Source organism: Pholis gunnellus, assembly GCF_910591455.1.
Source record: "Pholis gunnellus genome assembly, chromosome: 3".
Lineage (NCBI taxonomy): Eukaryota > Metazoa > Chordata > Actinopteri > Perciformes > Pholidae > Pholis > Pholis gunnellus.
Genome location: NC_136529.1, coordinates 9,852,332 through 9,980,430, shown reverse-complemented (window position 1 = coordinate 9,980,430; position 128,099 = coordinate 9,852,332). Strand labels below are relative to the sequence as shown.

Here is a 128,099-nt window from a genome sequence, read left to right as displayed (position 1 = left end):
AATGACTTTGCTGATCCCCTGACTCTTCCACTAGCGCCACCCTGAGATTGAAGGTTTACACAAAACCTTGCCAAAAACCTTGTCAGCTGTATGGGAGCCACAGCACTGATGTGAAAGAAAAAGACATCTAGTGTTCATTGGGTCATTGCTACTTCACCAAGAACGGTTTTGAAAATCCTGTCACTGTGGCAGAGTGTTGGATCCCTTCTACAGCGACAGAAATGCCAAACGCCTGGATCCAAGTCGAGGGATTCACCCATCTGGGGACCACCGCATGCATTCCAGCTGTGGTGACACAGAAAAGGAAGCTGTGACACAGAAAAAAAAAGCCAGCAGAGATTGTAGCCTAATGGGTTAGTGTTCCAGTAGTGTGCACCAGGAGATGATGTGATGTAAGGCTACACAACAGCGGCTTTCAGCCAGCAGTGTAGCCGTGCCCTAGTCTGCTTTCATATCTCTCAAGCATTGACAGAGTCTCCTTACATATTCATGTGCCGAGGGAAAAGTATTTTGTTGCTCTGAGAAAATAGTAAAAGTCAGCCGATAAATGTTTGATAGCCGCTGCTGTGCTGAACTTTGGGGGTAAAGGGATGGACAAAGAGCAGAATAGAGGAAGCTGAAGAAAAGACATGGTGGACATTAACGTGACATGAATGGTCTCTGCATACATACATACACAATAGAGAAAATAAGACTGCACATATGACTAAAATCTGCATTTTGATGCTGCAATATGGAAGTTGATCAATAACAAACTCGCCCACTTGTCTGCCGTGAGACTTAGCGTGGTGCGTGGTTATAAAGTTGTCAGCATTGAATCTTCTTGAAGCAATGTGTTGAAGCTAAGTAGCGTAATATTTTCGCTGCAAGTATTGCCTGAAGGACTGTGCTCTTTACTGATGCCATGCTACATGATTTCTGGGTAATTAAGGCCATCAAACATTCAACGCTTCATAGTTACATGCTGCTGCAACTTGGGGCTGCAAAAGTGCAAAGTTTCCTTGTGCTTTTAAGGGTCTGAGTACTGCGTGTTTCATAGACTGCAAAGTCCACTGAGACAGAATTTGGAATTTTAGTCCATATAAATAAACTTGATTTGATTCAAACAACTAACAATATGGGAAACAATTCAGTTACTTGTATTTAAGTGCTGAAATCTGGTGATATGAGGGTGTTTGTGGGTTATTCAGAAACTAGATGCTGTTGGATGATATATCATATCTAACCATGCACACAAATGAAAAATACGTAAGATACATGAATACTTTAAGCATTTAGATGAAGCTTTTCACATCCTCCATTGAGCTGCATGGCTATTTACTTTGACAGGACATATTACTCTGAGTGAACACACACGAGCCTCAAATTGCAGGTTGGTCTGAAGCCAATTACCATATACAATCACCAGAGCTGCAGCTTTTGTAACAGTTTATGTGTTCAATTAATTGTTAACTGAGATTGACTATCTCACAGAGTAGTTCATAAATAGCCGACAGTTAGCTTTACCAGCCAACTTGTTTATGCCCAGCAAAACCCCAAATCCAGATACTATAAGTCAGAGTTGTTTTGGATTTACAACACTAGTGTGACTTTATAGTGCTTATCTCAGGCAGAGCCGTTTATATTAAGTCCAGTATTTCACTCCAGAAAAAAAGGATTTTGACAGTGGACGTCTGCAGTTAATAAACCGCAGTTCTGCACTAAACAGCATGCCCTGGAATCTCCTGTAACGATGCAGCTCCTCTGGGCAGTTTGACAAAATACAGTTGCTACTGAGGTCCCAGAAGGCATTATTACAGCGCAAACCTCCACAAACACTGAGCAACTTTTCAACTTGCAAAGCTGCAGATTATCATTTGTTATGCGGGTTTGACTTTGACTCAGAATGACACAGAAATGCATGACCAGCCAACTTCTATCTAAAAATATTAGACTTTACCATAAGGACATGAATGCAGAATGATAGTTATGCCACTAAACTCCTGAACTTATCAAATGGCATGAATCACATGTCCGAAACAAAACCTAAAGAAGTCACCATAGATTCATCCAAATGATATCCTTTTGTACGTTTTGCAAACAAAGGAACAAACAATCAGGGAAAACAAAACCTCATTTCAATTGTATGAAGTTGAAGATATTAGTTGCTGTAACTAACAGGTTCTTAATTATATGACAAGTTTTTGCATCCACGCATATGTATTCAAATGTTGAACAGTGTGTTACAGTTGCAGGAGTACAGTTTTATGACTGAACATGGGCCTTTTGGGGGTCTTCACCAGCTGTATCCTGCTTTTACTTTACTCTCAGTATCACCACACGATGTTTGTTTCGGACCAAATCAAAGTGCCCTCTAATTGCCAGGCCGCAACAGCTGCACCCGCTCTGTGCTGTGCAGTGCGTGCCGAGCTTCTCCATGGAGGGTTAAAGTGGAAACCCACATCTTTAATTTGGGATATATCTGGGGTTAATCACAGAGCTGAGAGAAGTTGAGGTAAACTGAGGGTCATTCATTACCCTACACTCTAAACAGATGTCCTACATTTTGCACACATGCATAAGTGTATGTAAACATGAATGTGTGCACTCAAATGTTAAAAGCTTGATTTAGTCTCATTAATTGAATTAGTGTGCATGTAATTTACAGCAGAGTGAGGTTTTATACAGTGACACTCACACACACCCACACACTCACTCACACACACACACACACACACACTCTGCCCTCCACTTCTCATCAGGCTTCCCCAGTGCTGCTGTTCCTCCTCAGGGGTTGTGCTGGATGTCTCATCTCATCCCATCACTCTCCTCTTCCACCTCCTCTCCCTCCTCATAGTAAGACCAAAATAAATCGCATCCTTTCCCTCCCACTCCCCTTTCACCTTACACTGCTCGCTAAAAGCTGCAGCAGGCTGTAGTAAAAAAAGTGTAATTTTGAGAAAGACAGAGTCTAAAGTTCATTATTGCAAACTATTTCTCACTTTCTGACCTGATGCAACACAAGGGTTGTGTCAGCAATACGTGTTTCAAACCCAGGCCACCTGCACACAGTTAGAGTGCCTGTTTCCTCTGAGTGCGATGAGGATGTACAGTGCAATGAAGCCATTCTTTAACAATCACACACTCACGCTGAGTTAGAGTGCTATGGGTGCACGATTCTAAGACTCAATACATTTCCATGTGATTAAGTTTGTTAACTCTCTGTCTTTTCCCTCCCCTGAGACTTCTCCACATTTATTTATTTATGTTTTATTTTTGTGTGGTTGTCCAGCCTCAGCTTCACTTGTAGCTATTTCGAAAAGTTCTCTATTTAAGTTGTGAAAGCTCAAGCAAATATTTAACACGTTTGAAATAAGATTTGTGTGTTTTTCACTGATTGCACACATAACTCTAGCTACAAGCTCTTCAGCTAAACCTCAGTGTTACGGTTTGATGCTGGAACAGACACATAAACAAATAAACACAGACGTCATAGGTGTCAGGTTATACTTTCTGAATTTACAGAGGCCATAGGATACCAAAAACATGTTTAAACGTATTTCTAAAATCCTTGTACTGTCCCTGGTATTGACTGTTTTCTATTGTATCATCATGAAATGCATTTTCTTTCACTGTAAAATCAACATTACTCTGTGTTCTCCCTTGTTCTCCATCGTTTTTAAAGATGGTGTTGAAGGCTTTGTGGGAAACATCAAGATGGAGATCGACATCAAACACAGGTTTTAGTTGGATTCAAACCTGTGACCTGGTGTAACGGCCACATACAAAGCCTCCAAGCCGAAAATGTTCATCCAACTGGTGAGTGAAATACAAACTTTTACAAAAATGTTTTCCATTATCAGCATATTCATGAACTTATGGCTTACTTACAGCAGCTCCCCTGACAGACAACATGAAGAACTTTCTATTTTTATTGCAGTAATGTCTATTCATCACCATTTGCAGACAAAGATGTCTGCTTCAGCATTAAGCGAAGACATTTTTTATCAAACTTTGCAGCTTCCACTGAGAGGTTCTAATTTGGTACATCGCCATTTGCATGAAAATACTCGGATGTAATAGACCCAGAACTTGACACGGCAATGCTCACTCGTCGATGTGGAGGAATAGATGTGCAGAGAGTCAGCAGCAGACTCTACCCGTGACATTTCAGCTGCGACTGTCAGGGTTCATCAGACTGCAGCCGAGACATTTTGTGTGTGTTGTTTTGACTCGAGGCGGCTGTGTTTCCAAGCACAAAGGTCTGTCACCGAGATGAAGAACAGAGGAGATAGTGAGGGAGAAACAGAAAGGAGGACTTCAGGAGGACATTGAAGGGGGTGGAGATAAAGAAACAGAGGATGAATTGGAAGAGTAGGGGAGGAGAAAGTAAAAGATGGATGATTCATGAAATGGAGTGGGGGGTGTGTATATTGTAGGTGGGTCAGCTGAAGGGCTTAAGAGCAAGGAGAGGTGAATAATAAAAAAAAGAACCCAAAAAAGAGTATATTTTGTCTGAGGGGCCTTTATACAATTGAGCCACCCATTTATTATTTAGCCAGGTAAGAGTTTGAACTTTAAAACTTCGCCTTTATGAATAATTAACCCCACATTTGGCCCTGGACTAGACTTCTAGTCTGTTGAGTCACAATGAAGGTGAGTTTTATAGTGAACAAATATCTAACCGTCTCTGTCCTAGAACCTACAAGGTTAATTTTGCTTTAACAGGGTGTCGTGGCTTCTGTCCTCTGTAGTTGTATTTGTATATAATAAGCGCTGCGTTGACACAGACACCTTTGGATCTCCAAGGAGTCCAGCCATCCGTCCTCTTGCATGATGAGAAAGACTTTGGATTTTGTGGGCCACACAGTCCTGGGTAACAGGACGCGGTTGTGATACCAGACAGAATTGGGGCCGTGATTAGTTGATTAGTGAATCCTTCCCCTTGAGGCCACATGAAGGGTGAGAGAGGAGAGGATGGGAGGAAAAAGCAAAGCAGCATGCAGAATGACGTTTTCCTAGTTCAACACTCTCTCTGTTGGATATAAATTATGTTCAAATGCAACTAATCTGCATTAGAAATGTTCTACATTGTATGCTACTTTATACTTATATTATATAAACATTGTACTTTTCACTACATTTATTTAAGAGTTATAGTTACCTGCTGCTTTCAAATAAAGTGTGGACAAACATAATATATGATCAGTTAATAACATGTTTCAAATTTAACTTCCAATACTAAATGAACTAGTAAAAAACAGCTCCATCGTGAATAACAATAATACAAATATTATTATGGCTGCTCATACGTTAATACATTAAAAATAATAATCCAAAAATATAACCTTTTGTACTTTCGATACTATATAATATATAGTATCGAAAATGTATATTATACATTTTGTTGCTGATACCTTTACTTAACTGTACTTGCGTCCTACTTTTTCTTAATTCATTTTAATACTTCCATCTCTCTTCCACCTCTACTGCAGACAACTTGACCTCTCGCGCATGACACACTCTTCTTGCTACTTAATCAAATGCACCCTCTGCTCTCAAAGCAGCAGTGCCTCGCCCCTTTGTTTTGCGCTGCTACCCTTGCTGCAACACACCTGAAACACCTGCTGCTGATGGAGCTAACGTTAACGTTTTGATAATGTGGCTTCAGGATAACGTTGTGCAAGAATAACTTTGTTTTTCAGCTGACATTCAGCTGCTTGTTTGTGCACCAACTGTTGCCATTTCAATCCAGAAGTAAAGTTTTCCTGTCCTGCCACCTGTGAGCACTACTTCACATCTCAAAGGTAAAAACCAGCTGCTTGTGCTAACGTGCATGACGTGAGTTGTTGATGTTATCTCAGCTGATGTATGAGGCTGAATTGGTTGGTTTTGTTTGGCTGCTAATTGCTGCTCTTCTGTTGCTTGTTTAACAGCATGTGCAGTTTGCTTCAGTATTTTCTGTTTATTTAAAGGGACAGTATAAGCTATGATGCGTCCATGCTGTTGATTTTCCATTGGGTGAAATATGAATAGTCATGTTTGAGTATTATGTGCTGGACAGCTGTTGACTTGTCTTGGGAGGTTTTTCTATACTGGCACATGGTAAACCTGGTGTGCAGTAGAAGGTGATATTGTTTATCGGTCTTAGGGAAGTAAACTATCACTACAGTCTTGCACATTGTTTATTTGCATTCTTATTTTTCTGCAATACTTGCCACATGAGACATTCATGGTCTTGTCACACACAATACTAAGAGTCACCACCGCTTTAAATTCTTATGAGAAATAAGATCCTACAAAATGAAAGACTCTAAGAAGAAGAAGAAAACGCACAGGGCTGATGTACATCTCCACCGTGCCTGTAAAACTGTTAGTGCCCTCATTGAATTATGCTGAAAAAGTGCTGACCCTTGGAGTACTGTGTAAGGACAATAAATCCCACCATGACCTTTTAAAGTTCATAATTGTCTGCTGCACCCTGCTGCTGTATATCGCGTAGAGATCTGGGTATAGATTTATCCATAGATAGTATATTTCTTGCAATTATGTGACTGAACAGTTTTGTTGGGCCACACACGGTCATGAGGCCTATCGGTCTGTTCATCTATCTGTCCGTTATCACATGACTAAGTTTCCTGTGAAAAGTCAACTCCAAGAGACCTTGCAGCGCTCTGCTTCAGCCTGGAAATACATTAAGTTTAGCAGTCAACTACAGCCATCCCTCCCACAGTATACATTTCTCATTTAAAAAAAAAAAGAAAGTCTCTTGGCATTGAGCCATGCGTGGAGGAAAATGTGGGGAGACGGCAGGGACAGACTGGTTAGCTGGGTTTGGTCAAAAGTCAGATGGATCAGTTTTTCGATTGGTGTTTTTACAAGTCTGCTTTTTAGTAAGTGTAACGTTTTGATTCAACCTGTCTTTAATCTCTGTAACCTGCGCAGCACTTTTGACCTCTGCCCAGGGCCTTCAGATGTAAATTACCTTTTTGGTACGATATATGTATTGTGTATTGTCCTCTGCTACATAAACAATAAGTAAATACGTTTATGAAAAAATGGTTGAAAAGAACAAATTCTGAAAACCTTCAAACCTTCATATTTAAAAAAAAATGTCCCAATATCGGATATACAAAATGTCAGTTAATGATGACTTATGTTGAGTAACATATGTAGCATTAAATCACTATGTGAGTGTGTGTGAGTCAGAACTGGAGATTAGTGTTTAATCTGGATTAATGATGACGAAGGGCCCCCATTGGCCCGCAGTTTATGATTTAATGAAAGTGGGGAAGAGGCAGGCCCCCTGTGACGTGTGTGTGTGTGTGTGTGTGTGCAGGAATGAAGGAAGAGGAAGAAATTAATAGAGCAAGGGGTGGAGGATGGTGGGTGTGTGTGTGTGTGTAGTCTGTCCATTGGTTTTTAAGACAGTGTGAGTGCAAACAGCCACTTCATGAGAGCAACACCCCGCAGAGATAAGACCGGCTGAGTACAAGGCTCAATTATTTACCGTTTGAAAGGTTTAAGAGAATTGGAGGGGATTAGTGGGGCTTCATGAAAATTGATGCTTTTCTTGTTGAGAGGGTGGCAAAGTTTAAACGGCGGTTGCTGAGCCATTATCAGGGGTCACCTCTAATTGGAGTGTTGGTCATGTCGGTGGTGGCAGCGTCTTCCCCTCTGACTGGGGCGGCAGGAAACCAGCTCCTGGTTAATGATGATGAACGATCTGATGCTGATGGAGAGGGGAAACAAAGGCCCATGCTGCGGGCCTGCGGCTCTGCAGGCACTCTGATCTGAAGCTGCTGCGATGAGATGATCTCCTAAATGATCGCAGAGAAGCAGACAGCGAATGGAACCGTCACTTAACGATGTGTTGTGATGTTATCGGTGTGGGAGGCAGCAGGCGTCATGCTGCTTGTGCTGACAGAAATGGAATGAACAGAAACAAATTAGTCGCCGTCTTTTCCTGCGTTGTCACTGCAGCTAATATGAATTTTAGATGGTAGCTGTGTTTTTGTCTTACAAGCATAATAAATTAGTCGTTTAGTCCAGTCAACAGACAAAGACCTAAATATATTCAATTTACAAATCAAATCCTTACATTTGAGAAGTTATAGTTAATCTATTAATCATTTTAGCTCTAGAAATGTATCTCTGAAAAGACGTTTATAATTATTGGTTAGATTTTTTTTTACTGGCCCAAGATCCATCATTGATCATGATGAAGTTCTGACTCCTAAATAGGTTTTGATTGTATGTTTAAAAGATGGAACAGGAAAAATACCAACATGCAAATTTAATATTTGCTTGAGAATTATTATTATTCTTTCAACCGCACTAATCTACATAGTTTAAAATGTAGGAACAACAACTATACCATTGCTGTAAATGATTGCAACAGTCGATAGCACTGTTGCCTCACAGCAAGATGGTTCTCTGTGGAGTTTGCACGTTCTCCTCGTGTCGCCGTTGGTTCCTCCATCAATCCAAAGACATGCAGATTAGGTTGACCGTCGACTCTGAATTGCCCGTAGGTGTGAATGTGAATGATTGTCTCTGTGTGGCAGCCCTGTGACTGTCCAGGGTGTACCTGTCGCCGCTGTCAGCTGGGAGCATGACCCTCTAAGGACAGGCGGTTACGGATAATGGATGGATGGACGGATGAATGATTGTAACAGTTTAGCCTGGCAGAGTGATAGTTCAAAAAAGGGTCTCTGAATGCTCAGATTGTTTGTATTTAAACCAATCCCAATCGTCTTGGACGGCGCTAAGCACAGGATGCAGCGATTGTGCCATTGCAAAATAGATAGTGGGAGAGGAGGAGAATGGCGGCTGAAATGGGCGACCAATGGCCTGCTTCTACCTACAGTCTACATCTGGAAAGTCAGACTAGATGTACTGTAATTGGGACTGTCCTTGGCCAAAGAAATCCTTAGTCGACCTACACTATATGTTTTCGTAAACTAATTAATTAGTTGATTAAATTGACAGATCAGACTGCAAAAAATCCCAGAGGTGGGCTCATACATTTCTTGGAAATAAGTCATTCAGCATGAAAAAAGCATAAAAAACGACAAAGACATCGTAGTCCACTCAGGAAAAAAATGACAGACTAGTCGACTAAGAGGGGGCAGCCCGGGCTGTGATATATAACAGCTCATGTCGAAGTTGTCCAGGTCTTTCTGGTGATTATTAAAGTGGAACAAATTAGACTGTAGAAGCTGACTCTGTATTTTTTACTATTAACCTATCACCTGCAATTAGCTTTAATGGGGACACTACTTCACCTTTATCCAGCATTACATTACGGTTGAAACTGATTCTTTTAATTTGTATTATTATGTCAGTTTTTTTTATTAATAAAATGTAGTAGTAGTTCAAAATAGAAAATGTGAAAAGTGCATGTCAAAATGTCTCTTATATAGTGATGTCTTTGGATTGCCTGTTTTGTCTGACCAACAGACAATGAAAAAAGAGAAAAGCAAGAAATCCTCACATTTGACAAGCTGTAATCAGTGGTTGTCATTATGATTAGTAGATCAACAACATTTTACCAATTATTTTACTGTTTATCCACTAAACAATTCATTTTGCAACTGTTCCAGCTCTAGAATGAACCCCGACTGCAAACCATCAACGTTTCTGACTTCACCCCCCAAGAAGATGACATGATCAGGACACAGCAGGAGTCAGACAGCCGACAGCCCTGAAACAACAGCACTTCTGCCAGTCTGTGGTAGAGTTAGAGCAACGTCAGACTGTATTTGAACAAATACACGTTGAATTCCTCAGATTCACAGAAGACTGGCAGACAGGAAGGAGATCAAAGCGTGGAAACATTCCTGTGTATTAGGTTCACCTGTCGGAGCACCTAAATACATCAGTCATAGCTTCAGAGGAGGGTGGTCTGCAGGGAGCTTCACGTTGCAGTCTGACCAAAAAAACAATTGGCGCTGTTTTCTGTCAGGTTGAAACATTCAGCTCGGCTGGGATCCATCTTGAAACATAAATTAAATGTTCAGATACTTAATAGTCTAGCTGCATTTCATTATCGTATTTATTGAGGGTCAATGGGTGCATTTTTACCACAAACGGCAGTCCAGCAAGACAAACCGTAGAAGACGTACCGCAGAAGACGTACCGCAGAAGACGAACCGTAGAAGACGAACCGCAGAAGACCTACCACAGAAGACGAACCGTAGAAGAAAACATAGTGTAGAAGACATACCGTAAAACACGTACCATAGAACACGTACCGTAGAAGACATAGTTTAGAAGACTTAGTGTAGAAGACAAACTGTAGATTATTATATTATTATATCAATTAAGGCTGCACTGTGATTCAATATTGTCGTATTATATTGTCTTTCAACGAACACTTATTTTAGTCTTTTCACTATGGACTCATGGATTGAGGATTTTATCAAAAAAATTCAGTAAATAGTGTAAAAAAAATGCAGCCAGGGGTGATGTGTGTATATTGCTTATTTTCTCACATTTGAGAAGCTGGAAGCAGTAAATGTTTGATATTTTCAGTTGAGAAATGACTAAAACAATAAATCGATTATTAAAAGACTAGCAGGACGTAATGCATAATGATGTTCAATGCAACATGGTTTCATGTCTGTGAAGTTCCACTTTGCATGCATTAGTCGAACAAGAGAGTGTGAGACTTATCTTGTACGATACGCATTTTGGCGCAAAGAGGCCAGATGTTAAATCCCAAATAATTCGCCCTGGATTTAACTCTTGCATTTATCTCTCTGCCAAATCTGTCTCTGCTTTGTGGCTTTAAAACGTAGTCTCTCATTTCCAAAAGTGAGGGTGTTTACGTGCCACTACAAATGACCGATGGTTTTGCTGGCTTTAGCATGTGTGAGTGTGAATGTGTGTGTGTGAAGAGGTCTCATGTTTCCTGTGGGAACTCCTTGCAGAAAGCCGCGCTGGGGGACGATTCTGGACTTTTAGTTGCTGACGATTATAAAAAGTGAAACATGAGCGCATTCCTGAGGGCCAAGCTATAGAACTGTGTGGCTACACAGCTGAGGGCTTATTGAAAGATGAGCGCTTATCAGGAAATTAGCCTACTGTGGGATCCAAAGGGGTCACAAAAGCATACATGCACCGACATAAATGCATGCACTGCATTCCGTATTCACCGCCCCCAACTAAAGATGATCCCTTTTTTATATGATCATCACACGTCCCATTCATTTGTTCAGGCAATAAGTCACAGTTGAATCGTTAACATGACCAGGTCTTTGTGTTCAGTCCTCGTTTGAATCTGAGCTCTGCACAGTGACTTGTAACTGTGCTGCACTCAGGCATTGCGTGCCCCAGATTTGGGGTGGGAGTGTTGTGAGGCTGTGAGAGAGCGACAGCTGACTAGCTGGGACCAGAGAGGAGGAGGAGGATGAGGAGGAGGGGGAGGAGGTGGTGGTGGTCAGACAGCAGTCAGCGTCCACTGCTGGGATCCCGGGGGAAACTGAAGAGAAGGGACTACATGTTGCAGCTGTTATAACCCAGCCCCCCCCCCCCCCCCCCCCCCCAACACACACACACACACACACACACACACACACACACACACACACACACACACACACACACACACACACACACACACACACACACACACACACAAACAGATTATTCTTAGCTCTCTTTTTAATCTTGAATGCTCACTGACCTGTTCGTGGAGTGTTATGTAAAGTTATAAAGTGTTCCTGTGAGATGGTGTTAAGCTGAGAGAATATTGATCTCAACACATTTGGCAGCAGATGAACAGCATTTTACTGAGGGGAAAATGTTACACTTATACTTAATAGGTTTCCTAATATGACGTTATAGATATGGCTTTTCACTCTTGCATTTGGGCTGCTATTACTTCCACTATAAATCAACATGGTTATTGTTGTTTTGAGTAATTGATGAATTATACAGTCTGTAATGAAAATATCCTCTAATTGGTTGTTTAGTTAGAACTAGTCAATTGACGAATTGATTAATTTATTCATGAGTCTCAGTTAAAAAGAGTGATGTTACAGTAACACCAGCTTCTACAAACCCTGCAAAGTGCAACAGGGAATGCATTGTCTTTGTTTTTTAGCCAGAAAGAAAAGCCTGTTCTGTCCAATTAACAACCGTAGAATAAAATGAAGTAATGTAGTATGCAAACTAGTCATGAGTCAAGAGAGATATTTCGTTTACAATTAAATAAAGCAGATTAGCAGAATATAGAAAAATACTTAAAACGATTAAGTTATTATAAAAATAGTTGTTGAGTTTTCTATTCATTGAATTAATGGATTAATTGCTTCAGCTCTAAAAGAGCCACAGAATATCCTGCTATGGAGTTAATTCTACATGGTAGAGCAGATATGTTTTAAAACAGCCCAGGAACTCTGCAGTAGGTTTAGCTTGCTTTTCTTGGACGAAGTGCTCGGGGACAGAAAGATGAACTGATTGATGTGGTTTGATGTGTATTTCATGAAAAAAAACATCCGAGGGATTGAGTGTCACGAAGAGCCGGTGATAAACTGCAAGGCTGCAGAGTTCATGTTGCTGTTGTTTATTTATTGAAGACCTTGATGGAGTTGTTGTACAGATTTAGAATCAATTTAGAGCACCGTCGAGGCACAGGCAGTGAGTGACTTGCTGGCTTTGGCCTCAGTGAACCTGTTAGTCATGCAGCCGCACTTTACTGTAGAAAAAAATCAAGACTGAGAGCTACAGCTGAAAGCAAGAGCTGGTGGCTGGAGTCTGATATTTTTACTTACTTATTTATTTATCTTTTCTTTTTCAAATCAATTTGACTGTTTTGGATGCTATTTTAGATGATAAATAAGAGTACATGTGGTGCTGTTTTAGATGTGGTGACAATTTGCAAAAGTTATCTACTGAAGAAGTTGCTTGATACAGTCAAAATATGTGATTATGTGAGTTTTCGATTTCACGATATGTCTAGAAATCCCCCCTAAAAAATTCAACCTTGCTGTTTGTCTAATGCTTTGCTGGAAAGTATCAGCTCTGCACCAACACAACTAACAGCAATAACAGACCCACCATTTGATACACAAATCACAAGTCAAGACACAGAGTAACGTTTCTTTCTGAAAACAGATTTAATTTACAAAGAGTCACTGACGTTTTTACAGTGCATATGACACAGAATCACTACTGAAGGTTCGCAGAACCCTGATGAAAAACATCAACAACAGTGCTGAAAATTACACGTAGACAACTGTAAATAGGAAGAAATAAATGTAACATTTACATACACATACTGTATGATATGACATCTCAGACTGTGCCTCATCTTAGCACAACTTTCTCAGCAGAAACGTCTTTGTGTGTGTGTTGGACCATCTGAATGTACAGTATTGACCTGAATACTGAGACAACACCATATGGATCGACTCGCCAAGACACTCAAAAGACCTAAGGCCTAATCCCTGCTGGCTAAATTGATTGGTCTGGGATCCCATTTAAGAGTGAAATTAACAGTTTTTTTTTACAATAGTAAGAAGTTAGAGTATCAGATTGTCCTTGCATAACAGTGGTCCTCTATAGAAACAATGGATTTTGAGTTGGAGCGGGCAGTGTCATCGATTATCCTGAGGGAATCCTGATATTTATGTCAATTTGTGAAGGAAGCTGTAGTTTGTTTTTCCTTGTTATGATGCTGGTTGAAGTAAAAAGAAACAAAACACTGAAACCGTTTATGATACAAGAGAATAAATATTGTAAGATTAACTCATCAGTTTGCTGTTTAAATACATGCGTGGTGTTGTTTGTTGTGATGTTTGTGTGACTGATTCATTTGTGCAGAGTTATGAAAACCATGCGATTTGATTTTACAGTAAATGTTCGTTATTGCTGATGTTTGGATGATGATAAATATGTACAATGTTCTGTACATTGATCCTGTCTGATAGAGATTACGGGTCTTTACCTCCACTTTCAACTGTCTCATTACTGTTACAGCTCTGTGATGTATTCATATACATCTATATATATATATATCTATATATATAGATATATATGGTATGTAACATCATCGTAATAATTCAGTTCATGCTCAAAGCTTTGGGATTAAACAAGCCAGTTTTGGATCTTCTTCGAGGCTGTGGCGACCAAGCTTTACATAACGACCGGTACCAGATGGCAGTCAGTCAGCCAGTACTCTGCCATCTTTACCCCCTTGTCTCTCTGCGGACTGACAGTTGACCCGACATGTGCCATGTCTGCATGGCAGAGAAGAAAAACAAGCATTTCTAACATAACTACAAGCCAAACAGTGCTGATCACTACTATGTGCAATCTTTGAACTAGACATGCACTGTGATGCTGTTACGTCTTTCCAGGCAAGAAGAGATGAGGCAAGACTTCTCTAAACTGTGTTTGAAGCCCATTTGAATACGGAGTTGTCTCATAGTTAACTCTTGTGTAACATTCATTCCCTGAGCAAGGTGAATGAGACGGGTTTCCAAGGCGCCAAGGCCTGTTGGAAACAAAAGTGAGCTTATGACTGTGTTTAGTGGCAGTGCGTTCAGTAACAGCTGTTTGAGGCATCGCTTATAAAAACGGTAACCATGCAATCCACCAGTTGGTGTTTCTATTCATAGATGCAAAGAAGTGAGATATAGAGTCCTGCAGCATAGCAGTGAAAAAGTCAGTGGATCATTTTATAAAGACCTGTAATGATGGAGACATTCTGAGAAGGATGTCCGTTTTAAAGTACCGTCTTGTAGGACATCCAGAGAACCCAGTCATACATGCACACACACACACACAAGATGAAAGTTGAATAATACAAAACTTGCAGCATAAGTCTTGAAACTCTGTTTCAGACACTCCAGCACACACTCACCCAGACGCACACAACAAACAAGGTTTAGGTTTTTAGGATTGTCAGACAAAATGTTGCCCTGATAATCCCGTTGTGGGTGTGAAGTTCATTGGTTCATTTTTGGAAGATAACTGGATCCAAGCCTCTCTTTCATTCATCCATTCAATCCCCCTCCAGCAAAGCCCAAATCCCACCAGCACCTGTCACTCGCTCAGTTTGGCATCACTGGCAGTCTGTTGGCCCGAGACTCACTGTCAGACCCACACAGCTGTGTTGTAGTCAAACAAGGGCTGCATTTTCTCCAGACCAGTCTCTGGCTGTCTCCTGTCTAAATACATCCCAGCAAATGGCTGCTGGTGGACCCGGGGGAAGTGGTGTTGGTGGTTCCTCTCTGCTTCAGCTAGATGAGAACACGGCCTGCCTTTGCCCTGCTGTCCGTTTGCCCAGAAGGGCAGGTAGAAGCTGCCTTTTGAACTTTTGGGCGCCACTTTCTTTGGCCTTTTGAAGAGGTCTCCCTCTGGCAGCTCCGGAGCCATCCAGCCGGGCCTCTCCTTGAGCAGCTTGTCCCTGTCGGGTCGGACGCTGCGCAGGAACTTCTTGAAGATGTTTGTGGTTAATGAGAACTTCCTGCAGATTTCCTGCGAGCGGCTGAGGCGGAGAGGGTGAGCTGGGGTGTCCGGTCTGTCCGCCCCTCCGTCCGCTATCCTCTCCTCTCTTCTTTTCCTCATCTCCTCTTCTTCCCCCTCATCCCTCTCCACCTCGGGCAGATCCAGCCAGTTGCCCACGAGGTCGGCGAAGACGTTGTCGCCCAGCACTAAAGGCTGACGGTTGCGGCTGCGACTCATGAGCGACGAAGTCCAGTCGCTGGCGTCATCTGTGCTGTCCTGGGAGTAGTCACTGTCCAATGAAGGGCCTTCTCTGGAGAGGCTGTACAGGATCCCAGGCAGGTCCACTGCCTGAGCACGACGGGGAGCCTGTGGCTGAGCGTAGGTTTCCGGTGGAAGGTTTCCCACCATTGGTCCGTAGAAATCCACCTGCGGAGCGGAGTATCCTGACCACCTCTTGGGTATAGACTCAAGGTCATTCTCGCTTCTCATGCTTCTTTCACTACCCTCGCTCTCACTCTCAAGGCTGGATGCTGAGGAAGACGAGGTTCCCAAGCTGCTTCTGTTTCGAGACAGGGTCCTGTCATCTCGGCTGAAGGTGTTCCTGCTCTCCAGAGACGGCCTTGGACTCGGCGTTGGGCTCGGGCTGGGCTCATTGGGCATGGTCTGGCTAAAGCAGGACCCGTGATCCTTGAACGAGGTGGAAGCCACTGTAGCTGATGCTTCAGGAGGAGCTGGATGTGGGAGTCCTCGGTTAATGGGCCGACCTGAAATGTCGAGGTTTTCTAGCGCTGTCTGAACCTGAAGGAGCTTGAGTTCCTGGAGGGCTCCCATCATTGAATTCATCTGAGCATGGAGGCCATCTCCGGCTTCTTTCATACACAGCTGCAGGGAGACAAAGATATATAGAGATGATGAGAGACAAAAAAATTTAAAATGTCAACTTCGGTTTAACAGCTAAAGACCTTGTAGAGGTCGTCTATTCATTCCTTTGACTCCTCAGCCTGCTTCAGGACAAATATCATCCATCAAAGTCCGATTTCTTCACTGTCCCCCCTCTTGTTCGTCATTTATCTCAGCAGCTACATACATCTAAATTACATACCATCAACTGGCAGTATGAAAAGCATTAAATTCATGTCTTCATGAATACAAATCACAATTACAGCCCTGCTATTTGTCTCTGTGTCAGTTAGACTCTTCTCTTGTGTGTTTAAGGCTGTGCACCTTGTTTAATTATGGGTCATGTGACCTAGTTTTGGACGACAGGCCAGGGTCCCATATGGCGAGACAGGATCCAACCCATGACAGCTGTAAAACAGACTAGCTTTTCCATTTTTCCCCTCAATCGTCTACTCTTTTCTATCTCCATTTCCCATCCACTTACTTTAATCCATATTTGCTCTTTGCTCTAGGCTCTTTGTCTTCACTCTTACTTCCTTCTGTGCAGCAGTAATACACTCTGCTTTTATCCTCCTCCTCTCTCTTTCTGCTCTCATCTGTTTAAGAGCTTGTGTCATGTGATCCTGGACTAACCGTCTTCTCCTGAAGGCAGACAGAATGCCCAGAGGCAGCATCCTGACCTGTGTCTTTATTTGTAGTCTTGAATCATTTGACCCAGACCTTTGAATCGTTCTCTTGATCTAACAACAGGTTTATCTTCTTCTAAGAACATGCTCACATTGGCAAACGAAGCAAGTGATTGAAGAGTAAATCTGCCGGGAGGCCTCCTTTCTTTAAATAAATAAAACGTCTGTGGGAAGATGAGAGGAAGCATGCAAGGAATTTAGAAAAACGTGCCAGAGTCTGTGGGAAAAGGTTGGTTCGAAACACCTACTGTAGACACCCGTGATCAACACTTCTTTTCCCTATAAACCAACTCGTTTGTCAGGATCTGTCGGTTAAACCGCAACAACATAGATAACCGTCAACTAAACATAAATGCAGATTATTACACATAAAACAGTCCTATATCATAAGAACGAAAAGCCATTTTATATTACTCCTTAAAAATAAAAAAAGAAGAAAAAATATAATAAATCTATAGAATTGAAACCCACACCTTACCTTCTATAAACTGTCACAAAGCAGGAGGCATAGATATCCCTGTCTGTCTCTCTGTTGTTAGTCTGCACCTCTACCAGCCTGTCACTGTCTCTCACCTTTCAAACTGATCTGTCTGACGGCCCCTATATGTATCTCTCTCCAATCGGGGGACACCGCTGGGGGTGACAGCCAATCAGCGTTACCCGTCTAGACTGTAATCCCCAAACGGTGGGGGGGGGGGTCACTCAGGCGGAAACAGACCGACTGTGAGGAACGGTGAGAGTCAGCCGGATGGGAGGGGGTAGGGGGAGAAGGAGGGTTGTGTGTGTGATGGGGAGGGATCCTTCGCCATATGTTTAGATGTCGAAGAGAAAGCTGTTGATGGATTTAATTATGAATGACACCATAAGAATACATGGGGGGGGTGTAACATCACCAGGCTGTGATACTTAATCTTGAGGGAGCCCCAGGGTGGGAAAAGTTGCTGCGTAGGACAACTGGCAGTACGGCATCATAAACAAAGCAGCTCATAATCACTGTGTTTTTGGTGAAAGAACATTTGTTCCCTTGATAATGAATGATTTAGTAATCAAGCGCAACATTCAGGTTGAAAGTTTATTTTGTTCAACAATGTTGGTTTGTGAACAAACCTGCAAAACTAATGACATGCACATCAGCTTTACTTGTGTGAAGTACTAATTAGCAAATGTTAGCATGCTTACACGCTAAACTAAGATAGACGTACACTGAGTTCCAAATCGCATATTTAAAAAAAAACCTTTTAGTACATACTGCCGCTGCCCTTACAAAGTACGGACTGTTGCATGCAGTATGCATTCAATTGGTAGATGCTGCTTCATCATAACATTGCAACTTGAACTTTGACCCATGCTGGCCTGCATACTACAAAATCCGACATGAAATCCTGGTATTTGACATCCTATGTATTGGGACATACTAAATATTTTTCTGGCACAGTAAATAGTATGGCTGTATTGGTATTGGAACACAAAGAGTTGGAGATAGTTAATATTATGCCAGAATGTAAACATTGTCATTGTGAGTATTCTACCATGCTGATGTTAGCATTTAGCTCAAAGTACTGCTGTGCCAAAGTATAACCTCACAGAGCAGCTAGCATGGCTGTTGACTCTTAGCCCTCTAAAATTGATTTAAAATGATATTTGACTTCGCAAAACGTTTTAGAACAGTGACGCTTATATGTATTATATTAATACTATAAGTATTAATTATATGATTATTTTATAAACCATTAGATTATTATGTTGAGTATTTCATTGATTATTATCATTTAATTTATGAAAGATGGTCTAAAACCAAAAGAATTATACAACACAGAGACAAGCTCATACTAAAGAATGTTTGGCATTTGTCCCTGATAAATTACTTCATTGCTCATCGGAATTGGTGTCAATTAATGTTCTGTTAATCGATACTCACATGGTCTGTACGTTGACACTTATCCAATACCCTGCACCATTAACATCAAACCTCTGGGTTAAAACGCTCTGCTCATCACTAACATATGGCTGAGTAGGTACACGGGGGCGTTAACAGCCTCTGAGATCAGATAATAAGCCTATCAATGCACATGCTGGGAACAAAAGCCTCTGAGCTTCCCGTTGCATCGCTAAATTAGGCAGCGAAGGTACATGTAATTAGTACAATCGGGTTGTCTCTTGTCTTCGTGCCTTCCACATATGGCTGACTTCAGTAGCTGTAATTGGCGGTGTCCTGGGAGAGGCTGGTAGAAAGCACATAATTACGGTTTACTTTCCTCCACATCAAAGGTCAACAAGTCTGAAGACAAGATGACGTGAGGAATTATGTATTGTCGTTACATCTTCAGAGGCAGAGATGGGTCTTCAGTGAAGTTTATACAGGGATCAGATGAGGGATTACCACACTCTGAGCTGCTGGTGAAATCTGGACCACTTAAATGCATTAAATCTGTTTTTGAAATATTATCTGCAGTCTAAAAGGGCCTCACCTGTTTGCACACGCTAACCAAAAACACCTTAATTTTACACTCACATGCAACGTTCCCATTATCCTCCAAAACGCAGGCGTATCCCCTTGGTTATTTAAAACACACTGAGTTGTTTTCTGGCATTTCTATTTTAAGGCTACATTAATAATTCATATTGTGCCCTGCGGAACCAACAGAAGAACAGTAGTAGACTAAACCTTATTATTCCACCTTTACCGTACCAACTAACTCTAGGCACTCCACCGCTGCCATTTCAAACTGAACTTTGTGGCCCAAATATGTCAGCCTTTTCAACCTTCATTCTGCCGTTTGCTCGGGAAATGCGAAAAGTGACCTGAAAATAGGGTCCCGCAGCGGTTTCTAGTCTAAACACGGATGTTGAATTCTTGAGATGTGTCACTTTTACAATGTGTGAATGAGCTCAGGACCTCATTAGGACAAAGACACAGAGGATGCAGACCTGACAGGACCTACAGGAGCACCTTCAGGTCTTTCCCAGAATAAAAAGGAGATGAGAAAAAACGTCCGTCTAATCTAATTAAATAAGAGAACTGGGGTGAAATTGGGGCTGCAGGACATTTCTGTACTGCCCAGAAACACTGGCATCAATTACCCAGTCTGGTTAAGTTAAGTTAAATCTTCTTTTTGAACATTAAGCCTCCAAACTACTTCAGCCATTTAATCTATCAAGCGTGTGTTTCTAAAGATCATTTTTTTTAAAGCAAACCGAGTGAAAGCCTGCTGAATGAATGAAAGAAAGACGGACTGCATGTCCAGATTCTCCCCCTACGTCCCCCACTACGTCTTCTTTGGCTGCAGCGATGCCAGCCAACCAGACATAATTGGCAATTAAAGGCTGAATGCTTCAAAGTGTAAAAACAATGGCTGGCAGTCTTGAATCAATGTTGAATGGAGGCTTATTAAGAAGTTCTGGCCATTTTAATCTAAAAAAGGAAATTGATTCTTTATTTTATATTCTCACATCAAGGGTCCATGCATCAAGGGAGATGCTTTCGTAAACCATTCAATATGCATGCAAGTGAATTAAATACCACAAAGTATAAATAAGTTAATGCTCCTCCTGTGCTGTCTGCTGAGATCGAGCTCTCTGCCTTCATTGCATAAAATAAATTTGCTGCGCAAACACACTGAGCTCCCACATCCGAACATGTCCAAACATGCCTCGCTTGAATGAAGTGAGTGTCTTTTATAAGGCATGCATGTGTGTGCTTGTATGTTGTGTTCACTGGTATACATTAACTGTATTGTTTAATGAGAAATAAACACGCAAACCAGAACTCAAAAATAAATCGGCCCTCTATTCTGGCTGTGAAATACGGGCTATTCACTGTTGTTGTTTATCTGTTATTGGCTGTTGGGGGAGGAAATAGTGAGGCCAAGGTTATCAGACCCAAAAGGTCTTCCTGTTTAGGAGGAGCTGGCCAGCAGCTAGTGTACTCCACCCTCCCTCCACCTCCACCCCTAATTAAAAATGAATGGTGGGCTGTGTGGGTCAAGGACAGGAATGGGGTCTCTGTCCAGGGGACACAGAGAGGGTCTCTGTGACTGAGCTGCTGGACACGCTACGGGCCGCTGTGGACAGCCCCGAGGTTATGATCAAGAGGGCAATAAAGCTGCGGAGCAGTCACTGAATATATTACTGTGCACATGGCAATGAATGCCTCTTTGACAAAAAAGGTTACATGGTGACTCTGTTTGGTCCAAATGTCCTCAGGGTCATGTTCAGGAGAGGCAGAAGTGTGAATAATGTTCGAGAAAATAATACGGGTCACAAATACATCTTGTAAGATGTCATTACAAATTTCCCCCTGGGGATGAATAAAGTATATATCTATCTAGCTATGATTATCTAGTTGTTAAGTGTAGACATCCATATATTTCATCTGAATGTTGTGCTTGTTATATTTAATATGGGGATATGCTACGCTTGCATGTCTCGCCATATAATGATTACTCACATAAGCCAAGGTTTGGTTCTTCTAAATTACCAAAAAAAAAACATGTTCTCACTTTCTTTTCTGGCAGAGAATTTGGGGTTTTATTAGTGCAAATTTTTAGATATTTGTCTCTCAGATTTCTGCCCCCAGCCCCGTACAACTGAGGTAAAAGGGATTTGTTTGGTGGCGCTTACAGTCTACATTAAAAATATCAGCAACAACTCTTTTCAGAAACAGTGTGGTGGGTACTCTGGGGACTGTGCTCCCAAGAAAAATGACAACACATGTTGTCTGTGCAAATGCCTACAAGTTCTTTGTGGAACATACAAAGCCTATTTAGTGGCTGTGTGCATCACTGTATGTCAACTAAATGTCAGACACATGTCCGTGATCTTTCAATATTGAAAATATTGTTTTTAATCCCAAATCTCAATCAAACTGTTAGCAAGAGGTAAGAGGACATGGAGAATTAGGAGAACTGTCCCTTTTTAAAACCGATTCTATTCAAACCAAATGCATTATTCCTTCTCTGACCTGCTGCCCAGCAAAGACTCCCTGATAGCCTTTTCAGAGACGGGAGGGGGTTTAATAACTTGTTTCCTGCTACAGCTCATTTAGGACCTCACAAAAACGATGGTGCCGTGGGAGACACAGGAGGATTAGGGTCTGTATCATCATCTTTGGCAGTCGGAAGATATTTGGAAAAAACCTGGGACCCAAATCTGTCTTTCTGGCTGAAAATCCTCACTGGAAGCAATACTTGTTAGATAGATCTATGATAGTGCAGCCGTTGACGTCAGCACCTTGTATGTGGGCAGTGAAAGTGCACGACCAACTCTCCAGCCCACAGTTGTAACATCCAGTGTGACGTTCATTTTGTAGAGACTCCAGATCCGGCCCCCTCTTAGTCTAACATCAAAAGCTTTCATGATGAGTGGCATTAGTATAATGCAGTCTTTAAAGCTCATTGAGTTAAGTGATTTATTGGTGGTGAATAGGCCTCCATAGCTTTGAATGCATTTTGTTATCAAATGCATACTATGTGTCAGTTGTTCAGTGTGGAACAAAGAGCATTTTGGAATTTTTGAAGTTTGTACTGCATGCAGGGGCTGTGTTATAAACTGTGGGAGTAAATGGCTGCACTCATTAATATTGTTTTAATTAACAATGGATCAAAGAAAAATGTGTGATTTATTGATGAACCCACAGAAAATTAACAATTTACCTTCGCTCTACAGAGCGTTTTAGCATCGTTTCATCTCACCGTTTTGGTTTTAGAGCAATGTTCCTGTTTTGACTCACTGTCACTGTCAAGTCAGGCAGCTGATTTTTAGGAAAAAATAACTGTTATTAACCCACTCTACTAGCTACTGTATGTGTCAATATGCATCTGTATGATGACATTTTATACAGGGATTATTTTTCAATATTCTGTTTTAAACTTGTTCTTCTGCCCCCAAGTGGCCCAAAATCAACCAATGCTACTTTGATACATTCTACAACACATCTTCCATTTTAGTAGCAGAACAATTCCAAAAAATTCCAATTTCTTTTGGCCAGAAAAAGCAATAACCTGAGACAAAATGTAATTTGAAGGCCCCAAAGACAGAAGAACATGAGAGAGCACAATATTGCCCTAAACATCAGTCAGAGCAATACCCATGAGAAGAAATCCACTTTCATTTCTTCAAAAAAACAGTGATAAAGCAGGTTATGTGCGCACAGTCTCATAATGATAAACAGGCTTTGTAAAAGCCATCTCAAACACAATGATCACCCATGCAAAACCCCACAGCTGCCACTTAGAGCTAGGCCAATTTTAGCTGAGGGGAAGGAAGGGCAGGTTGGAGTGCAGAAGCCACGAGGGAGCCCCCAAACAAACGAGCTTAAAGTTATACCACTATGCTTCTTTGTTTTGTGTGCAGTTCTCTGATCCCACACCCTAAAGGTAACAAAGACCGTTGCAACGTTGAGGCACACACGCTTTCCAGACTACACTGTGCACTATTTCCTTTCTCAGATGTCATGACCTCATGCTTGCTGGCTTTGGTGTTGAATTCCAAGCTGACAGTTATGTTTTTGAAATGTGCCTCAGGTGTGAGAGAGATAAAGGAGTATGATGCATATGAAATCTGTTTCAGCAGTGATGACACCAAAAGGTTTGACTTATGCTTTAGTGTCTGTAATGCAGGTGTGAACCCGGCATTTAGACAAGATGACTCAAAGACATGTCAGCATTTGTATCCTTGACTTTAAGCAGGCAGGAAGGGCTTATGTTTTTTTTTGGTGTTGTGAATAATGAGTCATGCATGAGTTTAAGAATATTTCATTGTTAGCATTATATCCTGAGGATTTCTATGGAGCCTTGCAGTGCTTTTTATAGGAACAAATGGGAGCAAACAGCCTGTTGACAAACTCTGTTTTCAGTTTGTACGAAGACGAAAAAACGATGATACACTTGAACTGACATAAAAACTGATCTGTCAGCTTTGAGTTTTAGCATCACTGGCATGTGGGATGTGGTCAGCAGTAAGAACAAATTGCCCCAGACCTTGTCGGGTCAAGGGTCAAATGCTCAAGCGTGACCTGACACTACCCCACACAAACTTCAAATTTCAACAGTCTACTAACTGATTTTATAGAGATGATTGGAACTCAATGGCTTCCTGAAACTGAAAATATCTTAACCACAGCAGCTCGGTCTCAAAAAATGGTGATCTGTGATTGAAGGTGTATGTGCTTTGTAGTAAATGAACTACGAAATATTCAAAACAACTACACCACAGTCTAGTCACAAGTGATGCTGAAGAACCAGCCGACTCTGCAGCAGGTGTTAATCGGTTGTTATGTTTGTGAACTCTGCGTTACAGATGGAGCTGGTTTACCGCTCTCAAGTAGGCACTGGATGAAAATCCGTCACAGTGGAAAGAAAAGTGACAACCTTGGCATGGACACCCCCCGCTTTTCTGAACAACAGATTGCATCCCACATGGTCCTTTGCAGGGGGATCCTGCCTCGGCTTTTTAACCAGCATCTGCTCTCTGTTCTCCTGTTTGATCCCCGGCATGGCGCAACACTTTTTCCATTATGTTACCAAACTGCGATATGGCAGCTATAACACAACGTGTCCTCCTGGCATCAACGTCCCCCCCCCCCTAAAATCTCAAGTGTCACTTCACAGACGTGTGGCTAATTTGGAGAAGCGAATTCACAGAAGTCACAGAGCGGATCATGTTGCAAAAACACGCAGCCATGCAAGGCTTTTCTGTGGGTCAGTGGCTGGATTGAAGGGAAAAAAAATCTGTGTCTGCTTTGAAGATGAGTCCAAATGAAATCTGTGCCAGTTAAGGCTCCTTTGAAAATGGGTCTACAGTCTGTCACTGCCAAATGATTTGGGTGTGAGGGTGCAGCTTCCACATTTTGCTTTCAAATTTCAAGGCCAGGGGTAAGAGATAGCACTCCAAATATGCCACCATCAAACACATTTGTTTATTATAGGACAGGAGATGTGAGCATATTAAATAAGGGAGACTCACAAATTTATTTAGGGCGTTATAATGTGATGAAATTCACTGTGACTGCCAATTTCCCTCCCTTCTGAAAGAAAGACTTCACAGCAGTAGGATTCCCAGCAGCTGACTATTATTTGCTTCATCTGTGAATCTGTTTATTTCGAGATTCATCAATCATTTGTTCTGTGTTTAAAATGTCTGTTTCAAGGTGAGATCTTCAAATATCTTGTTTCGTTCAATCAACAGTCCAAAATCCAAAGATATTCAGTTTAAATTGATATTAAAGGCACCAAATCATCACATTTAATGAGCCAGAACCACCAAACTCGTGGCATTTCTGCTTTAAAAGTAAACGAACAATTATTATTTTATCAAAACAGTTGCTGGATGATGCTGTCAATCGATTAATCGACTATTCCCTAATCGACCCAGCTCCAGTCCATTGCAACACAGAATTAAATATACTATGAATCTTAAAACTATTTATTTTAGGATCCATCTGACTAAGTCTTCCTTGAGAGAAGAGGAGAAACTATCTTGTGCTCATTAAGCTTAAAACATCTGTCCCAGATGCGTGGACAGAGAGGAGGAGGAGGATATGTACACACGCCTCTGGTGCGCTCAAAGCTTTAAGATTAGACAGATTAATGCGATTAAAAAAACAAAAAACCGCATGCATGCATCCCCAACTGAAGCTAAAAAACTAGAATATGAGCGATATCTGTCAAGACACATAATATGCAAAAAAAGCGTCACAAATCTTATATTATTTTGAATGTGTTTGTAATGAGGAATTCATTTAGATTTTCTGTTGGCGCCAAGTTGCACATAAAAAAAAATGCTACATGTGCAATATGAACATTATAAAGTAGAACCACATCCCTCAGTGCTGATTGCAATAGTAGAAGTACAGTAAATAGAACGGAACATACCAGTTCTTGCTTTAGTCGCCTCAGACACGCGTCCATGTTTTTGCATTCTGGTTTGGAGAGCTGTTGTTCCATTTTTTGAAATGCAAGAATTTCAGAAGAAAAGCTTCGCCAGTCGCCGCTCGAGCATGACTATGAGAGCTTCCTGCTGGGCAGAGGAATTAAAACAACGCTCTCGCGGAGAGCAGAAAACAATTTGCAATTGGAGATGCGCAAATCCTGCTGAGGAATGCGCGCACGGCTCGTGACTCGAATCCTGTAATTAAAAAAAAAAAAACACAACTACTGATGACGAAAATGCGTTTACTCCCAAAATGTTAATGAGGTCCTTCTTGTGGCTGCATCCAGAGACTCGGTCCGTGTGTGTGTCTCGGTGGCCGCTGCTTGGCTACTGTCAGCCTGCTGTATGTGTGTGTGTGTGTTGCTCAGCACGTTTTTCCCCCCTCTGCTATTTCCCCATTGAAGAGTAGAGCTTACGTTGCCCATCCAATTTCCTCCAATGAGTGAGCCTCTCAGGACGACTAAATCTCATTCAAACTAGGATCCGTTGTTTATTATAGGACGAGTAGATTTGTCCACTGCAGCTTGTAATGGTTTCGCAGAAATATGAGACTAAAACATCTGGAAATATTTGAATCAAGGTTGAAAGAATTGACAGTGGGGCAACTGAAAAAAGTAAACATCTCTATCCCATAATACTGCCTGACCAGTAGAATAGATTCTGCAGCCACTGTTGCAGCTCATTGGAATGAAGGAGGAAGTTTAAGGAGGATGTGAGTAAAAGAAACCATATGTGTCATGAAACGGGCCATAGGGCCAGTTTCCTGGCCACCTTCACTGCGGTCAGAGAGGAAACACCTGAGCCACAGGCTTTTCCACAGGCTTTTGTTGCGTGACCCGGATATAGTGCTTCATTTGCAAGGGAAGGAAGAGTTGCATATACAAGGAACCCACCTGGAAGTTGTTTGTCAAGTCCTCCCTCACAATATAGAGTTGACGTTTGTGAAAGCATGCACAGTGGTAAACATGCACTGCATCTCATCCAATCTGAAGATGTCAAGGAAACTATATGAGGTCTCTTTTACCTCGAAACGATTGTGTTGCTGACAAGAAAAGGAAGGACAGAAGTTTAGTGAAACTACTTTAATAATCGAAACAACTACAATATTTATATTAAGGAAAATGTAATTTATTGTATTTTGTCTTTAGTATTGGTGAATTCATGGAAAAGCTCATTTTGCCAAGCAATGGCCGAGCACTGATTGTAATCTTTCTTGCTTAGTTCTTTGATAGGATAGTTTAGGCCTGATGTTTGTGATGCATCAGAGAGAGAAACAGATTCAACTCAGATTCCAAAAAGCAGTGAAACAGGGAAAATGAAGAAAATCATCTTAGCATAACTTAACTTCAGATAGAGAGGAAGAGGCTTGCATGTTTTATTCAGTTCTAATTTATTGTCATGTCAGCACTTTGAATATTTAAAGAGTTCTCTGCTGTGTTCATACAGCTGATTTCTAACTCTTTCTGTTTGTTCAGTGTCATTTTGACTGCAGTTTCTTTTTACGGTTGTTTTATTAATAAAATCAGAGAGAAAAGCTTTTTTACAGTAAGTGATACTTTTAATGTCTTATTTGCAGATATTAAATCAGACCATTAGAGTATGAAGACGCTGTACTTCTTCATCAGTCGGGAGTGAGATGATGACCCTTGGGTCTAATTTAACGTTCAGCGAGCTGCTTTGTGATTCGGAACAATTTCATCCCAAATGTGACCTCCAACCTGCAGCTGCTTCGCTTGCATGTGTCCACTTCCTCCCAGCTGTCAGTGTAGCACCCTTGGATTAGGAAGTGTCTCCTCAGATCAGACAGCACTGAAACACACAGTCAGTAAATGAAGCAGCAACAACTGTTTCACTCTGCTGACTTGTGTGTATACGTATATATATATATATATAGTACACTGTCGATCATCCTTTATGGGACTCACTGAGTGTTACGGCTTGTTTGGTTATTAATCAAACTACCAAGAAAAGACAAAACATAAATGGACTTGCAATGAAACCACCACAGATGTCATTCCAACTCACACACTGCTATTGTTTTGGTTGTAAACAGAAGCTGAAGAGAATAAACCTAAACTATGTTACAATTAAACAATTAATTTACTTATTTTGTCCTCTGTTATAAATCCATTTGGTTGCTTTGTCAATATCCCAAATGATACTTTGGGTAGTAAAACTTAAAGAAATGGGGTACTTTGCCACCACTAGTGCATGTGGGTCCTGTTGGCAACATGTTGCGTTTTGTAATATGAGATGATTGTTTCACTAACAAAATCAAACAACATCCTTGCGTTCTAATAGTTAGGTGACAGTTAGGAAGACTAACTTTAACTAACTTATATGCAATTTGCAAGCGACAATCATTTGTGAAACGTGATGCTGCCCCCGTTTACCACCTGTGCGTAGGGCAGTGCTTGCAAATTGCTTTTGTAAAACAGGCCTTTGAGCGTTAGATTCATTTTTGAATTCCAAATCCGGAGTTATCACTAAGTTGCATGTGAATTCACCATCCCAAGTCAATCAGTATGAACTGAGAAGTAATCGTGACTTCAGGACGAGTCAACCAGGTTTAAAGTTCATCTTCATTATGCAACAGGTCTATTAACGCTCTTACTGTATATGTGAGAGCACTTGTCTCTTGGTCTTATGTCGCTTCTCTGTACTGTAGTCGTGAGAATAATTGAATAGAAGATGACAGGATTTCATGTTTTAAGATTTGAAAGAAACAGGATCAGGCACTGTGATGATGCAATGTTTTCCTGTTAATGTACTAACATTACACCAAACTACCAAACTGTTAAATATGAAATAAAACCACATCAGTCTCTGAACTAATGTCTTTATATTATCGTGTTACATAAAACAGCAACTGTTCGCGTTTAGCACAAGGAGACTGATGAAAGATGATAATGAGAAGAACAAAAGAAATCCAATAACTTGAGTTATGACTTTATTACTCGGTGCTTTTTATTACATCATCAGTCAGACATATTAGATTCCTTATGAGGCGGCAACAGGTCAGCGATATAGTATGCAATGTAACAGGTTCTTAGAGTTTTACTAATATTAAAATTCAGTACTAGAGTTGATTAGTTGAATGGCAGAAAGTTAATCTTTAACATTTTAGTGATTGATTAATTGTTCAGGTAATTTTTGAAGCGTTACGTTAGTAAATTGAATAACTTTGGGTTTTTGACTGTTGGTTGGACAAAAGACATCTGGCTCTGAGAGACGCACAACACACACAATGTTATTCATCTGCATCGTTTAAATGTGGGAGGAAATGTATTAAGACCATACTTTATATAATTCTCAATTCATTTTTTATTGTTCTACTCTAATACAATTATTTTCTATTCATAATTAGAGTTCACACTGTTTTCCTTTCAACTGTTGAAACATGATGCATTGGGGGGTTATGAACACAGCAATGACATGTCGTAAATAAAGTAGAAAATGACTGCATTACCAGTTAATAGAAGCTAAACAATAACTCAATGTTCCTTGCTTTACATACATATGTGGTTTTAATTCAAGTGTGCATATATAGGGACACTATGTCTTGATTATTGACCTTTGGTAAAAAGCAATTTTTTATAAATTGTGTTACAGTGTGTCCCTTTTTAAGCAGACTTACTAGTCTGCCAAAGCTGTTAGTACACCGCCATCTAAAGATCAGGAAGTGTCACTGCAGGACTTGCTGTAATTGGTGTTTAAAGTAACTTTTACAGGGCTGCAATGTCTTTGGTTTAAATCCAGCCATGGGCCTCAGTTGCATGTCAATCCCGAACTATCTCGCCCCTCATTTCCTGTCACATCTCTACTGTCTATTCTCCAATGAAGGCATGACAAAGTTGCCTTCATTGGAATTATGAAATCTTTACAGAGCGCTTCTATTTTAACCGGCGCATCTTTTCTGGCAGCTTTTTACAATGGCTTCTTCTGTAATACATTTTCATATGACAGAGAGGCAGTAATTGAGTCAAACATCCTCACGTCACACGTCATTGTAATTAGATATAGTTTGGCTCTTCACCGTATCAGAAAATTGGATCTTGTGAATTTTAGGCAATTTATTGTAACTAATAAAGGTTATAGTAGTTCAGAGATATAGAACACATTATATCCTTTTAGCAAACCTTTTTAAAACAATCAACTAATTGTATTTGATGCCCTGCTTGAATAATTTCCCCCACAATGAAGCTGATCTGAGTTTTTCTACCCAAGCTGAATTAGTCATGAGTCTGTGTGAGTCATCCAGTCCTTCTATGTGAGGACATGAGCCAGACAACCACTAATGATGGTAATATGCTGCAAAGTCAGAGTCGATTTCGTGGCCGGCAATGAGCTGACAGTAACACCTGGTCAAGTACATGAAAGTGGTATTTAAGAGGTGTGTCAGAAACATAACTTCCCTTTGACTTTGTGCATCATATCATGTGTTCATTTTGCTGGGTGTTCGCTATCTTTGCTTTTGCTAAGCTTTGTGTTTACCCAACTAGTTTGGATTTTGTTTCATATTGAGGATACTAATAACAAGTTAGGATTGTATTCATTTAGATTTTACATTTTGTTTAAGTGTAGTGAGAAGTATTATGAGTACACCACAGACTTTGGATCAATCATTGAAATATGATATATGCAGTGAGAAATTTCTTGCTCAAAATTTTATTTCCGATATTAAATAAGAAGAAAGGGAAACTGTGATGTATAACAGAAAGTAAACGTTATAAATAGTAGTTCCTGAAAAAGATTGTATTTGTATGTCATTCACTGGTGTTTTGTAAAAAGTATTATTCCAGCTTGTTAGGAATTTAGAACCTGAATAACTCCCATTAAACAAAATGTTTGATGAGGTCGACCTGTCATATGTGGTGATAGTAAAATCAATACTAGTGTATAAAGTGAGTTAAGTTAATAGTGCCCTGTGCTCTCAACAAAAAATGAATTTTGTATCATGCTGCCATCTAGTGAGACATGTACAAAAGTGCAGATAGGAGCATATAGCTGCACTATGTAACAGTTTCCAGGGTGTAACTTTTTATCGACTGGTTCCTATTTGCATTGGTAGAGGAAGTAGTCAGACACTTTACTTAAGTAAAAGTACAAATACCACACTGTAAAAATACTTCATTACAAGTCAAAGTCTTGTGTTGACATTTTTACTGAAGCAAATGTATGTAAGTATAGTCAGAAATAAGTACTTAAAGTATTTCAAATGTAAAATTCTTCATTCTTAAACAGAAGTTGTGAAGTTTAAAATCTTACATATTCACCATAGACACGCCCTCAGAGCAATAATGTATTTGATTATTCTATTAACACCTATTCTTGCTGATGTTCCATCCTTACTGCAATCGCCATCATTTTTCAGCATTTCCTGTCCATCTAGAAACTTTGCTTAGTTGCTTGACAGAGTATGTGCGCTCTAACAGCCCAGGATTTTCTGCAGTGAATGCTCCATTGATAACATGCCTTTCAGTTGGCTGGTTGATGGGGGAAATTTTAAAGGATACAGATGCTCCATTCAATTGCACAATGTCCTGTCTCACTGTGCATAATGAGATGGGTTGTGAGAGCCAAACACTGAGCAGCTTGTGGGAGGAGAATAGATATATCTGCACTATGGGTTTCAATGGTCCTTCTCCATTGAAGAGACATACATTGACAACTTTCAGCATTCCTTTGTGGTCGTGACTCGGTTTGTCCATGTAAAGGCGCTCTGAGGAAGAGGAAGTAAAAATCACAGTGGCTGATTTGTTTGCATTTTGTCATCATGGAGAATGCTCATGGCCTCTTTAAGGTGCATTTGTCCATTTTGTGTATTCTCCCTCATTTACTGCATCTCCCCTTCACTTTGATCCCTTTCATAATGTAATCCTTGGAGAGTTTTTTTTAATTCTGTACATGCACCAAGGAAATGGTCTCTGACATTGCAGTAGGGAAAGTAAGGGTTAGGCTTATTAACATTTACCTTTCCTTTGGTGTAGGCTATTGGTGTGCTTTCAGACTCCGATTTTGTCAACAAGTAGACAGAGGATACTTGTCTGGAGGGTTGCCTTTTTTTTCCAGTTCTTGGTCTTTTCGGTTTGTGGAGCTCAACAGCTCTCTCCGATATGCGTTTGGCTCTCGACTTTTACTGTTGCCAGGTTCGCCTGCCCTGTCACAATGCCACATACTCAACAAATCCATCTCTGTACTGCACAGGGAGTTTACTTAGGAGTCTGACAACATGAGAGCCACTTATCAACTCAGACCCGTTAGGGCCCTTCAGGGACAGTAACATAGCCACCCGAGCTGGGACAGAAAGGATCAAATCATTAAAGACTTCTACATCACCCATGCGAATAATGGGGGAGTTTAATATTGCTTGAATTTCACTCTGAACTAGCAGCCTTGGCTGACCATATTTCTCTTGAAGTGCTAGGAGAGCAGTGGGCTATGTTCTTCCATCATGCATGCTGGATCTAGCCAATTGGTTTGCTCCTGGGTGCTTAAGATGTTCCAAGATGACCTGGTATTTAGGGTCATCCAGAGCCATTTTAAGGAGGGGAAAATCATTCTCTCTGCCACTGTTAAACACAGGAAGTGAAGATGTTGGTATTCTATAGGCAGAGGCTATGAACAGATCCATGACATTAGGGGTTTGAGAATGTGGCATCTGGGATGACATGGCTTGCATTGGAGGTAGAATACTAGTGGAAGTCTGCTGTCCAGAACCAGGCATGGATGCAGGTATACATGGTGATTAGAAAGAGAAGAAGATATCACATTAGCATGGTGACTGAAAGAGTGTATAGCCTGGGCAGAAACATAGGGAATAGACAACAGTGCAGCTTGAGCAGTAGCTATAGAGGGCAACGACTGAGCCTGGACAGGCGCTAAACCTTGAGATATCAGTTGAGACATGGGAAGGGTCTGGAAGGCCCTAGGTAGTTCTCCAGGAAAGCTAAGTTGAGGAAGCAGAGCCGAATGAGAGTGAGAGTCGGCATACATCAGGTTCAGGGAGGCTGGAGTGAATATCCTGGAAGGAGCCACATCATAAAAGGAAGAAGTGGCTCCGTTTCCATGATGAGATGAGGGAGATAGGAGCAGAAGCCACACCAGGGTGTTTATCTTCTGAGAGATCCTGTCTGATAAAACTGGAAACAAGCTCTTGTTCTTTAATACAAATATGTCGGTTCATGTTCATGTCATTTCTGTCCAAATATTGACTTATCCTCAACTAGGTTGAAGATTTTTTTAGGCTCAAGAGAAAATGCTAGGACTGTGGTGACAATATTGGCTGAAGAGATGATTTGAAGATGTGTAATACCAACCATGGTAAATAGTCCCATTACATCACAAGTGATTCAACAACTAGCCTATTCAAATATCTCACCATTGAGTGGCAGCTTCACAGTCCCTTATCATCCTCAGTCATTTGGCATAGTGTAAAGAATGAACCAAACTATCAACAAAAAGCTGACTAAAGCTATGGTACAGACTGGCAAATCTTGGGTTAAAAATGATGGCTGCTGGCTGCTGTCCTAGCTGACATTAGACTTTAACCACTAATATTTCCTTCTTTGTCTGATGGGACGCCCAATTCCAACTTCTTGGGTACGGGAAAAAGGTGGTCCATTCCTTCTCTGGGACATGGACGCAGCTTTAGGTGACTATGCAGTCGCTCTGATTGACAGATTTAATGACATCTATGGTGATATTTCTTTGTCTCTCCCTCTCCCCAGTGAAAATCCTATATGCATGACTTCCAATCTGGACAGATGGTCCTGGTCAAATCCTTGAATCCCAGAAACCTTGAAGACGCAACCACAATATCAAAATATCCCTAAAAGTATACAATGTCATAGAAATATCATAGTATACTATGCAAGTATAGTATATCATAAAAATATAGTATAAAATCTTAAAAATGTATTAGTATCGTATGTCATGAAGATGTCATGTTAAAAGTCATACTATAATATATTCTATAAAATGTCATAGTATACCATAGTATGGTATGTCATAACAATGTTTAGAATGACATTAAAAAATGACATACAAATATTTTTAAAAAACTGTCACAGTATAGTGTGGCCTAACAAATATCACGGTATATTAAGTCATAAAAACATTGTAAAAAAATCATTCCATTGTAAATTAGAAAAATGTCATAATATAGTATGTCATGAATGATGCATATAAACTGTCATAGTAGAGTATTTCATAAAATGTAAAACGTAATACATTTCCCAGTATAGTAAGCCTAATACTATTATAGTATGTCAAAAAAATGTAATAAAGAATATTATGGTGTAGTTAGTCCATAAATGTAAAAAACAATATCCTGGTATACCTAAAATTGTAAAAATGTCATATTATTGTATGTCATAGATATGTCAAAAAAAAACGTTATAGTATAATATGCTATTTGAAACATGCCACAACAATGTTACCGTATAGTTATGCATAAAAATGTTTTAAAACATGTCGTAGTATAGAGTAGAATACCAAGAAAAATGTCATAATATAGTATGCTAAAAAATCCTACAAATAGTATTGTATTCTGTCATAAAACTCAATTTCATAACTTAGAAAATGTTGTGAAAGTATGTTGTGAAAATGTAAAAAATGTCATAGTATGCCATAAAAAATCACAAAAATATTTCCAACAGCAAAAGTCACAATAGAGCTAACAGTGTTTAGCTGAGTGGTAGCCAGAGGGTGGCCGCTACGCTTCCACAACAACATTATCAACTGTAACCGCCTTATGAGCGCCGTGCAGAGTGGCGACCGTGAGCTAACCAGCGGGGCACGCTCACGTGCACGAACATGCACGGACATCAACAAAGCAGGTAGAAGCTCAGTACCCTGAAGAAGGCTGTCATGTCGAAAATGTAGGTAAATTATTAAATATTTTTTGCATTGTAGCTACAAGTATGCGATTTTTCCTTTACACAGAAGCTCAGACAACACACACAGAGGGAGAGCTGTGTGGAAAAACATGACTGAAACATAAAAATAACTCTTCACTACAAATATATATCCCTTAACGTGTTTTGATGCTGGTGACAGGATCGGGAAGAAAGATGACACTCGATTGTTGTGGTAGATTTTAATTCTCATCTGACACTTCATAGCTTTTATAACAAATAACCCGACAGAATACTAAAACACAGCTAACAGACAAAAAAAGCTCAGTTCAAAAGGAAAAAAAAGATAAGAAACTACACAAACGGCAATGCCAAGACTTTTAAAAAAGTGACCCCCACAATGCCTTTTGAAGTCAAGTCCATCATATAATGACAACAAGTAATCATCATACAGCATGAGAGAAGTGCTTTCTGTTGTTGAAGCATGGTGGTGATCAATGATAAAAGCCCTACTGTGTAGATACTGTGTCAACCAAGATCCAAGTTATGAACATAACAGAGCAGACGCTCATTATTAACATTGAGAGGAGAAATGATCAAATTTTTTTTTTTTAATAAAGCAGCATAAGGAGTACTGCTACTTTGTTGTTCTTGCAAAGAATGGACAAGTTACCGTTTTGGCACACCTTGGTTTTTAAACGTGACAAAATACAGGAAAGCAACACAAAGTATACCAATACATTCAAAACAATTTCACTTAGTGCTTCATGATCGAAAAAACACAAAGTTTAATCGTAGTTCCGCTTTAGCAAAACAACATAGACGAATAAACACATTGTTTATTTCATACAAATAACAATTGCACAACTTGGCAAGTAGACACAAACTATTTCAAACACCATCCGTCTATCAACTTTAAATGAACAACAATGTGCAACAGGATATAATTAATATATTAATGCAGGAGTAAGGCCATGAACCAGAACAAATCATTTTAATCCATTTTCAATCATTTAGTTTTAAAGGTCAGAATGCATGATTTCTGCCATTCTGTGACGATCTTTGGGATTATCATGATTGATGATTATTAACCGCCTATTGTTAAGCTTCCAATTTCTTATTGACCTTGGAAGTAGTTTGACAGAACAATCACAACTCATGGTCCTCTAAATGCCTTTTGTTGAGGCTTTCAACCATATCTCATGAAATGGAATACAACACTAATAATTGTGGTTTTCTTTAGTGTATAATTACTTGAAAAATAATAATTGTTGTGACCTTAGAATGAGCCTTTTATATTTTACATATAGAGCCACCATGTTTCTACAGTAAACCTAACACTTGCTCTTTAAAGGGCCATTCGAGTTTGTGTCGGCCACTGTAGTTCTCCCACACGTGTGGCACACGGGGGACGTTTCAGTTGGTTGCAATCTGCAACCTCACTGCTAGATGCCGCCAAATCCTACACACTGCACCTTTAAGATGCAAGCAAATCTTATGCATATCAACTTTCTTTTTTCTTTACTCCAAGACTGAAAAACTGTGTTATACAGTTGTAACATCTGGAAATCTAGTAAAGAGGACCTGGGAGGAGTCGGGATTATTCTATCAAACAAGCGTATTCCTGCGTATTCTCAATTACTTGCTTTCTTTACAATTGTATATTTAAAGTTTTAAAGTACATTTATAACTTTAAAAAACAGAACTTACTTTCAAGTTGCCACTTCATGAACACACTGTAGTCAGCTGTGAAATACTATCTCTTCATTGACAGTTTAACTAAGTCCACAAAAATGGTACAATTTGGACTTTGTTAGAATTGATCAAAAGACAAAAAGAGAGAGAAGATGACAAAATAAAATTTCCAGCTAAAACAAGAATGATTGGATTCGCCAAAATCATTTTTATAATTGCATAATTCACCCTTGTTCTCTCCATTTTAATAGTCTATAAATAATCAGTTTTCATGTTGTTTCTTAGTTTCAGTTTAGTTCCAATCACATTGAAATCAACTGGATACGATTTAATTACTTTAAGGGATAAGGCAGGACATATTCAATATTCGACCAACAAATCCAATGAAAAGATCAAAATCAACAATAAATCAATCCTACTAACAAGTATTGTCAATGCAGCAAAGGCTTGTGTCCCATAGATCGATAAAACACATCAGTGAGCCACACAAGATGACATGTTTCATTACAGTAAACCAGGGCACTGTAGTTTATTTCCCATATACACTGTCATGCTGCTGTCACTTGAACTCTAAATTCATCCGCAGCCTAAAATAGTCCAAAATAACTGCACTAAATACTCATGTTTGAGTCATTTTTGCTAGAAACTGCAATGCCCAGTATTTGAGAGGATTACAAACCTTTTTATTTATTTATTTAAAAAAGAAAATGCTTTTTTAATCATCAGTAGAAACACATAGGTTTGAGTCCAAGAGCCACAGAGAGGGTGAGAAGGTCAGAACATTTTGAGAGACAGGCTAACACACCTCTGTGAGGTTTTCATGTGATTTATTAACAATAAGAAAAATAATAACGCTGGCCTTATTCTTTAATAACAATATAAAACCTTCACTTGTAAGTAATTGTGTGGTCAGCTGGAGGGTTTTTACTATTAAGTTGAAAACCACTGCTATGTCTCACCTCAGTATGGAAACCTATAAGTCATGAAGTCAGTGTCAGGTCAGCCTCACTCACTGAAGTCCATCTCCAGTCTGAAATTTAAACATGAAGCAACTAAAAAGCACAGTTTGGTTTGAGTCTTTGACACCATGAATAGATACAAATTTGAACAAAAAAACTCACATTTCAGCGATATGATATTAGCAGCATCGTCAGTACCGGACTTGTCAAATGCTGCTGTAAATCGTTTTTTTTTCCTTCAAAATTCTAAAGACAAACAACACGTAACACAAACGAGTCCAATCAAGTTCAAGTAAACACAGTCAACACTTTTCTTAATCTTCCTTCAAACACATTTGAAGTCAACAAAATATCCGTTTCACTATTTCACTGTGAATTCACTTTAAATTAAGTGTGAATTTGTGGTACGTCGAACAGTAGGTGCTGATGTACGGATATGCTAATTGTGCAATGTCTTCCAATTTTTTCCACAATACTTGCTGTAAAAACTTCTGTAGTGCTGTTAGAAACTATTAGAAATGCAGCGACTCCGTCCGTATCTACAGTACATACACAACATGACAAGTGTGTGGTTCTCGGTTCACATATCTTCTACCCCAGTAACGGCTCCATATCGTCTGTCATCTCTCAAACTTCTCTGGAATACAGTGCTCCTCCCGATGACCCCGTGAGACGGGACATGGTGCGTCCATAAAGGTAGTGTAACCTGTTTCGCCAGCTCCTCCTCCTTATCTTACATCCGTCAGCCAGTGAGTCACAGAGCAGAGACTTTGAAGATGTTGGTGCCAGCTGAGCTTGTTGTGGTCTGGATGCTCGGAGCTGCAGGGTGACCCGAGGCTAGGGGCGGCCTCCTCTGTGGGGCCCTGCGTAGGCTATCGGCATCCGGTGTCAAAGCGGGGGGGCTCGGGAGGCAGATGATCGCCGTGGTGATCCGGCTGCCTTTGCTGTTGAGCCTGCCGCTTTCATCGGTTTTGCGGTTGAGCTTTGAACGACTAGAGAAAGAGATAATAGACAGAATAAATACAATGTCATAATGTTCATCGAAGCACATGATGTGCAGAATACATGGAGTAGCACATAACATTATTCTGTGAACACATCATATTTGAGCCATTAACAAATAATAATAACAAAAGATATTCCACACATTTCCTCCACTTTATAATATATTGCCTAGACATCCACTGGTACCTACAGTACATGATATTTTAAAGTAAATCACTTTGCATGCAATTTTCATCTATTATAGTTTGTTGTAGTTTTAATTCCCTTATATATGTATTATGATAAGTTCTTAGTAAGTAAATAGTTGTAATTTATGGAGGTTCAGGCATTATATCTTTCAATAATAACTCTGTAAATGTAAAGGGTATTAGACACTTGTTTTTACCTTTTTAAAATGGTAATTTCATCCATATTACTGCAAACTTTTTTTCTTAAATCTTTACTTGTATATAGCTTTACACCTGAACCGACCATTCAAGTGGAAACATTGTGGGCAGCTTAATCGTAAACTATTTTACCCTCATAAAGTTGGCAGAATTCAGCTAAGTATGCAAAGCCTCTGTCTCCCCTCCGATGCTGCTATCCTCTACTTTTACCTGGCGGTGTGTGATGGTGGATCACCAAACTGTATGTGGATGGCACTGAGCTCCTGCAGGGGGCCCTGGTATGTTGGGATGGGATGGCTGCAGGGCAGAGGAGTGTTTCTCTTTACCCTGCGGCTACAGCAGGTACCCACAGAGCTGTCCTGGCTGGATATAGAGGGGCTACGTGACGGGTAGGTCTGTAGCGCTGTCTCTAAACAGTTCTGCTCGTACATCTGCTCATCCACAAACACATGAGCCTGGAGAGAAGAGAGAAGATGGTGGTTTAAATACACATGGAGGTATTGGTGCAGACAGAGAGGAAAACTGAATGTGAAGTAAATAAAAAACAGACTCATGGGACCCGAGTGATGTACGAAACAGTTTGACTAATAAATACACAGAAGAAAGATGATACTGATTAGATAATACTGATTATAATAATAAACTAATGGTAAATTCACAAACTCATTTAGTATATTTGCAGAATGGAGAGCGGATCCAGTGCCTCTGTTCTGTACATATTTATGTTTTTTTGACACCAAAACCTTTTGCAAAACAGCAGCTCTCAGAATTCTAGTCTTTAAAGGGTACAATGAGTCAGAACATCCAAATCCGGTCCAAAAGGTCCAAATCACTGTGTGCAGACAGGATTAACCTCTATTTACACAAAATGTCAAGTGAAAAGTTTTATGTAAACATTGTGAAGCATTTTTGCCAAGCATTTGTGTCTTACTTCCAACAGATGTTGAGGCACAGATTTAACGAGCTGGAAAACATCGCTGTCATGGCAATAGACATCTTTGACAGCAATATTATACAGTACAGTAAAATATAAAATATAATAGTTATTATCATGTTTCTCTGATTACAGATTACAGTTGCCAGCACCTCTAACCCTAAAGTAATGTACATGTTGTGCACAACTTGTGTGTCTTTTTCACTGGTGTCAAAATATTATTATCATGAGTCAATACTTAAATGACTAATAACACATCATTTCAACTTCATGAATGTAGGCGGCAGATTTTTGGAGTCAAAGATAGAGAAGTGTTCCAGTGTACCTACAGTGGTTTTCTCCAGACAGTTCAGTAGGTGGTGGTGTTGGCTCTCTAACAGAGAGGTGGACTTAGTCAGCTTCTGCTCATCCTCTTCTGAATCCTTAGTAGGCCACACGCACACGCACACACACACACGCACACACACACGCACACACACACAATTGATGAATGTTGACAACTTACATTGTTAGTGTACTCATTAAAGCCTCTCACTCTGTGCACAAAATAAACTTCGTCATCAGCAATGAAAAGTCAGACGTCTTCCATTTTAAACTGGACTACCTCGGTTCGAGCTTGTTGATTTTTACTCTCATTTGCGTTATTAGCAGGTCGCCAACAACTCCTGCCGTCTGCTTTCAAATATCTTACTGGCCAATTAGTTACATAGTGGACCACATTTCTGCTTGGTGTGAATTGATGCTTCAACCTTGGCGAGTGGTTTGTTTAGAATTGTTGTCTCTATTCTGCATCTTTTGTGGCATTACTACTGTCATCGCCTCTCCTTTGGTTCCTTGTACAAGTAAGGTGCAAATGAACTCCTCCTTTTCAGTTAATTGGACTAATTCTAGTCTAAAACTGTATTGTTGCCAGCTCTCTTACTGAATTATCTAAGTAGATACCACTGAGCACTATGTGATGCGCCAGGCAGCTGAACAGTTATTGAAGTATGAAGCTTCAGAAAGTGGAAAAACACAAGAGTTGAGAATAACAGAAGAAACTGATGGAACATTTTTTTTGGTATTCCCCCAAACGAGACTTGGTTTCAAAGCTCCAGCTCCAATATAGCTTAGTCTCAAAGTAATCACAACTGCCAAAAAACATGAAAACTGAAAACAAATTAATTCCCTCTCTACAGCGCACATTGTTACTCAAAGGATTTGGGTGGGTGGTGATCCAGCCCAAGGACTCTCATTCAGACACATGAACAATACAGTGATGTGGGCACGACAAAACTACGCCTTCTGATGTCTCGATGTGCGGATCTGCCCTGTGGCAGAGGCCCTATCAAATACATTGTATAGCTAGAGACTGAGAACTGTGTCAAGTTTCAAGGTTATGCTCATGTAACAAAAGATGCTGATTTGATACAATCCACCTGGAATGTGACCCTGATTGTGTTAATCCCACTGAGGAAGTTGTTCTGAAGGTCTTGTCTTGTCTCTTAAGTGAAGAGAGGAAGTCGGTTTACTCAACTGCTGATGGCACTTTCATTTCTCCCAATGTTGTGAATATAAGCAGGTGATATGGATAACATTTATTATGGTATATGTCATTTTTTACTTCATTATAGATATAAATTGCGACATGGACACATTTTTGAAAATTCAAGTTTATATTAATCATAATTACCAGATGGGACGGCCTCTTTTTGGCTCAGGACTGTATATCATGCATGACCGTCTCCTAGAGCTTGGTAATTTCAGTCAGAGATCAGCTATTTCTTATTTTACATGGCTTGTATTGACTTAAATGGAGGAGACCTTTCTCCATTGTGATAAATTGGGCTTCTTTTTTTACCAGCTTTGAGATGATTTCCTACCGTCCACTGAGTTCGTATTTTCTAAACGTAAATTTAATGGACAGAACTTCGCCTGAATGTCTGACGGTGATATGTAGCATGCGTATCTGATTCCTAGATCAGTGTTATTCATCAGATAGATGTTGTAAATGTAAATAGGTAATGTGAAATCCCATATTGCCATGAGACAGTCCTGCATATTGATTTGCTGCACTATCTACAATGACACACCAATTCAAGAGCTGATGTTTTTGTAAATGAGCTTACAACAATCAATTATGGGTGGGTGATATGCCACGATGATACAAATTTGGTCAAGCAGTGCCATGCCCTACTCTGGTACTGTAGGCACATCTCTGGGGGTATTTATTAGACCCGTGTGTGGCAATGTTGAAAATACAAAGATCTGATTTGTTTCAGATCGGAATTACCACCCTGTGGTGGTATGCCTCCGCCAATCAGTGAAGTTGCGGTTTACATCCACGTATGTCCAAAATGTCATCACATCATCATTTTACCCTATTAGACATTTGTGTAAAATTGTCATAATAACCATTTTAATTCTTGTGTTACGGCCAGAAGGCATACAAATCTGCCATTCGGGCATTGATTGGGCCTCAACCACTGGAGCATATCGGAACTAATTCTGTCACTCTGAAGTAAAAAGAGTAAATTAAAAAGCACCTAAGGGATAAAGCTGTATGGTCTTTCTTTGCAAGGCTATAATAAAACTTGACAGAATTATCAATAAATCACCCTCTATGAGAATGGGCCGGTGATTTGGGTAGCAAATAAATGGCTGTCAGAAAATTAAAAAGCCTTCGAGGTAAACAGAAAAAGACCATCAGACCAGAACTTCTAATCTACATATGAGAGAACCAGTCATTCTGTCATATATCCCCACTCACTCCCACCCAGACCCACGCAGCGCTACTGACTGACTGACAGCAGTGACGCCACCGTAATTTGATGCGGCAGGACTCTGGCAGCCTCATCACACACATGCAGAGGGATGTGGGTCGCTCAGCACTCACAGATGGCATTTATATGATAATTCTAACCACTTCCAGACACCCATGAGCTTTCACACTGGACTCGATTAGATCCAAATGCATTTTATGAACCATCTGCAAGGAAGGGAGTGTGTCACTGAAAGCAGAGTGATGGACTGGATGGAAGGGATATAGGCAATTTGCTCATACATTACCAAACACATTTTTCCATGGTAGTGACGAGTTATGAAGAAAAAAGTGTTAAATAAGAGCGGAAGAGAACATGGTGGTGGATGCTTACTTTAAAAAGTAGACAGTTGGTTGATGTCTGCAAGTGGAGATAAAGAGAAGTACATGTCAATAGTTGTTTGTTAAGAAACACACTTATTTGCTTTCTTGCAGAGAGTTAGATGAGAAGATCAATACCTTGTGTCTGTGTGTTCAGTTCAGTACGGAGCTAGATCCAGGAGATAATTTGCTCGGCTTGATCAGAGTTAAAAAATACCCAAAAGTTAATCCAGGCTAGCTGTTTCTCCCCGTTTCCAGTCTGTGCACTAAACTAAGCGTATTGCCGGGCTTTGGTCCTGTACTAGGACTGAGCAATTTGGAAAAAGTATCTAATTCCGATTAATTTAACTGATATTGTAATTGCGATATGATTCACGATATTGGAGGGAATGGTTATTTTTCTTTCATTAATATCAAAATGATGAGGATCTGTACCAAACGCATTTTTTCTGTCTGTCCAAAGAGCCAGATATTTCCCTCAGGGGAAGGTAGACTGAAAGAGTGACTATAGAGTGAATATACATCACATTTTCCAAGTGATCAGAAACATGACTTTAAACGAATGCTCTGTGTCTGCTGGACGTGTATATATGCAGCCGTTTGCTCACAACTTTATCGACGATTGTGTTTACAACTTGTTTCAGCTGCCCCTGAGTCGCCACAAAATATTGCAGACTTAAGGTACAATGGTGACAAAAGACAAGAACATAACAACACTGCAGTTGTCTATACTGTAATCATAGAGGAGGAACGACAAAAAACATTTTGTACCTTTTGTGGGAACAGGAGTTTGGGTGATTTTAAGTACTCCGCTGCCTCACTGTTCACTGCTGCCGTTTGAAGTTTACCGCAGCATCTTTTATTAATGCACTAACCATCTAATTATCACTAAGAGCGACACAACAACCGCGGAAAGTAAAACAGCCTCCGTTGTCTGACTTTGCCCGTTTTACAGACATGGATGAAATAAAGTCGAAGACTGAAAGACAACCAAGAAAAGTACTTTGTGTGATTACACCGATAACGTTGGTTGTTGGAAAAACTCCTCTGCTATCACCCCTGCCCCGCATAATAACCAGAATGTAATGACTCCAACTTCTGTTGCTCTTTTAGAACCTCTAAAATACTTCTAAATTGTCCTTTGCTTAATTACAGCAGTAATTGTTTGTCACTTTGTGTGTGTGTGTGTGTCTGGATGTTTGTGTACTGCAGACGTGAAGTTGCTGCTTCCAAGCTGTTGCATTGTAGTGAACTGAAATAATTAGTAGAATGGTGTTTGACAAGGAACAATATAATTAATTTCGCACACTGAATTATAATCTGCTGACATTTCACATTTTTTTATTTTAAATTACTTTGCAGTAATCATCGCGCCCACTTTGCTGTTGATGGTTCTTAGTGTTCAGGTTGGAGGTTGTTCTCACCGTCAGCTCCAGCAGTTCGTTGAGCAGTCCGTTGCGTTTGCTGTGGAGGAAGGCGTCGGCGCTGCCGGAGTTGGATATTCTTATCCTGGCCAGTCTGGCTTTCTAGGCGTGGGAAGAAGAAGAGGTCACAGCATCAGACAGGGTGGGCGGGAGGTCACAGAAGATGACTAATGCAGTATAATCTGGTGAGAAACTGCCAACTCATGAACCAAGTTGTGTAGTAATTGAGAACAGTATAATGCATGACAACAGACCTCTAAATACACTACTCCTCAACATACACTACATGCTCCAAAGTGTGTAGACTGGATTCAGTGGCAACTATTTAAATTACCAGTTTATCTAATTATATCAAGTTATTGTTCAGGCAAAAGAACATATGGTATATTATAAAACCATATTAACAGTCTTGCTTGAAGATGTCACCTTGGGAATTATAAACCAATGGATACCATTTTATTCTCTATTTTCTGACATTTCTTAAATGATATAACTAATTGATAATTGTCAAAGACAAAAGAAATATAGAAATCAATTGTCAAAAAATAAGAATTAGTCATGAAAGTATTCGTGTTGAAGGGACAGAAGTAGATTTTCCAATAAAAACTCCCTGAAACAAAAGCAGATGAATCTCCCATAATGATTTAATACCGTTTCTTTTTCTTTCATTGAATGATTCTGTGATATTCTAAATTGCCGTTCATTTCTATCCACTACACTGTACAGTGAGGCCAACAACCACTTTGTGGAAGCTATTTAGGATCCAAATGAAGAATAAGAAAGAAAGCCTCTTTGAAGCTGCAATTTATTTTGAGTGAGTCCGCAATCTAAAAGATTTCAGTTTGATCCTTCAAATGTCGGGTAATGAAGATTCAAACTAAACCACAAACCACAAGAAAAATCTAACCGCAAAACGAAGCAAAGCCCACCTGCTGATGTCGTCTGTCTGCAACTGAGTTACAACAAATGGACGATTTACTGCATTAGTGGTGGTTCTGCCCATAAGAGGCTGACCAGTTAACGACAACGCACCTGTCTGCTGAACATAAAATTGTGTTAAATTTCAAAGCCCGTTTCCCAGCTCCTCTTTGTCTACAATGAGGCGTAGCAAAAACAGATAAATGTGATAACCCCTCCAACAGAGAGATGTGATTACTGAACAGAGCGAGGGTGAGAGAGAGAGAGCCAGACAGGAAATGAGAGAGAAATCGGATTGGGAATTTCTTGAAATGAAGAGGATATTAGGACGACTGTATACGATATACGGCTGCATCAAGTGCCTCTGGACACGTAGGGTGAGAGATTTCTTTAACCTTGTCCTGACGCTCTCTCTATCTCTCTGATAAATGCATTTCAGTTAAGGGAGACAGGAGGAGCAATATCTGCTTCCCAGACGTGAATAAGAAGTAATGGAATTACTTCAGAAAACGTCCGTCAGATTGTAGGTACCTGTGAAGGTGTGAGGAATGCTGGAGACTCAGATGCAGTGATAATGATTGTGTTTGTACGTGCACAGTATGTGAAATGGAGAGAAAGAGGGGGAGGGGGAGGGGGAGGGGGGAGAGAGACAGCCATTAACTTCTTCTTTCTACGCAGCTTCAGCTAAAGTGTGAATGAATTTGAAAGGGAAAGCGCTGTCGTTGGCTGCCTGCGTTTCTTATTGATCAAAAGCTCGACTTGACACGAGAAAAGAAAAAAAAAAATATGAAAGAATAACTAACTCTGATCCTACTGATGTGGTGATGGGTATTTCATCATCTCTGATCGTCCACTGAGCCCAAATGGTTGTCTCAGGAATCTTTACTCTGAGCTGATGAAATTCTGAATTTGTTTAGAGGTCTGAGCAAGTCAAGTTTGGTGAAGTCTTAAGACACAAGTTTTAAGTCTAATACCAAGCCAAGTCCAGGTCCATGTCATCATCAAGTCTCATGTTAAGATGTAAAGGATATGGCTGGTGTTTAATATTCTTCTTTTCTGTCAAAAATGGGATAGTTTGTCCCTCTCAATGCTTTATGACTTGCCTCGCCTCGCTGTAGCTCTCACCCCCAAGCCTGTGCGTTCCAACTGAAGAAGTCAATTATTTTTAAGGGATAGTCCAGCGATTGTTTTGTATTGCATTTCAATAAAATCAGTGCAGCAGAGTCCAAAATGGCCCTACTTTTAGTCCTTAATGTGGGTTTAGCTCCAAAGATCCTGGATCATACATGTCCCATTTTGCAACCAATAGCATCTTTAAGATAGACCCTTCCTGCTTGGTAATTTTCTTCATCTATCAAACACAGGCTTTCTGTTATAAATGCGTAGTCGCCCGGCCCAACCCTGATTACATTGTTATTTTCTCAGACCCCCATCACTAAAAGACACAATACAACTATTTTCAGTGGTTGATTAGATGAGTAACCTTTTAAAATCAGGGTATGAAAAGGCTCAATCATTTCTTTAAATAGCTGGGCGCTGCATTTTTTAGCAGTCGTTACTCAAGCAGGAGTAAAGTGCGTTACTGGCCACCTGTGGATTCATATACATTTCCTGCGCTAGTGAGTGTTCACGGCAGCAGGATGGTGTCTGTGGGATTGGCTGAAATAAACTACAGTGCCCATGATCGCAGTAAAGAAGGAACATTTCCCCAAGTGCAACTATATATGTCGCATTGATGCATTTCTGGGCAACAATTGAGGTTGATGAGGAAGTTTTTCATGTCTGGCGAACTTCTTTGAGGTAAATTATAGTCTGTTCAGAGACTGGCCTAATGGAGCTCCTCGACACTCTGTTCAAAGCCCGGTGATGATGGATTCTTGTGATTTTACCTTTTTTTTTTTATATACGTGGGCTAGTTCACCGAGAAAATCAAGCCGTATACTTGCTCCAACATTACCACCCTCAGTCCAACAGTCAGACAGTCAGACTACAGCAGTCCAGGGAAAAAGGCATGAAATGTTCAGCTCGCAGACAAGTGAGCCTTGAAACTGCTGCATATAGAGACTCTCTTTTTTTCTCCTCTCCTTTACCCCAATCAGCCTCTCTCCAACCAACTTCCCCGCTTCGCTTTCTCTGACCGTCTCCTTTGTGTTCTCTTTCTGCTTTTTACTTCTTGTCCGACCTCCTTCTCTCTTTCCTCACTTTCTCCTGCCATCCTGTTTTGCCCTAACGTCTCCGGTCATTTTTATTTTCTTCAACATCCTGCCATATCTCAGTGCAGCTCCACTTGACATCGCTCTCCCATTACCGGTGTGACCTCAGTCCATTCACTGCCTCGACGTTCACGACACTCTGATGGCGACTTCGCTGCACCGCTTTGTTGTGCAGTGATAAAAAAAGAAAAACCTGTCTTCTTCTTTTGGAAACCTCAGGGAATTAGGCACATTAGTATCAGGGGTTGTTTCACGGATTTGTTATGCCATCTGTGTGTGACTGAACATGAAGAGGACACACTGCACTCTACACCGAGGCCCGCACACACACACACACACACACACACACACACACACACACACACACACACACACACACACACACACACACACACACACACACACACACACACACACACTATAAAGTAGTTAGTAGGGAACGACTATCATTAAATCTAATTTAGATTCTCTACTTTCTATTTCCTGACTGTGAAGCTACAATTGGTACATGAGAAGACCTTTTTGTACAGTCAAATCCCCAGATGACTATATAATTGTAATGGGAGCCTGGAGCAGCCTGTTGTTAGAGAAGAATGAAGACGAATGAGACCTAGAGAGGAAGGTAAGGCCAGGAGAGATGGGGTAATAGAGAGAGGGAGAGCGAATGAACAGGGTTAAAAAAAAAAATCTTTTTTATATACAATCTTTCCTACTTTTCCTCCTTCTCTTTCTGTTCACAAACTCATACTATCAGGGAAAACAAGTGGCACATGTGGCTATAAAAGCGGTTTTATGTGAATTGGTAAATAAAATTGCTCACAGGTGCATGGTAAATGTGTTGGTGGCTTGCTAACCTTTTACAGTTGTGGGCATAAATACAAGATAAGAACAGACAATTGCACAAACCAATCCAGCAAAGCAGCTCCTGCCGGCAGAGCTCCAGGTTTCCATTGTACTAATAAAATGTACTTTCCTGGCGTGGTGAAACATTCTCACGAAGAAAAAAAAGATGCACCTTTTCAACTGCTTGTGTATTGTAGATTTAACATTCAAAAACGAACTTGTTTTTGCATTTAAAACAGCTATGGCTCTAAAGCGTCTTTCAGCTGTAAAAAACCACAGCTTGCAGCTCAACCGTTCTGGTTCACAACAGATGGCTGAAAAAACCCACTTTATTCTACCTGCCCAGCACCAAGCTACAAACTAAGTTTACGAATCTGTTTGAGTAAACGATATAGTCTGACTATAGTCTGACCACTCACTGCCCAATCTGTTTACTTTACCCATTCAAAGAAGAATACCAGGGATGAGTCTATATTAGTTAGTTTGCAGGACATCAGGCCAACGTTGGTGTTAAACATTTAGAAACTTGTGCATCAGTGCTTTTCATTTCTGGTCCCCCATGAATGCAGCAAAGAAAACCTGCATTCAAATGTATTTTCATTTAAATTTCCATTTAACATCTCAGTGTTTTTATAAATGAATTCCTCATTTAAAGTGGATTATGTATCACAGAGTTTCTCCTCACTAATTTAATGGGGCGGATAAACCAGAGGAGACACTAACTCTAAAAGAACTTCATTAGAATGAGTTTTACTTTCCCTTCGTGGTCTAAAACATGTTTTACAAATACTGTTAAGAATGAGGAAAATGAAACGGTTCCCTCGGGGGAAAGCTTAAGATCCACATAAAACAATAGTTTGCACACGATTACAGAGCGCTAAATGTCCAACAGAAAGGCTGCTAGAGTGCAGATTCACCAGTCTTGAACAAGGTTGTTTGTTGCTGTTGACTTAAATGTATCTGTACTTGAATATAAAAACATCTGTGTGGCTGATTGGCCAGCAATTAAATAATGTTCATTTGGGTTATGAAATGTTTGGTAGAAGATGAGTCACACAGATAAACAGCTTCCTGAGATACTATTGAGACGGACGTCTGTCCTCGCAGCACTTTCGGTCGCTCCTGCTGTCAGTGGCTGTTGCTAGGCAACAGTTCATTCATGCCCACATACAAAAATCAATATTAAAATAATAGTCAATGAAGAGGTATTAAGTACAAGTTTTAAAAGCGTCAAGGAAAAATGTATGTAGAAATCTTATTTGCCCACATTTTCTGGTCCTTTCCTGTTTTGAAAATGATGAGTGATGGAAAGTGAGAGAAAGACCTGTAAAAAGATACGACTGTGAATGTTTACAGTTAACGCTGTGCATCAATGAGATGACGAGACGTCATCGTGCCAAACACGAGTCGGCCTTTAGCTTAGTGGTGGTGGTGACGTGAAGTCATGACACATTATTTTCTTCCAGTAGGGAAGCAGTGCGATGCTAATTTCCAGGTTGGCTTACAAAAATATGTCATCCCTGCATCCCTCTGTTATTCTTGATTTAATAAGAAGATGGTTTGTTTTGTTTCTTTCTTTTCTATTTACCTTGGTTGTGTCACGATCATACCTCACATCTTGGAAAATAAGTCATGAACAAAAATATATATCATAAATTATATTCTTCGCAATGTGAGTTACAACATTTGCACTTATTTTTTTAGGTTATTACTTAAAAAAAGTTTAATTACTCATAAGTGGGACATTTCATTGGCTTACATTAACGGTTTATAAAATGGTTTTAGTGAATTATCCATTATGTGTCTATTGTCAATAATGAGCATCATTAATATGTATCTAAACCTTCTTTGACCTGTTTTATTGTATTTCTTTATTATTTCTGCTGATTCAAAGCAATATATTAATAAGAAAACCAGACACATAGGATTTTCATCTCGCTATGGACTTAAACCAGACTTCTCCCTCCTCAATTAGCTATCAGCAGCTGCTCTCTAACTTAATAGCTCTCTTATCTAGCTCCGCAGAAAGGTCAAGCCCACTGGGTGAGTGTAGTGAGTGGAGAGCGAACATTTGGTACTTGGATTTAAAGTGTGTGTTTGAGAAAGAGACAGATAGGGAGTGTGTGCATGTGTGGAAGGACGTTGAATAATGTAGGTCTGAAGGGCAAAAAAATGTCCTTTGTGTGTGTGCGAGGGTTTTGAAAAATGTGGAATGATGTCGGTGGAAGGACAGATTTACAATGCAAATGTACAATTCAATTGGGGTCAATTCTTTTCAGAATCACCTTTTTAAAAGAAATGTTTTATCCGTCCTCATTCATCAAGATCATTTAAGCCTCTGTCATAATTTTCTATCTGAATATATGTACAGTATATACACACAATATTTATATTTGAAAAAAAGACCTTCAAAAGGTTTTCCATGCTTAAGTACAAAGACCCAGCACTTTCTATTCAACACGTCAACCTGCCATTCACGCTCCCTCCATAACGTGATAATGTCGAATCATTTTTATAATTCTTTGAAAATCAAAAGCTTCACCTCCTCTCTTTTGTCAAAACAACTCTTCAGTTTTGAGCATTGAATCTCACTGTCGGAGCAGAAGGGATGAAGTAAAGACACTAACTTTTACCTTCTGAGCACGGCGTTTGTCGGCTCTCTGGTTCTGGTGGTAGATGCGACTGAAGTTAGACACGATGACTGGGACGGGCAGAGCGATCACCAGCACGCCACTCAGGGAGCAGATGGAGCCGAAGATCTTCCCGGCGATCGTCTTGGGCACCATGTCGCCGTACCTAAGAAATGAGACAGATTAGGTGAGACAAAGTGCTGAAATAGATACGTGGTGTTGACTTGATACACAACGTATGTGTCCATTCACGTGCGTTCATGGACATTTTCAATGTGACCATGAAAGAACTTAGTGGAAATGCAAGAGAAGAAGTCTCTGCATGTTGGATGAGACAGAAAAGGTGGCATATCAAAAAAGAAAAAGTTGTTTTTGAATACACCCCAAGATAAGACAGACAGCAGACAAAGCATTTGTATCAGCTTGCCACTTATCAGAAAGGTCCAAAAATAAAAAATAATCAGAAGAGACTAATTAATTTCCGTCATGTATCAAAGCATCAAACCCACTGGTGCTCAATTCATTATGTAATCTTGTCACATCCACATACGGGAGAACACAATGACAAATGAGTTTCTTTAAAAGGCAATTAAAAGAAAAATGCACAGCTCCATCGCCATACACAACGAGCAAGGTTTACCTCATCCAGCAGGTCTCATAAGTATTTCCCTGATCTGACTTTGGCAGAGAGCGCTCCCTATGTTAGAGCACTATATTTACTTTGTGTCATTTAATCTGAATGTGTTTTGCCAACAATCCTACCGCACATGCACTGTAGTTAATGAGTGTGAAAAAATCACACTGTGAGACACTACGCCTGTCAGTGAGGACGCAAAGTAGTCAAAGTATAAAGTTAAACCTGCATTAAGTGATTTTTTTGGGGGCTGTTTGATGGCAGCTGAAACAAGCTGTCAACACATCACGGACATCACATTTTGTTAATCCAAAAATATAATTAAAGCAGCTTTAACTATTCCATCTCCTTTATGAGAATACCAGTGAATGGCATTCTAACCACATTGTAACTCCTGTTCTCAGCTTCCGTCGAGCGTCTGATTATCCGATTACACCGGTGACTGACTGGCTGCTTTAACAGGTGGACAGAGGTGCAGAGATAGGACCGCCGCTATCTTTGCAGCTCAGCCTAGGCATGAAAAAACCATGCCAATGGGATCCAGGGCCAGGAAGAAGCCATGGTTGACACGCTGGCCAAAGCTGTGGGCCATGATAGAGTTTAGTGGAACAAATTGATTATTAAATACAGACTTCCAGGACGAGCTTGTAAGCAGGTGGGAAATGACACTGAAATCGTCTCCTGGAGAGGCCGCTGACATCAAATTGAAGTATTGTGATGTGACGCAATGGGAAACAATGTTTGCTGGTGCTTGAGGGAAAGACAGAGTAATTAGATCAGCATTTCACCGAGGTTGAGTGCTTTGTGGCTGGTTCGGCTGTTCCTGCTGTTATTTCTTCTTTCCAAAACAGTGGTGAAAAACACCAGCAGCAAATGTCAGAAGTTGAGTTTTCATTAAAACCAAATTATGACTGGTGTGTTAACTGCATGCCAAACTAATCAGAGCACAGAAGGCCAAATTGCCTCCTAAGTAACCATATGACCAAATTGAGTCCTGCACACTTACATGACTTACAACAAACTTCACAGAGAACAATTAGGGCAAAACAGCATCACTGATGCGTTTGAGCCGAATCTTATCTGGTCTAGCTCAGCTACAATCACTAAAACACAGAAATCTTCGGCATGTTAGTGAGTCGCTCAATACCGAGCCGGTTTGTAAATAGGCTACTGTCAATGTTATCTTCTTCATGTCACCTTTCTCTGCTCTGCTCCACTGTGTGTGTGTGTGTGTGTGTGTGTGTGAGGACAGGCTAAGCCCTGCACTCGGTGAAACACCAGAGCAGAGGATGATTAATGACTATTGTATAAAACTTTAGCGCAGAGGTGCTCATAATTCTGCAGCGGCACACCTGAACATCAACCTGTTGCACACAACCATCTGAGAAGCCGTCATTGTAAATAGTTTGGAAAAGGACTTTAGAAACACATGCGGCAGGTGATTTGACGAACCATTTGTCAATCAATCATTAACGAACTGAATTGGGATTAGAGCAAAAACATCTTTTCCATCGAGAAAAGACTTCAGTGGCATTCTTTGGTCTTCTTCCAATTAAAAAAACACTACAGTTCTGTTACAACTGATGCATCCACGCTAATCTCTTCAGGAGCCGCTAGTGTTGTTTTGAACAACAGGCGCCTCTCTGTGTCTTCTCGTGCACAGTTAAACCACGGCCGTAGCCGCTCACAGGACGCTGATGGGTCTGGCTTACTGGACACAATGCATCAATTGAAGATATGTCATCTTGCGAACTCTGCCGTGCAAGGTAGCCTAAATATAGGTGAAACACTGAGCAAGATGAGTGAATATTCTGCATATGACACTGTTTCAGTAACCACAGTCCTCGACAGACCGTTTTCCTCAAGGGCCACTTTAAAAAACGGATCGAGCATAGTGGTTAGATTTTGATCCTCAAAGTTTCTGTAAAACACTTGCTCTTGTTCAGAGAGCTCTTTTTTCCTCTTCCTCTCTGGCTGTTTGGCCTCGTTGGCTCCTCTGAATTTCCTCTCCACTGCGTTCTCGACACAACGAGACTCTTGACAGGTAAGCCCCATGCACTGTTGACCGCTGTGTCTCCTGAGGGCCGCTCTCTGCCCAGACGTAGGTGGTTGCTAGCTTTCCACTTTTCAGACTGTTTTTTTTGGTGGGGGGCCCAAAGCATGCTGAAAAGCACTTTAATCGCTAGACTTACCTCCTGTTTACTACCCACAAACTGATGAGCTGGGGATTTATCACAAACCCGGCCTTCTGCTCTGCCTGAACAAATATGCGGGAGAGGGAAGAACGTGAAATTGCTCAAATACATTTTTAAAATTACTTTTTTCTGTCAAAGTAGAGAGGAGCACACATGATGCAGGCCACAATTAATGAAAACTAATTTGAACAGACTATAAATTGACACATTGAACTAATCCCACTGAAATAGTCCAGCAAAAATTATACTTAAATCGACAAGTGGGAAACTTCCAAATACGATGGATCTCCAAGTTATTAACCATGTTTGCAGTTTCTCTTCAAACACCAAACCCCATTTTTTCCTGGGTAGAAGTTTTTCTTATATTGTTTGAAAACTCATAGCAGTCTGGCTGATTTGAACTGCAAGCACAGAAGGCAGAGTCAGAAATATGACAGATTATTAACACGCGATGGAGATTTGACCACAGGGCTTGTAGTTATTGTTGCTGAGTCTTGCTCCGGGCTGTCAGACAATCAGACAAATGATTTCACAGTTCTCTCTGCTCACTGTCTGTCAGCTGATGAGCGATGATATTCTCTTGGCTGTGTCTGACTGCTTTGTTGTAAATATTACACACTTCATACCCACTATGATGTGTTGAACATCATTAGAACTGTGATACGGTGGACTACGCAAAACTTTGTTCTTTGCAGTGAATGAGTTCACAACAGGGTGTCATAATTAAAGGAAATGGACAGACAGCAAAGCACTTGAATGCATAAATGATGAATAGTTAGTTGAGATTTTATCTCAGGCAGCAAAAGAGGTCATTCTGCAGCTGGCCTTTCATTCACAGCAACCACTTTCTCCCATTATACAATTTGAATTTGAATTGCTGATGATTTGGTTTGATCATTCTTACATTCAAAAATAATCTGCCACTGCCTGAACCTTTGTACCATGCCACACAGATGCTACGCCATTCCACAAGATGCTGCATCAAGTACGTGCAAGGCCACATTCCTAGTAGGTGACTGTGTGTCCTGAACACGGTATTTCTGCTGTTTTAGGATCATTGGGATGAAAGATAAAATAGCTGCTGCAACGATAATGAGTTGTTTAATAGTATTACACATATTTTAGTGCATCTGTCAATACTTTTACGGTTAAAACTCACTAGTAAACGTTGTTTAATTAAATTAATATATAAAGTATGAAGTACTATGTTTAATTAATATTGTCTATAAGAGTGAAATTGAAATGAAAAAATCATAAGAGTGTGTGTGTGTGTGTGGGGGGGGCCCATATCTACATCCCCCCTACTTCCGGCACCCTTGCTAGACCAAACTAATATTCAAACTCAGTCTTCATATGGACACTGGTGCCAAAAATACACACACATGTCTCATCTGTTTGTATGGATTTTCTTATCTAAATGTTTTTGACTGATGGCCTCATGGCCTTTACGACTGTTCTGTATGGAGTACATGTAATTGTGCATTCTGTTGTGTTCTGTGTGACATTTCGGCTCATCCCGTGCCTTTATTTTGCAAACAGATCTACACATTTGCATCAGTTTCACACAGCAGTGAGCAGCTGCAGAATGAAATGTCACGAGTAAGAAACTTTTGCTCATTGAAATATTTACGATTAATTAGGGAGTCAATGAGTTTGTGTATAAATAATGCAAAACACTGAAGGTCAGGAAGGTGCTTGTCTCACAGATTTAGTGAACGTATGGTTCGCCTCGATGACAGGATAAGAACCGTTAACCTTTTCAAATCAATACACTGATATGTGCTACCACGAGAAACAGGCAAGTACAGAGTAAATTAAGTAAATAATGAATTATTATAGAAAATCCTGAAAGAGTAGTTAAACGATGCAACAAGGCACGAAGCACAGCAGTGGGGCTATTACACCATTAAGTGGTCTTCTACAGGGATTCATTACTTTGCTTTTCCCATCTGCCACAGTTTGAAAAAGAGGCCTAAGCGAGTGGAAAAATCAATTGTGAGGAAATGTATTCAGTCATGCGTTTTATCTTTTCCAATCTCTTGCTTTTTTTGCTCCTCATTATAAGAAACTCAGCTGTAGCTTCCACAACACGGGAAAGGAACAGCATGCACTTGAGAGATCTGTGAGGGGCTGCAGAAAATACAGAATTGACCTGGAGGTGCTGCATCAAGAAGCTCCAACGAAACCAAAGCAATCAATCTGGCTTAATAGTCCTACATTGTGACAGCTGTGATGAAGAACATTAAAAACTGTTATCACAAGAACAGCTAAAAGACAAAACAATTGTGTTCATCATATAGGGGCCTGTGTTATTCTTCCTCTGACACAATGTAAATAGTTTTTGTTTTTTATTTCTTAAAGATTGATCACCTATGTGACCTGAAAATGCTCGGAAAACCTTTAATTAATTGTTTAGAGTTACTGGTCATCAATCAACACACAAACACACATCTACACAAGCTGGTAGGATTTTGTCTGACAGGGTTTGAATATGAACTCCCATTACAGAGGACATTTTCAGAAATCCCCCAACAAGGTTTAGAATGTCTTCATTAAGTTAACATATCTTGTGTGTCCCAGAGATGATTTCATGTTACTTTGCACGGCAGCTGGATTCGCATGAAGTCACAAGTTCACGTGAGAATCGCTATTGGAACCATTCTTTTGAGGTATTTGGAGATCTTATCAAACCAATAAATTAAACACTGACACTGCTGAGCATTTTGAAAAGAAAAGAAAAGATTGAGAAAACTGCAAAAGACTCAAGAGCGTTAAGTGTGAGTACTAACAAAGTATTCTATGAAGAAGCAAGACGTCAACGGCTGTTAGCGAAACAACGCCATAAACCAAACATGCAACTCCTCCATGCCAAAGGGGGGAAGTGTAATTAACTGTAAACTCATATTCTAAATCAAATATTCATGGTGCAACTGACAGCTGACAGACAAAATGATGGATTTAGTGCTTCAAGTCATCAAGGATTCTACCAACTCATGGATAGGTTTTGGTGAATGAAGAATATCAGCTTATACTTAGATTATAGTCGCCGTAGTGAAGCTGGCACAAGGCGCACGTGCCAGACAATGACGTAATCACGGCCTGCGCGTGGTGTACGAAGTGGTCGCGGCGCTTGGTTGTGCTAACAGTTCACTGATAAAAGCACTATTTACATGTCTAGGGATTATTCAAAGGAGGCCAGTTCATGTGTAGGTGCTTTAGAAACAGGAGGTCTCAAAAATCGTCATTTGAGTCTAAATCTTGCAGCCAAATCAAATTGTATACAGAATATTTAATCTTCCTTTCTTTAGAATTCACGTAATACTTGACTTGTTTTTTTACAGGGCTTGTATAAAGGCAATCATTTAATTGGTTATTTATTCATCAAAGTTACAAACATTATAGGACATTTTTTGGAAAATTAGGGATTTAGGTGAATGACTTGCATATGAAACATTTTAAAAGTATTGAAAATAGCCATTTGCTAATCAATGGATGATCCATTCAAGTCTCTAAAGGATTAACTATAACACATTGCTATAAATCTTCTGAATATGTGGTAAGCAGCCAAATCCTGATGGCATTTTGTCACAGACACATTTGCAGTGTGACACTGCAGGTTAAATAGCAGATCTCTTTGCATAATCTTTACACAATCTGCCTTGAATCTAAATGGCTCGGCTAGAGTGCTACTAGAATCAGTGTTGGATAATCCCATTATAGATACAAGCGCAGAGTTTGTTTGAGGGCCTGGCAAGGTGGATTGGAATGCTCCATTCTTATCAAACAGAATTAATCAAATGTACTAATTACTAATTAAATGTAGGGCTGGCTATTTTTAAAATAATTATGACACCAGTATCAATATCAGTACCCTTAAAGTGATACCGATACCAATACAGTACTTTATTTGATACCTTTTTTTTTCAATACTTTATTTGATAATTATCATATGAATAGAAGCATTTAGTAAAATGACATCACCACCACATTTATTTGTATCAGATACCACAGGCGTGCAGTACAGCCATACTTTTGAACATTTTAGTATTTGGTGGCATCTCTGCAGGCTGAACTGCCAACTTCGTCAATGAAACCGAGCTTGACTGCACCAAACAACAGACTGTATGGCTTGTCACATGTGTCACATTTCACATTACATCTAAGAATGCTCGCGGTGATTATAGCTGCCAGCTAAACCCAGACAAGTAGTCTTTTTTTTCTAGATCTGGGTACAAAAAGGATCGACTGCAGGAATCTTTTGACAAGAGAACTTTTGGTAGTACATACTGGGTTATTTTGTGCGATACCGTAAAAGGTATTGAGTACCGATACCCAACCCTAATATATTTATAATTAATATTGATTGTGTCTCATTTACTTGAACTTTTACTCTTCTTATTTTACTCATATTTCTCAAAATACAGTCATCAGTGAGAGTTGGGGTTGCCGACAGAAGACATTTTGGTACATGGGTCTTATTTCTGTAGTTTTTGCAATAATTTCTACTTATTATGAAAACAAGGTACTGGGAAGTTTGCTACATTTCTACAACAGAGTTTGGCAAGAAACATAGGTAAAGTCTAAATCTGAATTGAAATGTTGTGTTTGTAATACTCCAGTATTGAACTGATACAGTTGATGAGGGTGAATCAAAGCAGGGAACAACCTGAACGATGTTAAAATGCTCCACAGAGCTGAGAGGAACGGCAGAGTTATGTGATTATGATCTGTAGGTTTATCACTACGAACGACTCCTTATACATCATTTGACCCACTGTTACCATACAAATAATGATGAGTGCAGCTGAATGTCCTGAATGATTATCTGACTGCTTGAGATTCGTGCTCGGTCAGATTGTCTTTAGCAATGTCGCAACACTAAAAGATCTCAGCAATTAACTTGAGCACCATGCTAATGACACAAATTGTAGTAAAATAAATACCCTCTAATACCACGAACTTGCATTACAAACCCAAAGTTGCTTAAGATCACAAGAGCACACAGACTTATATCGTAAACATAAAATGCTGGGAAGGTACTCTTAATAACAACTGCACATTTGAATGAAAACTCTTTGTTTCTTTTGCAGTGTTTAACAGCAGTGACTAAATCTTATCAGAGCTCAAAGCTCAATGCTTCATTTGATATTTCTGTTGAAAGCTGGTGCACAATTTAGAATTTGAGTAAGATCAAACATCACCTCATACACTTCCCTTTCCCCACAAGCAAAATAGCATTCAAAGGTCAAACACCTCCAGAACCATTGTGGTCTTGTTTGATGCTCTTATGACTTCCTTAGAGCCAACACAGAAACCAATAAGCACAACTAAACCTCAACCAAGGCAACATGGCCTGACCATCTTTCCAGAGGGTCTGCAAGAGAGGGGGGGGGGGGGGGGGGGGGGATTTACCCGATATCTGTTATTACACACAAAGACTTGCAAGCAGTGTGGGATATTAGTTTGTGTGACCTGCTGCCACTGGAAAGAAAGCACCATCCATCATGACCAATGTGACCTCCTGGTTAAATTAGAAGCTGGTTCACCTTAACAGGGAGAGTTAACATCCAGGGTAAATAAACCGTACACAGAACAGTGAGTTTATCAAACAGCATGAATAAACCTGGTTTAACTGTTTGGCCAAAGGATGATGTATGAGAGAGCAACAGCTGCCTAATAGCAAAAAATAAAAGCTTAAAAGTTTCCACAAGCATGCATTGTCTTTTATAAAACACACAGCATAATATTCATACTGCTACAGTATAGCTGCAATCCACACAAATACTGACACTTCGTCAGGACCCCTTTGTGTCACTTTATCGCGCATTGGGTAGCACAGCGCGTCAAACTGTGATGCTCCGCTGCATTCACAATAAACACATGTTTAATGTTGTGAATTGAAACAAAAAAACGTTCACAAAAAGATTGTGGTTTATTGGGTTAAAAAATACTTAAAGTGAGAGCAAAGCTTAACGTTGTGAACACAAAGACAAACAACAGAATGAAGAATGAAAACAATTTACTGATTCAACAATGTTCTTTTTTTAAATAGATCTTTATGGTAGAAGTATTTCGAACATGGCAAGGATTCAGAAGTTGTCCCAATCCAACAGCTGCCTCACGGTCTTTCAGCGAGACAGTGCGACATCATGGAATTTCTTTTCTCTTGTCCATCCACCACCTCCATTTAAGTCGTGGATCGTTTTGCTTAGGCAAGACATTTTTGGCATCATATCAAACTTTTGTCTTTATACTGTCACCGTACGGCTCTGGGGTAACACAGCGTCGACAGCTGTAGTAATAGTTTCTCTATTTTTCCTACCCTTTAATACATCTACTGACACTGCTAAATTTGTTATGATTCCATCTGCTGATCTCCAGCAACAGGATTTATTAGGTCTGCTTAGAATAGGTAGCCTCACATAATAATTTTAGGGGTGATGATTGTGGAAATAATCACATATCATGTACGCGTACCTGCTTATGAACAGGTGGTATTTCCAGTGGTTGAAAAAGTACTTTGATCTTTTAATTAATAGTACCTATAAAAGAAAGTAAAAAATACTTCACTGCGAGTAAATGTCTCTCATTCAAAATGCTATTTCAGTAAAAGTATTAGTAATAGTAGCTCAATAAACATATGTATTAACAGTAAAAGTACTAATCTTGCAGAAAAATACCCCTTTCACTTAAATCGAATGATTCGGGTCGGGCCCCTACAAAAGGTCATGAAATAAATTTTGGGGGGTTATGAGAAGGTTGATAGGAGGAAAAGAAGAAACACTATGAACTTTGTATTCATATTTGACCTCTTTATTTTAAGAAGTTTAGAGAGGAAATATCTGTTTAGTTGAACTACTAACAACTCATAGATATTTGAAACATGACAAGGGGCCCAAACTAGACTTACTTTAAGGGGTCACTTGTAATTGTAATCATTAAAAATGTGCTGTATTTCATAAGCTTCTCATATGTCTTTATGTTAAATCTCCATTTTCCCCTCCACCCGATTATTACTTGTAATCATTGCTCTCTGCGCGCTTCTTCACAGATTCTCTGTCTATGCTGTCAGACAGGTTTCATTGACAATTTCAGCTACACAATCAACAGAAGTAATGAACCATAGTGTCCTGAGGATGTGACAGGAAATAAATATTTGCTTTTTGTATTTTACTCGTCTGCAGAGATCTAGCAGCGCTTGCAGCTCAAAGCCTTCTGAGCCAGGCACAGTATTGACTTTATTTTATTGTGGTAAAAAGATTTCAATGAAATATTAAGCCTTAAAAGCGAGTCAATTGCAAACACAGCTATGAAATACAACATTGTTCTCCAGGCTTTAGTCTTATTTCTCGTCAACAGAGGATTTATAGTGTTGTATTATATGAATGCAGTGAATGGCAGACAGAGTTATCCGGGCTGAATAATTAACATTTCTGCGAGTTTGGAATGTTTCAAAATGATGAAATACTAAGTAAAAAATGACCAAATGTTTGCAAAGCCTCAGTAAGTGTGTTAATCAGGAACTGATACATTTGAAAGAACATCCTTTCTGCATAAAACCTCTTCACCATGTTGGTGAATCAGACCCATTGTTAGTAGTCTCCTTTGTACTTTTTCATCCAACTCAAATACACAACTCAAATATACACGCTAGAATTTAGACATCAGTGTAAACATCTGTGTGTTGTCTGTGAAACAAACTGCTGCCGTTGTACTGTTGAAAACACATTTTTCTTTAATTTTTACATTAATAATATATTTTATCAGATGGACTCGGGTTTTGCAATGATCATTCTTGAGAACAGTTCATACACACAGGAGCGTTTTCCACCTTAAATGTCCTTATAGTCAGGAAGTATTCCCAGTGCTAAGTTATTGAATACTCTACCTTCTGATTGTTGTTTCCGACACAAGAATATGTAACATCTGGTGAGTCCAATGTTTGACAAAGGGAATCATAATTTCAGCCAATGATTTAACCCAAAACTAATTTGTTTTTTCATCTCTGGTTGAGTTCTGCTTCTCCTTCTCCTGGCCTTAATCTCCATCACCAGGGGTATCCAAGGAAGGTGGCTGTAGTTCTTGATCAATGGTTCGCAGATTTCCTCAACCACGATGTGATGGATTGCATCACAATCGTAGTGAATTTGGGGAACTTGCCTCCTGTGTCGTTTTGGGGGCAAGGAAATGAAAATGTTGAAATTAATAAGCAGGAAACGCTGTCCTGTCATTCCCTCCCTAATGGGCCAACTGGTACTTCTGTGACCGAGCTCCGTCACCAGAGAACTCTGCACTGACTGTGCAGGAAACAGATTAAATTGACATAATACCAAAGGACAGTTGGATATGAAATAACCCACTGTCCTACAATTTGTTTTGATATTTAAGTATTCTGCATAAGCAATTGCGTTTTTAGGGAAAGCTGAATGCCAGCCAAAATGCCTGTGAGTGTGACATAGCTTAATCAACTCTGTCTCTGTTCATGTGTTTGCATGGAGCATTTGTCATATTAAGGGACATCCCAAACCGGCTGTGTGGAGAGGAAATGGACAAGAAAAAAACAAGAAAAGCGTGGCTCCAGCAATGCTGACTTCCTATTCTCTAACGCCCAGTGTAGAAGCAAGGGGACTTCTAAGAAAAAAGTATAAACGTTTTTAAGTTCAGCCTCACAAGTAATATTTGGTTCATGCAGAAAGCCAAAGCATTTTCTACACAGTTAATAAAATGCTTTTTCATGATCGTTTTAACAATCACGGTAAACCAGTCAGTTAACATGCATGACTGAGAGTCTACGGCCATTCTGGCGGCCCTATCAAGACTGCAGAAAGGCATTCGTTGCACTTTAAATTAAAGCAGGCTAACATGTAAACAAACAACAAAAGAAAAGGTGCATGTTTAACTAAAGCTATTACGATTCATCCTGAGAGGGATATTAATGTATTTACCAAATAACATGGCAATCCATTGAATAGTTGCCTGGACATAACAGGAAAAACCCAAAATGTCAACCTAATGTCAAGTGATGACAAGTCAGGAGATTGCGGTATAGAAGAGTTTGTTTTGCACAATCCTAGGAATGTTTGGAGGGAAGGTGCTCCTGTACTGTTGGCCATGATTAACTCCAGGAGATCGCCTCCACCGTGCTCCCTCTTGCTACTATCTGTCTCTATGAATGGGTTATTCATTCACTTCGGCCTTTTCTGAGCCAATTTGAAGACTTGAACCAACAACCTCCCAATTCTCTCTTAGACAGGCTGCAATGATACACTTCAAAAGATCATCCTATTATCTACTGCCTTTGGGTCTCAAGGCAAAACTTTGTTGTGGTGTTTCTACAGACAAATGTTCAACTATCAAAATGCTATTCTTGCTCCACTACCAGATTGCCACTGTAGCTGTATTAATACAAGATGAACACAACACAGATAACTCATAGGGTAGAAAAGTATTGTCAGAAAAAAAATTAAAATAAAACAAGTGATGCGAGTCAGAGAGTAGGGACCTGTTATCCACCACAGATGGTCAACCAGACGCAGCTGATCACAAGCGAGTAAGACATGGTTTACTGGATTATAGCCAGCTTTCTGGATAAGACTCTCCAAACAGCTGCTGAATTACATTTCCTCTTCAAATTACAAGCTTCTGAACAACAACCGAGGACATTTAAGGGCCGTTTCAACAAACCTAACCAGAGGATAAAAAAAAATGAAAGCTATCCTGTTGTTTGTCTATTGTGATAGTATAGGCAATAGACAGACAATACAGTGGAACATGGGAGGTTTGCCTTCAGGGCTTTCTGCCAGAAACGATTTATTTGAACCCAGAATCTTTTCCTAAATCAAACTAAGAATTGCCTAAACTTAAGATCTCTGGCAGAAAGCTCTGAAGGCAAACTTCTCCCATGTTAATGAGTGCTGCAGGGATGACATATTTTTTCAGGCCAACCTCAGAAGTTAGCATCGCAGTGGTTCTCATATAAAAAAGCCAATGGGATTTTCTCCACTGAGTTTGGATTATTGCAGACAATTAGCTCTGTGTTAAACAAACGTTTATGATACCGATTGTTCAGCAAAGATGATTTCTGAAGCATGAATGCAATCAGCAGCAATAAAAAGCTAATGTTAGGTTATAAACGAACTAATCCATGGTCACATGAGCAAGTAGATATACAGCAAGAATTTAAAGGTGAACTTGTCGGCATGATGACGTTTTGTAGTATTATTTAGCCACTGCCTTTTTTTAAAACATTAAAATTCACGATAGGGATTTTTTACTGACGTATATTATATCGTAGAACAAAACATGAAAATCTTAAGCTTGTGTTAACCACAAACCATATTTCAGACATTGAGCCAAAAACCCAATCAAAAAACCCATTGACATCGAGACGAGGGAACCGGAAGTGCAAACAAGCGGACTCATTTCTGGGTTTTAGGTCTGCTGCAGCACATAAAAGAATCCCTGTGAGATGCGAACATGCATGTTGGCTGATTAAATTCTGCCAAAATGAGATACATTGTGGCTTCACATAAGACGAGATGTGGTTTAGTGAGCAACAAAGGTTTGTACTATTACTGATAGCAACATGAAGCAGCATCTGCACAAAGCTCTGGTTTCAGAAAAGACACTCAATATACATAGTGAGACATTATAATTCAGGAGACAAGATGGCTAGCAGAGAGCAACTGCTGTTTGGATTTTACATTTCTACAGTCCAATCACATACCTGCATTAATCACCTACCCACGTGTCTACCTTCTCTCACGGTATATCCCTCCTCACGTCCAACCCCCAATCAGCTGTCTCTCCATCCGGCTCCATTAGAGAGCGTGAGATGAGAACAGAAATGAAAAAGCTCTCTTTGGGATCTTTTTAAAAAGCCTCCTAAGTAGGTTACAGGAGAAAGTAGGCTAACAGGAAGGCTCAGGAGACCCAAGGAGCTACTGTTGTATCACTCAAGAGGAGTGGCATCCCACTTCAGGAGTCCGCATGAAGAGACGAATACAAATGTGGTTTTTGTGATGCAGCGTAATTGGCCTCAAATGTATCCTGGAGCACAGGGATCATTATAACGGCCACTTGCTTCAGATTAAAATAGAATTATTCTCTATAAAGGGCAATTTAAGGGAAGTACCCTTAAATAGAAACTATTTTTAACTTTGTTTGCCTTTAGAGGTAAAATACCCTTTAGTATGCCAACAAGTGCTTAAACCAATGCTTATACATCTTTTGAATCATGTTTTTGTGTATAAGAAACATCTCTCAGACACCTACAAAATGACAGCATTTAATTCCTGCTGTGGCTAATTTCTCCAATTTAATTTCCTCATTATATAAGAGGAAGCAATCCTCATAATTAAATTATAATTAGGCATGCAATTTGTAATAGAAAAATTATATTTCTGTGTGGGGCAGCAGATGCATGGTGTTATGTAGCAGGATTGCATAATTTTACTCATCAGCAACCCAGAGCTTTAATCACAGACTTTTCATTATTTGATTAGCATGCAGGATGTAAAGAAGGGGATTTTAAAGAAAATACTAATTGTAAGTAATGAATATGTCCTGCATCACTGTGATCTCCAGTGTGATTCTCCAGTCTTTTTTGACCGTAAAGATACAGTCATGAAATGTGTAGGGAAAAATGTGTAAGATATGCAATGAAGAGACAAAAACAACAAAAACTTTTCAGCAAGTACCTCCAACATGTGTTGATGTTAAGATGACAAAGACCTCTAGTGGCTGCAGTGATTACAAAGGTATTATGACAGTGAATCTTGTTTTTATTAGTTTAAAATCATGACCACGATTGGTTCTGAACCATATGTTTATTTCACCACCACAACAAAGCTCCCCTGACCTTGATGTAGTAGTAAAAGTAGTGGTAATTTTGACCCTTATTGTATTTGTATTAGTTTGTTTCAGTACGTTTGCTCTGGTTTATGCTCTTAGATGCTTGTTTAAAAAAGAAGATGCACTTATGACTTCTGGTCACTAGCAGTTCTCTTGAATACCTATGTACTTATTGTAAGTTGCTTGGGATAAAAGTGTCTGCTAAATGACTGTAATGTAATGTAATGACCCAAACCAAAATGTCTCCCTAACCCCAAGTACTTATTTTTACCCAAACCATCACCTGTATCCAAACCTGACCAGGTTGTTTTGTTTCCCTACGCAGCAAACATTGAACATAGCATTGCCACTTCATAGAACCAATTTATTTCTCAGCAGTGATTTGTAACAGTTTTGAAAGGCACAGACAAATGTTGTTCTGCTGATGATTGGAGGCAACGAAGGTTTCAAAGCCAGAATCAAACCAGCAGGGGTTCGACCGCAGTTATATGTAGACTCATTTAACTAGGCCAACACACGCCCCATACAACTAATGCTTTAAATTGGAAAAACTAATTATGTGCATTGGCTATCACGGATTTCTGATGCAGTAACTTGTCCGATGCATCTACCATTACCAACACGGATTCAACCACGGCATACAGACTTTAGTTTACTAGATTGAGTATTAGCATTGAACATGTTCATACTACTGGCATAATATGTATAACATTGGATTCAAGTGGAACTAAAAACCAGCTGATATAAAGAAGAGCAAATGTTTCTCAGTTAAACTTTGAGATTTATATTCTATAAGTCTCCAAGTGTGTTAAAGACAGTTGGCAGAAATGTAGCATTTCTAAGAGAAAGGTATCACAGACCTGTTGTTATTATACTGTTCTGCAGAGATGGGCAAAAATACATCAAAATGTATTTTGATACAAAATACAAAATACCCCCAAATAAATGTATTACAACAAAATACAAAATACAAAATACTGGTGCCAGAAAATGTAACAAAATACATGTATTTTGTATTTAAAATATAAGAAATACTTTTTTCTAGATTTTCTGTTTTCTCACAATTTGGTATAGCAGAGCATTCAGGTTTATATAATGTACACAAAGCTCTGGTGAACCCCACAAAAAGGAAGAACAGTCACAGAATGTCAATGTAACTAAGCAAAGCTATTGAAAGACAACAACTTGATTATGTATATATATATTTTTATTAATGGGACTTAACAGCCCATAAACTTTGGCTTTGTATCAACAAGAAAATATTCATCACATATGACATACAAGCTCCCAATCTCCCTCTTCCTATAGCTAGCTACTCGACTGATAAGTTAACTTGCTAAACACTGGCTATGCACTAGCCTAGACAGCATGCTAGCGTCATTAGCATGTTAGCATCGATCGCTAGCTTGATATTATAACCATCACCATGCAAATACAATAGTCTATGTAGCCAGACCCAGACATAAGTTATACATCAAGCTAGTTGACATCTGTCACACTCAGATACAATATTTAACTTGACAGATAATCCGTTGAACTTGAAGATCTGAAGACTGAACTCGTGAACTGTTTTTTGATTCGTGGAGAAAGTATTTTGAGTATTTTAAATACAAAATTACTCCACTCTAAAGTATTTTGTTACAAATTACGTTAAGATTTTGAATCGGCCCTATCAAATACAATTTACAAAATACTCAAAAGTAATTGAAATACATATTTCAAATACAAGTAATAGAAATACTGCCCATCTCTGAGCATGTGCCATCTTAGGAATCACTTTCAGGGACACTTTTGATGGAAAAAAGGGAACTTGCTGATTGACAATTTTATTCAGAGCAGATGCTACGTTTCAAGCATGTTTCCACACTTTTGAAGTGAACTAAGTGTGATTAATCAACATCATTTACATGAATTTGGCTGCTCAACTTTAAAATAAAAACTCCTGGGGGGGTTGAGGGTAATGTCACAGAAGTCCTACTAATAAAATGCACTGACTTCACAGATATCACTTCAAACTAAATTGAGAACGTGGCGACCTGTATGACAAACATAGAAAAACAAACAGCTGTTGACTTGTATTAATATTGGTTTACTTTGTTTATAGGTCTTGTTAAATCTTCACCAGCAATGTTTTCTATAAACAGGCACTGATGTCGTGTGGAGGGAGGGAAGCCTGTCAAACCAATCTAATTTGTGACTATAATCACAGCTTCCTGTTACTGCCTGTGGTTAATTGGTCCTGATACTGTCCAGTAAGAAGTACTCAAATTACAGTGTGGAGTTCTCCTGTTAATAAACAAGAGTTCTGAATAGTTGTTCTTACCAAAATTCCCAAAACTCAGTTAACATCTCAATAGAACAATAGAACTCAGGGTTGCAGGTGACAGGCTTCTGTCTCAGAAAGATAAATATATTGGTTCAGGATGGTCAGGATGGTCAGGATGGCTGAGCGGCCCAGGGTGCTGAGTTCAAGGTTCATGGTCCTCTGGAGCCGTAGGTTTGAAATCGACTCCTGACAGTCGATGTTTTTAACTAATGTGGTCATGACGAAACTGTGACGAGTAGTCAGTCACAACCAGTGTGCATTAAGCAATGTGTTTGTGTAGCACCCTGGACATTTTAATGGTTACAATTATTTGCAAAATTGTTATTGTATTAGTTTGTATCATTACCTTGCCCCCCTCACTATTATTTTCTGGTTATTATAATTTAAAACGCTTTGTGTGACTTTTAAACTCAACTACTTTCACCTAAAGTAGCTGCAGGGCGATACTCATTTTCGCTAATAGGTGGCAGTAGCGGGTTTTGGTATGACTGGCCCTGTAATTCTTGTCTAAGATAAGCGAGCTAGGACAGTCGAGATCACAGAAGCAGATATTCATCTGAGACTGTCTTGTTGTTGTATTCACAGGTGAGAGAAGTACACATATACATTTATATTAAGTTTGCTTGCTTTTGTAGTGCCATGTTTTGATGTTTATAAAGTGTTTAATACTGAAACGTAGGGCGGCTAGCTAAGGCTAGCATAATTAGCTAAACGAGGCCATTCGCGCACTAGCGGTTCAGCGCCATTGTAACATCACTAACCTGGCCTGATAGTTGTATTGTTCCCATGTAAGGTTATATACAGATACATGGTGTGTCCTGTGACAGATATAAGCAGTAGTTTGTTAGGCTGTATATTTCAGGTTGTGTGTTCACAATTCATGTAATTCTTGTCTAACAGCCTCTTTACCCCGAGAGCCCCCCCCCACCCACACACACAATTAAAGTGCTTTTTTTCAATTTGAGCTGTGTGCCATTTTCATTTAGTATTAACCAGTAACATATACACTGATATTTACACATCTGAACAAGTCTCACAAGTGTTTCTGTTATTATATCATCAACATTATTCAAATAGACCTTGTAGTTAGAGAGATACAGTCTTTTGAGTATGGGTATGCAATTTTCGAGCAGAGGCCTAAAAATAGGGCTAGGGGTAAAGAGGCTAAGATAAGGGCGCTCGACCAGAAAGGACAGTCGAGATCGCAGAAGCAGATATTTATCTGAGACTGTCTTGTTGTATTCACAGCACAATAAATTCATCTGGAAAACTGAATGGACATCATCATCATTCAGTGTGTAACATTTGCACAAAACCAATGCAAGATAAACTGTTTGAAAAACTCTTTCAGAACGTTAAATTGGCATTACCTATATCGTGGCTCCAGTGATCCGAAGACAAATGATGGTGGGACCTGGTTTTAAAAGGGAGCACAGTTTGAAGACCACGAGATGACCAGCTTTGTGAAGTCAGGTAGGTCCAAAGTAACATACCTTCACTCGCCTCATCTGAGGATTAGTAGTCATGCACATATAACCACCTGAACCTGTGTAAAGTTAGTATGCGTTTGTTTGTATGGAGGCGTGGGTTGAATAATATGAATAAATATTAACGATAATTACTACTATACAAACCTTGGCGCTCTGTGCATTAGCGTGAGCGGGGCCTCAGGTCTCTGCAGACAGTTGATGATGTCGTCAGCAGGTCTTTACAGCCCTCTGCTCACGTCTGCTGCTGGATGCTGGATATATTAACCTTTCTAATGCAATTCCTTGCCATAAAACCTTGAATTGCAGCTGTGTTTGAAAGGCGCTGTGACATTAAATGAACCTTATTGCCTTAAGTTCTCAAGCCACTTTAGACTCGTACTAAACCATCAAAATGTTGCAGAAAGTAATGTTGAGGTGTTTTTAATTGAATTATTCTCTTTAGATGACCAACACACTAAAGACACTATATTTGGACCAACATGTTAAATCAGTTGAGCTAACTTACTGTATATTTTCAGGCTGTTGGGTGCAAATGAGAAGTCATCAGTGATTGTGCCTGAATTTATACATCAAAATGTATTTTTACACATTCAAATATTAAACATGACAGCAGTACAACTTAGAATTTTCAACAACGATTTACAAGCATGAAATAATTCAAACAAACACATTCAATTACATTTTTTTTTTTTTTTTATTTAAATCATGAATTAAAAATTTGCCTCAGAGGGCTTTACAATCTGTACACATACTCTGTCCCTCGCATTGAAACAGGAAAAACTCCCCCAAAAACCCCTTTAACAGGGAGAAAAGAGGAAGAAACCTGTGGGAAAGCAACAGAGGAGGGATCCCTCTCCCAGGATGGACAGAAGTGCAATAGATGTCATGTGTACAGAATGAACAGAGTTGATGGGTGGGTTGAGTGGGCATTATTTAGGGTTAGGGGCGTAGGGATAGGGGCAAAGGGTTAGGGGTGTAGGGTTAGGCCCTAATTGCCTTCATATCCTGACCGTTAGTTAACTCTTTTTGAAGAATTTAAACTGTTTTTTCTTCTTTTTTTCTTAGGGTTTTGTGTTCATTAGTTAACTCTTTTTGAAGAGTTTGAACCGTTTTTTCTTCTTTTTTTCTTAGGGTTTTGTGTTCATTAGTTAACTCTTTTTGAAGAGTTTGAACCGTTTTTTCTTCTTTTTTTCTTCGGGTTTTGTGTTCATTAGTTAACTCTTTTTGAAGAGTTTAAACTATTTTTTCTTCTTTTTTTCTTCGGGTTTTGTGTTCATTAGTTAACTCTTTTTGAAGAGTTTGAACTGTTTTTTCTTCTTTTTTTCTTAGGATTTTGTGTTCATTAGTTAACTCTTTTTGAAGAGTTTGAACTGTTTTTTCTTCTTTTTTTCTTAGGGTTTTGTGTTCATTAGTTAACTCTTTTTGAAGAGTTTGAACCGTTTTTTCTTCTTTTTTTCTTAGGGTTTTGTGTTCATTAGTTAACTCTTTTTGAAGAGTTTGAACCGTTTTTTCTTCTTTTTTTCTTAGGGTTTTGTGTTCATTAGTTAACTCTTTTTGAAGAGTTTGAACCGTTTTTTCTTCTTTTTTTCTTAGGGTTTTGTGTTCATTAGTTAACTCTTTTTGAAGAGTTTAAACTGTTTTTTCTTCTTTTTTTCTTCGGGTTTTGTGTTCATTAGTTAACTCTTTTTGAAGAGTTTAAACTGTTTTTTCTTCGGGTTTTGTGTTCATTAGTTAGTTAGGTTTAGTTCTCTGCAGCGTTTGCTTAGCCTCCTTCTGTATTCTATGAAAATCAGCTATGATCTTCCCCTGTTTTTGTTTAAGTGCACAAGCTCTTTTATTCTGGTCTACGAAGGAAGACTTCTCCTCTTGCCATTGTTGATGTCCATTTTTCAGCTTGAGACGCTCAGACTCCAGCAGCTCTTGTGTTTCTTTCAGAGCTGCTGCGATCTTGTTGGTCTCTGCCCTCTGCTCCTCCAACTGGCTTTCATGTGCGGCCTGGAATCTCTGCAGCGTTTGCTTAGCCTCCTTCTGTATTCTATCAAAATCAGCTATGATCTTCCCCTGTTTTTGATAAAGTGCACAAGCTCTTTTATTCTGGTCTACGAAGGAAGACTTCTCCTCTTGCCATTGTTGATGTCCATTTTTCAGCTTGAGACGCTCAGACTCCAGCAGCTCCTGTGTTTCTTTCAGAGCTGCTGCGATCTTGTTGGTCTCTGCCCTCTGCTCCTCCAACTGGCTTTCATGTGCGGCCTGGAATCTCTGCAGCGTTTGCTTAGCCTCCTTCTGTATTCTATCAAAATCAGCTATGATCTTCCCCTGTTTTTGATAAAGTTCACGAGCTCTTTTATTCTGGTCTACGAGGGAAGACTTCTCCTCGTGCCATTGTTGATGTCCATTTTTCAGCTTGAGACGCTCAGACTCCAGCAGCTCCTGTGTTTCTTTCAGAGCTGCTGCGATCTTGTTTGTCTCCGCTTTCTGTTTGTCCATCTGGGCTTGACAGAAAGCCTTCTCCTTGTGCCATTGTTGATGTCCATTTTTCAGCTTGAGACGCTCAGACTCCAGCAGCTCCTGTGTTTCTTTCAGAGCTGCTGCGATCTTGTTTGTCTCCGCTTTCTGTTTGTCCATCTGGGCTTGACAGAAAGCCTTAGAAGGGGCTTTTTCCTGACAGAAGTTCTTAGATATCTCCATCTCCCACTCGGTGGATTTCGTGGTTTTGTTTTCCTGGAGAACATCTAGAAATTGTTGCAGACAGTCTTCATCAACGTCTAGGAGGACTCTCCCCTCAGATCTTGTAGGGGTGAGCCTCGCCTCGTTGTCCAACAGTTCACATCTCACTTGTTCCTCCAGTGAACTTAAATAAAAATTCATTGGAGGTTCGACCTCTTTGGAATTGAATTCCATCTCCTCTTGCTGACCCTTCAGCACCTGTCGTGTTTTTTTGTTCAGTGAGCTTTCCATTGCAATTGCCAAATGTGTTTCTGAACCAATTTGCTTGTATATGTGTATGTATATATATCTGTCTATATGTATCTATGAAATAATCTATGTGAGCTAACTATGGTGTATATGTGTATGTATATATATCTGTCTCTATGTATCTATGAAATAATCTATGTGAGCTAACTATGGTGTATATGTGTATGTATATATATCTGTCTATATGCTAACTATATGAATCGTCAAATGTGTCTCAGAACCAACTTACCAACCTACTGCCTCAAAACCAACCTACAAACCTACTGCCTGCTGTGAAACGTGTGAGACATGAAGCAGTGGGGAGGGGCTGAATACCAGTAGGGAGGGGTTTAATGACGTCACAAAGACAACATTAAAGGCAGAGAATCCGTGATGTCATCATGACACTGTTCTGTCCATGGAGTCCTTCATGGCATCGTTACTATGGATACCAGATTGAATGTTTATCTTTGAATTTATGAATGTAATGATTTCTGATGATCCTTAAAACATGCCAAAGAAATTAAACTATATGTAACCATATATATGTATATGTATATATATGTGTATATATGTATATGTATATATATGTGTATATATATATATATATATATATATATACATATATAAATCTTAAAATACTGATATAAATGATCGTCTAATGTTTTCAGTTACTAGAGCAATTACGATGTTGGCGACGGTGGACAAAATCCACAGTTTTTGCTCTTCTAAAAATGACTTCTATAGCCAATTATGAAATTTCAACAAATCAGGTGGGTATCTTCCAAAATGAAAGTCTTTTTGGTACAAAATTCTCTCTTTGTGCTTCCCATCCCATCTGATTACCATATTACCTCCTTCTCTAAATACTAAAGAAGTCATAGTCTTTGTTATTTTTTCCTCATTTGTTAATCATGGACGTTACACTTATTTTCGTGCTGATAATAAATGTCACAATATACAACAGTTTTCTGTTCCAATTATTCCGCCTGACTGCTCTGGATTAATATCAATTTACTTCCACTACACTTCATTTAAATCAGGGATGTTGTTACAGGTTTGACGTCACAAAGATGCAGATGGGAGCCGACAGTGTAAGCAGGTTGATAAATAATCTGGGTGCAGAGAAGTGTTGTAGAATTTAGAAGTTGTACAGTAAAAACTCAATTACTCAGACTTCAAACTGTACAGCCAGTCTGGTAAAACAATAATGAATGTGGATTTAAAGTTGTTGTGGTAAAGACTAGAAGGGGGGGCTGGTTGGACACCATGTCAAACTGCCCAGAGTGTGGATGAGCAAGACCAGGTCTGCACTGATTTATGCAAAGGGTCTTCCTGAAAAAGAAACTCATGATCAGTTCGAACAGTGTTGGTTCTTCTATTCATTGCAAACAAAAGCTATGTTTACATTCGGTGTTTGTTACCAAAACAAATTGGAGGACCAATTAGTCCTTCTGTCCTCCTGCTGTAATAACACATCAAACACATTTATTGAGCATATCAGTCTTGTGTTTCTCGTATTGCTGTTCTTACTACTGCTATCTATGTATTATTGCTGTGGTCACACTATAGTCTTGTTATGTAATGTTTACCTCTTTAAATTGTGACAGCTGTATTTAATCAAAACAACACTCCCTGATTCTCCTCACAAGATGAGAGGTAATTGTCAAATAATCAACTTAAAAGATGTTTGATGAATAAAGCTGTATAATATAGTCCCTGCTTGCATTGCTGTGCTTGAATGTGTTTTTATGTACCATCTTCATCCTTAATGTTTCTGATTCAATGTATGCCAAACACCAATGTGCCATCCTCTGTTCACCTTCTTGTAACCCCGGGTTTAATGTCACATTGCTATGAATTGTGGGTATTTCCCTTACGTAAAGTCTGCAGAAATGTGGACTCGCAGGCCCAATCCCAATGTCCACCTTTGCTGCAACATATCACATTACAATGACGACGTCAAAACATACAACATTTAGTTGTATTTATTTAGTATTTTTTACTCCCTGATTTGAACGTCTTCCAGGCTCTTTCCTCACAAGATGAGAGGAAATTTAAAATAATCTATTGACTCATTTTTGTCAAAACAGCTTCAATAACAAAATGAAATGTTTGATGAATAAATCTGCGTAGTATAATCTCTGCTTCCATTACTCTGCTTTCATGCGTTTTTATGTTCCATCTTCAATCCTAAAAGTTTCTGAATAAATCTAATATTCCAGTCTAAACACACCTGCCGTCCTCTTTTTTTACCTTTTCTGTAAGTCTCCCTGCTTCCACTGGTAACCCCTAGTTTAACGCCACATTGCTATGAATTGTGGGTAATTCCCTTGGGATGTGTACTTCCGGAAAGTCTTCATAAAAGTTTCAAAATGTCTGCGAGAGAGCCCTCAAACGCTCAATGATTTGACAGTGGGACAGCCCTAAACCCTCACGGACTTTTACCGGAACGCGCCTCAAAGTCTGTGAGTCCTTGAATGTGGAGATGAGGATTGGGGTCTTTACACAAACTCAATGTCGGCCTTGCTTATTCAGCGAGCAGATATCGGCCTTTCTCTTCTGCAGGGGAGCATAGTGCTTTTCCTGCTTGGCTGCTTCTCAGACGGCCAATTCAAGATGCCTGCAGAGGTCGTCCTAATCCTGATGTGCACATAAACCCGGAGGGGTTCTGTAGTGTTTACGACAGTCTGATGCTGGTTGCACACACTTTAACCAGCCGATCTGCCTCGCGTAATTGTGGTATGGCAGTGAGCCACACCACTCCAGTTAGACACAGTAGATGGAATGTGGATTGAAGTGTCAAAAAAATGTATGTAATACTACATTTACATGTCAATTCACACAAACTTGATCAAACTTAACTGCAGATGGCCGTAAAGAGTCACCAGTGTAAAGGACAGGCCTTCAGTATAGTAGGCCTACAAGTCTACAGGTCAGGACAGACGGGGCCTCTGCCTCCATGTCATTAATGTTATAACCGCTGGTTGGAAAATCCTGTTGTAGTTATTGTTGCTGTCACAACAATTGACTAAATTACACATATTACCAAACTAATTCATGTCTGCAAATGAATTTCTGTCCATGTAGCTATAACAGCATGTGCAGAGATGGGCAAAAATACATCAAAATGTATTTTGATACAAAATACCCCCAAATAAATGTATTACAACAAAATACAAAATACTGGTGCCAGAAAATGTAACAAAATACATGTATTTTGTATTTAAAATATAGGAAATACTTTTTTCTAGATTTTCTGTTTTCTCACAATTTGGTATAGCAGAGCATTCAGGTTTATATAATGTACACAAAGCTCTGGTGAACCCCACAAAAAGGAAGAACAGTCACAGAATGTCTGTAACTAAGCAAAGCTATTGAAAGACAACAACTTGATTATGTATATATATATTTTTATTAATGGGACTTAACAGCCCATACACTTTGGCTTTGTATCAACAAGAAAATATTCATCACATATGACATACAAGCTCCCAATCTCCCTCTTCCTATAGCTAGCTACTCGACTGATAAGCTAACTTGCTAAACACTGGCTATGCACTAGCCTAGACAGCATGCTAGCGTCATTAGCATGTTAGCATCGATCGCTATCTTGATATTATAACCATCACCATGCATATACAATAGGCTATGTAGCCAGACCCAGACATAAGTTATACATCAAGCTAGTTGACATCTGTCACACTCAGATACAATATTTAACTTGACAGATAATCCGTTGAACTTGAAGATCTGAAGACTGAACTCGTGAACTGTTTTTTGATTCGTGGAGAAAGTATTTTGAGTATTTTAAATACAAAATTACTCCACTCTGAAGTATTTCGTTACAAATTACGTTCGACTTTTAATCGGCCCTATCAAATACAAATTACAAAATACTCAAAAGTAATTGAAATACATATTTCAAATACAAGTAATAGAAATACTGCCCATCTCTGCTGTTCTGTACATGTTGAATTTGAAAAATGGAGATGTCATTGCCATGGTAACACTTATCACTTCCTAAAACAATGCTGGTAAAAGTGCTAAAATACTATGACTTACCCAAATAAATATGAATGTTTTTCTTTTTCTTATCCATGACTGAGGCTACACACGTTTTGCCAGAAGCGGAACAGCGGGAAAGGTTAACTGTGTGATCCCCTAGTTTCAATCTACCGTCTTTTAACGTTATAAATGTGGGACAAGGTGTGAAGAATCCTGTTGTTGAGAGACAACTGTTACAAGATTAAGCCTTAGTAAAGTTGTCATTAGTCAGAAGCACATTTGAACAAGTTAACCTTTATTTAACTGAAGTTTATAAAGCTATTAATCCAGATAAGACGTGAGTGCTGACAGCCTGGATTTAGCAACAGGATTGTTTAGGAAGCCCCTGTTTCACTTTACTAGGCACCTAAACAAAATCCAGCAAAACAGAGAAGAGGTCCTTTAATAAAGTATCGTAAAGTCTGGAGGAAAAGATAGGATCTAATTAAATGATAACAGAACAAGTTGTTCTGTTGTTTTTTTCATGAGGGACAAAACTAATGAGAGAACAGCACTACAAGCCCACAAAGAAATGAGAGCACCATGCTTGAACAGCACAAACAATTGTGGCTTTATAAACAAAACAAAATTATTCTTAAAACTCTGGAATAAAACCAACAGGCAACACACTCGCTTGAAAGATGTGTCGTTGTAAAATCTGGCCTTTGGGTCCACTAATGCAGTGAGAAAAGGGAAGGAAAGGAAGTATAATTTTGTCCGGCATGAATGCAAAACATCTAAGTGATTTTCTTCCAAAGGGTCCACAAGGTCAGAAATGCATAACAAATGTTGCTGGGAATTTCATCATAAAGTCAACCTAAAGCATACTTTCTGAGATATGTTGTATTTCAGTGATTTTTTATTTAATGTTAGAAAACTGATTTGAACACCACGAAAAAGAAATGTCAAATAAATTTTCCACCAAATGAATCATGATGTGATCTCAAAAACAAGTGGTTGAAAGATATTCAGATATCCGTACCTTTCACTGCTTAATACGAGGTTTGGCCATTGCACATGCGTACTTTAGCCAGGTTATGAACACAATCTTTTCTGGTATGTGTGGAACAAATTCATTTTCTCCATCACTGTGGCTTAATAAAGACATATGGAGCACCCCACCCACAAGCATCCATTCAGCTCATTCACAACAGTAATGACTTTCTCTCCTCTGATGTTCCTAATTAAGGCATGAACAATTTTTCCCTTTTTGGTTCAGTAAATTGTGCACACTAAGAAAGACAGGGCATCGGCTCCTTGCATAGCTCCTTTGAACATGAAGACAAAAGTGGTAACAGAATCAGTATTAGCGAACAACAATAACAAAACAAAAAAGATATTTCCTCTTAGACATACTGAATATGAAACTCATTTCACCTCTGGTGTGTAAAAGAGATTTTTCTTCTTTTCTTTTAAGGCATTGAATTCTGAGATACATAGCGCAACAAAGCCTTCATTTACAGACCTCAACCTGGAGAACCAAATAAAGAAGAAATGTATCCGTGCCTCTTCAGTTTCAAATCCTGTATTTTTCCACATTATTATCCCCAAGAATCATGTGATTGCTCGTGTGTGTCTGTGAGTGAGTGAGCGCCTCTCTGTCTGTCCATGGCTAATCTTGCATAAGGTTGCAGTAAACTGCATTATATTCAGAGCGCTCATTTGTGGCTCCATGCTCACACTTTCTCAAAATACCTTTTTATTATGTTTGAAACTGCCCATTGATTGATTGCTGACTCTTCAGTCACTACTCTTAACCGCAAGTGAGACACAGCTGAGTACATTCAAGAACCACAGCCGCTGCCCTGTGGCCAGAGACGCAGTTATTTAATTCCTTTACGTATATTGGGCATCAACCTTGTATTTAGCCTAAATAAACACTTAAAGTCGCGAATACGCCCCTGAGACGGAGCTGAGACACGCAACTGAGCAGAGCCGGTGCAAATAGATTAAAATGAGAGCAAATCTGTTGTGTGAGACGTGCAAGTGAAAAACATGTCGATACACTTGTGGTCTAAACGCGGGGTTAGACAATTAATGCGGGTTGTGTTCATTCAGTAAAACTATACAGCAGTGGTCGTTGCAGACACACCTGACAAAGATCTGCACTCTACTGAGTGCACCTTTCTAGTACTTCCTATATTTTTAGTCTACATACATTTCTGTTTGGAAACCACTGGCCTGTTTACAAATGTACAAACTGGTATTCAGGGCATTTGATAACTCATACAAACTATTTGGACAATGTTGTGTAGCATTAGCTGAATCTTTTGTTTGTGTGTGAGGATAAAAGAGAATGGGATGCAGTAGTAGGATACAGGATTTTGTCTCTTTGAACAGGTGTTTGCTGTGAAACCTTGGGGTGTCAGCCCTTCAGCAGGTGGTCCATATGTCAGATAGGAGTGGCTTACTTCCTCTCATGCTTGTAGAATAAGGGTGAATGTGATGATGGATGGCCTGGCTAAAGTCTGTCACTGGGTGCATGTAGCAGTTGGGCAGAAAACTACAGCCAGGGTTGACAATTTATTACCCAGCTAAGATGAATGCAGTCTAGTACAACCTGCTATTTATCCAACCTTGATGAATGTTGTAATGTTCCAATTTCGTTGAAAATGTTTTAGAGAGGTTTCTGTTGAGTCACCTTTATGTTCAATTTAGAGGCTTTAGTTTGTGGTGCTATTGAATTGTATGTTAGGATGTACAACACTCTAAATCTTAACCACAGATATCAATGCAGATAGTGTAGGTTAATCTTGTCTGATGCCTGAAATCTGACCTAATAAAATGCTAAAAATTCCAGCAGTTGGAGCCCATTTTCAGATGTAATGAAACAGATTAGACCATCTGAAATTCAATATCTGCATCGTAACACAAAGAAATAAGGAGTGATTTTCATGACGGCAGTTTGAGCAGTGTAATATTTCACAGATAGGCTACTGAACCTGCACAGATGAGGTCAGTTGGCAGTGATAGCAGCAGATATTTCAAATCAGTAACAGAAGCATGAGCCAGTTAAATGTGAGGCAGAACAACTTCACCCCAGACAAGTATTTTGTTATGTCAGTTTTAGGCGTACGTTCAGGTAATTCCAAGACTATTACCATCTGTTTGTGCTTGTCTCTCTGTGTTCTCAGCCTTTAAACAAACAATTTTTACTCTGCCGTTTCCCTGGGCAAACATCTGCTCAGCTGAGATAGGTTTTAAATATTAGGCAGCAAAGCTTCCCCAAGCTACCTGGAAGTGGCAGAATAAATTATATTTGACATTTCCATCGGGGGTGATGATTCTGCGCCAGCAAAAAAACATTGTTTATTTTCTTGTGTTATTTGCACACTAGTTAATAGATTTTATAACTAACCTGTGAATGAATGAAATAAACACAAAATATAGTAACTTCTTGTGGGTTTACTGCTGGTATCACTGGGATTTTAACCATTTCTCTTGACTTTCTCACCTTGTATTTCATTTCACTCTCTTCATCCCCCAATCATTCTCTCCCCACGAGTCCCTCCAACTGCGAGCAGAAGTGTGAGCGCAGTACCAATGTGAGCTAACCAACAAGGAAAGAAGATTTAAATGTGATCCACATGTGCTGAATATAGATGGCTTCCTGCCTCTCTCATTTTACTTTAGGCCTATATCTTTCTATTCATATATTATATTATATATGGAATATGCTATTTAAGCTAACATGCTTAACATTTGTAACAACATGTTGCTAGCATGCTAATTGCTGTGTTACTTATAGTCATATGAACATGCTAACATACTAAGGCTTTCCATGTCAATATGCACTTTGTTAAACGTTATGTACTCAATAAATAAGCAGGTTAACATGCATATTTATTATATAGTTATCATGTCTGCTATTAGCCTATTAACTGAGTTAAAGTTACATGGTGACTGTGGCATTGTAAACATGCTAATATTTAGTACATATAGTTTAGCACACATGCAGTATATATTGACATGTCGTGACTTAGTATGTTAGTTAACATGATAATTAGCTAACTAATAAAGGCTAGATAACTGAAAGTGTTTAGGAATAAAGAATGGGTAATGTTCAATGTTGACTGATTTCACTGATGCTAAGGAGCCCAATCACAGCTTCAAACCCACCCAGTTTATATACGGCTATGACTTGATGTAATAAATTAATAATTTGGATAGGAAAGACATTTCAGCAGCTACTGAAATTATGTTTGGTTTTGTCGGTCCTCTCTGAGCTTGGTACCTTGTTTGTCTAAATCATAAAAAACGGAGAATAAAAGGGACCCGATTCACTGCTATGTCAATTTACAACATTTCACGGGGGAAATCCACAAGAAGCCAACCAAATGGTACAAAAAAGTAGTCTGTAATTTTCACAAAAATGTTTTACTTGTCCCAGCAAACAAAAAGTAGCTGCAGTCATCAGTTATAGGTCTGTCTGTTCCAAACGGAGTGCCCTGTTTGTCTCAAGCAATATGCAATGCAGTAGATGTGGCCTTTGTTGAATCGTGTTAGTGGGAAATTCTATCATAACCAGACTGAATCTTGATAAACTTCATAAGCTCAGATCATTCTCTGCCTCTTCTGATAGAAAATAATGCTAATTAGAATTTTTCTTTATTAATTCCATATAGATGCAACGACAAATAATTACATTAATTTTTTCACTGGACGTTAACAACCGATTTTCCAAAATGGATCAGATCAAACACATCAACACATGTGTCTTGTTTCTCCTGAATTTTCCGAGTTGAGAAAGCACTTACTAAATATATTTACTAGTACATCACAGAGCATGCCAGGAGATGCTTCTGCACGCGATAGATGAGGTCTATCATAACCTAGTGTATCAGCCAATGCAGTAACTTTTCAGCCCTGAGCAATATATACTGAGTGTGCACTAATGCAAACATTAGTTATTATTTAGTTTACAATGGTTGAATATTATACGGGTCTAATCTGTCTGTCCGTCTCTCCAGTTGTGCAGAGTTTAAACAGATAGTAAAATCAGTCCTTAAGGGTTTTAGTTTTAGGTAATTTTGGAGCCACGGCGTTAATATAAAGTAGGCTAATGTTATGCAACATGAGGTTTGTCAAATAAAATAAAACAGCACCTAGGCATACAATCATGATGAATAGAAAAGTACATCAAATTATGAATCACACAGGTTACATTTTTATCCTTCTCTTTTAGAAAAATGCAAAAAGACTGGACCTGTACGCTCTGCCATGTCTCCTCTACTCTCCCGCTGTGGGTCACACAGTTGGTTTAGAGACCTGCATTAACTTTGACAGCCTGTCATGTTACAAACACTATCTCACATCATGTTTTTCGTCAAGCTTCACTACATCTATATATTCGGGGTCACACTCAAAACATTTGGGGCTTCAGGTCTGCCTGTGTGCCGGGGCTGAGCCCTGGACAGCAGACAGATTCTCGATGCACCTCAGTGTATACGGCATCCTCAATTATTTTACATTACTGCACATGGCTACTTTTTCATTTATTAATACAGTAAGATAAATATAAACTCTCTTTTGATTCATTTAGAAAGTGCATCCAAAACACTGCATTAAGTAGCCTAGCGACAAGCAGATGTTTCCTTACTCATAGATTTTCTACTCTTACTTGAATTAAGTCACTGCATCTCCCGACAGAACAACACCCCATTTTAATTTAAGCCTGTTTTTTCAGGCCAATATTGTTGTTAACGGAGCAGCTAATATCGTAGCAAGATTTGCTGTCATTTGCTTTGGTAATGAGCGTCCCTGGGTGGAAATTAGAGAGTAAAAACCCATAAACTCTATAACTTGCACCAAGTCATTCAAATATGGATAGGTTGAAACTCTTGAAGACAGCCGGCAGGCTGCTGTAGCTCTATAGTTCTAATGTACTTGTGATGAGGAGAAAAAACGGAGCCAGGCTCCTGTTTTGAAGTATGAAAGGGAAGAAGGCGTCCATTCTCGTCTGTTGAGATCAGTCCTAACTCACTGACAAGTTTGGAACTTGAGGGCAATGCAGGTGAGGCTTTATGAAGGGAGGGGGCTAAAAGAAGAAGACGAGTAGAAGACTGGATTTGATCAAATAAGTTCCTCAATAGCTGGAGGCATGATGAGAGAAGATGATAGGAATAACTATCCAGGAAAGAGAAAAGTGGAACTTCTACGCGTCTCAACGTATAACAGAAAAAGGGAAACAGTTGCATGAGTGTATGCATGGCTCTGCCCGACTGCAAAGAATAAAACAAAAGTAAACAACAATCACACACATTTCAGCACAGCAGTCAGAAATAAACTGTTATCGACCATTCTGAACCTCCATACTTACGCCACGTCTCTCTCTCCCATCATCCCCCTGCTTTGATCTCATAGAGGCTGGGGTTGGTGAGAGAGAACAGAACATGTTTCAGCTATTCAGAGCTCTCCACACACTGTTCCCCACAGCAGGGGAGTCTACAGCCCAACTTACCCCCGAGTCCCACTCAGACTTTGAGGCTTCACCTCATGACCTTTCAAACTCACTTAAACCTTTGGCAACTACTGTATAGCAGAAAAGCACGAGAGGACCAGCTCCCCATTGCTCTGCCTTTTAACTAAAGCATCTATCAGTAAAATGTTTTTCAGTGCAGTCAATAAAAGCAGGGCGTAATCTGCATTTAGACCTCAAAGACAGAATAAAAAAAGCTAAGAGTCTACATGTACAGTCATGTTAGCAGTTCTGGGAGACTGTACTTCGGTACAGCAGAGTTTTGAGCTAAATGTTGGCATGGCAAAATGTTCACAATTTACGCGCTGACAATTAGCAGCAGCAGGCATTACGTTTAACATGTTTAACATCTTACTTTAGCATGTTAGCATGCTAACATTAGCTAATCAGCAACAAACACAGTAGTGTTACAGTTTAAGTTTATTCATTAAAAGGGACAGTGCAAGTAAATAAATGCACATTGTATTAAAAAATGCTAGAATTAGCCAAAAGGCTATTTGTATCTGTCGTCCCTGGCCAAGGTGTTACAAAAAGTTGTCTGCAATAGATCAAAACAGAAACAAGAAGAGGGCATGCAGTTTAACATCCTTCTTAAAATACAGCAGAGCAAAAACAAAAGATATGAAAGGTTGATAAAGGACACAGTTGTTAAAAGCAGCAGAAGCAGTAATGACATTTAACTTATACATATTAAACAGACAAGAAGGACATGATAGCAGCAGCAAAAAGAAAGTCAAGTGCTGACATGTGTATGTATTTATCCTGCATTGTTTTAATTGGTTACTGAAAGTTCGATAAGTTTTCAGTCTGGAATTATATTTCATTCTCATGAACCTCTGACAGTCCGCAACAGAATAGTGCAATCTCCTAGTATTGAAGTATTGGTTCTTCTTTTGATATCTACAAGTGGGGTGGAGCTAAGTCATGGATGACTTTGTATTCCAAGCAGAAGTTTGCGTATTTTAATTGCTCATCCCAACTAAATATCTGATACTATTTAGAATTGGGCAGTGATGGAAGTGCGTTGATTTTTTATCTAGTGTTTTAAGTGCTTGTTTGTATAGTGATTCGAGTGGTTTCAGTACCATATGGTTTGCCTGTGACTAGTAGTTCAGATGAGTGGAAATCATGGAACGTAGAAACATCGAGCAGCCTCTGCGGTGTGAACGGTTAGTTAGTCCTGATGGGCAGGTGGAACCTTGCATTGTAGCCCCTGCCATCAGTGTATGAATGGGTGTGAATGGGTGGATGACATGTAGTGTTAAAGCGCTTTGAGTGGTCGAAAGACTAGAAAGGCGCTGTACAAGTGCAATTCCATTTATCATTACGATTACTCTGTAGACACTTACTCTGTCTTTCTAGTGTGCAAGATCAAACTGAAACCTTTTTCTTTAACATGTGGGTTAAAGGAGAGGTCGGAGTCAATTAAAACCCCAAGATCTTTAATTTCACTCACTCCTGCAACCTTGTCTAGGTGCAATGTATGTCTGCACAAAGGTTTATGGTAATCTATACAGTAATTGTTGAAATATTTCAGCCTGAACCAAAGTGGTCGGCCGACCAACCGTGCCCACTCATTAACCCGATTTTTTGTTCAGGTTGAACAACTGGTACATTTTCCTGTTAAATGAAGGCTTTCAAAAGAGGATAATTGCCTTTCTACAAATACACAAACACAGAGAGACCCTATCCGCCAGTGGTAATGACACAATGACACAAAGGGCTTAGCATTGTTGTAGCACAGACAATGGCATCCAATAAAAGCATCTGAACTTCAAGTTTCAAGGCTCTATTGAGAGGCAAGCAGCTACCACAGAAATAAAATAACTCAGTCAACCTTTGCCACCACTCACGGGTACTGAGTGCAATTCACCTAGAACAAGGCCCTGTAATTTACAAATCACTTTTGTTTAGCTGTCCGGGGGCGTCTTTGGTGTCCAGCTGTCAGTGACTGAAAGAGACGTTTGTTTACCGCAATCAAACAGAGCGAGCCGAAGCACTGCAGATTCCACAAATTACATCGAGCCACTTAGCTGCACCTCTTTCTCTATTGGGCAGGTGAATAACTATGGAACTGCGATCAAGTCTTTATTTGATGCAGAGGATGAGTAATGAATAGCTTATTTGTTATGGTATACACAGGGAAACACAATACGTCAGTAAGTTGTTGCTGAAGCGCACATTCATGGTATTACTTCATAAGATGATTTTCCTCAGGAAAGAAACAGAAATTACCACCATGATAGCTTTCCAGAGTTGTAAAATTATGTCTCAGAGCTGTGTAGTGTCTGGTATGAGCCTTTAAATTCATTGCTCTGATAACCAAACTGGGCATGACTAGATATTATCTAAGGTCTCATCAGTACTTCATGTTTAAGTTGTTTTAAAGCAGGGCTTTTTATTTTCGGAACGGCAAAACAGACTGGGTACTTTCCTTACAAGGAAGCCTCTTGCATCAAGGCTTTTAAAAGACATTAATATAAAGTGAAGTCTGGGGCTAAACTACTACAATGTTTGGGGAAAGTCAGAAAACCAACCTTGCACTAATGTTCAGGGAAGGTTAGAAAACCAACCGCCCACTAACGTATAATGTAAAAAATATATTGGAAGTATGAGATTTGTTGATTTAGCCTGGTCTTTTCTGTGCTAAGAGCCAACAGGAGTTATTATTGTCCAGAGTTCCTCACCAAGTATGGTTTGGCACTATTCTATTGCAAGCAACTTCAGATCAGATATTCTATGGAACTATTCAGAAAGTCAGAAAAGATGATGATAGGTACACCCCTACTGGTCATTTTCCATATTTGATGTCAGTTAATACCAAATAGTACAGCTGTAAGCTTCATTTCCCTGACATTTCTTTTTTTTTGCTATAACTACATTAATATGACCAGATTTGTCTATTGGATGAAGCAGAACATTATCTTTTAATAGTCATTACAGAGCAGACATCACACATAGGGCAAAAACACTTTTTGGAGTTCAGCCTGGCATATTTATTATTCAAAAGCTGGGCATGACTTCCATTAGCCTGCAGCATACAGTATATTCTGTTTCAGATTACACAGAATATCTGAGACTGTTATCGTATCTTTTTCATTTCAAGCCATGAAGTGATTGGACACATTTGTCTTTATTGTCCGATGTATGTGCAGCTGTGCCTGGATACTAACTACATGAACGCAGAACTATAAACTTCATTTCTTATAATCATGTGGAGTTTGGGATGAGTCGAGGCATTAGGTCTAAGCAGTCACAGACTGCACATTGAAACTCAGACCACATTGAACTCATGTGGACTCAAGAGTTCATGGAGGTCTCTGGAGGACCACTGAGCAGTGCGATCAGGCACTCATCTGGTTCAGCCTCTGCCTGCAGCCCAGGGGACCCAAGCCTTGTGTTAGCACCATGATAGCCTATGTACACCACAGAGTTAAAATCACATTAACAGATGGCCTATTTGGCTGCAGCACTTTAATTAACACCAAAGAGGCTTTCAGTTTCCATTTAGTTTTTTTCTATTTCATATGGAAGGTTGTTTTGCAGCTGCTTATGACTGATTCAAATGGCCCCTGAGATTGTATTTCTCTCTTTGGCCTGATGGAACTGAGGATGAGCTTTGATTGGCTGCAACTGCACCGCCATGTCATAATGAAATTCAGGGCACATATGGCGTGTTATTATTTCATTTCTTACTGTCGGAAAGAGGGCAGAGGGACAATTATATTATTACATTATAAGCAAAGTCTATTAGTACTATGGTATTAGTATCAGTATACAAATTATTTAAGTTCAACCTTTTGCAAGTGTTAAATAGTAACTATTGAGGTAATAATTTAATCAGCAAATGTGAAGAGGGAAAAACAGTAAATTAATGTCATCTGTTATACTGTACGCTAGTGTAAATACCAGTGATCCACAGTGGTCTATTATAGGTTGGTAAAGGGAATTGTGAGTGTGAAAAAAAAATGCAATCATATGGGGAGACCACCGAACCTTTCTAATAGTGAGGGGCCTGGTTGTACTCTGCTGCTACCAGAGAGCAAGAGGAGGCTAGCTAACTCCACAACCACTAAAAATAAGTATGACCTGGAGGACACAACCCAGCCTGGCCTGAAAACAAGTTCTCCTGCTGTTTATCATCTTCAGCAAATCAATTGTAATATGTGCCCCGGTGTTGTTATTATTGGGCTAATTAACTTGTTGTGTTGTTTAAAAAACAAATAAAAACAGTCATTAGTTTTAAGCTCTGATGGCACTTTATTTATTGTTTAATTTCATTAGGTTTAAAACCCCAAATGCCTTGATTTTTTGTGAAAGAAAATTAAATTGGTGTTACGTTCGCCTGAACCCTAAGGTTACAAACACTGCTACAGTAACTAATTATATCGTGACTCAAACATTCAATTAACAAGAGCATATTTACTCTAAACCACACAACACACACACACACACACACACACACACACACACACACACACACACACACACACACACACACACACACACACACACACATATTCGAATGCAGCACAACACAACTGCCTGAAGGTCACAGAATGAATTCATTCTGTTGGTGTTGACCGCAGGATTTCTGCCATTGTAGCATCTTAAAGATGGTGATGCCTGGCTGTGGTCCTATTTTGTGTTCATGTTGTGTGGTTGGAGCATTAGCTTCAGGGCTGTTTTGTTGATATATGATTAAATGAATACATACACAGCATACACATCTAATTGTATCGGAACTCTGCAATTAAAACAATATTAGTGAGCAGACATGTTATTGACGAGGTTATGATAGCTGCCTACAGGACGCCACCTGTTTGGATGTGGGCGGACATCGATCAATGATGTCGACACACGGAGTCATTAAACCATTAAAATCCTCCTCCAGATCACGGTTTTAATGTTATGACATTAGGCATTGTGAAGTTGAACTCTTTCCTAATGTAGAATCTCATTAGCATTTCATTACACAGAGTAAATACTCAAGGCTCAAGGTAACATTAGCTCTCCGCTTGATCCCCGCATCAAAACGGTCTGTGGTGGACACAAATACGGCAATGATCACTTTGATCCACAGCTGAAGCAGTTAACATCTCTGCTCTTTGCTTGTTGTTTTAAAACGGGTAGTTTCATGAACGATTAAATGTCAGATCTAATGCGTTTCTGAGCATCTGCTGGAGCTGCTTTATCTCTTCGTCTGTTTGCTATGGGAGTCTATTGCACCACTGGCTCATCGTGATGATACATTATTTGACAGCAAATTGGGTCTAATTGCAGGATTAGGAGTAGAAAGAGTGGGAGAAAGGGAGGGAGGGAGATGGACAGAGAGACGAGTGAAGAGTTGGAGTTGGTGAGCTCAACGAGTTCATTTGAAAGCCTGAAACATTCATTGGGATCGAGTGGTCATCCTGTGGCTCACTTATAAAAAGGTCTAAGCCATCATCATCAAGCACTTAACCATTAGGCACCAGATACTGTAGATGTGGCCAAATGAATAAAATGAGACGGCACAATGACGGACACAAAGCATATGAAAGCTTAACGTGATACTCTGTTAACAAACAACATGTTTGGCCTTTCTGAAGTGACCTGGATGTTGCAACCAGCACATATTTCAGAGTGCTCTGAATATGTGCTGGAAAGAATTATAGTGGATGAATGAAAGTAATAAACATCCCTTCTTTAGGCAGTAGACAGTCAAATTGCAGTTTTTACAAAGGGACTACAACCAGATTTGCGCAGGTAAAATATTTTGGCTCATATTTCTTTTTATTGTAAGGTGTTCCTGTTTAAAGTTGCAAAATATGGGAGGGAATGAATAATGATACAAATACATATGTCGCTCCATTTGATTTATCATTGCTGAAGACCACTCAGTGTGAAAAGAACAAATACATTTTGAATTAGGTCATTTGACTTTTTTTATCTAACTTCAAATTATTAAAGTAATTAAAACAGTCTGTGTGCTGAATCCATGAGAAATGATCAACTTACAAATTAGCTTGTATTTCAATTTTGTTAAATTTCATTGATCAAGGTTGCAGGAGGTATCTGAGGTTCAGAAGTAAAGAAATAAAAGTTGCCTGGGTCCAGACCTTTGAATCCGCCCACTCCACCAAGTTCGAGTCCACTGATTTGTCTGGCATTGTTTCATGAAACAGCGGTCTATTGATTAAAAGGTAATCGATTAATAAGGGGAGCGGGGGGGGGGGGTTAGCGATTATCTAATCAGTGCTAGGGGTGAGACTAATGCCGTTGTCAAGTTGCTGTCAAACTGTCAAGCCTTCGTCAAGGGCTGTAAGCTGTGTGCTGAAACCAAAGAGCAATGGTAACAACAATGGAGACCGGTAAACAAAATTGACGTTGCAATGAAGGCTGCTGTAAATCGATTTAAAGTACCAAACAGCACTCTGCTTTGATGTCTCGGACGACCCTCTCTGCCCTGTCTGCCTGTTCGTTTGGCTGCCTTCCTTGCAGGTGTTGGAGGTGGGTGTGGCGGGTGGAGGGTCGTCGGCAGAGTGAAAACATCTGAGGCCATTAGCAACACTGGCCTTGTGTGCCAGTGCACTCTGTGTATAAAAACCCTTGTGATCCTCAGTGGGTCTCTCTCTCCTTCCTGAGACACTCACTTACATTACTGAAATTACTGACTTCACATGTCACTGTTAGTTTATGTTTGTCTTTTATGTTACATTAAAATGAATAAATAATTTGTTAAACTGATTCGTTGAATGTATCTCCCTTTTTTGTCGTGGCCGTTCGGCACGGTTTGTGATAATTACCATTTACCTCTATTGTACTGCTGTGAGATGCCGGGTTGAGACTGTTTATTTTTCCACGGCGTATCACGGTCCCTCTTCTCAAGTCTTCCTACTTTGTGTCCGTGTCCGTAAAGTTGAGCTCCAACTACAAGTAATCTTTTTTACAAAACATTGACATTTACACAAATCCTCCCAAAAAGACACCGGGTCTATATGGGAGACATTACATTAAAATCTCTGAATCACACACCAGAACGTAGGCACAGCTACGGGAGCACTTTAGGGGTTAAGTGTCTTGCCCAAGGGCACATCGACATGCGACTAGCGGAGCCGGGGATCAAAGCGCCTATCCTCTGATTGAAGTACGACCCCGCTCTCCACTGAGCCACAGTATGTTGTCACGGCCTAAATAAATTAACTTGAGGATTACATTCAACAGAACTGTGTTCTGAAAGGGAAAATTAAATACTTGGAACTGAAATACCTATCAAATTACACTGAGTTACAACTTACTATGAGAAAGGATGTAGTGAATATTTGTTTCCCTTATTCCCCAATTAAAGACCACAAAGTGAATTTTGAAATTCTGTCGTACAGCCAGGTGGAACGTGTGAGCGAGACAGACGGACAGAGAAATTGTGAGACTACTTCAGACAATAAAAAGTATGCATGATACAGTTACTTCTTCGTTTAGCACCACAAAACAAAAGGGCATGCAACAACTTATTTAGATTGTATCCGTCTGTTTCTTTCAGTGGCCTCTATATGATTGAAGCAGCTAGTAAAATTGATTAACTGGTTCTGTTATATAGCTTTCAAGCAATAATCTAATCAAAGGAGTTTACAAGTTTTACCAAAAAACTCCATGTTGGTCTATTGTTTAGCTGACATGATGCTACTCAGCTAGTCTATTACATTTAGCCCTCCTCTTGCACGATGAATACATACAACTCAAAATGTCCTTACAACCCATATTCAAGGTTCAGTAGCAGAAAACATATCACTTTACCCTCTTGATGAACTGCTGCTGGGCTCACTATCAATAGCCTTGGTAAAACCCCTGCTACATTGAACAATTGCGTTGACAAAATATTTCACCCCTGACAGTTATTTGCGTCAGGCTTGCTAAATAATCCCCCAGAGCCTCATGGACGGCTATCAACACAAGAAAACTGCATAAAGAGAAGCCATTAGTGTTTCCTCCTGGGGTAATTAATGGTGGAACAGTGTGCAGCTCTCTCTTGGTGAGGTACTGTCAACATTATGTTGGGGAAAATCTAAATGACTAATGATTAGGTGTGCTTACAAAGCTTGGTGTCCTTATGTGTCCTCGTTGTGTGAACTTCCTCTGACATTAAGCGCCACAGCTGTTTAGTCTATCCCAAAGAACACTCAGCACTGCTTGTAATGGTAAATAAAGTTGTAGACGGCGTCAATACTTCATGGCGTCTTCCGATGATAAAAGTGACCTTTGTACTAGAACTATGCTGAATGAAGGCAATTTGGGTGTTATGCTTTCGTGACGTAGATTGCCTGTGACACTATTGTTTACTTGGTATAAATATCCGAGGCTCTGAGTCAGACCTCTGAGCAGCCTTGACCCATGTATACTGTATGTGAATCAACTCTGTCTCCTTCTTGCAAGAATAAATGGCCTATTGTTTAATGATTTTCCATCGGTCTCGGGTGAATTTTTCGAACACATTATTTGCTTGAAACATGGACAGAATCAAGCCTGACACCCCAGCAAGTACTTGTTGTTCATATAAAAAATGTAGACATGCTTGGATGAATTACTTGCTGTCAGATTTACCAGATAATTGCCATTTTCTTTGTTAAAAATTGATGTCGAGAAGAGCATTTCTTATGGCAACAGTGATACTGTATCTGAGCCAAAGCTCCCACAGCCACAAGGTTTTCCAGGACAAGCACCAAACAAGACAGCCTGTCTATTGTGTTGAGGACAGTAGAGGAACACATTACTGACAGCTCAAGGGAATGAAGCAAGGTGCTGCCACTTCGTCAGAAGAGACAACGACAGAAGAGAAAAAGGCCAGAGGAGACAATCTAGACTGAGTCGATTCGTCTCCATGGTGACTCCTCACTTTGAAGAAGCACCCTGGTCTTCCAGTCTGACTTGGTGCTCACAAAATATTTTTTGACAAATTCCAAACATAGCCAACACCTCAAAGTGATGAGGTCTTATTGGGATCACCGTGAGTTATTGGAACAATAAAATCTTGGATAATTACTGTACACTTAAAGGCCTCATGCCATGTTCACAGTACGACCGTCAAAGCAACAGGCTACAAGTCATTTTCAATGGGGGCCAGTGACATGAAGCTACAAATGCGGTGAAGTGTCAACCAATTAGGGCTGTCAATAGGGGTGCTAATTTAGATATCTTTTTTATTTTGGTCCGATAGCTAACCCTCATTATCCAATCATTAAACGTTAACCGACAAGATTAGTGCCTGGCATGCGGGGGTGCTGTAGTTAAAGTGCCTTACAAGCCAGGCTGCTGATACGATAACCTAATGCACTAACAGGTCAAATCCATCATTTCTAGCAACCTGCTGATTAAAGTGAAGTGAGTCAGCCCCGAAATTGGCAACAACTTTGATTCAGGCACACTAAAGGTTGACTGACCTTTAAGGTGGTCCAGAGCTATTCTCTTTTAAGTTACAAGCCGGTCCTCTGTGATTCCTTCAGCTTTAAAACATTTTTTTTATTATCTTAAAAATTCCTTTTAACTGTTTAACTGATATCAATAATTGGTTAAAATGCATATTGGCGGTTCAATTATAATTACTAACATCTGTAACTCTCAACGATTATTCTAAATTCAAATAAATAAACAACAACAACAATGAACAATCAAATATGAAACTTAAAAGTGCTGTTGATAACATTCTGCCTACCCTGTTCCTCGTGGTGTAACGAACTGTAGTTGATCTGTGATCTGTAGGCCCCCCCCACGGTTCGGCACGCAAGTGAACCGGATTATTTCTTGGATTATTTACAGAGTTTAACCATCATAGTGCGAAATCAAGCTGATAGTCGTTAAAATTATGCATAGGGAGTAATGCTTTCTTGTCGCCAATCCCTGACAATGCTGCTTTGTGAACAACATACATTTGTCAGTAATAATCTTACGTAGGTGCATATTACTCCAGTGATGAATTCAATCACAGTCATAACTATTTTAAGATTTCAGTACTGAAGTAAAAATAATGATCCTCCAGTTCAGGAAAAGGGTTGCTATGACGAACAGTGATTGAAATAATCAATGTGTCACAGCAATCCTTTGAATTTGAGGTCCAGTACTTTTCAGGCATCTAACAAATTTCTATTATATTGTTACATTTGTTTGCTTTTAAGAGAAGATGATTGAGTAAAATATTCAAATATAATTATAATTTAAAAGAAATTATCCTTAAAATAATTGTTTAAATAGTCTTTAGATTAATCAACTAATCGAAAAAAATGATTGTTGGATTAATGAATAAAAAACCAATTGGGAGGTGCAGCCCTTAGAAATACAAAGGATATTAGGAGAGACAACACAAAGGTCAGATTTATGGGCTTTTAAGCTTTTAAGGCTTTTTAGCTAATGAAATCCGAATATGATATCCTAAGTGTTGGCCGTACTGCTGCATAACTACAGAACCAGGCATGCTAATGTTAGCGAATTACATTAGACCAGACAAACACATTGTTTAATCAATTCATTACTATTTTCTTACTTATTTCGGTTGTGAAAAGGTGAACACACACAAATTTCAGGATATCTTAGAAAATTGGAGATTATTTCTGTACTTGATAAAGAGAAATTTGGGTTTGAAGTGAGCTTTTTCTAATTGTTATGAAGTAAAAAAAAAAAATGGTGTCTATGGTGTTTTTGGAAGAAGAAATCACCTTACAAGAAAGGTGTATGTGTGTGTGTGTGTGTGTGTGTGTGTGTGTGTGTGCGTGTGTGTTTTGCACACGGATTACAATAAACTGAAGTAAACAGTTCATATCTGTGTGACAATTCATCATTGCAAATAAGTGTATCATATATTTATGGTGTCTAACATTATCCTAAAAGACGTGGAAGGTATCTCCATGTTTCTATTCCAATATTTTACATAATTTATGCAGAAATAGCAATACAGATGCTGTTTTTGCTAGAAATGTTGAAATTACAGTTGTGGGAACAATTTCCTAAGAGATGGTACGACAGTGGTAACGCACAGCAGGTATATACACTCACAGTCAAATTGCATAGTGATTTAGACTTGGCCTTCACTCTAGAAAAGAAAAGTGTGAGATGACTGTGAAAGAATGCTATTAGCGTATTCTTTGAATGTTTCAAATGATTTTTGTTTTTCTTTGACTATGGTGTTTCTGACAAACACCACCAGCTGCCGTAGAGTTTGTCACAGCAACTGAAGATGTCAAAGACCTTAAAAAAAAGTTTCATTGTGCTATTTTCACGATTCAATCGTAAGGGATTTTGCAAGTGACTTCATCGTAGGATTGTGGACAAAGACGTGTGGGAACAGGAGGAATACATTATCAGAGAATTAGTCATGATCATTCCTCTCTTTGAAAGCAGTGCACTTCTCCCAAGATGAAAGAAATGTCCTTGTGCACTGGGTCTTTTTGATGAATGTTCATGAACACCTTGGATAAAATGACCTTGGGAAGAAATAACACATTTGGTTACCTTGTTACTGTGTTCCTAGGAGAGTCAATAGTATCAGTATTTCAGTGGTGAAGGCCAAAGAGAGCTAGCAGCTGCTTACAGGGATAGTTTGACTAATGTGCACACTGACGGCTTTACTGTATGCTCATGTGTATTTAGTTTTCTTTACCCATTCTTTAAATCCTGTAATCCATCTCTGTTCAAGATGTGTACAAGACCGTCCTCAAAGAAGTATCTCCCATATATAAGATTTAGGTAGTGCCGAGTCTATGAAGAAAGAAATATGCTGTGTTATTATTAGGAGTCATGGTGGTAGTTTTTTTTTAAGCCATGCCTAGTGGTGTGGCTCTATGAATTGAAATGGTTTTCTGTGAGTCCATCTCAGATTGATCCAGCAATAACAATAAAGATATCTCAACAATCATTGGATCATTCTTTGATGTGGAAGGCCACATCAGACTTGACTTGAACACAGTCTTGCTTTCCTAACTTTGTAAAAGAAAACGGCTATTTGAGTCAGAATCGGATCGATATCCGATATCAGTATTGGTAGATCCCCACACTTTTTAAATCGCTCCATCATCAGGTCAACATTTTAATTTGTCCAAAATATTGGCTTATGACCAAATACCTGCAAAGCTAATGTGGTGTCTTTGCTAATTATAATATCAGCATGCTAACATACAAAGCTAAGATGGTGAACATGGTAAGAATTATACCTACAATATGATCCAATATTGATATCAGACTGATATTGACTCAATTAGCTGGATCGGTTATCTGTGACAATGGGGCCGATTTATTCAATTCAATTCTAAGTTTGAGCATGATTAGTTTGAATGATTAGTTAGTTCTGATGGGCAGGTGGCACTTTGCATGATAGCCCCTGACATCAGTGTATGAATGGGTGTGAAGGGGTGAATGATGACATGTAGTGTTGAAGCACTTTGAGAGATCGGAAGACTAGAAAGGCTCTTTACAAGTCCATTTACCCAAAGCCCAGGTATCTGTATCGGGACTGAAAAAGTTGGATTGGTGCATCCCTATAAGCATCATCATTGTGAGCATATTGCCATGCTAGTGTTAGCATTACCTCAAAAAACTGCTTCTCCCAAGTACAGCCTCACAGAGCCACTAGCATGTCTGTAGGCTCTCAGCTTTGTTCAACTCTCTACGAAATGACAGTATGCTCTGGTATTTCCACTACTTATCTCCTCTGCCTCTCTTTCAGGTATTTCACCTGGATCTCCGTGCTGTTTAAAGCACAAAGTAAGTTTTTATAAAGACAGGCAGAGCTTTTCTGGGATGGTGGTGTTTGTTTTCTCTTTGAACTCCCCGCGGTCAGCAAATGGTGACGATTTCTAATAACCCTCAGCTTGTGGACCAGCGAGTAAGTCTGGCTCAACGAGACAATTTCACTGGTGCAAAGTCCTACCAATGAAGGATAAAGCAAACAGCAAAATTCTGTGCAAAATTATTTTGTACATTTATGTACTAACAACTACATAGCCTCATTCAAGAGAAATGAACATGTGAGACTTAAGTGAGTAAATAACTGATGCGGGGAATGGTTTGAAAGTTGTCGCTTTGAGAGGACAATGGACGCACATAATGGTAAATGGACTTGTACAGCGCTTTTCTAGTCTCCTGACCACTCAAAGCGCTTCAACACTACATGTCATCATTCACCCTTTCACACCCATTCATACACTGACGACAGGGGCTACCATGCAAGGTGCCACCTGCCCATCAGAACTATCTAATCCTTCATACTCATTCACACAGCGATGGCACAGCCTTTGGGAGCAATTTGGGGTTAAGGGTCTTGCCCAAGGAGACATCGACATGGACTAGAGAGGCCGGGGATCGAACCACCGATCTTCTGATTTAGGGCCGAACCGCACTAGCTTCTGAGCCACAGTCACCGCAGTCGCCAATGCTTCAAGATGAGCACCATATGACACAATAAACTGTGTTGCCACAACACAATTCCATTTATCAGTACTAATAGAAGAGCTTTATGTCCCCACAGCTGGAGAAAACGTTATGTTTATGTAATTGAATTCTGTCAGCCCAACAGATTTGTCATTATAGCTTCAGCTAAATATAGGAGGTGAGTGAAGCACTCATGTAACCTCGTAAAAAGGATGTCAAGGATTTCCAGGATGAAGGAGCAAAGCCGCTGAGGAGAACAGGATGAGGAGGAGAGAGATATTTCCAAAAACAAGAAAAAGAAACAGTTGGAGCCCTTTGAATGATGCACATCAAACAGCAGAAAAGAGTAGATTGTTAAAATGACTGCAAGACAAGAATTATCTGACCCAATATTCAAGAAACCCTGAGTCCTATCACATCCTCCTTTCACCTCAAATGTATTATCCTATCTCAGAGGGGTGGAGCATCTTTTATACTCTGAGTGTAGTTTTACCTTAATTTGTCCAATAAAGGCTAAATTGACTGAGTCTTGTGCTCTTTGTTTTGGATGTGTTTTGCCCCTTCTGTATGTTGTTTATCAAGCAGACACACCAGCCTGGAAGCACAGTTGGCGAGACATCTGAGACACATTTTGTCTGCTATCAGTGAAGTGCACAGATGTCATTTAAGCATATGCATTTAAGAGAAGGTTGTACAAATAACACAGGAGGATATCATAAGTGCTGTTAATTACACATTCTACTAGATTTATTAATGTTCACACTGTCAGCAAAGTTCAGTTTTGCATGCAAATTCCCCCTGTGAACAACAAACACAGGTTTATGAAGCTATATTAAAAGGAAGCATTTTGTGGAAAGGACATTAATCATATTACATTTAATCGGTATTCTATAGAATTTTCAATGACAGCAGACAATAATGTCAATTAGAAGAGAGCTGCAATGAATTAGTTCAAACACAAAACGTATCATGTAGAAAAAGAGGTTCTTAATCGTTATGTTTGCATAGTCGACAGCCCTGTTCGATAGCGCTGCACTTCGAGCTGAATGCTAACGTCAGCGTGGTAACATGCTAATGGTAACATGCTCATAACAACATTGCTAATGAAGGTACATTTGTTGAACATTTTCACCATCTTAGTTTAGCATGTTAGCATCCTAAGATGCTACGGTCTGCTGTGAGTCTGTTGGGAATGTCAGTCCTTTTGCTGGTATTTAGTCGTCTACCAAAATATTGGAATCATTTCAAATTTGACCTACTGGTGGCACTAGTTTAAAAGTCAGGGGATCACCAATGTCTTTAGGATTCATCCTCTGGGCACCATGGATATCTGTATCGAATTTCAAAGCAATCCATCCAGCAGTTGCTAAAGATATTGCACTGAAAAACAAAAATGTCAACTTGCGTGATGGCACTATTGGTAAAGTCCGGGGATCATCAAAGTCAGTAGGATTCATCCTCTGGGGATCATATGTGTCTGTACAAAATGTCAAGGCAATCCATCTGATATATTTCAGTCTGGACCAAAGTGATGGAGCGACTGACATTGCCATACCTAGAGCCATGCATGTCTAAAATAAAACACTTTTTTGGTGCTTCTAATACTTGCTGTCAAATTGAAAAAATGTTCTACAGATGCACCGTAGGTAACAAATCAGATGAAGTGAACTTTTGAGTCCGGATTGATATACAGTAACATGTGGCATTCACAATAATTATGTCTACATGAGGTTTGCAATTGCAATAGCCATTCAGTGTAGTTATGACGGAAATCTTAAGGATTTTAACTTTATTGTGAAGGACAAAAACTTTTTCAACTCAAAACTTTATTTGATGCTCTTTCATAAGTCTGGGTGAAATCTGCCACCACGATTATTACTCCTCAGTAAACCTCAGTTCCATCCTCTAACCCTTGTCTTAAATTATTAAAACAAAAAAGGTTCGGATACAACAAACAGAGATGAGCACCCCTGAGGACAGAAACACAAGAAATCGATGGCGGCAATCACTGTTTGATGTGAGGTTGACGGCTGTGTGGAAAACAAATCTATACAATCTCCTGAAGAGTTTTATGAAGAATTGACAAACAGTAATGTGATTTGCGGAATAAATGGAAGCAATACAGGCTTGCTCACACACAGTGTCATGAGCAGCAGCGGGGCACTCTGTGAGCTCTTTATCTTTGACCCTTTGCCATTAGATTATACCAAAATACAACCGATATTCTTCTCTCTTCATGGGCCGCTTAGAAAAACCACTGTGGTGTCCAAACAAGCAAATCAAGACTATATGATAATATGATGAGACCAATAATATGTTTAATGGCCCTGAAAGCAAAAGCCTGACTAATATGGTACTCATATCTTCTCCCTTCTAAATTCCAGTTCATGCTGACCTTCTGCATTCTAATGGGACAAAAGTGTACAGCTAGAATACATTCACACAATGCAGGTTGTGGCAGAGGCAGATAGGAGTTCACACAAAAATATGACGGTTTTACTGGAATTAATTGTTATGTATGCCCACTGGTTAAGGTAAACACACTGGTCTAAGGTAAATAGTTACATTTGTATGTATATAATAACACCGGTTATTTGTATTTTATTGTGACCTCAGTAGTGTTAATTCTATTTATAGTACTCTATTTTAGAGGAAAAAAACTACAGTAAATCATTGGCACAGAATATAATCTATGTTTAAAGTGTTATGTCACTATATTGGGTGGAAAAGAGACAGTGATGAAACCTAAAGTTGCTCCTCAACCAACAGAAAACAAGCTATTTGAGGCATATGATAAAAGAGAAAGAGTGTCCTTTTTAAATTCCAACCTCTGAAGATGAACAGCTGACCTGACGTCAGCATCAAAAACAGCTCAAACAGAATCAGAACAGCAAAACTTATTCTACAGCATCACACACATTACTAAAACAATCTCACTACAACGACACTAAAGATGAACTGCTGAACAAATAATACTCGCCCATGTAATGAATTAATCCAAAGGATGCAAACTTTGTGTAACTGTGTTGAACAGTCTATCAGAAAGGGTGACTCTTTAAAAAACTGCTGCAAAGGGATATTCATTTTTTAAAATCCCAAGATATTCAAGAGCACCAAACAAAACAACCTCCGTTACAGTTTGTATATATAGATGTTCATATTGGAGAGGTGGTATAATCTGAGTTCAACATTACTAATTAAAGTCAATAATTTCTCCTTAACAAAATAACATGTTAGCATTGTTATGGCAACCCTCCTCAATGGGGTACTGTTTAGCCAAAATGCTAAAATATTAAGTAGCTAATGATATTTTAAAGCATAAAAAGAAAATGTGAAGAATATCACCAGATGCTTTTATTGTGTAATAACTGATACTATCATGCAACGTTTCTGACATTCTGTTACATGTCCATCACGATCGAGCTCTCTGCAGCCAAACAGGAGTCCATCAGTGTCGCGTGATGTGTGAAAACCTGTTGTATTTTGTTGTTGGCATACTGTATACTATTTGAATTAACGCACTGGACAGTCATGGCCCATGATTATTCTGTTGCTCACAGGAGAACCAATCTGCCGGCCCAAGCTGCTATTTATTATGAACTGCTCAGAAATGCAGGGAGCTCTTTTAAATCCAAACTGGATATGCGCTTCACTTGGTCAATTTACTCCTCCAGTTGGTTTGCCATTATCTCCTGTCGACCGCACAATTATATTTTAATGGCTTTGAAAGGCTTGTCGAAATTTCTGTGGATTGTCCTGAATACAATTTGCAGGGCTGAGTATTGGTGGGGTAAAAAAAAAAATCTTTGCTATGGTTATAAGTCAACACAACAGACAGCAGAAAAGCTAAAACGCGTGAGAACGTGGAAGTGAACAGCTCTCATGGAACAGTGGGGTGTGCTTCCCAGTGTGGGAATTCAGCAAACGAGGAATGAAGGTGTCTCATAGTAATACATAACACCATGCAATTGGGTTTCATCTGAGGTCCATGCTGGGGCAAACTCTGACTGCCTGTGGAGATTCAATATCCTTCTAGCTACATTCTTTTCAGCCTTTCAGCTTGACACTTCAACTATCTAAACAGACTTAATAAAGTAACCAGGCACAATTCAATTGATGCCATTCAATACTTGTCAAAAGTTTGGTCATCAGAGGAATTCAAGCGTGTGGGCACCACTATCCATCCCCTCCTGAAGCTCTATTCATTTTGTTCTAATATCTCTAGACATCACAAGGGACAACAACAAGTTCAAGTCATTATCTAACTGACAAAAGAGACAGTAAAGGTAGAGGTACAAGACACCTACAACTATGCATACCATGTACCATGAGAGTGCTCTAAAGTGGTCATGCTCCTTGAGAAGTGTTTGTCGGATGGTCGGATAGCTTTGGAAACCCCCTCAACCCGCACACCTTTATAACCTGACCCGAAGAAACCTTCTGTGAGACTGTGCTTGCCTGCTGGAGAGGATGGTGATCACAAAAGGTTAGGTCAAACTGCTTCAAACACATCTTTATATTTCTTTATAGAGTAAATCAGACAACAGCATGGAGCTGCCGTCTAAGAGGGAAGGTTTAGGTTGGGGCAACACATTTACAACAAGCAACTAAAAGGCATGACAGTCTGAACGTTATTATCTGTGAAGAATACCAATGAATACATTCATTTCAATAGAAATGTTCATTCATATTATGGTGCATCTGATTAGGGCTCAACAAAAATATGGCACCTAAGCCTAAACACGGTACATTTGGATATAATGTCACTCTGTGTAATCGACATTCATTCAGTATATGAAGAGGGTGTTTAAAAAATGCAATGAGTTGTCCGAGTTCCGACATAATGACATGGATGTGCCAATAAAGATGTGGTCACCAGTTGTATTGATTGGCTGTGAGAAGAGTTTTCATCCATAACCCTCCCAATAGCAGCCGTGATTACTCTTTTTGTTTTTTTGACCGGGCTGTAATGAAAACATCTCCTATAAATACAGCCTTCAAAACGCAGCATCAACAGCAGCATACATCCATAAAGAATATGGCAAAAATCATTGGACATGAGCGATTTACATAAGAATCCAATAAAACTTCCAGATGTTGAACGTCGGGGAGTATGGGTGTTAAAACACTGCGAGATTGCATTCCTTGTGTGTAATAATAAAACCCTGTGGAAATAGCAGCTTCTCAACATTACAACTTCCTATTATTTTAAGGGTGCAGCAACACTGACTGAACATTACTTAAACAATAATGTAAAAGACAAAAACTAAAAGAAAGTAGAATGTGTAATTTTCAAAAGGATATTTGCAAAATTCTGGGAAATGTGTCTAATCTTTGAAGGTTTTCAGCTACTGACCTGAGAAATACAACCTTATAAATCCAAAAATCTAAAATCTAATTTTAAACTATGCACCAAATATGAACCCTTACCCACACGATTAAATGTTTTCCAGCTGACTGCATAAAAAAACACATGGTTACAGTTAATACAGTTTTGTATCAATTTAATTTGGCACATATTTATCCTCTGTAAGTCTACATCTTTGTGGTGAACAAAATGTAAAAAGGAATACAAACTTTAAGTCTTATAGTGGCTAAACAGTGTCTCTCACTGTTTTTCTATCCAGCAACAGCGGCTGGTTTCTACGGCACCTGAACTCAAAACACAAAAGCAACAGTGAAGAAAGTAACCGTGCTCGAGTGAGGATAACAAGCATTGGTGAAGCTTCTTTAATCTCCGAATACACAGAGAGGTCAACATAGCTCAGAGATTTCAACATAATTGGCATCCAGAGCTGTTGATTTATTTCCAATGTGTCATGTTGATGTGGCCGAGAAAGGGTCTGCAGGCCCGTTTGATGGAGGATAACGATTGTGTGGAGCTTTTCAGGGAGGCATTGGGTCTGTTTGAATGGCAATCAGTGAAATTCTAGAGGTTTATCTTCATTTTTAATGTTTGTTTTCGAGGCAGTGCACCGAAATACTTGGCAACACTATCAGCAGAACTTTGTCAGTGAATAACGGCAGCCCACACTAGTATAATCATGGACTGTTTGATTACTGACACTGTGCCTTCAAACACATTAATGTTAACACTGCAGAAGTGAATTGTAATCACACAGCACCCTGCTTTAGAAATAGAGAGAAAGGAAAACATGTTTACCAATCTTAAGGTTTCTAGGTTTTAAAGGGTTTATTCTTTTCATTCATATTATGGTGCATCTGATTCGGGCTCAACAACAATATGGCACCTCAGCCTAAATAAAGTTGTTTTTCTTTTTTAAAGGGAGCAGACCGGTTTACACTTTTCACCCAGTTGTTTCGCGCTGTAAGAACATTCAGTGCAGTTTTCATTAAATTGAAAAAATTGAATAATTTGAAGAAAATGCAAATGAGTCACCAATGGTGCCAGAAAATATATGAATACAAGTGTTGGCACGGCAAAGAATCATTCAAACATTAATCAATATTGTTTAAGAATCACACACTCTTTTTATACAGTTGAAGGCTACATGGGAATAAAGAAATTAAAATGTCTCCACGATCTGCTTTTACACTGAGATGGGTAGTATCGTGCTACGGTGCGCATTTAATCAGTTGCAGTTTCATGCCTCCGATGTTTCCCCTGCATACAGCGGCGCAGCACCATTGCAAAATGATTAGCGCCACTGCAAAATGCAATAGACTCGCTATCTCTACTTTAAGCAGCCAGAGTCAGGGAATAGTGAGGATTGACATTTGACAGCCAAAGACATTGCTACCGTTTAGGCTGTCGACAGTCGGAGTAGAGGAGCGACAGGTGAAGTGAAGATAACATCGTCGGTACCGGTTACAAACAGGCTCGGTTGTGAACGACAGGCCGATGGATTCAGTGTTTTTGTGTTTGTAGCTGAGCTAGACCAGATAATATTCAGTCAAAAGAGATTGGTGATGCTGTTGTACCTTTTATTTGTCTTTGTTAAGTTTGCTGGAAGATATGTAATGTAGCATCGCTGCATTTTATTTGGAGTGAGCACTGCGCCAGACTCCTGGTGAAAAAGAAATCATTTTAAATGCTACATTGCTTGTCAGCACATGGTAACTTTAAAGCAATTTGGCCTTGTTTGCTATGATTAATTTGGCATGCAGTTAACACACCAGCCATGATTTTGTTTTAATGAAAATACAGCTCCTGGCATTTGCTCATTTGTTCTTCATGTTTTGGAAGAAGGAAATAATGGAAACCGGCGAACCGGCTTTAGAAGTGATACATTTTCTGTGTGCTGTGCAATTTATCTAATTTATGCTGAAGTGAAGAGTGGTTCAAGTGGATTAAAAAAAAAAAAATGTTACATTTAAGAACATCATTTAGTGTTTCGTAACCTTATAGGGCTTTTTATTGAAATAATGAAATTAGTTTGGATTTACTGATCAGTTACTTGCAATAGTGTGACTTTCGATTTTATCAACCTGTAATTCAATTCATGTACTGGCCCAAATATTGCTTTCAGGGTAACCAGGTGTTTCTGGAATCATCAGGTTCAGCAGCAACACAACAAACACATCTGCTTCATTCTTCAGTACCTTTTCTCTTGTGTTTTTCAAGAACAGAGGATGTCGTACACTGTAAAGCCCTATGATACAAAATTGTTATTTGTGATATTGAGCAATACAAATTAAATTAAATTGAAAGTGAATGTTGAAAAAGCAGCATCATTGTTCTCTCCAATTTGGCTCAGAAAAGGTTGCTATTTTTCTTCTTTCTTTTTTTCTTTAACACAGCACCGCTGGAGGCATCAAACTCAAATTCAGGTCAGTCAGTCGGACAGTCATCTTACACAGCTTCATGGCAGCTGTAAATGAGGGCAGCTGGTGAGTGCAAAAGCTTGTTTAAGACGTTAATTGTTACAAATCAGCAGAATGCCTGAGACAGTTCCGCTTATAATAGTGCACGTATAAACAATGCAAGTTGTTATATTTACTATCAGATTTATTATCAGATTCATGAAAGCGTTTGACCATTCACGCTTTTTTCTATTAGCTGCAGTAAGTTGGTTTTACTGGGCGAGAGATGTTCTTTTTCTGCATACCAAAAATACTTATTTTCGCTTCATCATTTACTGTTTCTATAGAAATCTTGATTTGAGGTAGCCGTTACTGGGCAGGTACCGAGTATCTCAGGGACTACACCCAAACATGTTGCACACATATGATCAACAAAAAGCAGAACAATTTAGCATGAAAACATGCAAGTGATTCATTTTGATATCCTGTTATTGAAATGTTAGACAATTACTAGACTGACTCTAAACTGTTGCAGAGTAGGGATTTCTTGCACTACTTCACGTCAGGTGGCAACCTTCCGGTACTCACAAGTGAAGCCAATGCAGAAGTGTCTTAAAACATGCATTCTCTCTCGTGGCCAGCAGGGGGCAACTCGTCTGGTTGCAAAAAATAATTCCGATTGTATGGAAGTCAATGAGAAAATGACCCTACTTCTCTCTTGATTTACTACCTCAGGAAACATGGTAAACGTGAGTTGATGGTCTCAATCGCTCGTCTCATGTCTTCAATACAGCATGATGTTCATGTAGTATATTATGGTGCCTTTTAGAATCAAATAGACCATAAAGTGGAGTATGCTTTAGGGCGGGCTTACTATGATTGACCTGTAGAGACGGCGTCTCTACGTCACTCCTCAGGAGTCCAAATATGGTAACTTCCATTCACTGGTTGCAAAAAGCCAAGATGTCGGTGGCCGTAATCCAAAATTGCGACGGCCAAATCCCCGTACTCAAGGCTTCAAAACAGCGGTCCACAAGAAAATGGGTGACGTCACGATGACTACGTCCACTTCTTCTATCCAGTCTATGCTTCACCTACTTCCAAGAAACGTAAAAAGTTTTGAACGGTCATAACTCCAACAACATTGATAAAGTTGTTTTTTATGCTACAATTGTCTTTGGTTCACAGCGTCTAATTAGGGTCTTATTATGACATGATAACATCAGAACATTGTTGTGTTTTGTGATGCCAGTCTAATGCAGAATTAACAGCAATAAACACTATTATCGCTACAAACAGCCGTTCAGGTCAGTCACCTTTGTGTTGTAAGTCATTCCCTGACGATGAAACAATGCAAATATGTAATGTATGAATGCACTGTGTGCCTTCATTATAGCAAACTCACAAATGTTGATAGCTTCTGCCGTCCAATCAGAAAACTCATTCTGGTTAATGTATCTCATCTCTTGCTTCATGAATGTTTGAATGAAACATAGCCACATCATCACTTTCAGTTGTGCTATTGGAGGGAATGCTTGATTCAAATAAATGTAAGAAAGAACGACACTTTACATTCTTTTTAACATCTGTGGAACTCTGGCGGCATATAAAGTGATATTTAAAGGTGAGGTGAAAAGGAAGGAACCAGACTATGTCCTGGAGCTGCATTTGAGACTGTAATGGAAAACATAAACATGCTGGTATTATTTATAATGTCAGGTAGGCATATGCGCCCCTCAGGCTAGATAGGTAGGAGACACACTCACACACACAGGCAGAGAAACATACACTTACATGTATTTTTCAAAATCGGTTTGGAATTAGTTTCAACAAAACAGAACAATCAAACCTTCTTTTGTTGCTCTCACTGTTTTATGCACTTTATTTTGTTTTCACGATATGGTCAATTTAACCTTGAGTTCCACTCCTCGTCTGCACCCTCCTTCACATCACACTGAAGGTTATTAGTACATTTTCTTTACCTTTCTCTGAGCTAAACCCTTGCCAGCTGTGTAGCAAGATAAGGGCCAAGTATCTAAAAATAACCCACTCATTCGGGTACCGAGCATGCCGTGTCATTCAAGGTTCTCCTTTGTGCCCCAATACAAACATCTTGAGATAACATGTTGGAAACTGTATTAGATAACATCACGTCTTCTGTCCTCCTCACTGGCTTCCTTCCTTTTCTTTTTAATTTCACGTTCACTCTCTTCCTTTTCACCTTCCTCCTAAAATGAAGGTGAAAAGTCTTTCTTCATTCTCCTCTATCTCCTCCCATTTCATCCCACTATCACATTTTTAAGATATGTTTATGTCGCATATCATGTTCTTCTATGCTGATGTACTTCTTGACTTTCCCTTAACTTACATTCTCACTTCTCCAAACATTGTCGACCTTGGCGTTCCCCAATCAATCACACAAACGCACCCACGCACACTCATCTGTGCCTGCGCTCCAAGGCCACTCTGCTAACAGGCTGCTACTCTACACTCGCTACGGGTGACATCAAACACATGGGGCCTAGGCTAGCACGCAACCAAACAGCTTTTACTTTGTTACCAAAGAAGACCACTTCAAAAGTAGCATGTTTAAAAAGTGCTAAATGTGTCAATTTGTGGTTCCTTAAATTACAATTTCCTGTTGTTTCTTGTGTCACAAAAAAGTTGGCATCCCCCGTCAAACCAGAAGCTCCGTCTCTGTGTTTGATGTAGACAGCAAGAAGAAAGCTCGAAGCCGGTAACAGCTCTTGATTACAGCAGAAGGACTTCTGCAAGTAAAATGACATGAAGCAAAATCCAACCCAGTTGCAAAACAATGTAGAGGCTGATAGCATTCATTTGTTTAGTTTATGATAGAATCACAATTAAAAAAGGACCACTAAGTGATTTGTTAGGCTAAGAGAGAAATGATACTCAAACAGGTTTATCACAAGCTTTTTTTTAAAAATAAAACAAAGAACATGTCTGAAGGCAGCCATGTTTACTGCTATTCAGATGATTCGAAGAGAACACTTGCTCATTAAGCTGCTGGTGTTAACTAGTCTGCAGTGTGTTCAGTGTTTTCTTATCTCAAGTAAAAAACAATGGTTATACCTTGCTGGCAAAAGGAAAGGCCTAACCAATTAGAGCTAGAAAGAGATAACGAGATGAAAGAAAGAAAAAATTGGAGTCCAGTGACAGCAGAAAACAAGAGTTGGATCACTCTGAAGATGGATGAAGGTTTGTTTAGTGATGCCGGCATTGCTTGTTTTCAGATGAATGTGAACATGAAAGAATCCAATAAATTAATGAAAAAACTGTTGGTGTGATAGATACATCAACCGTTTCAGAGGGTGAGGGAAAACCTTCAGAGAAGACCCTCTGGGAAATCAGTTAGTGTACAAGTTAAGTTGCGATTTAATCATTCATTTCTATAAATACCACAGCAAATTCAAACCTGCACCAATATATATCTTCACAATCAAAATAGATTATATGACTCTGTGTTATGTTTAAGGTGTCACAAGTAGTAACAAACCAGTCAGAGTCTACAGCTTCTTCAGTTCAAGGAAAATTGGCATCTTCAGCTTATTGTTCTGGTTTTTACGGCCCACAACTTCACTGTTTTGGTTCAGTCTTGCTGTTCGTCAGCATTGTTTCCAGCCACAGCAGGCCGCTGTATTCAGCTAAAGAAATGATAAATCAAGTGTACGTTACCGGCCAAGCACCAAACATCAGACAAATAAAGTTAGCTTGTGAACAAAGTCAAGCATTTAGCCGCTACAGAGCCAGATGTTTCTCTCTTGTTGGTGGAGAGATTAAAACAGAGCAAATAGGAGAGTGAACATTGGACTGGCATTCATCAGGTGGCTAGATCACAACTCAGAATGAATACTAATGTTGCTTCATGTCTGCTGGATATGTAAATAGGCAATTGTTTGCAAACATGTTCACCATAACAACTTTATGAGGATGTCAAATTGGTGTTTACAGCGTATTCTTGTTGAATTATAGCTACTGCACCCATCTAAAGTGAGGATCAGTAATGAGTTGAACAAACAGTACAAAGCTCCTGCTATGGACAGGGCAATGTTTCGTATGACGGGTAGACAACCACATCAGAAGGCAAAGGTTCCTACCTGATCTGGACACAGACGCATTCTTTTCTGGGGATTACGGCACACTTTTTCAGACAGACTGTGTCTCCAGGAAAAATCGTAGATTTGCATTCAGTTATGCCAATGATATAAATAATTAAAAAAGAGAGCTTGAGAGGGGCGGTAAAACCCTTGTACCTTTCTCACCTCCGCACAAGCTTCACACGGGTGTGAACGTCAGATTGCCAACTTTGGAAAGTAACAGAAAAATCGGACACGGAGCGCCTAATCGTTGGACGTTGGAAAGATGTTTCAAAAGCTATTTCACCATCCAACATGCAGTTCTGACGGAGAATAATGATGCCTCAAAGCATGATTATATGTCTGTATTTGAACTGTGTAGAAAAGGCTCCATAAGATGTTAAGGGATTAGACTTCATGTTGTGCTCTTTCATATTTGCTATGAAAGGTGTGTGGTATTTCTTTGACAATTGTAAGTCAACAGCTCCCCTACACACCTGGGGAAATCTCTTTATCGCTATAAAAATAAGATGGTAACACCTTTGTGGCGCACTAGGGATGACTTTTTTGCTGAAATACATCAGCCTAAGAGGCTGAACTCCGGCCAGAGTATTTTGTATTTTGTGCTGCTATCCGAGCTACTGCTCGGGTGTGTCTGTGGGACTGCGACTCCTGTGCCTACATCATGGTTCATGCATTGGCAACTGATTTGATGATTTGATTTTTGTGCACATGGTGCGCTGCTGCTCAACCCTAAAAAAGGTAACAGATGGCCGTACTGATGCAGGTTACTATCAAGAAACAGCATTGCAGACTTGTCAGCCAATTGCTCTCATTTGCTGCCTTCAAACTAGAGGACAGCATATGAATGCATGTGTGCATACTAGTGTGTGTGAGAGCACACAGCAGGGTACACTGGTGTAAAAGCTTTGGTCATTTTACCACAACAGTAAGAGAGAGAGAGAGAGAGAGAGAGAGAGAGAGAGAGAGAGAGAGAGAGAGAGGAAGAAGAGGAGGAGAGAGATGGTGAAGGTTTCCAGACACTGCTATCTATTGCACGTTTAATTCTTTTTAAATGAGTTTAGGTGTTAAATGAACCTGTGTTGGAGCTAAATTAAATTCCACAGCTATCATTAGAAAGGTTTCAATTAAAGAGCCTTGTGTTGGGAAATTGGCTCCAAGAGCGAATTGGCCAGATAAAGGCAGGAATATTTCTAATTTCCTACAAGCTGCACTTGTTTTGACCCCAGGGGTTCAGCAAGGCAGCAAAATAGCCCATAAATTATATCTGAAAGCAGGCTGCCATAAAAAAAAAACCCACTACAATATGCAACCTCTGATGATTTGTGAATTGTGTGTGAAAGAACATTCCCACTTACAAACTATGCAGCTCGACATCCCAGTTCTGTTTCAGCGTGCCGCAAAGATCCTGAATTATTAACAAAACAATGTATGCCATTCCAGAATTAATAGGCCAAAACGCCTCACTTCTGTTACCAATTATCCATTATTAACTGTAAACACAATAAATCCAGCACACAAATACTAGGAAAATAGAAAACTCATTTGCATATCAAGCAAATCTAAAAGAAAACACACTCCAACTCCAATTTTTTCTCACACTATGAGATACCATATTCTAATAAAAAAAAGGCAAAAGGATACTTTAGATATTACATGTACGCTTAAAAGTAAAATACTCAGGCAGACTTTTGATTAACTCGCAACAAGAGATGCTTTGTTCAACCCAGTGTTAATTAATCCCTTTATGCAGAGCCGCGTGCCGAGCTAAGGCTGGAGTTAAGAATACCTTTCATCAGAACCAGAGGCCTGAGATTATTGCTTCTTTTGTTGTCTCACAACTCACTGCTAAATACTTTCTTTTTGTTGTTTCACAGTGCCAAGGAGATCAATGGTCAAGTTAGTCAATTAACCTTATTTACTAAAACATTAACGAGGAACACAGACTTCAAGACACAGAACTCGGCTTATCAGTTGTTGAAAGATGCCAGTTTCGAAAAGTTTAAACTTAACAGCAGCAATGTTGATGCACTATAGGGATGATATAGTTCCCACTGATTATCAAACAATATTTTTTCTTCCTGGAAATGCCCATCCCCAATACACCACATGAAATAAAGTCTGTGTAGAAATGTGTCCACTGTGTTTACGTGGATATACACTGAAATGGTTTGTAAACTGACAGAAAATGAAACCACAATCATTTTATAGAATTGATTCATCACTTTTTTTTGAGCTGACACCTCGATCCGCAGGACACTGTCCTTCCAAAACTCAAAACAAACACTTTACTTCCTGCTTTGCTTCAAATAGACAAGAGTCTTAATCACAAAGCTATTGTCACTGGGCACACTGCTGAAATGGTTGATGCCCCCCTGGGCAGATGACAGAGTTTCTTATAGACCCTCGTGGCTTCACACACATGGAAGTATCCTTTGAGTTTAATGGATTCACTGAAAAAAGTCATCGCTAGATTAATCGATTGCGGAGATAAAAATGTGTTGCAGCACGGCATACAGTATGCGGATGTATGCCAGTGTAGTTCATGAACGTGGACACTATAACAGACCCGAAGCAAGAGTTTAAAAAAAAGAAAGTTTTGTTCGGCCCTTTCTCACTTCACATCGTCACTTCCTCCTGGTGTCGACCAGCCCTGCAGCACAGAGTTCGAAGCACAGCTCGTCTGACCTCCCTCATTCCTGCCTCTGGCCCCGAGGCCAAGTCCACGTAGACTAATAGAGATGTTGAGCAGAGAACGCAGAGGGCGGCGAGCTAAAAGTCTCTCTGAAGAAAGAAGCAGATTATATATAGCCACTGATTAAGGCAGAGATGGGAACATGACCTACATGCATAACAACATTGTCTCTCACTTTCTACAGAACAAGCCTCCGTCCAGGACCAGGACTCTACAACTGGGAGAATCACTCTAATTATAACACCAGAGTCAGATTTCAATGCACACCTCATTAATAGTTCTCTTATTATGGGGTTAATGTTTTTAGAGGCGAGGGGAGACTTGGGAGAGCTGGAGGCAGGCCAGCCAACCTTCCAGCGCACCTGTCATACAGGTAAAATACAACCAGCTCTCATCCATTGAGCCTGCATCGTGGATCAGATTATAGTTAACAGATAACTCCCTTTCACACACAGAGCCTGTTCTTAAAATAGCTGTTCCTCTGGGAGACTCATGGGGGAATAGGGGAGTAAAAGAGGGAGCACAAGAAAGAGAGGGGGGGGGTGGGGGTGGGGGGGGGGTGAGGGCTTTCTCCTTCCATCATCAATCTTTCGGATCCTGTCCCACTGACGCCATTGACATCCGTATCCGGCCGGCTCCAAACAGCGCCGAGGATCGGCAGGCCGCCGCAGGGAGCACACCTTGCTGAGATTCAATCCAGATTGTTTTATCAGCCAGCTGAGGTTGATTTAACACCCCGGTTCCTGGACAGTGAAAGCGGCTGATTATACAGCCAGCCAGTCCCTTCCGCCCCCCCCCCATCTCCCTCAGCTGAAGCCCATTACTGCTGCGCTGTCTGGGCTCAAGCAGACGCGGAGGGGACGCAGAGAGGCAGGACAAAAAGGCGAGACAAGATCAAAGGCAATAACTATGTATGTGTGTGAATGAATCCGCATATGATTGTGTGTATGTGCTCTTTGGTACATACTGTGTATATATATATATATATATATATATATATATATACATATGTACATCTGATCAACATGTTGACAGGCTTGACTGTCAGCTGGCAGAAAAGTTCATGTCTTCTCAGGTGTGTTTATATTTTGAATGTCCTACTAGCATAAAAAATATATATATATGTTCTCAGGCCTATACACTTTTCACCCAGTTATTAATGGCTCTGTTTGTTTGTGAATGTGTGTGTGTGTTTCTGCCAGAGGCCACGTTTGGACACACATTATGGACTACACATTGGGGGCCGCGATTTCTAACTACCTTGCTGAGGAGTTGGAGGTGTGCAGCCTGTCGCCTGGAACTCTTCATCCAACAGCTCACTGCGGCTGTTTTCTTCTTGTTCTGCTACTCTGCTATATCTAAACCCGGCCCAGCGTGAAAAACATGCCAAACATCTGGTTTTGTAAATGCCTTTTTGATAACCGGCCGTGGTAACAAATATATCGCATTTCCTGTGACTGCTTCGGAAAATAAAAGCCAACGCGTTTCACCCAGCTGAATGCAGACTGTATATAGTAACAAAAGGGAGGCTTGTTGTCAAGGAAATCTTCAGTACTAACAATATCAACATGCACATATGAAAATGGCATTATTGGCTGCCATAATTGTTCCCGTTCAGATTGCATTAAGGGAAGTGTAGGATCCAGTGTTTGCTAGACTCAGCCTGGGGACTTCAAGTCCAAATATGTCGACCGATGCTGCATCAATTTGGACAATTCCTTTCAAATCTGTCGCCCCAACTTTATAAAAGTGTACTAAATACTACACTAAATACGGATACTAAATTGGTTGAGTACATCTTAAGTTGGGTTAGTAAAAGATTAATGTAACATTTGGTGATGTATCAGCTTTGGTTTGGGTTACGATGATGGACAGGCAATCTAAAGTGTTCTACAGTAAATGCATATGTGTGTGTTTGTTGTCAAATGCTTTGGAATTGCTGAAAAATAATATTCAAAAGAATATGGTGGTGAGCCAAAAACATATTCCAGTATGTTGTGTACACCAATAACACATCTGATGAAAGCTTGCCGTTTTTTTTGTTCTTTGGAAAAACTGATTTGTAGATGACCGGTGGGATTGCTTTATGTACTGCCCTGTATGTACTGCTGTGTATGTAGCTTCTTAAGCGCACTGCCAGATGGTTCATTGGTGACCTCATCACCTGAGCATATGTCTCTTCAGCAGGTGAACAGATCGACGGGCGACAGGCAGGAGGGAAAACGGAGCCTCATGAGAAGCTGCTGGCTGTTCAACTTTCAGTTGTAATCACGTACAGATAAGCCTCTCTTATGTTCTATTGAAGAGGAGGGGGCACACGCTGTACTAAGCACCCGTATCTCAATACATTTTATTTTCACCTGCTTGCTTTTGTTTTGTTTGTGTGGGTTGGAGTTCTGCATATCAAAGACTGTACTGTACACGTTTGTTTTTTCTCTTTTACATATTAATTCTATGTCTGTTGTTTTGATCAAAGGATGTACCAGTGCACAGTGCTGGATTCTGTGCAGGTCATAGTCAGATTGTCAGCACAGAGAACAAAGCCCCGACTCACATCATAAAAAATGATACCCTTTTATTTGAAAGTGTCAATTCATAATATCTCTATTGATTTTTCGTGTGTGTAAAATCCCGAACATTCTGAACTCTCCTCTTGTTTATCCGCACGTTGTTACACATATTTATGCACTATATCAAATATCTAAAATCCAAATCTGAGAGAAAAACAAAAGCGCAAGTTCAGACTTTCTGTGCGCTCCTCAAACTAATGTGAACACATTTCTATGAGTCCCACTTTACCGTCTCCAATAAAAGGTAGACCTGTGTGGCTGTATAGAGGGGACATGTTGGATTTGATTGTGTGAGCCTTGGACATGCATCAGTTGATAGTTTTCCTGATTGTAAATGACTGTCCTGTCTCTATGAGGATCACCATTGTCGGAGCTGTGGATGGACTCTCGGTGCTGCTGCCTCTATTGTGTGTTGGACATAATGGCTCCACACTCAAACACATTGTTCAAGGTTCACAATTTACATAATGCTTTCACCTTGGCATTTCTATCCTTTTGTATGTGCGATACAAAAGATCCTCTTATAACACTCACACACACACACACACACACACACACACATACATACATACATACACACACTGTAGAACAGGTAACGCGAGGCATCCTTTAAAGCCCTTATGCTGCAGAGAGACAAATACAGCTATTCTGGATAGCTGGAGATCCACGATTTCTTTTGGTTTCCATTTCAAGACGACACTTTGACACACTGATCATAACAAGACGGAGAAATGACTGAAATAACTACTTTACGGTCACCTTAGAAAAGCAAAGAACATTTCAGGTCTGCCAGCCAAACATGTCACTCACAACGGGGACCCTAAAGATACTTAAAAAAAGATGCCACAAGGTTGCATCATTAGGTATCTTGTTATGGGTCAAACGTGGTGCAGCATGACAGCCCACACAGTGTTCTAGTCTAGTCTGGTGTTTCTTAGTGTCTGAGCAGATCCTTCTCAGTAATGGACACAGCAGAACACAGAGAGCTTTTGAGACAATATGAACACGTTTTAAAGCTCTCTGTCAGCAGAGCTTTTTGGAGAGATGTATCGGTTAAAGAAAAAAGTGTCTTAAATAAAATTTGATTTCACATTTTCTTCTGGCAATGTAGATCCTCATTAATAGTTAAAAGGATATGTTCACATCTAAAGTTATAATCCTTAAGAGTTCAGTCCCTGTTAGCTCCAGCACAGGAATGGCTTCATTACTGATGGTGAAAAGAATTACAGAGGAGATACAGAACATGAATGGCTCTTGCAGAAAAAGTAACAACCATAAATAGAACAAAAATGGGGCTTGATTTCATGAGACTCTTAAGTTTGTTCTTTTTTACCGTAAAAACAATACAAACATTAGCTGCAAAAATTGCTCCTACTGTCGAGAGCCCTTTCTAGCACAATACCAGAGTAAGTAATAGAGTGATCAAGTGGGCATCTTCCAAAGCTACAGATGTTTTGGGGCAAATTTCTGTTTCGTTGCTGAGCAGCAGTACTTGGAAAACAAATAGAAAAAAAGCGCTGAAATGATTTGTTGATAAATTGATTAGTTGCTTGAAGGAATCGAATGAATAATCAATTAATTATTCAAGTCATTCATTAAGGAAAAAAACTGATATTCACAGCTTCTCAAAAGCTGCTTCTCTCTCTCTCTCTCTCTCTCTCTCTCTCTCTCTCTCTCTCTCTCTCTCTTTCATAAAATGATAAACTGAATATCTTTTGAGTTTTTGTCCAAAAATATTCAATTAAAATTACTATTAGTCACTTGATAAAGTGAAACCACCAACTCTATTCTTGTAACATGCCGTTTTATTCAAAAAGGCAGTTTTGCATTGGCACACAGCATTATTGTACAAAAGAGTGCCGGAGAGAAAAACTGATTTTTAAGAAAACCATGACTACTCTTCCACTGTGCCTTCATAATACTTCACTCAGCCAAAACTTCAGGAACACTTTCAAGTTCACCCTGCCGTTCATGGCACCGAGCCTCAGCGAGCTTGTGTGAAAGATTAAGAGCAGAGGGGAATCATAATAAAGGTGACAGAGGAGATCTTATGAGACACCTCGCCTCCAGGCACACACAGCAGAGAGAGCCGGCTTTATAATACAGTTCAATTAATTCCTCACAAGGCTTTTTCATACTGAACGCCTGTGCCATAAATACGGTGCTTGTGGTGTGGCCCCAATTATCAGAACAGAAATGCAGTAGAGCAGCTAATATTTTCTCTGTAAAACTACCAAACTGAACCACTGTTCATACGAATGACGAGCTGTATCATCTAAATGTCACAAGGGTGCATAGGTGGAAATATGATGAAGATTTGTTAGTTTATTGGATGATTATAAAAAGGCTGGCCCATCAAAACTTGTTTCCAACACCAATAGTATTTAATCATAATGGTTCAGTCCATGCTCTTGGGTCAGGCTACATGTTGTGCATCATTTTCTCAAAAGGCTAAAATTGAAAGGGATAAAAATTATTTCTCAAGCAAAACATAAATTAAAAGAAACAAAAAACTAAATAGCTCTACATCAATGAAGTCCTTAGTGCACACACACAGAAATATGTGTAGTATCAGGGCATCTTCTTCACACTCAGATGTATTGTATGTATTCAAACACTGTCTCCTAATTTGGCGAGCTGTAGGTGAGGCAAACTAAATGCCACGAGTGATTGTGCTGGTAGATAAATGCTGCACTTCCCACCATTACTCACACTGGCACCCTCAAATACGCTGCAGTGTACTGAAGTATGGGGGCAGGCTGGCTTAATGCTCATTTGAAATTCAAATTCGTTTTCATAAATTATTCAATTTTCAAAAGAAAAATCCACAAAAACGCATCTAATGCATCTATTAGCATCCGAAAACATTGTTTTACGTCTGTCACAAATACAAATACAGCTTGGCAGAATGGGATACAAGACGCTCGTGGTGTTTACACGTCTATGTATTTACCTCTGTGAGTGTGTACACACGTCGATTACTCACCCCAGCGTAGTCATGGTGACTATAGTGTACCAGAAGGAAGCCGGGATGCTGGTGAACTTGCTGGAGCTGGAGCCCTTCTCTGCGTAGAACATGACGGTGGCGAAGATGATGATGGCCATGGTGAGCGAGAAGAGGAGGAAGCCCAGCTCCGAAGCGCAACTCTTGAGCGTATAACCCAGGATCCGCAGGCCCTGCGAGTGGCGGGAGAACTTGAAGATGCGAAACACTCGAAACACGCGCAGCGTCACGAAGGCGCCGCTCACATCCTCGTTGTTGCTCATCACCAGGCCGATGTAGTACGGCAAGATGGCCACCACGTCGATGATGCTCATCACCGAGCGCATGAAGCGGTAGCGGCTGGGTGCGGCAAACAGGCGCAACAGGTACTCCACTGTGAAGATCATGACGCAGGCGGTGTCCATGCAGAAGAAGGCCACTGTGTAGCGTTCGCCACACGGCATGTCTTTCTGGTTGGCGGTGGAACCGCAGGGCACCGTCTCCACCACATTAGTGAGGACCGAGATGGCGATGAAGAAACCCGTGACATAGTAGAAGACCAGGGCCATGGTGGAGGTGTGGGGGTTCTCAAAGGCACGCCACATGGTCTCCCTGAAGGTCATGTTGGGCAGCTTCATGTCCTTGTTCTCCTCCTGATCGTCCTGAAGCCGCTCTATATTCTCCCGTTTCCTGTCCTTGTACTCTTCGTAGCAGCAGTCGCCGATGATCTCGGGGATGATGCCGAAAAAGATCAACTCCTCATCGTAGGCTGAGATGCACTGGTGGCGGGGGTAGTGGAGCTTCCCCGTCCGGTAGAAGTTGAGGATGCTTCTGAAGGCGTCGGGGTCCCGGTCAAAGAAGTACTCCTTGATTTCCTCATTGTAAAAGAAGTCTTTTTCGGAGCTGCCCAGCAGGGTGTCAGGATAGCGGTCCAGAGTGGTTCTCCAGGTCTGAAAGCGATGGCCGCTGACATTGAGGATTATCAGCTCGTCCTGTCTCTTAGTGTTGTCCATTGGTGCAACAGGCATGGGGCAGTTGGCAACAGGCATCCAGCCAATGGCTGCTGCCCTGGCAAAAGGGAGCCACGCTGCTACTCCTGTCATCGTGAAGCCGAGTCTTAAAAAGTAGTCCGCCTCACCTTCAGAGTTGACACTCCTCCAAATCAACTGACATCTGAGGGATAAATCGCCACAAAGAGAGGAAATATGAAGCTGAAAACAGCAGCACACTAGATGATCATTCCAAATTATCAGTGTTTGCCGTCATGGCACTAAAAGAAGCAGCATGACACTCGTGACATTTGGAGTTCCAAATGAGTTTTTCCCTCTATTAAATTTCCGGTCACTCTCCCATGCTTTCAGTCCAAATCCACCCAAAATGTCATCCAATTTCGAGGACAAAGCTGATAGATGGCAACAACTAAAGCACAATTGCCGGGAAAGGCAGACAGGCGGGTAAAGGTGAAGTCGAGTCTCTGTTTAGTTCTGTTCTGGTTTTAACACAATACCTCAACATAACAAGTCATGATCAGTTATCTAGCATCAGGTTTAAAGCCTGCTACAGTTTGCTTCCACTGTGACTGATACCAGTTTGTTGAGTTGCATCTGTGAACCAGATCACTTCTGGTTTGGACCTGAGCCCACATTTGCTACGGATCTGAATAAATACAGTTACATGTGCAGTGAATACAATCTGGTTCATCAGTTAAACAGCATCAGATCCTATCTGTCCTGAGCAGCATCATTTGCTGACCGGCATGTGGACAGGCTGACTGTCAGGGACTGAAACAAACCTGTTGCATCGAGATAAGGAAGCAAATTGATCTACGTGGTAATATTAGACATTAAAATAAACTAATATCACAAGGCCAGTGAAACATTACATTAGAAGTAAATTGCTTCTTTACATATATCTTTTAAAAAAAATACAGTGTAGCATACGTTTGGTAGGGCTAAACTGAAAAGTACTTTTTCCATGCACACTGACTAACTTCACCACGAAATGCATTAGTTCACCTCACATAGGCTGTGCTCATTGTCAAATGCACCTCCACGTATTCTTGGACGGACATTGAGTGAATGGAGCAAACACACAATCAGACACTCACCGATACAAGTGGAGGAGGAGGAGGGAGGGGGGACAAAATCCCCAAACTCTTCCAAAACCAAATCAGACTTTCTGCAAAGACCCGAGTCCTCAGTTAGCAAGTGAGAGAGGGAGAGTTCGGATCCATCTAGCGGGATGAAGCAGCGAGCAGCACCTCTCCTCGTCGGTCGGCGGACTCCGGCACCGAGCAGAGCGCCGCAAAAAAAAAAACACACACACACGCGGGCGATGGAGCAGAATGAACCAGTCTGTTGGACCACAACACTCAAGGGAAGCGATTTGTAGCGGGATGTGTGGACGTCCTCTAGTGTTGTTTGTGTTGTTTTTTTTACATCCTGGCTTTCTTTGTTTTCAGTGTTTCCAAAGTGAAATGTGATGGAGAGGCGCAGCGCGCTTCCTCTTTCTCCAGCGCGTCTCTCTCTCTCTCTCTCTCTCTCTCTCTCTCTCTCTCTCTCTCTCTCTCTCTCTCTCTCTCTCTCACACTCTGTGCCAGCAGCGTGTCATCAGCCCTCCTTCCCTCTGCCTCACTTTACCATCATAACGTGACTGCTCACCTCGTCGCTCTGCTGTACTTTCAATACTGTGGTGATGCATTGCTCCCTGAAGCAGAAACACACACATTGTAATGGCGGGGTCGGTGATAACGGAGATTAAAAAAGGTCACTAGAATAGTAAACTCACTGTGGTGGACTGCAGTGATTTAAGCACCAAAAGGTTGCAGTTACTGTCCTAATTTGTAAACCAAAAGGGGTTTCATCATGACCAGAAATGAGCTGCTCAGCCCCCAATAACCCCCCATTCCTCCCATTTTGTTAAACATGTGGTTCTTCTAAACTATACTTAGGCTAGAGTACCCGTATTGGCTAGAATATGATTGTTCAAAAACCTCACCGTTTCCCCTTATAGATAGAAAAGCATACAACATAATGCTCATACTAACCCGGTTTTCACTCCCAATGCATCAAATACCACAGCTTGGTCAGTGCTCCTCGGCGTCTGTCAGTGGCGCACAGAGGGACCCTTTAGTGTGTGTGTATGCGACGCAGGCTTCCACCTGATTCCAACGCAAATACACACCCATTACACACTCAGAGCAACTGGTGCAGTGTGTGAGATAGTCCACACAGAGCGGTGCATGGGCTATGCATGTGATGGCTCTGTTTTGAGGTCGTAGAGGTCAGGTATAGGGATTAGTAAGGGATACTTTAAACTTTTTTTGTACAAACAGCTAGCCATAAAGTCTCTTATGGAAGTGTAAAGAATTTGTACTAAACCAGAACAAAAAAGCACCATCCTCCATCATTTTTTCTCAAACAAGCCTTCATCATCAGTGGGTGTCAAAGGAGGCTCTATCCTCGTCATCAGAGAGGGAGACGCAACTGGCTCTGCCTCCTATCTCACACTTCAATCCCAGGCAGCATGGTCTGTACATAGGCACCTCAGGGGACTGCCGCGGCTGGATGAGGAGGGTCTTTGAAAGGATGGCCTTGTGTGTGGCCGTTGGAGGGTTGAGGGAGGCAAAGCGAGAGAAAGAAAGGGAGAGAGAAAGTGAGACTGTGTGGCCTGGGTGTTAAGACAGATAGGCTATTGATGAACTCCAGTACATTCACATGTTCAGATGAAGTTCTGGCACATTGCGTAAAATATTAATTGAGTCTTTGAACATTTTTTAAGTTGTGGGGAGTCTGTGGTCTGTGGTCTTTTCAGCACTGTGGAGTCTAAGAATGACAATATTGTTAGGTGTGTTTTTCTTTAAAACAGTGTACAGTATTTTGTGTGTAGCACAACCACGTCTTTTTCAGTGAGCACTGGATACACTTGAAGCGTAGACCCACAGACACCATATCATTAAAGAAGAAATCTGCAGACACAAAGTCATACTATGAAGATATCTTTAGTTACATCACTGCCTTCCCTGCATACGCATATTCAAAAGAAATATTAGCGTATACTGCTGAAAGAAAGATGAAATTATTTGGATTTTTGACACTGATTGTCTTCAGAACAGTCACCCTTTTATTTTGTGATTTCTTTTGCCGATATGATCTCTCTTAGTCCTTTTTGTGACATGTTCAAACCTCTGGGGTGGCAGCTGAACTTTAGAGAAGATCACTTACGTGCAATTTTTTACAATACTTTGCATGAGATGGTGACAGAAGAAGCTTCAAATATTCAAAAAGATAATATGAAATGTAAAAGATATTTTAAGAAGGTGAATTCAAAAAGAAAGTTGGAGCGACAGACCAAAATGTATTCCAGAGAGGAAAACTAATATGCAAATAACTTTGCACCCAAATAACTTTGTCAACCATTTTTGAAATTCCATGTGTTTTCAGGTGTTTATTGCAGCATATTTTCTTAAATTCCTTTTAGATGGCATCCCGTATTGTGCACCTATATAACAAAATATGCAAAAATATCTACAAAAAATAAATGTCTTAATATTTATAAAAAATTCTATTATATTTTCCTCCTGTAAGACATGTGCCGACGTTAACTAGTACCAACCAATTTCAACCAACAATATCATGACATCCAATCAGTGTGCGCTTCATTCTAATCCCAGCAGTCCAATCAAATGTAACTGCTCACAGCTCCAATATTTTGTGTCAGTGGGAAATACGTCACAAAAGACGTCGCTAAAGACGCTCTAACTTGTGTTTCACTGGGACTTAAAGTCCTTGAAAATCCACCAGAGGGGTTTTCACAGTAACTTGGCAACTGTATTCCTAAAATGTGAGGAAAACAAAACATTAGTTGGTGCTCATTTACAATACATTTTTTGTGTGGATGGCTTTTTAGTACATTTCATTGTTGAGACTTATTAAGCTTAAATTTCCATTGATGGAATGAAAAAAGAATTGTTCTTTCATACATCATCCAAATATCCTCTGAAAAGGCTACATTTAATCTTTGCAAGGCTTTGGCATTTAGAAATGCAGCTATAATCAATCACAGTGTATCATGTATTTAAATCCTACACAGCAATTGGTATCTGTATTTTTGTAATAGTTCATCATCCAATCTCTGTTGACCGGAGCCAAAGCAACAGCTGAGACTTCAAGGTGTTTTTCATTTGGCTGTCCTGCCCTGGGGTCGCTGCATTTTGATTGGATGAACGACAAATTTATGAATTATTGGCCCTTACACACAGACCAACTCCATGAGAGTACAGAACTTGATACAGACTTCATCTGCTGCCATTTATGTGAGCTGTTTCTCATTTTGACCGAGGCACTTGAATTAGATTAGATCTCTACAATAAGATCTTATATTTAGATGTTTGATCATCATTATGTCAGAAAGTTATTATGTCAGGGTTATTTCTATGTTAGGCCTCCTATCATTCATGGTTCCCATGGTCTTATGAACAAACATTTGTTTCTCTCTGCACTTCAGTTGTGGCATTCAGAAGCATAAGAAGATGATTCAGATGGGCGGCTCGATCTGCAGTACATTTTGAAGTGTCCTTGGGCAAGATTGAAACCCAAATTTTGAATGTGAATGTTGTTCGTTCCTGATGAGCAGGTGGCACCTCGCCTCTTCCACCAGTGTTAGAATATGTGTGTGAATGCTGGGTTGTGTTGCAAAGCACTTTGGATGGACGCTAAGACTAGACAAATGCTGTATAGGTGCAATCCATTTACCACTCATAGGTAGAAATATAAAAGAAAAGATCAAGCACCTACACAATGAACGAGATCACAACTTTTACAAACTATCATCTTCTCTTATCGTACAGACTCAGAATAAACATTAGATGAATGGATATTGACGACTCTTGCTGCATGCTATCCTTGCTGTAGCTGTGAACTGCCATCTTTCAAGAACAGCTCACACTGACATTTGTATTGTGTGAATTCGATAGGAAGCCTAGACAATTCATTGTACAACATACAGCAAAATAAACATTCAATGTCACTTGAGTCGGCATTTGCTGTGGTTGAAATCTACACGATGGAAAATCTGGAGGTGTGGAGTTAGAAAGAAGTGAGCTTACCAGACCTCTGTAGCCCACTCATTATCTCTCTGCTTGAGGGACTTCAAGGCTACATTAGAGGCTACTAGCATAAAACACCCACCGACAAAACTGTCGGTGCATTGCATTGTGTGTAATGTAGACACCGGGACAAAGAATCTAAAGAATAAAGAAAAATATTTCTTGTATTTTTTATCTAAACTCTCCATTGTGAGTCCAACATTGTTATAGAGTGCAATGCTAATTTAACATAACAGTGAACCCCTATTTTTCTCCGCGAAACTCACCATCCTCCCATAATATTAAATCATTTTTCATGAAAACCAAAAACATCCAACAGTTTCATAATTTAGTGTGTATCATCTCACACTGCATAAAACAGCCCTTACTATGCGACTCATGATGACTGCAAATGCTTTAGTATCCTGTAATCATCCTGCCAAGTCCCGCTCTTTTGAACATTTATCATGAGTAGGAATATTTTAAGGTTTTATGTCCTTCTTTATCTGGTGAGATTCTGTCTATAGGCATTATCTATAACCCGTTCATCAGTAAAATATGCTTCAATACTGCAATTCAACATAGATGCAGTGGAGATTCAATGGGGAGTGAAGGCGGCTTTCTCTTCTTCGTTAAACCATAGAATGCAATGCATCCCTTTTTAAAATCCTATAGATAGAACGATAGAAAAAAAGATAGTTCAATATGGAGTTAGGGATGGACATGGCGGTCAAGAAAAGGAAGTAAAGGTAATTAGGTTGACATGGGCCACAGGTGTCCTCTGTACAATACAGAGCATGAACAGCTGGAGAAGTGGGCCTTAGAGGCTACATCAAGAATATATCAAAAGAAAGAGCTAATGGAAAGACTGTAGGGTCTGAATCGAGAATGAATTCAAGCATGAAAAATCACGAGTGTGTGTCTCAAAGAGGGAAGAGCAAGCCGGCCCATCAGTCTGACGCACTAGACCCAAGGAGATACGGTGGGTAGGTGTGGATAAATGAGTTCAGATGAAAGCCAGCAGCATTGATTGTTTTTGAGTAGTCATCTTATGACTCACTTACAAAACACCCAGGGTTCATTATCCAAAACCTCAAACCACACTACAGCGTAACATGCATGAATCCTGTTGATCCGTCCTGCAGAAAAAAAATGTACAAAAGACAGACAAAAGATGGAGTGACTGCAGTGTTCACCAACACCATCAGGCTGGTGGCTTTGCAAAGCAGCTGCTCATGGAAGCCCACCACTTAGAGAGAAATTATTTGGACTCTGGGAACCTCTTAAGCTGCAGAGCTGCAGAGCAAATAAACACCACACAAAATCCTATGTGAAAACAGAGTCGGGAGAAGAATGAGGAAGAATATACAAGCTGCCATAAGTCTGATGAATAGAAATCTTCATGGCGGAGTTTCAAAACTAATTTGTCAACATTAAATGGATCCAGAAAATGCAGGTGTGTATGGCACTGCACTCTGATGTAAATGATTCCTTCTGAAAGTTGTGTGTTTATTGCTTCCTTTACATATTTGCAGGTGCAGTCCATTTTGCTTTTAGATTAACATATGCCTTTAGTGCACAGTATATAACAAATATAAATGAGTGATCTCAATGTTCACCCCAGTGTCCTGCAATGAATGCAAATGTATTTAATTGAGCTGTAATATCACACAGGGCTCTAAATTATTTCATTTTGTCACTTGAAGGACAAGGTCAAATTTACAATCGAAAACATATTCGTGTGAAGATGATCATCCGGCTCTGACATGGTGATTTTACTTTATTGTTACATGTGGTGATACCTTATAGTGTACAAAGAAAAAAAGAAAAAAAAGAGATAGAACTTTTCCCATTATATCATCATTGCCCTTCAGAAAATAGCAACGTTTTCATAGTTCAGTGTTTTAATTAAAACTCTAATGAGCGCAGTTAGTGGTCCGAGGATTCCAAGGCTGATTTATGACAAAGTAATAAATTACATTCAGTAATGAATATTTTCAATTATAGAGGTCCTGGATGACAAAATCATCCACCTCAATGGGTTCAAATATGACAAACGTCATCCTGTAACAGCTTTGATGGGATCAGATGTGGGAGCCATAAGTGTTTTCTGTTTGATTTATTTTTAATTTGTTATCCTTACATTATTCCGCCACGCACATGAACACAATGCTATGCTAATAGATGGAAATGTGACAACAGCAGGATGTAAAAGCCCAACTGGGTCTCTCCTGTCTTGACCTAGTTACTGTATATTGGTTTGCATCATTATCTGCAACACAGTATTCAGAGACATCAAAGCATTAAACAGATGCAAGACCGCCACTAGATTGTCCTCTGAGGGAGGCTGAACAAGTGTGAGGAAATCCACAACAACATATAAATGAATTATATTGTGCTGAAACAATGAGTTGATTAACTGATTGGTTGAATGACAGAAATTTGATTTTCAACAATTCTTATAATAGCGCATTCTCACACTCCCAACTCGCAAATACCTAGGCTTGATAGTGGCCCTACACTTTCAACAAAGACGCCATAGGAACCCCATAGCGTCAGTTTTGGTCGTGTAAGTTTTCACTTGTTTTATGCATATAGCGTCTTTTCATAATAGGTTTTTGCAGGGCTACAGATTCACTTTCCCACGGGTAGCACTGGTGCTACCAACCTTCTCATTTGGTCGCTAGTGTGGCTCAACATTCTCTGGTTCCAGTCTCTCTTGTGTGATGAACTGCTCATCTCCATCATCTGAAATATTGTGTTTTTGAGTTTTGTACTGTTGATAGACATAACCAGAAATGTATAGTAAGGACGTTACCAGAGCTACTGTATGGCAAGCCCATGGCCTTCTTCCCAATTGTTTTCGGACATTTTACAATTGATAAATCATAAAAATGATTGAGATGATTTGGTCATTTCAGACCTAATTGCAGAGCTGATGCGTAAAGCCAAAACGTATTATATATAATAGGAAGTATTATGCACAATGGCATACAAACATTGACTTTTTTAAGCAGTGGACATTCAGATTTTTTCACTTCAGAAGGTCTGGGAGGCTGAGCGTTCAAAATAGAAGTAGTGTGTGTGTGTGTGTGTGTGTGTGTGTGTGTGTGTGTGTGTGTGTGTGTGTGTGTGTGTGTGTGTGTGTGTGTGTGTGTGTGTGTGTGTGTGTGTGTGTGTGTGTGGAGGGGACACAGAAATGAAAGAACATGAAAATCAAAGAAACTGGTACAGTAGATACTGTACACACACACACAAGGAGATATAAGGTACAATGTTGCGATGACATTTAGATGGTATTTTCCAGGACAAAGTTCATTTTAACTTGAAAGCTACAAGCATGCTCAGAACCTGATGGGCTTTAAAAGTCACGAACACAAAAACAATTCAAACCAGCTATTTTGAAGAGGAAAGTATGGGTTTCAGACATTTTCTATTCAACATGTAGCGCAAAGTTGTTATATTTCGGTCACTGATGGGGGTCATTTATAAAATGGACTATATTTGAAAGACTTTGCTCTGTCAAAGACTCACAGCTTTAATGGCCATTTATGTGCAGTTATTCTTTGAAGGCAGTTCTTTCACATTTAAGTATGAATGTATGCATGAGTGTCTCCCGCTCTCTCTTAAGCACACGCACACACACACACACACACACACACACACACACACACACACACACACACACAGTATCATTTTATTGTTGTCATTTTTCACAAAGACAATCACACACCCTTTACATTCCTCTGTCTAGGGGTATTTTGCCTTCTATATGACTTGGTAATCATAAAACTGACTTGATGATATCATTACATCCAATTTTCTTTGGCTATTATTATACCTCATTTATAAAAGCTCTGTCACTAACCTTATTCTCGGGCTTTAATTTCCAACTCAATTAGATTAGAGTGAAGTATGACGAAGTACTTAAACATTTTTGGGCAGCGGGATTCGGACATTTTTAGCTGTGTCCAATTTCCTCCCCAGCGTGGTATGTGTGTGATATGGGGGAAATACCTTATCTAAATACCTACATCCGTTTGGCATTTCTGTTTTAGATTGGGTATTTTTAATGCCTCGCTTTATCTCTCCACTGCTATGATGCTTGATTTATTTTAGACTCAGTTCAAAAACTTTTTCTCCTCATTCTTCAAGTTTCTCTTAATAGCTGGGCCAAATGCCGCTCTCTGCAATTTCTCTGTCATCGCAGGTTCCAACGTTCCTTTCTTAACTGATGAAAATGACAGAATTTGGTGCTTAGTCTGGAGATCTTTGCCACAGTGAGAAATTGTGGCGTTTTTTCCAAGACTGAAAGGGGGCATTGCACAAAGAATACCCAACGCCAGAGAGACCTACAAACAAACAATGTACTTCAACTGGTCTGATTGGGCCTTTGAAATCAATCTGTCTGGTGAGTGATGATGACAACGCTGGAGGTAAACACTGCACTACATGAGCAGTCACAGCCTGCGATTTCACATCAGAGACACAATTACTTTTCTCACCTGCAAAGTCAAATGGTGTTTACTCGAGTCCAGCTGCAGATCAGCTTGATTGTGTTTAGCACACAGACTTCGATGAGTTCAAAACAAGACTAGCGAACTCATCTGTACCTGCAGACATCGTTCTGTCGCACAAAACCATTATCTTCTATATAGACAGCGTTTGCCAACCGCTGCTCGTCTGCCTATAAACAGTTACTGAAGAAAATTGTTTCAAAACGTTCATTGATATCTTGGAGTAATTTGCTTGGATTTGGGTTTTTCTTACTGGGAATACACTGGCAAGTCCCCTTCAAACAGACACAGAGGGGGGGTGGAGAGATGCCTTGAAAGCAGAATCAATAGCGCCACCATCTTAACATGAAAGTGAAAAAATGTTCGGCTTTCAGAACAAGCACAGTTACAACACCCTGTGCGATACCTCCACCTCCTCAAAAAGCAATCTATCCTTTGACTATTGATTAGTTACAGCCGATATTGGTGAGAGGGAAAGCGAAAAGGACTACTGCATGTGTTTTATGTTCCCTGTGGGGATAAACATGCGTATTAAAGAGAACATTCTGATCAGTGACTGATCAAACTTCTGTTGGTTTTAGAGTTTGTCATATTATTTCATAGAGGAATTGATGAAACAGCTCGACAAAATCAATACTTACTGATACTGTAGAGGTAACTACACTAACTATTATATTCCATTAGACTGGGTGTCACAGTTCAGCTTCACACCCTCCTCACTCTACTTTCACTCACTCCCTCCTTATCAGGTTAAACTCCCTTCACCTGTTCACTCACCTGCCGCTGATCATTAATCAAGCCACTATTTAGACTCCTGCCTCCCAGACACACACTGCCAGCTTGTTCTTCGGTTTTTCCATGCCAGACTCTCCAGCACTCTTTCCCGGACTGATCTCCTGTTGCCGACCCTGCCCGTCCCTGTTCTGCCCGCCTTGCCTGACTCCCGGTAAACCCACCAGCCTTCTGATCCTGACACTGTTTTACTCTGCCTGCTGTTCCTGGAAGTTTGAAATAAAAAGCCAAAGTTCCCTGGAATCTTGTGTGTTGCATTTGGGTCCA

General features: G+C 39.8%; 2 protein-coding genes across 2 annotated transcripts; both read right to left on the bottom strand.

Annotated features, from left to right (window-relative positions):
- Positions 1 to 15,084: 15,084 nt before the first annotated feature.
- Positions 15,085 to 25,966, bottom strand: inka2 (inka box actin regulator 2; the record flags this gene model as incomplete). The annotated part of the gene is made up of 2 exons (XM_079157044.1): positions 15,085 to 16,320; positions 25,895 to 25,966. The coding sequence occupies 2 exons, from the start codon at positions 25,964 to 25,966 to the stop codon at positions 15,085 to 15,087; spliced, it is 1,308 nt and encodes a 435-aa protein (XP_079013170.1).
- A 12,252-nt stretch (positions 25,967 to 38,218) lies between these two features.
- On the bottom strand, positions 38,219 to 117,541 carry LOC306694233 (A-type voltage-gated potassium channel KCND3-like; the record flags this gene model as incomplete). The annotated part of the gene is made up of 6 exons (XM_079156999.1): positions 38,219 to 38,456; positions 39,066 to 39,310; positions 40,119 to 40,211; positions 44,335 to 44,436; positions 50,936 to 51,104; positions 116,442 to 117,541. 6 exons carry the CDS (start codon positions 117,539 to 117,541, stop codon positions 38,219 to 38,221), a joined length of 1,947 nt encoding a protein of 648 aa, XP_079013125.1.
- Between the last annotated feature and the right edge of the window lie 10,558 nt (positions 117,542 to 128,099).